The sequence below is a fragment of the Labrus bergylta genome, chromosome 4 (genome assembly GCF_963930695.1).
Source record: "Labrus bergylta chromosome 4, fLabBer1.1, whole genome shotgun sequence".
Taxonomy (NCBI): domain Eukaryota; kingdom Metazoa; phylum Chordata; class Actinopteri; order Labriformes; family Labridae; genus Labrus; species Labrus bergylta.
Window position 1 is genome coordinate 3094801 of NC_089198.1, and position 135272 is coordinate 3230072.

Genomic DNA, 135272 nt, shown 5'->3' on the forward strand with positions numbered 1-135272 from the left:
CCGTTATGTCGACTGAAAGTTACGGTGAGTCAGCATTTCCAGCATGGCGGCTGCTGCCGATGAGCCTCCGGAGTCCCCTGCAAGAACAAATAGCAGACGTCACTCAGGCTTCTTCCATTAATATTTACAGTCAATGGATAGTGTAGACAGTTGTACTGTTATACTGTTGTGACCCTCGAGTGTTGCCATACTCAGTGTAAGTCTCGTGAGACTTGGTAAGGATAAACAGGACTTAGAATGTTATTGTTATGATGGCCTGAGTATGTTCGTCTGGCACGCTAACGTTCATGTGAATAAAAGTTACGTTGGGAACTCATTATGACTCAGTGTCAATAAAACTACAGATAGGAACCGGTGTTACAGTTTAAAGAGTTAGCAGAATCCGTGTGTGGTTGTCATAGTTACAACAGATGTTGAAGACAGAAAGTCTCCTTATCGATGCCTTCTTGTTTAGTTTTTCGTCATAGATATATCTAATGAGTGTTTTTGATGTTTGTATCTTTGCTCTGCTCAATTCAGCGTCATATTGCCTCTATCACTCTCTCTACCCCTCTCTCTGCTAAACCACAAAGTTTTTGCGTACAGGTTACCCCTAGCTTCAGTCCGGCTGAGGGGTCTGGAGGAAAGCTAATGACACAGTTGACCTGACCGATTGGAGAACTAGGTGGGACGTTCTGGAGCAGTGCTTAACTGGTTTAAGTCTTACTTTAAAAGACTGGGACTACTTTGTGAACACAAAAATTACATGTGGAGTTCCCCAAGGCTCCATCCTGGGGCCTCTTCTGTTTAACATGTACATGCTCCTATTGTCAACAGGCAGCCATGACCCCTAAATCCTTAGATTTTTGAAGCAAACTAACAAAAACTGATTCGTGAAATCAAGAGAGATATAGCTAGATGGGAAATTCTACCTCTGATATGGAGAATATAAACTGTGAGAATGAAAATCCTACCATTTGTGTTCCAGTCGTTGCCTATAAGGGTTCCTAGCTAAATATTAAAAACACTGGAGAAAATCATGTAAAAATGTCTGTGGCAAAATAAAAAAGCTAGAATTAAGTATACTTTCCTTCTTTGCTCGAAGGAGAAAGGAGGGTTACATTTACCAAATTTATTAAAGTACCACTGGGCAGCACAACTAAGGGCTATTATTATGTGGATAACCAGGCCCGGAGTGGCTAATCGGGAGAACCGGGACAATTCCCAGTGGGCCGGGCTGCCTCGGTACCGCGACAGTTTATAGATCAGAGAGACTGTAGTCCTTGCTCAAGTAGCGTTTCACTATAGACCAGTTTCTGAAAGTGTGGGGCGCGTGTGCGTCTGAAAAACATGTAGAGCGCAGTGTTTCCCACTTGGGCCGGCTGTCAAAGTATATTAGCTTCCGCAAAACCCCTTTTTTCAAAAGCCTCTCTCCCTCATTTTGTCAAAAACGTGCATTAAAAGATAAAGGTAGGTTCACGCACGTGAGAGGGAGAGAGAAAGCTATACGGGTGAGCGAAGAGTCGGGAACGTGCCATTACGCATAGGCCTTCAAGTGGACGGACAAGAAACAAAAAGTTAAATGGTAACACTTTATAATAACCATCATCTATAAAGGGTAAATAAGGGTAAATAGATAGAAAATTAACCATTAGTTAATAGTTATTTACTGTTAACAAACAATGAAATGATACTTAATAATGCTTGCTAATGATTTGTAATGCTATTATTTATTTTATGTTAACAGTTTATTGATGCACACATTATAACATTTCATACAATTTATGAAGTGTTTATTAATGATGACCAAATGATTTATAAACCTTTAAGAGATGGTTTATAAAACATCTATAAACATTATAGAGACACATGGACCAAATATTTGTTCATGGTTTGTAAATATTTTATAAAGCGTCTATTAACATTATTTGGATGGTTATTATAAAGTTGGAACTGAAGATTATAATCCCTTACTGATACTTTGTAAAGCATCTATAAATATTTTAGATAGATAATTAATATTATATCAATGATTAATAATTGGTTTGTTAACCATCTAAAAGCATTATCCACGCCATGTTTGTGCGCCCCATTAAATGTTACATAGATGACCTATTGAAAATAATTTTTAAAATAATTGAAAACATTATATTTTACAAACCTTTAAGTTAATGTTGACAAGAAGGAAGACTCAGGGAGAATCGCACCGAGGACCTGCTAAGAGATCACCTGATTGTGATAGAGTGGAACGAATGGCTGGGTAAAAAACAACATAATGTTTCTTTAGGACGCCTGCTTGATGATATTGCTAAGTGTAGCCCAGGTTTAACTATGACACTTTAATTTTAAAAACATTCCTTTATTTTAAAAATAACATATATGTAGTGGAGGTGTAACTCAAGATATAAAGTTATTGAAAGATGGTTAGAATTCCTTTTATGCCTAAAGCTGTCTGATCAAGTCACTACTAAGAGTTAAATTTCTGTTGTTTTCTTTGAGTGATTTGATGAGTTTGCAAGTGAGCCAATCGGTGAACTCTATAAGTCAGCGAGCCGACCAATTGGCTAACAGCTAGCCTTCGCTCAGGCTCCGCCTTCTTATTCCCGCGCTCGCTCTTTTGCCGCTGTAACGTGAGAGCTGCATTTACTCACTTGGTGAGACGAGAAATCATATTTAATGAAATTGAACTAATTCTAAATGTATATTGCCCATACTGAGGAGAGCTGTTCCTGAATCCACCGTCATCGCTGAGCTAAGGCAGTGAATTCAACTTCAGTGGTGAGTTCTTTATGTAGCCTGTTTGGCCGAAGTCGTTAGCAATTATGCTAATTATTGCTAATGGGTGTGTCCATGTTAAAGTGCTAACTGTTCAAAGCTAATGTGAGATTGTGGTATTAAAATGCTAATATGTTCATCAGCCATAATTAAGTTAGCGTGATTCAGTCTATTGATGTGGAAAAGATAATGATTTTGTCTGTTGGTTATAAAAGGGAAATGTTACTTTTCCATTCTGTCACTGATTATGGTGTTTTGTTCAATGAATGATGACATATCTGTTAAATTTAATTGTGTTTTATATGTTTATAGTGATTAAAGGAGCCTATTTTTAGTTCATTCTCTCCACTGTTACCAGTGCGGTGAGTTATATTTAAGCATGTAAACGTCTTTATGCCTCAGAGTTACATTACTATAGTTAAAGTTCTGTAAGGAAATAATTCATGTTGATGAATGTGAACTTGCATTATGCAATTTATGTCATTTTATTTATGATAGTTACTAATGTAACTCAGTTTCTGTGAAACTTGAATTAGACATTTATTTTTATAAAAGTTTGTCTACTAACATATTTACAGTTTTGATACCTGAGAAGAAATATTGAACAACTAAACTGAGATTTTGATTTGCCTTATGGGCTTAATGAAATATTAAGCTCTTTTTATTTTAACAGTAGCCTGTAGCAATTGATTTGATTACAGAATGATAATCGAGAGAAATGATTTGGCCTCATTTCTAGGTCAGGTTTTGGTGACGGGCTGGAAATCATCGGACAGCCTGAGGTCCATTCCACAGAGGAATACGGATTCCAGATTGTCCTCAGATCCAGATAGTCACAGGTTCCAGTGTTTCCAGATTGCACAGATTCCCAGTCCTGTTGGCTGGGTGGGGAGCTGGATTGTGACTGTGATTTGGACTTTAGAAGGATTTTCCCTTCCTTGCTCATCATGTGGTATGACAAACACTGACACACATTCATAAGGGGCCCATCGGTTGAAAACTAAACTCAACGGACAAAAAGAGTTTTCATTTCATCTGTCATACCTGTTTATCTATGTATGTATGAACCATAGTGTATTTAATATACAGGTTCAAACTTTAATTCTGGTGTGGAAATTCTCTCGGTTGATTGATATTCAAATTCTCTGGCTCTTAATAATCTAGTTTCTTTTGATATTGGTCTACATTCACATTGATGACAACATATAAGATCAAATTCTAATACATTACTAAACTGTAAGAAGGGCTACAGAAGCAATAGAAACAAATCAAAAAGAAGCGCAAGCGACAATTGTAGGGGTCGAATCATTGAAACATTGAAGTAGCAGCAGCAACCATGTATCTGACTTTGCCAATTTATTGATTGTTTGTGTCTCTCTGGCCCCATACGGTTTCATTAAAGGTCCCATATTATGCTTTTTCTGGTTTTATATGCTCTTTAGTGTGTTTTCCAAGTGTCCTGTGCATGTTTAGGCACATCTATGTGCAAAAATTCAAAGTCCGCGGAAATGCGGCTTCTCTTACACTCAAAGAAATCATTTGTTGGGTGAACGTAATAAAATTATGGAAAGAATTTCCACCTAATTAAAATTCTTTCATTTAGCGAGACACAATTTTGTTGAACCAACTAATTGTAAATATGTTGAGTGAACATAAAGTATTAGTGTTACCACTACTTATTTGCAATGTTTGGGTCCAACTTAATTTGTAAAAGTTGTTTCAACATATTTACTAAGGAAGGATCTGACTCAATTGTCTTGGGTCACATTAACTTGTATAATATGATTATGGATAACTTATTTTGACATGGTAGGTACAGCTACATTTTTTAAGTGGTACAATAACACTAATTAATCATGCTGACTGAACAACACTTAAGTTCAATCATCAGAAATGATTTACTGTGAGACAAACCTTTTTATCATGTGAAAATAAACTCTGAAATAGTAATTATTCAGAAAAACACACTTTTGACATATCAAGAATGTTTACATTTAGCAGTCTAAACGTGTCAACTTAGTTTACCCCCAGTTGGTGTCAAGTTTAGAAAAAGACAACACAACAGACTGGATTTGTTGGAATAGAACTGTATTCCCAATAACAATGACTTTCACAGCAGCTTGAAAACATGCTTACAGGTGTGAAAATACCATAGACTGTAAAAATAATGGACGGGACAAGGTCCCCGGTCTAGTGAAGCTTTTATTTTTAGAGCTCCCCCTACTGACTGGCTGCAGTATAGGTCATAAGCCCCGCCTCCTCAATGATAACAGACGGGATGTGGGTCAAACTGTAAAGCTAAAATACTCGTCACATAATTTTTTTCCAAACATAAACTCTGCTGTGATCATTAGTTATTATCACCCTACATTGTGTTCAAGTGCTCATTTTTCTGTGAAGTTTGTTTTAAATAAGTTATTTGAGGTTGAAAAACGGGATTTTACGTCATATTTGACGATGATTGACAGCCGCAGATCTTGCGTAGCTCTCTTTGTGAATAACAAAAGTTACGTAGTGAAGGAAAGCCGAGACGCCATTGAATTTTTCCGTTGAGTTTTTTCGTCTTTTTTGAGCTGGAAAATGAGTTGTTCTGCAGTAAACTGTTCTAACCGACCTGAGGGAGATAAGGGATCTTTGCAGTTTTTTCGGTAAGTAAAAAAGTGATTTATGTGTCATTGGTTAAAGTCGTTATCTAGCTAGCTAACACATAAGCAGTCTAAAGTTAGCTGAAATGTTGTAAAGCTAGGTTACTTATCCGGAATGATTTAACTTTTTATTTTATTTTATTAAATAAGCAAACCTAATAACTGACATGCTATGTTTCTTGATATTGTTATGTCGTTATTGTGATTTAAATTGTATTTAAAACCAAGAATCGTAATAAAAATCCGCTCACAGATGTGGTTCATTGACTGTACAGTTATTTTACAGTTAAAAATAAAAACGTCTGGTAAAGTCTGAAAAAAGTATCGAGGGCAAAAACAAAGTCACATAATTGTGACAGCTTTTACTTTTCACCAGGTTTTACTTTTTATATGTATCCAGATAAAACTAAAGGAAAGATCTGATTTAATATAACTGTTACTGATTTAAGATCCAGATAAAACTAAAGGTAAGATGTGATTTAATATAACTGTTACTGATTTAAGATCCAGATAAAACTAAAGGTAAGCTCTGATTTAATATAACTGTTACTGATTTAAGATCCAGATAAAACTAAAGGTAAGATGTGATTTAATATAACTGTTACTGATTTAAGATCCAGATAAAACTAAAGGTAAGATGTGATTTAATATAACTGTTACTGATTTAAGATCCAGATAAAACTAAAGGTAAGCTCTGATTTAATATAACTGTTACTGATTTAAGATCCAGATAAAACTAAAGGTAAGCTCTGATTTAATATAACTGTTACTGATTTAAGAGACTAACTGAAACGTGGACGCAAACATCAACAACCTGCGGTGGTGTAATGTAATATTAACCGAGCATCATGCTGCTTAAACATGATAAATATTCTGCATTGTCTTCCACACACGACCAATTCAACAGTCACAAGTTGATCATATTGTACATTTAATGACACTCATTGAGAAATTGTTCTAAAAATTGACAAAACCTGACAAACATTGAGGTGATTGTGACTGTGTCTGTATTTATCACCTTTGAAAGGAAGGTGTTAATGCAGGAGACCAGTGTTACACACAACATGCTGCTGTTATTGTAGTTAGGAGGAGACATAGGCACAATAATAGAAGACATAAAGATCGTGTTTTCCCCCACACATGTTAATATGTTTTAAATGTCATGCATTTATTTTTCATTTTGCTTCAATAATCGTTAATGAAGAGAAACACCAGGATTAAACTACAGGCTGTTGTTGCCTTTTTATAGCCAAAGCAAACTGAACATTCACAGCCTCTGCATTCAAAAGAATTTCAACATCAACATTTATGTCTTCCTATTTCCCTCTTCTCGCCAACATTATATTTTAAACAGGGATTTCCTTTTTCTCAGGTCCCTCGTCTCTCCCCCAGCTCGCCCCCTCCGGTGAGCTCCTCTCCACAATGCTCTCGTCTCCTCCCTCTAAAGCTGCTGCTACTCTGTAGGACGCTTTGATTGGGGCACCTCACCAATAAAATACTATTTTATATTTAATAAGCAGTTTGCCACCACACTGCACTTTTACTCTCCAAAGACATATGAGTATGTGTGTGACAACTTTAACAAAGCTTTAGCACACAGTCACACCATCCACACAGCTGATCCAGGATTTACTGTAGCATCTTCTACAGCACTGAAAGGTCATGTACAGGCAAACAGAGAGAAGGGAAAAGAAACAATCTGTGCTCTCAAATAACAAAGTAGTCTCAAATCTTTTTGAGGAATTACAGCTAAAAAAGATTCTACTTTGCATACAGTACATCCTCTGATAAATAAAGTGAAGTACTTTGATTGTATTTCTGTGGTGTTCCTGTAGGTGACCATGATGCAGCCAGACTGAAGCAGCAGCTTGTGAAGGTGGACACCATCATCTTGTCTTTGCAGTGCTGATTCTGAAGAGAACGCCTTCACATAGGACTCAAAGGTAAAATGATCTCTCATATGATTGGACCGTGTTATTGTAACCGCTATCGGTATCAAAGTAATTTTAGTAACAATTTATAATCCTTCTTAAAATGTAAGGAAGACTAGCAGAAGATTTTAACAGCCTCTATGGTTCTGCAAGAAGTTCATGTTTAAATTGTTCTTCTTTCTGTCTTCAAGGAAATCAATGCTCAAAGGAAAAAGCAGTCCAGACTCTGATTCCAGCTCCGGTGAGGTTCTGCACACAAATCTGATCATATGAGAATATTTAACATTAGTTTAATTTATCAGGCTGGCCCATGTGATGACAGTTTAAAATAATCTTCAATAGAAAGTGGCAGGAACACTTTTGTCTTCAAACATAAATTCATAAAGCTGATCATATTATTGGATTCATCATGTCTTATTATATATTTTGTTTTTCCTCTTAAATAGTTCTCCTGTCATAAAAACAAACTTTAGAAGCTGAAGTTTAGCAGAACCTGAGGACAGATCTGATTTCAGGTCTGAGGCAGAAACATCACAGTAAAATTCATTATACTTTACATTTAACTCTGTGATTGTTTTTCTTTATTACAGAAGATGCTCTCAGATTCAGATCCATCAGCAACCCCTGACAACATGGAGGACTCGTCCCCTGACAACATGGAGGACTCGTCCCCTGACAACGTGGAGGACTCGTCCCCTGACAACATGGAGGACTCGTCCCCTGAGTGTTTCCTGTCCTCTCTCGATGGTCTTCTTCTCTTCAGTTATTAACTCTTAAAACAGCAGCACAACATGCCAGACTGTTTGACAAGTCTGTGATTGAATAAATTGAAATGGAATCTCATACGTATCTTGCGATGCTTATTGGCTTTAAATGTTTAATATTAAATAAGTTTGAAGGCCATTTATCTCAGACGAGCCCGGCTGTGACAAACTGAGCTCGTCTGTTAGCTTTGCTGTTGTCTTAGCTGTTGTTGGTCAAGAAGAAATTAATGTCAGTTCAAGGACTTTTTAAATGTGAGCTATAAACTTAACTGCTAAATTATTTTACTGTGACCAACACTTTGTTTTACTCCAGTTAATCAGAAACAGTCATATCAGATTTTTAAAAAGTTTATTTAAACATTTTATGAAAAGAAATCTTCAATAAACGACCCCTGGCTTCATTAACCATGTGGAAAATAAGTAAGAGAGACCATCAGGTCAAACTGCTGGGACATAGGAGAAAGTATAAAAAATAATTTAACAAAGGAATCCAAACAAAAATCAAATAAAGTAAAGAGATCCTGGATGATTGTTTGACTGTTAAAATATGATGGAAAAGCAAATCCAACACAACCCTCCAGCATCTGGCCTTTCAAACACAGGGCAACATCATGGAAAGAAAAATAAATTAAATATTGACCTGGATCTCTGTGTTTTATCTGAGGATGACTATGGTAGCCTTCTCACTGTTCACTGTCACAAAGCTCCAGACTCTGTCCACCTTCTTCAGACGTCGATCAGCTCCTCTGGGTGATGGCAGAGAGGACTCTTCATCTGGGAGAGCTGCTGGTGTAAGGTCATTTCTCCCACAGTGGGTGAGCAGGGCATCTGGCACAGGTGAAAAAAGGAGGAGGTTCCTTCAAACTCTGTGACCCCAGCCTGACCTCTGTAACAGGTGTGCAGGTGTGCAGATGAAGGTTGAAATGAGTCATTTTTAGGTTCTGTTGATTGTAAAATGGAAAAGAAAACATCACCTTTCAATTTAACATTTATCTGGTGTATGACTCAGTGTGATTTTTATTTTAGAAGACTGTATTGTTAACAACAGCTTGTTTTTACAATCCTCTTATGAAACTTAAAAACAATCACAGGATATAAACTTTTAACAGATGATTTTAACTTACACTTCACCTCTGTGGAAGATGTCAGACCAGCTGCTTTTATCTCTTCTTTGCCTAAATGAAGATACAAAAAACAATTGATTTACTGTTCACTTAAATATATTAGAGAAGCAGACATGACTCACATTGCAGACTATCAGTTTCTAACAGAATACAACATATCTCACCACCTGTAGCCTCCGGTCTGTGGTGCTAACCTAGCTTAAATATAGCTTCAATATAGAACGATTTCATTAAAACCAGAGGACCCAGCAGCCCACGTGTTTTCAATAATGATCAAAATAACTGGATTTTTTAAAACACAGAGTTTAAATATTAGACTTTGAATACGGTGGTTTGTTGTACTTACACATTTCTTCATCGTAGACCGCCAGAGCGCTTTCGCTGGGCTGCGTAAGTCATCAGGGCAGTACGCTAAGTGGGCGGGGCGTGTTACCAGGGCTCCTCCCCCCGGACTCTACTGCACAAACTCTGGCTCCAAATGACGTCAAAATCGCAAGATGGAAGCGCCCCTAAGCGGCGTATTTTGGCTTCAAGAACGTTGAGTGGGAACAGCTACAGTGTGCGCCCACTGGAAAATACAGCAACCAGATTCAACCTTTGAAATGCTGACAGATTGTGCATTATGCTATCTGTTTTAAAAAATAAGCAGACAAGCAAGAAAATCACAAAACTGGGGACCACTGTCTGAACCTGCCCCCTGTTAACCTCCCACATTCAGCCTAAACATCCAAAATGTTTCCATTATATAACATTTATTAAGAAGAAAATCAGGCAGAAGCTTCGGTTGAAAATGGATCTTGACTTGGTAGCCATTAAAATAAGTGCTTTTTTGCTATGATGCAGTCTGCATCATACATTCCTTCAAAATTTTCACAAACTTTAAGTAGAAAACCATTTAACAGTGCATCATTAAGTGTCAACATTTAATATGGAAACCTACGGTTGCCCTGAAGTGCAAAACAACAACAAATCAGAAAACCTTTCTTGCCAAACACTCTGATAAAGTGTGAAGAGTTAGCATCCAGCCCAGAGAAGAACCTCGACACCAGACTGACTGTTGTAATCCTCTTGAATTCTGCAGTTACCTTAACACAGAAGCAAGTTTATAAATCATGACACTGAAGCATCTATTTAGTTAAACAATTGTCATCTTTCACCAAATCAAATGGGGGGAAATAAAAACAGTGACACATACAAACATATTTTTCCATCAAATCTTACACTTACATTAACAGCTAAAATTACTAAGTGTAGAGGATATATAAACCCTATGGGAGCAGACTGTTGCTATGGCAACAATCAGATTGAAAATGCACTGAAACACTCCATAATGGACTGTAGAGACTGTTGACAGGAGGACATTTGATCATGAGTTCTGACATTATATTATATTTAAGTGCTGTAAAACAATCTCAAAAATAAACTCAGTTAGTAGGCTTTGTGATGAATTTATCTCGTTTCAATAATGTGGAAAACATTATTTAGACTTACTGCATTACACTAATTATAGAATTCTAACTTCATTTTCAATTTACCCCAGTAATTTAAAGTTACCTCTCTCATATATCAGGTCTATACCTTGTTCTTTTATTTAACAGATGAAATAGACTTATGTTATTTATCTTGTTTACATGACGGGATGTCATTTCTGTCTCTACATGGTCGCACACACACGGAGCAGAGCACACTCCGTATAGAGAAAGAAAATAAACACAAGAAACGCAGAAAAAAGAAAACCTCCCAGGGCCATCTCTGTGAAGATGGCAACACTCGCTCTCCTGACTACCAGCGTCCCTCCACTAATGTCACTTTTGTATAAAACACTGAATGTTGTAGAGATGTGATCCAAATTTGGACAAGAGGGTGGAGCAGGAGAAGAGTGATAATCATATTGACAGTATGCCGCCAATACACTTTTTATTAACATTCATTGAGCTACCTGTAGTTTACTTCATGCTCCAGTCAAATCTGACCTTTGCAATAGGTTGAAAGGAGAGCACCTGGCCGCCTACCTGAGGGTCTCCATCAATGGCCTGAGCCTCTCGATTTTATGTTTTGACAATTTATATTTAATTACTGTAACAGCATAAAATTGTTAAAAGAGAACAAAGTTGTTCATACATTTAGCCTCTTCATATTTAACTTTAAAATGTACACATTTTTCTCACAGGGGGGCATGCCCCCGGACCCCCCTAGGCAGTACGGTGTCCCCCCACAATAGTCTCATAAAATCCTGTGAGAGATTCTGGCAGCTAATGCTTTGAATTGAAAATTATAAATATATATATCTTTTTCAAATAAACTATTTAATACAAGGTAGTGAAGAGTGCACTATTTCAGACTTACGTATGTACTGTAATAGATAGAATTATAACATATCTCCAGACAAAGGATATGAACTTAAGTGGGCTGGTCTGAGCCATGAAACTCCCGGGCTGATAATGCGTCCCACTCCGGCCCTGTAGATAACTATTGATACAGATTCTTTCTGGGTGGGAATGGAACAGAACTCATGTCCAAAGATACCTTGAGGTGCACTTCCCTTTCTGACAGAAAAGTCTCAGAGGGGAGTTAAGATTACTAATGAATGCACGAGGGAAACGTTGAAAATATGGTCAATAGTACAAAATGAATCAGGACCGTCAAACTCCACTCGTAGAGCTACTAAAATAGCAGTAAATCCATTTTGTACCCTCCACTATGGATACAGGATACAACAAGTGGACAAACAAAGGATTGATTTATATAGCACAAATGTTTAAAGGACCAAACATGAAATCTTTTGAACAACTTAGAAAGGAATTTAGTCTACCCGCACAAGATTTGTATTCATTTCTACAATTAAGAAGTTATCTTCAGAAATATAAGGAATGGGATTTGCAGAGCACCCTCTGGAATAGAGGAAGTATTAATGTCATTTACAGAAAAAGAAACAAAGAAAGGTGTGATTTAAAAAATGTATAAAGCAAAGTAACATGAATCTGAAGATAACAACATGAGGGTTAAAGAAAAATGGGAACTAGAAACAAAAATTATAATAAGAGATGAACAATGGGAGGAATCATTCAAAGAGGGACATAAATTAACAAACAGTCCAATGTGGAGGGAGTTTGACTGGAAAGTCAAAATGCGATACTTTAACACCCCATCCATCACCTTAAAATACAGCAGAACTTCTGAGTTGTGCTGGAGGGGATGTGGACTAGTGGGGGATTTTACACACATATTCTGGGACTACCTGGAAATTGTAGACTTTTGGAAAAATGTCCAAAAAGAAATAAGTCAGATTCAATCTAATCTTGGATCCTTCACTCTTTATGTTGGGTAAAGCTCCTGATACCAACATGGACAGAGATTTGATTTCCTTGCTTAGATTTTTGCATAGAAAACAATACCAGCATCCTGACTGAAACCACAACCTCCCAACCTAACTGAGTGGAGACACAGATTAAAACATTAAAACACAGCCAGATTACAGCTGAAAACAAACAGATTGTATGTCAAATGGACCCCAGTGATGCAGGTAATGCCTGGACTCTAGTCACCACTTAATATATATATATATATATTTTTAAAGTCAGGGTAACACTTTATATTAAAGTGCTTGAAACATGCATTAATAAAAGGTAATAAGTCACTTATAAGACCTTATTAGATTCTTATTAACACAAATAAGTCTCTATAGGTGTTAAGAGAGGCTTACTTAACACATTTATTATGTCTTATAAGACACTTATTGGCTCTTATTAGAATGTTTTATCTGTGTATTAAATATAGAATAAGTTCTAAAAAGAAACACCTGATAAGTATAATTTTAAAATGAAGGCGTCCCGTCAGCAGTGATAGAATAAATCCCTCAGTGTTTGTGACTCTGGCTGAGATGGAGGTGAAACATGTGAACCTGGGCTGTGGTTCACTGCTCTCTTCCTGTAACTAAGTCTGAGTGACATCTGTTCATGTGTTGGTTTTTGTTCAGGCAGCTCGCTTCATTTCTCACTGTGGAGAGCACTACCACTAACACTAACATAACAGGAGCAGTAATATGTGGCTGAATGAAAGTCTTTAACTCTCTGGATCTGCAGCTCCCAGCCGTTCTTTTTCACAGCTGAGAAATCATCTTTCTGTGGATGATTGTAGCGTTTATCTAAAGCTCCATTACTCTTGTCAATATCAAGAATCACTCTGAATGTTTCTGTGTCTTTCTTTTGGTACCACAATACGTAGCTACCACACTGATGAGTGCCTCCACAGCTGAAGGAGACTTCTTCACCGACTCTCCTGGTCAATGATAAATCATCCTGAATCATCTTGGCTGCCATGGAAACCAGCGCTGCAGAGAGAGGGTCAGACAGGTGAATGTTAGTGTGACGGTGTTTGGTAAAGGTAGAGTTTGTGGGCTCCTGATTGGCTGGAAACACTCACCTGAACACAGGCAGCACAGGGCGGCGGCTGGGATGAGAAGCATTTTGGAGCTGCGATGTTTCCTCTGGTGAACCCGAGGAGAAGTGACGCTGTGACGCTGCAGAGGACAAACAAGGACGAGCTGAGAGATCAGACGAGGAACACGTGGTTTCTATCAGAGGCCTCAGATCTCCCATCAGCCCCTGATTCTATTCAAAGTTCTGAAAGTCTGCAGGAAGTTAAGAATCTGAATATTTATATAACTTTTTTTATTGCATAATTTGAAACTCTTTTATTTACCTCTGCAGGTGTTTTTTGTAACTTAATTATATATAGATGTTTAATGTCTGTTCTTATTTCTGCTGCTGATGTAAAAGAAGGAGACAAACAGCATGTCTTTGCTGATTTCATGAATTCAGAAAATGTATTTTCAAACTTCTTCAAAAGGAATAACTCTGTTTGCACTGATGAAGTCTGTTTTCATACCTTCAACATTTCTTTAAGAGGTCTTTTTCTTCACACTTTGATGTTTCTTATGATGAAAACTTTAAAATATTAACAACAAAAGACACATCTGATATAACATGAGTCTTTAAAGTGTTACCTCAGTGTCACATCTTTAAATAAACTCCTCCTTCATGACTGTTTGTTGGATTTCAAACACGTTTTTCCAGAAGATGGATCTCTGTGTGTCTGTGTCTAACTTAAAGGAGAAAGAGCACCACCTTATGGTCAGTTTGGGGAACTGCAAAGGTACCTTGATGATGCTGGTAGTGGTATTCAGGACAAGGGGAAACCTCTGGTGTTGAAAAATAAAGCAATCCTGCAGTTCCTCGAGGGTCTGCTTGAGGCTGGAAGTCACATACACACCCATTCAAAAGTCTGTTTTTACAGCAGAGATTAACATGTTTACAGTCTGGTTCATGTCTCTATCAGCTGTTACTGGAAGGGGGGAATTTTATTTATGTTTAGACATGTATTAGTGCTGTCAGCATTAACTACTTCATTGTGAGTAATCTCATGTTATTTTGTCCCTTCAGGCTCTCCGTAGATAGTGGTCCTCAGTGTCTCCCTGTAGTCTCAGTGATGTAAAAGAAGGACACTGCTGCATCTTTGAATGTCTCATTTCACTTTAACAAACTCTCAGACAGATCAGCTGACGAGTCCAAATTCACTCAAACAAAATAATTTGTTGGCTGAACGTAATAAAAGTATGGAAACCATTTCCATCAAATTAAAATGTGTTCTTTTAGCATCAAGGAATTTTGTTAAGTCAACATAAAATAATTAGGATGGGCCAGCTGAATGTGTTTGTGTTATTGTTTTTTATTCATGATGGTTCAGGCCTATCTTAATTTAAAATGTTCATTAATGTATTCTACTAGGTGTGGACTAACGTGACTTACTCAAGTTGTTTTAACTTCTTTACTCTGGTTGCGTCCGACTCCTTTTAGTCGTGTTGGTCCAACTTATTTTAACGTGGTAAAAAATGCATGACAACAAAAGCCATCATTTAAAGCTAAACTCAAATAACCTTTTCTTTAAACCTTTCAAACAATGTATACTTTGAAACAAATAACTTAAACAGAAGTTTAATAAAATGTTTACAGCCTGGTTGGAGTCAAAGATAAAATATCACAGACCCAACGTGATCATGTTGCAACAGATCTGTATTTGCCACGTTATAAACAAAGAAGCTTAACAGGAAAATACAACACAGAGTTTCCTCCTTTTAAGTGACAGCAGATTGGACATTTGTGCTATATGTAAAATAAAACCAAGACAATTTGAAGATTCAGTAGATCACAGAGTACTCCATAAAAAAGAAAGATGTTTTTTGTAATTGGTCCAGATAATTTTACAGACAACGCTTGAACATATCACACTAGTGGGAACAAAGGGGAGACCTCATCTAGTCCATCTGATCAAGCCTGATGTGATGAGGAAAAAGATCATACCTTGTATTGCATCATCAGTTTTTCTGGTTCTTTGTTCACGCAGACAGAAAAACCTCTAAGGATGTAAATAAGGAAGAACAGAAACAGCATTAGGAGCATTATCTTAACCAACCATCACAGTGAGTGTCACACATCTGATACATCTTCTAACTAGCTTCACAATGAGTGATCATTAAAGCCCTCTCTCATACACACTTACACAATAAAAGGTGATAAAAAACAAAAATATTAAAAGGAAGAGAGAAATCTTTCCATCAGATGGAGTTCACTGAAAGAAGGATGGATGTTCAGGTTTTGCTGCGTTCTTCAAAGAGCAGGTTTTTTAACAAGAGACCGGGTGTGTCTCAAACAACGAAAATTAATAATAGTTGAACATGAGCCTTCTCTTGGTGGTTAATATATTTACTTTGACCAGTACCTCAAACAAAACCACAAAAATGATGCCTTAACTATCCCTTAAATCTAAGAGAAGGCTCTCTCCATCAGGTAAAAATCTCTTCTTTGCCCCTCCCCCATCAGGAGCCTTTCCCCCCCTGATTCTCTGTAAGTACGGATGAAGGTCGTTTATAAGGACAGGATTTATCAAACAGGGTTTATCCAAAGAGATACCTTTCATCAGAGTTCATGTTTATATACCTTACAAGGACCATGTTCCTGTTTACTAACCTTACAGGGACCATGTTCCTGTTTACCTACCTTACAGGGACCATGTTCTTATTTACTGCTCGAGCATCATGGGACAGGTAAACAACATAATTCGAATCATTTTTGTGTGTTTATCCCAAGAAAAGGATGTCTCCCTCTACTTTTCCTCTACTCCCATTATGAGCCTGGTTTTCCATGTTTTTCTAGTTCCTTTCTCCATCAAGGATCTTCTCAGACAGGGTTTATGTAAGTTTATGTCCCCATAAATCGTCTATACCTCTTGATGGACTCTCCACTTGTCCCTATCTCCTTTCACTGGGCTTTTCTTTTAGGCCAGTATGACCCCAAAATGCACCAACCATTTCCCAACATTATGTGGACCATGGCTCACTACTCCCATTATCCTTTCTTGGGTCTTCTCAGGAGGAGTTTATTTCCCCAGATAAAGCGCTCTCCCTTGTGGGCAGACTATCTGTACATCCCCATCTACCTGTCATTTACCTTTTTTAATATTTTTTTTGTTTATCAAGCATCTCATGTTGACCTTTGTTTGCATACCAACCTAACTTGGAGAGTTTATCTTGATTTGTTTCCCAGGAGAAGGATCTTTCCCTTGGGGATGGCCCTCATCTTGCCTACCTCTTTAATACCATACATCGGACATGTGGCTGCAGGAGCTGGGGATCGAACCCCAGACCTTCAGTTTGAGACAACCGACTCTACCAACTGATCCACTATATTGTACAATATTGACTGATTTCAGGAATAAAATCTTTATCCTGACAAATAATGGAAAGCTGAAACTTTGAGATACAAACAGTAGTGATGCAATGTGTTGCTGCTGCCACTAGAGGGCAGCAGCTTTAATCTTTACAGACAGGAGTACAGTCATGTTCACTGTATGAGCTGATAATATAGGAAACATCATAATAGTTTATCTCATAACGATCATATGTATGACTTGTGGTTTTGTCCTGAAAAAAGGTTTTTCATGACAGAACAAACGTGTGTAATGTTGCCAGTTTGTTAGTTTGATCAAACTTTGTTGATTTTGATCTTTTTTTTTTTACTTTTAACTGATGTAAAGTGTCTGTAAGTACTTGAAATATCTTTATAAATGAAATGTATTATCATTATTTCTTATTTAACAAGCCAATGAATTAGTTAATGACCCAACAAATGAATATATACATTTTAGCTGTTGACACATTATCACTCTGGTGCGTCTCCTTTACTGAATAAATATTCACAAACTCTGAGAACGTTGCCTCAAGGTGGGTCGACACTGTTGGTCTTCAGTTCATGTGAAGGGAAGGTTTTTTATGTAACAATAAAGACAAGACAATAAAGTACAGAGTGTGAGAACAGTTCATCAGTGTGTGCAGCAGCAGATATGAATCTGTGGTTATTAGGGTTTAGAAAAACAGTTTACAGCAAATCAACACTTCCTCCCCTGCAGCAGGCAGGCTGTGTGGGTTTCCTGCTCTGCTGCTTCTTCTCTGTTAGCTAAGGGTTTTCAGTTTAATCACACAGCGACAGTTGCGACCATCGACTCTGGTTAAAGCATCATTCCAGGAACTTCAGTTTGATTTTAGTGCTCAGAACTCTCAATATCAGCTTTCTGTCTAACTTTGTTTTATTATTTAACCTCAATGCAGAAAAAAAATATATAATATATACTTGTATAAAAAGTTAGACAAGAACAAGAAAACATGAAGCTATAATATTCAAGCTTATTTAAAGCTACAAAGTTGGATTACTCATGACCAAAGACGCTGATCGTGTTTTTACATATTTATTGTGAAGCTAAATGAAATCCTTAAAAACACAGACTTTTATTTAAAAAGAAAAACAAAACACTTACAGCTCCTTTCGTACACCAAAGACACATCTTTTACTCTTTTATTTGATTTAGCTTTATATTTATGCTGGTATGTAACAGTAATTCTACACTTCTTGACAGTAGCAGTACTGCTGTTTGTGTGAGTTTTATAAAAAACTAATGCACCAATAACACCAAGACAAATTCCTTCTATATACGATACAATCTGATAGACGTTTGTGTTATATATGTAACATTAAGTGGGGTACACACAACAAGATAATCAAGCCGATTTCGGGCCCGATTCTCCCCTTCTGACCAAATTCAGCAAAAGCCTGATTATCTGACAGTTCCAAAGATTATCTCACCAGATGTTCCTGTAGTGTAAAGTGTGTGATTTTAAGCCCGCCGCCCCAATTTTAAATTGTCAGACATCCTGTTGTGTGGGGAGAACACAGAGGATGGCCAAGCATGGACTCTGTGAATTTTCACTTTAAACAGCATAGCCAATTGGGAAGCAAGCTGACTGAAGCCAGAAGCAAAACAAACATAACCATGGCAACGACAGAAAACACAAAGCATCAAGTTAGATGAATTTTATAAATGGAGGAGCAACTTGTTGATTTGTTGTAACAACACGAGTGTTTACACAACGTGTCTGTAAAACAAAGCGCAATCCAACTGACAAGGACAGGAGTACCAGCTAACAGCTAGCCACATTTAGCTTGACCATCATTTTTATTTACTCTTAAATCGCGTTCGACCGCGGGAGATGACGAGTTCTGAGAGTGGAGACTGTTGTTGAATGAATCTGTGAGTGTGTTAGCTGAGTCGGTCATCTCGTTGCTCTCCACACACACTATAAGAACTGAACTGGGAAATCTGTCATTACTTGTCGTCATGTGTGGGCTCTTACATTAGCCAGACCTTACTTGGTAATAAAAGTTATTCTGATTCAGTTGCTGATTGTGATTGCTGATTGATGCCCCCAAGCCTGGTGATGTACTTTTAAATAATCTGCTTGACTCATTTTCATTTTTGTTAAATGTCTGTGAACTACAGGAGTAAGAAGATAAACCATAAGATTGAGGTATTAGACTTCTTAGACAACATTTTGGACTGCTGATAAAAGCTGTAAATGGAATAAAATGATAAAGGTAGCCCACCCTGCAGTACGTTCATTTATGTACAAAAAACACAGTGTCATCAGCATAGAGCTTTACTTTTTCACAAACAAGCTTCTTTCATAAAAACTACAAAAACACTACGGCACGTAACATCAGAAGACAATCAGTCAGCACATGTTCAGTGGATGGACGGTTTGTTGTTTCTGAAGATCCTCAGCAGAGAGAGTCCACAGCAGTACACCAGACTCTTCAGTATCAGCACCGTGTACAGCAGCGTCAGCAGCTTCACCTTGCACTGAGACTGAAAGGACACTGACAGATAAAAAGACATGGCTTAAGCTTTACAAATATAGCGCGTCATTTCATCCAAGGATAATTGACCACATGAAAAAGATATTCCATCAGGCCCCACTACTTCAGTTTGAAATCTTATCTTTGAGATTTGTTTGGCACAAGGAAGGAGCAGAAAAAACATTTAATACAGACAGCTGCTAAAAGTTAAGCTGCTTTGATGAACTGTCGGCGTTAATATCAGAAACATATGATGAATACAAATGTTTTTGGAATTTAATTTCACATGGACTTTGCTCTCAGGTTAATTTCCAACACTCACAAACCTCAGAGTCTGATGTAATGACACATTGGTTAAATTGAATCAACTCTGTCTTTCCCTGACCTAAAAAGGATTATTCACGCCTTTGTCTTTTCACATTTGTATTATGGCAATGTTCTTTTTAAGCCTGGCTCACACTGTGAGATTTTCCCCCGATTGTATAAAAGTCGGGGTGGCATGTCAGCTCACACTGTACGACTGCTTCGTTTACACGCCCGACCAGACCTTGCGATTTACGTGCTCACACTGTACGACCTGATCGTCGGGCACGGCCAGAGAGCTCACACTGTACGAGTGAAATTGGGTCGGAGCGTTGACAGTTGTTAATAAGGTTTCATTTGAAAACTCCAACGGACGGCGGTCTGTGAAAGAGAAGGAAGTGGAAGTTGTTGTAGAATATAGGAAAGTAGACACAATCGTAGATATATGGATATAAGTTTCAGAAAAGTGCTGCACTGATGATCTGTACTGAAAACCAAAAAAGAAAAAAACGCTGGGTTGCCGCTGGTCGCCATAACTACAGTCCTTGTCTCTCGTGATTATATAGTAGTCGCACACAACTTCTGCCGGACCCTTTCATGACGTAATCATCAAGATTTTAAATTCTAAGCTTCCCTTGGAGACACATACAAACTAAATCGGCCCTAATATGAAACCCTGTGGTACACCAGAGGTAATGTAAGTAGAGGGAGTAATAATGTACATTGACTGAGTTGGGTTTTTCTTAAAGGTAAGTATAAACAGACTTTGATCTTACTGTCAGTCGGCTCTCTCTCTGGAGGACTGGAGGTCGTAGGAACTGTGACCTCTGTCAAACAGAAGGAGTTAAAAATAAACGTCAGTCCTCTGCTCCATCGTCTCCACATGAAGCTGAATCACTGCTGAATGCAGACACCAACCCTTCATTACCTGTTCCTGTTTGAGCATTCACTGTGCCCCCCTCATGCTGCACTGAGCAGTGGTATTTATAGGTGCTGTTCTCTCGTGAGATCGTCAAGATGGAGGCGCTGCACCCCGACTCCCTCAGCTCCTGCTGCTTCACATCAGCAGGGTTCACATCCACCAGAGAATCGCTCCCATTCTGTCTTTTCCAGGAGATTCGGACCAGAGGAGGAAACATGGCTGAGGCCACACACAGTAGAGAGCTCTTCTCCTCCAGCTGCGCTCTCGATGTTCCCGGGTACACGCTCACAACGGGCTGCATCACCTGCTTATCTTTGAAAGAGCAACAACACACACACAATTATTCTAAAATTCTATAACTTCCACTTTGAACTTCCAACCCTATTTCATAAAAAATTGGGACCTAGTGTAAAATGTAAATTAAAACAGAATGTGATGATTTTCAAAACACTAAAACCCCTCGTTCAATAGAAAATACCACAAAGATAACTGATATATTTTATTGTTTTTTGAAAATGGATAGACCCATTTTTAACTTGACGCCAAAGTAGCATGTTTTAAAATAGCGGTCAAAAGAACTTCCCAGAGGATCAAGAACCTGTTCATAAACAGGTCGGATATGTTGAGACAGTGTTATTATCTGAGATAAAAATATATTCTGTAGAACAAAGTTGGTTGGTCTTCTCTGGCACAGAGACGTGATAAACACATGTATGTCTTTAAATCACTTATTGGACGTACACCATCTTATATAACATCGCTGCTGAACTGGACCAAACTCATTGTACTAATCGTCTTTTGCTTCAAGCCCCGCGGCTCTTTTATTAACTTGGAAAAATCTGCATTTAGCTTTTCTGCTCCAAAAATGTGGAATAATTCACAACACACTCTAAAGATGGAAACTCGTGTTTCTCTTGGACAAATAAAGACAATGATCTCAAACCACTTTACCACACTGCGATTGTTTCTACTGAGAATCATTCCGACCCGTCTTTGTTGTTTTATTTGTGCTCTTTTTTTTGTATCACTACATCATTATAAATGAGGGAAGCCTCAATGATCTGATGATGAAATTATATTTTCCCAATCACGCTAACCAAATAATTAAATTAAATTAAATGTGTCTTTCTAGAAAATAAATTGTGCATAACAGCAAATATAAAATTGTCATCACCGTTGTGTTTACCACCCGGTATCTATTATTTGAAACACTGTTTAGAATCTGTAGATATATGTGTGAGTAAAGACATAAATATGTGTGTCTATTAAACAAAATGTTACATGCCGTGTAGGACATTAAACAGCCTAAGTGCTGTAATATTACATGTGATATCTTTAAGGGTCTTATTTAGTAACCAGGTTCATTATTTATTCACATAAAAAGCATATGCTCCATTAAATAAAAAGCTATTTTAACAAGGTTAAATTTCGTCTTTCATCATAATTGAATCCGTATTTCATGTTTGTTTGTGTTTTTGTCAAAAGCTGCTGCTGACTCACAGAGAGAATCCAAAACATATTTGTAATAATACAGTTACAGACCTTTCTTAAGAAACGTGTCTATCACACGGAGAAAGAAATAATGACTTCAGATGTGACATTTAAACTTCTTTCAGGTACTATGAGTTCTCTATAAAACATTAAAAAACACAACAGCATATAAGCCCTAAAGCAGCAGACTTTAATTTAAAAACAATGGATTAATAGATGTTTAATCTTACCTGTTACAAACAGTTTAGTTCCAGAGCCAAAGATGCCCCACACAGTGAAACAGACTGATACAAAAACCCCGTCCCCTGCTGAATACAAGTTCCTGTATCAAGTTATGAGCCAGGATCATATTTCAGCTCCCTCGTGTGTTTCACATCAACATGTTTTTTTTTTTTTATACTCCAGCAGTAATGTCTGTCATTCTACTACTTTAGTCCACATGGACTAATGGTGCATTCATATGGTGTCGGACACATCGGGAAAACAAGTTTCTGAGTTGGAAAAAGAACATGAACGCTTGCTCAAGTCGGAGCAACAACTCGGAAACTCGGGAAAGAATTAGGAGCCCGACATGACGTCAGAATCGTCGTCACATGGGGGGCAAAAGATGTTTTGTTAATGTTAAGATACTTTTTATTAATTCACTTATTGTTCATCAATGTTGTAATCGTATATAACTAGTAATGGAGACATTCCTCACATCGTCTCCGTAGCATCCACAAAGTTTTTTGTTACAAAATTCAAATCTGAAAGCACGTTAAGACACTGAAGTCAGGTATAAGCTAACAAAACAAAGGAACCCCTGGAGGCGACCATGTTGCTTGTTCAACTTGCTGCCAACTCGCAACTGAAATATCATACCCAGTTTCAAGATCTGAGTTCCGAGGTAAATAGAACCCACCATAAACCTGGATAAAACTGAGATAGGTATGAGTGGAAACCTCCAGTGTTGAAAAATTAAACCAATGTGGAAGTGCTAAATCCTGCAGTTTGTCCATTGTCCACTAGAGGCTGGCTCCAGGAACACTGGAAGTCACATACAGACCACAGCCAAAAATAAGTTTTTACAGCAAAAACAAACACGTTTACAGCCTGGTACAAAAACCCAAAGAGGTCTGATTAGTTATTATCATCACATTCACTGTACGTGATTTTTATTATAAAGGCTCAGTTTTGATTTTATGAACGATACGTGTTATCCATATTTAAGTGCGTAGCTGACCTGATCGACAGGCGGGTGCGATGTAACCGTTTGTCAAGAGTCTCAAAACCCGTCTCAGCTCTCAGCCTGTCGTTAGGTTGACTGAAAGTTAGGGTGAGTCAGCATTTCCAGCATGGCAGCTGCTGCCGATGAGCCTCCGGAGTCCCCTGCAAGAACAAATAGCAGACGTCACTCAGGCTTCTTCCATTAATATTTACAGTCAATGGATAGGAACCGGTGTTACAGTTTAAATAGAAACTGTGTTGGCAGAATCCGTGTGTGGTTGTCATAGTTACAACAGATGTTGAAGACAGAAAGTCTCCTTATCGATGCCTTCTTGTTTAGTTTTTCTTCATAGATATATCTAATGAGTGTTTTTGATGTTTGTATCTTTGCTCTGCTCAATTCAGCGTCATATTGCCTCTATCACTCTCTCTACCCCTCTCTCTGCTAAACCACAAAGTTTTTGCGTGCAAGTTACCCCTAGCTTCAGTCCGGCTGAGGGGTCTGGAGGAAAGCTAATGACACAGTTGACCTGACCGATTGGAGCCTCGGTACCGCGACAGTTTATAGATCATACAGACTTCAGTCATTGCTCAAGCAGCGTTTCACTACAGACCAGTTAACAGTTTATTGATGCACACATTATAACATTTCATACAATTTATGAAGTGTTTATTAATGATGACCAAATGATTTATAAACCTTTAAGAGATGGTTTATAAAACATCTATAAACATTATAGAGACACATGGACCAGATATTTGTTCATGGTTTGTAAATATTTTATAAAGCGTCTATGAACATTATTTGGATGGTTATTATAAAGTTGGAACTGAAGATTATAATCCCTTACTGAAGATAACTTCTTAATTGTAGAAATGTATACAAATCTTGTGCGGGTAGACTAAACTCCTTTCTAAGTTGTTCAAAAGATTTCATGTTTGGTCCTTTAAACACTTGTGCTATATAAACCAATCCTTTGTTTGTCCACTTGTTGTATCCTGTATCCATAGTGGAGGGTACAAAAGGGATTTACTGCTATTTTAGTAGCTCTACGAGTGGAGTTTGACCGTCCTGATTTATTTTGTACTATTGACCATATTTTCAACGTTTCCCTCGTGCATTCATTAGTAATCTTAACTCCCCTCTGAGACTTTTCTGTCAGAAATATAAGGAAGGGAAAATCCTTCTAAAGTCCAAATCACAGTCACAATCCAGCTCCCCACCCAGCCAACAGGACTGGGAATCTGTGCAATCTAGAAACACTGGAACCTGTGACTATCTGGATCTGAGGACAATCTGGAATCCATATTCCTCTGTGGAATGGACCTCAGGCTGTCCGATGATTTCCAGCCCGTCACCAAAACCTGACCTAGAAATGAGGCCAGATCATTTCTCTCAATTATCATTCTGTAATCAAATCAATTGCTACAGGCTACTGTTAAAATAAAAATAGCTTAATATTTCAGTAAGCCCATAAGGCAAATCAAAATCTCAGTTTAGTTGTGCAACATTTCTTCTCAGGTATCAAAACTGTAAATACGTTAATAGACAAACTTTTATAAAAATAAATGTCTAATTCAAGTTTCACAGAAACTGAGTTACATTAGTAACTATCATAAATAAAATGGCAGAAATTGCATAATGCAAGTTAACATTCATCAACATGAATTATTTCCTTACAGAACTTTAACTATAGTAATGTAACTCTGAGGCATAAAGACGTTTACATGCTTAAATATAACTCACCGCACTGGTAACAGTGGAGAGAATGAACTAAAAATAGGCTCCTTTAATCTCTATAAATCAATTTCATTAAATATGATTTCTCGTCTCACCAAGTGGGTAAATGCAGCTCTAACGTTACAGCGGCAAAAGAGCGAGCGCTGGAATAAGAAGGCGGAGCCTGAGCGAAGGCTAGCTGATAGCCGATTGGTCGGCTCGCTGACTTATAGAGTTGACCGATTGGCTCACTTGCAAACTCATCAAATCACTCAAAGAAAACAACAGAAATGTAACCCTTAGTATTGACTTGATCAGACAGCTTTAGGCATAAAAGGAATTCTAACCATCTTTCAATAACTTTATATCTTGAGTTACAGCTCCACTACATATATGTTATTTTTAAAATAAAGGAATGTTTTTAAAATTAAAGTGTCATAGTTAAACCTGGGCTACACTTAGCAATATCATCAAGCAGGCGTCCTAAAGAAACATTATGTTGTTTTTTACCCAGCCATTCGTTCCACTCTATCACAATCAGGTGATCTCTGAGCAGGTCCTCGGTGTGATTCTCCCTGAGTCTTCCTTCTAGTCAACATTAACTTAAAGGTTTGTAAAATATAGTGTTTTCAATACGGTTATTGGTGTGCAAAAAAATTATCTTCTATAGGTCAACTATGTAACATTTAATGGGGCGCACAAACATGGCGTGGATAATGCTTTTAGATGGTTAACAAACCAATTATTAATCATTGATATAATATTAATTATCTATCTAAAATATTTATAGATGCTTTACAAAGTATCAGAAAGGGAAGTGCACCTAAAGGTAACTTTGGACATGAGTTCTGTTCCATTCCCACCCAGAAAGAATCTGTATCAATAGTTATCTACAGGGCCGGAGTGGGACGCATTATCAGCCCGGGAGTTTCATGGCTCAGACCATCCCACTTAAGTTCAAATCCTTTGTCTGGAGATATGTTATAATTCTATATATTACAGTACATACGTAAGTCTGAAATAGTGCACTCTTCACTACCTTGTATTAAATAGTGTATTTGAAAAAGATATATATAGTTATAATTTTCAATTCAAAGCATTAGCTGCCAGAGTCTCCCACAGGATTTTATGAGACTATTGTGGGGGGACACCGTACTGCCTAGGGGGGTCCGGGGGCATGCCCCCCTGTGAGAAAAATGTGTACATTTTAAAGTTAAATATGAAGAGGCTAAATGTATGAAAAACTTTGTTCTCTTTTAACAATTTTATGCTGTTAATTAAATACAAATTGTCAAAATATGAAATCCAGAGGCTCAGGTCATTGATGGAGACCCTCAGGTAGGCGGCCAGGTGCTCTCCTTTCAGCCTATTGCAAAGATTTGATTGGAGCATGAAGTAAACTACAGGTAGCTCAATGAATGTCAATAAAAAGTGTATTGGCGGCATAATGTCAATATGATTATCACTCTTCTCCTGCTCCACCCTCTTGTCCAAATTTGGATCACATCTCTAAGATTAAGATTTACTTTTTTTGATCCCACGAGGAGAATTTTCAGTTTTTACATTCTGTAGTCGTGAATGCACACAAGTGTGAAGTATATACACACATGCACAAACAGGATCCTATGGACATGCTCTAATGGAGAGATGCCAGAGTGACAGAGCTGCCCACAGGTGCTCAGCAGATGGTGGTGGTGCCTTGCCCAAGGGCACCTCAGCAGTGCTCAGGAAGTGATCTGGCACCTCTCCAGCTACCAGACCATATTTGGTCCGGACTTGAACCGGCGACCCTCCGGTTCCCAACCCAACCCTCACAGACTGAGCTACTGCCCCCTCTACAACATTCAGTGTTTTATACAAAAGTGACATTAGTGGAGGGATGCTGGAAGTCAGTTTTAGTTGGGGGTGCTGAGTGGTCATTCTACTTGATGACGTCAAACTGTTTGCTGCGCAAAAGCAGATTTTTTTTAATGAATTTTAATGTACAGTATTTTAAATATTTTGAGTATTAACAGCACCTCAAATGATTTAAGAACATCTCAACAGACATCAAACCTCAAACTGAAGGTTCAGACGTGGTTTATGATCAGTTTATAGTTAATAGTTTTTAAATAAACAGAGCAGTGAGGGTGATGTGCAGACGCACAGAGGAGCAGTCAGTGAACATTGGAGCAGTTTAAAAGACGTCAGTCTGTAAACAGAGACTGCAGTCTGCCATGTAGTTGTAATCACTGGTAAACATGTAAATTGTAGAGCAGGTGATCAATTTAACTGGTAACATTTTATAATAACCATGATCTATGACTACGTCTGACAAAGTATTATCTATCTATTTATCTAAAGGGTAAATAAGGGTCAATAGATATTAATTAACCATGAGTTAATAGTTACTTACTGTTAACAAACAATGAAATGATACTTAATAATGCTTGCTAATGATTTGTAATGCTATAATTTATTTTATGTTAACAGTTTATTGATGCACCCATTATAACATTTCATACAATTTATGAAGTGTTTATTAATGATGACCAAATGATTTATAAACCTTTAAGAGATGGTTTATAAAACATCTATAAACATTATAGAGACACATGGACCAGATATTTGTTCATGGTTTGTAAATATTTTATAAAGCGTCTATTAACATTATTTGTCCCTTGAGTTTAGTTTTCAACCGTTGGGGCCCTTATGAATGTGTGTCAGTGTTTGTCATACCACATGATGAGCAAGGAATGGGATTTGCAGAGCACCCTCTGAAATAGAGGAAGTATTAATGTCATTTACAGAAAAAGAAACAAAGAAAGGTGTTATTTCAAAAATGTATAAAGCAAAGTAACATGAATCTGAAGATAACAACATGAGGGTTAAAGAAAAATGGGAACTAGAAACAAAAATTATAATAAGAGATGAACAATGGGAGGAATCATTCAAAGAGGGACATAAATTAACAAACAGTCCAATGTGGAGGGAGTTTGACTGGAAAGTCAAACTGCGATACTTTAACACCCCATCCATCACCTTAAAATACAGCAGAACTTCTGAGTTGTGCTGGAGGGGATGTGGACTAGTGGGGGATTTTACACACATATTCTGGGACTACCTGAAAGTTGTAGACTTTTGGAAAAATGTCCAAAAAGAAATAAGTCAGATTCAATCTAATCTTGGATCCTTCACTCTTTATTTTGGGTAAAGCTCCTGATACCAACATGGACAGAGACTTGATTTCCTTGCTTAGATTTTTGCATAGAAAACAATACCAGCATCCTGACTGAAACCACAACCTCCCAACCTAACTCAATGGAGACTCAGATTAAAACATTAAAAATAAAAAATAAAAATATTAAGTGGTGACTAGAGTCCAGGCATTACCTGCATCACTGGGGCCCATTTGAAATGTTTTTTTTCAGTTGTAATCTCGCTGTGTTTTGGGTAACACTTTATATTAAGGTGCTTGTAATAAGCATTATTAAAAGGTAATAAGTAACTTTTAAGACCTTATTAGATTCTTATTAACACTAATAAGTCTCTATAGGTGTTAAGAGAGAATTAACACATTTATTATGTCTTATAAGACACTTATAGGCTCTTATTAGAATGTTTTATCTGTGTATTAAATATAAAATAAGTTCTAAAAAGAAACACCTGATAAGTATAATTTTAAAATGAAGGCGTCCCGTCAGCAGTGATAGAATAAATCCCTCAGTGTTTGTGACTCTGGCTGAGATGGAGGTGGGCTGTGGTTCACTGCTCTCTTCCTGTAACTAACTCTGAGTGACATCTGTTCATGTGTTGGTTTTTGTTCAGGCAGCTCGCTTCATTTCTCACTGTGGAGACCACTATCACTAACCCTAACATAACATAAGCAGTAATATGTGGCTGAATGAGAGTTTTTAACTCTCTTGATCTGCAGCTCCCAGCCGTTCTGTTTATTCACAGCTGAGAAATCATCTTTCTGTGTATGATTGTAGCGTTTATCTAAAGCTCCATTACTCCTGTTAATACCAAGAATCACTCTGAATGTATCTGTGTCTTTCTTTTGGTACCAGTATGCGTCACTGTAACACTGGTGAGTGCCTCCACAGCTGAAGGTGACTGCTTCACCGACTCTCCTGGTCAATGATAAATCATCCTGAATCAGCTCGGCTGCCATGGAAACCAGCGCTGCTGAGAGAGGGTCAGACAGGTGAATGTTAGTGTGACGGTGTTTGGTAAAGGTAGAGTTTGTGGGCTCCTGATTGGCCGGAAACACTCACCTGAACACAGGCAGCACAGGGCGGTGGCTGGGAGGAGAAGCATTTTGGAGCTGCGATGTTTCCTCTGGTGAACCCGAGGAGAAGTGACGCTGTGACGCTGCAGAGGACAAACAAGGACGAGCTGAGAGATCAGACGAGGAACACGTGGTTTCTATCAGAGGCCTCAGATCTCCCATCAGCCCCTGATTCTATTCAAAGTTCTGAAAGTCTGCAGGAAGTTAAGAATCTGAATATTTATATAACTTTTTTTATTGCATAATTTGAAACTCTTTTATTTACCTCTGCAGGTGTTTTTTGTAACTTAATTATATATAGATGTTTAATGTCTGTTCTTATTTCTGCTGCTGATGTAAAAGAAGGAGACAAACAGCATGTCTTTGCTCATTTCATGAATTCAGAAAATGTATTTTCAAACTTCTTTAAAAGGAATAACTCTGTTTGCACTGATGAAGTCTGTTTTCATACCTTCAACATTTCTTTAAGAGGTCTTTTTCTTCACACTTTGATGTTTCTTATGATGAAAACTTTAAAATATTAACAACAAAAGACACATCTGATATAACATGAGTCTTTAAAGTGTTACCTCAGTGTCACATCTTTAAATAAACTCCTCCTTCATGACTGTTTGTTGGATTTCAAACACGTTTTTTCAGAAGGTGGATCTCTGTGTGTCTGTGTCTAACTTAAAGGAGAAAGAGCACCACCTTATGGTCAGTTTGGGGAACTGCAAAGGTACCTTGATGATGCTGGTAGTGGTATTCAGGACAAGGGGAAACCTCTGGTGTTGAAAAATAAAGCAATCCTGCAGTTCCTCGAGGGTCTGCTTGAGGCTTGAAGTCACATTTACACCCATTCAAAAGTCTGTTTTTACAGCAGAGATTAACATGTTTACAGTCTGGTTCATGACGGGGGAATTTTATTTTAGACATGTATTAGTGCTGTCAGCATTAACTACTTCATTGTGACTAATCTCATGTTTGTCCCTTCAGGCTCTCCGTAGATAGTGGTCCTCAGTGTCTCCCTGTAGTCTCAGTGATGTAAAAGAAGGACACTGCTGCATCTTTGAATGTCTCATTTCACTTTAACAAACTCTCAGACAGATCAGCTGATGAGTCCAAATTCACTCAAACAAAATAATTTGTTGGCTGAACGTAATAAAAGTATGGAAACCATTTCCATTAAAATAAAATGTGTTCTTTTAGCATCAAGGAATTTTGTTAAGTCAACATAAAATAATTAGGATGGGCCAGCTGAATGTGTTTGTGTTATTGTTTTTTATTCATGATGGTTCAGGCCTATCTTATTTTAAAATGTTAATTAATGTATTCTACTAGGTGTGGACTAACGTGACTTACTCAAGTTGTTTTAACTTCTTTACTCTGGTTGCGTCCGACTCCTTTTAGTCGTGTTGGTCCAACTTATTTTAACGTGGTAAAAAATGCATGCCAACAAAAGCCATCATTTAAAGCTAAACTCAAATAACCTTTTCTTTAAACCTTTCAAACAATGTATACTTTGAAAGAAATAACTTAAACAGAAGTTTAATAAAATGTTTACAGCCTGGTTGGAGTCAAAGATAAAATATCACAGACCCAACGTGATCATGTTGCAACAGATCTGTATTTGCCAAGTTATAAACAAAGAAGCTTAACAGGAAAATACAACACAGAGTTTCCTCCTTTTAAGTGACAGCAGATTGGACATTTGTGCTATATGTAAAATAAAACCAAGACAATTTGAAGATTCAGTAGATCACAGAGTAGTCCATAAAAAAGAAAGATGTTTTTTGTAATTGGTCCAGATAATTTTACAGACAACGCTTGAACATATCACACAAGTGGGAACAAAGGGGAGACCTCGTCTAGTCCATCTGATCAAGCCTGATGTGATGAGGAAAAAGATCATACCTTGTATTGCATCATCAGTTTTTCTGGTTCTTTGTTCACGTAGACAGAAAAACCTCTAAGGATGTAAATAAGGAAGAACAGAAACAGCATCAGGAGCATTATCTTAACCAGCCATCACAGTGAGTGTCACACATCTGATACATCTTCTAACTAGCTTCACAATGAGTGATCATTAAAGCCCTCTCTCATACACACTTACACAATAAAAGGTGATAAAAACCAAAAATATTAAAAGGAAGAGAGAAATCTTTCCATCAGATGGAGTTCACTGAAAGAAGGATGGATGTTCAGGTTTTGCTGCGTTCCTCAAAGAGCAGGTTTTTTAACAAGAGACCGGGTGTGTCTCAAACAACGAAAATTAATAATAGTTGAACTTGAGCCTTCTCTTGGTGGTTAATATAGTTACTTTGACCGTTACCTCAAACAAAACCACAAAAATGATGCCTTATCTATCCCTTAAATCTAAGAGAAGGCTCTCTCCATCAGGTAAAAATCTCTTCTTTGCCCCTCCCCCCGTCATGAGCCTTTCCCCCCCTGATTCTCTGTAAGTACGGATGAAGGTCGTTTATAAGGACAGGATTTATCAAACAGGGTTTATCCAAAGAGATACCTTTCATCAGAGTTCCTGTTCACCTACCTTACAGGGACCGTGTTCCTGTTTACCTACCTTACAGGGACCGTGTTCCTGTTTACCTACCTTACAGAGACCATATTCCTGTTTACTAACCTTACAGGGACCATGTTCCTGTTCACCTACCTTACAGGGACCGTGTTCCTGTTTACCTACCTTACAGAGACCATATTCCTGTTTACTAACCTTACAAGGACCGTGTTCCTGTTTACTAACCTAACAGGGACCATGTTCCTGTTTACCTACCTTACAGGGACCATGTTCCTGTTTACTAACCTTACAGAGACCATGTTCCTGTTTACTAACCTTACAGGGACCATGTTCCTGTTTACTAACCTTACAAGGACCATGTTCCTCTTTACCTACCTTACAGGGACCATGTTCCTGTTTATCTACCTTACAGGGACCATGTTCCTGTTTACCTACCTTACAGGGACCATGTTCCTGTTTACCTACCTTACAGGGACCATGTTCTTATTTACTGCTCAAGCATTATGGGACAGGTAAACAACATAATTCCAATCAGATTTTATTTTTAAAGTGTTTATCCCAAGAAAAGGATGTCTACCTCTGCTTTTCCTCTACTCCCTTTTTGAGCCTGGTTTTCCATGTTTTTCTAGTTCCTTTCTCCATCAAGGATCTTCTCAGACAGGGTTTATGTAAGTTTATGTCCCCAAAAATCGTCTACACCTCTTGATGGACTCTCCACTTGTCCCTATCTCCTTTCATTGGGATTTTCTTTTAGGCCAGTATGACCCCAAAATGCACCAACCATTTTCCAAAATTATGTGGACCATGGCTCACTACTCCCATTATCCTTTCTTGGGTCTTCTCAGGAGGAGTTTATTTCCCCAGAGAAAGCGCTCTCCCTTGTGGGCAGACTATCTGTACATCCCCATCTACCTGTCATTTACCTTTTTTAATATTTTTTTTGTTTATCAAGCATCTCATGTTGACCTTTGTTTGCATACCAACCTAACATGGAGAGTTTATCTAGATTTGTTTCCCAGGGGAAGGATCTTTCCCTTGGGGATGGCCCTCATCTTGCCTACCTCTTTAATACCATACATGTTTTCTCTGTGCTTTTACACCACAGGTCACACCTACACATTCAAACACTGATGGTAGAGGCTGCTGTGTAAAGAGTCCATCAGAATTAACCACTCCATTCATACACATGCATACGCTGTTGACGAAGCAGAGGGAGCAACTTGGGGTTAAGTGTCTTGCCCGAGAACACATCGGACATGTGGCTGCAGGAGCTGGGGATCGAACCCCAGACCTTCAGTTTGAGACAACCGACTCTACCAACTGATCCACTATATTGTACAATATTGACTGATTTCAGGAATAAAATCTTTATCCTTACAAATAATGGAAAGCTGAAACTTTGAGATACAAACAGTAGTGATGCAATGTGTTGCTGCTGCCACTAGAGGGCAGCAGCTTTAATCTTTACAGACAGGAGTACAGTCATGTTCACTGTATGAGCTGATAATATAGGAAACATCATAATAGTTTATCATATAACGATCATATGTATGACTTGTGGTTTTGTCCTGAAAAAAGGTTTTTCATGACAGAACAAACGTGTGTAATGTTGCCAGTTTGTTAGTTTGATCAAACTTTGTTGATTTTGATCTTTTGTTTTAAACTTTTAACTAATGTAAAGTGTCTGTAAGTACTTGAAAGCTCTTTATAAATGAAATGTATTATCATTATTTCTTATTTAACAAGCCAATGAATTAGTTAATGACCCAACAAATGAATATATACATTTTAGCTGTCGACACTTTATCACTCAGGTGCGTCTCCTTTACTGAATAAATATACACAAACTCTGAGAACATTGCCTCAAGGTGGGTCGACACTGTTGGTCTTCAGTTCATGTGAAGGGAAGGTTTTTTATGTAACAATAAAGACAAGACAATAAAGTACAGAGTGTGAGAACAGTTCATCAGTGTGTGCAGCAGCAAATATGAATCTGTGGTTATTAGGGTTTAGAAAAACAGTTTACAGCAAATCAACACTTCCTCCCCTGCAGCAGGCAGGCTGTGTGGGTTTCCTGCTCTGCTGCCTCTTCTCTGTTAGCGAAGGGTTTTCAGTTTAATCACACAGCGACAGTTACGACCATCAACTCTGGTTAAAGCATCATTCCAGGAACTTCAGTTTGATTTTAATGCTCAGAACTCTCAATATCAGCTTTCTGTCTAACTCTGTTTTATTATTTAACATCAATGCAGAGAAAAAATAAATAATATATACTTGTATACAAATTTAGACAAGAACAAGAAAACATGAAGCTATAATATATATGTTTATTTAAAGCTACTTATAACAAAGTCAAATTACTCATGACCAAAGACGCTGATCGTGTTTTTACATATTTATTGTGAAGCGAAATGAAATCCTTAAAAGCACAGACTTTTATTTAAAAAGAAAAAGAAAACACTTACAGCTCCTTTCATACACCAAAGACACATCTTTTACTCTTTTATTTGATTTAGCTTTATATTTATGCTGGTATGTAACAGCATTTCTACACTTCTTGACAGTAGCAGTACTGCTGTTTATGTGGGTTTTATAAACAATAATGCACCAATAACACCAAGACAAATTCCTTCTATATGCGATACAATCTGATAGATGTTTGTGTTATATATGTAACATTAAGTGGGGTACACACAACAAGATAATCGGGCCGATTTCGGGGCTGATGCTCCACTTCTGACCAAATTCAGCAAAAGCCTGATTATCTGACAGTTCCAAAGATTATCTCACCAGATGTTCCTGTGGTGTAAAGTGTGTGATTTTAACCTTGGTGACCCAATTTTAAATTGTCAGACATCCTGTTGTGTTGGGAGAACACCGAGGACGGCCGATCATGGACTCTGTGAATTGTCACTTTAAACAGAATAGCCAATCGGGAAGCAAACTGACTGAAGCCAGAAGCAAAACAAACATAACCATGGCAACGACAGAAAACACAAAGCATAAAGTTAGATGGATGTCATAAATGGAGGAGCAACTTGTTGATTTGTTGCAACAACACAAGTGTTGCAACAACACAAGTGTTTACACAACGTGTCGGTAAAACGAAGCGCAATCCAACTGACAAGGACAGGAGTACCAGCTACCAGCTAGCCACATTTAGCTTGACCATCATGTTTGTTTACTCTTAAATCGCATCTTACTGTGCAAGATGACGAGTTCTGAGAGTGGAGACTGTTGTTGAATGAATCTGTGAGTGTGTGGTGTGTTGAGTCGGTCATCTCGTTGCCATCCACACACACTATAAGAACTGAACTGGTAAATCTTTCATTACTTGTCGTCATGTGTGGGCTCTCACATTAGCCAGGCCTTACTTGGCAATAAAAGTTATTCTGATTCAGTTGCTGATTGTCAATGACCCCAAGCTTACAACAGTAGCAGGATGTTAAGCCTGGTGATGTACTTTTAAATAATCTGCTTGACTCATTTTCATTTTTGTTAAATGTCTGTGAACTACAGGAGTAAGAAGATAAACCATAAGATTGAGGTATTAGACTTCATAGACAACATTTTGGACTGCTGATAAAAGCTGTAAATGGAATAAATTGATAAAGGTAGCCCACCCTGCAGTACGTTCATTTATGTACAAAAAACACAGTGTCATCAGCATAGAGCTTTACTTTTTCACAAACAAGCTTCTTTCATAAAAACTACAAAAACACTACGGCACGTAACATCAGAAGTAAATCAGTCAGCACATGTTCAGTGGATGGACGGTTTGTTGTTTCTGAAGATCCTCAGCAGAGAGAGTCCACAGCAGTACACCAGACTCTTCAGTATCAGCACCGTGTACAGCAGCGTCAGCAGCTTCACCTTGCACTGAGACTGAAAGGACACTGACAGACAAAAAGACATGGCTTAAGCTTTCCAAATATAGAGAGTCATTTCATCCAAGGATAATTGACCACATGAAAAAATATTCCATCAGGCCCCACTACTTCAGTTTGAAATCTTATCTTTAAAAATAACAGAATCAATTTCTTATTTCCCAGCAGTTGAACATGTCATTAAACGCAACGCAGCTCACCTCCTTCTCCCGCGTCCTTTGAGGCTGGTTTGGCTGTGGGTGCCTGGGCTGCTGAGCTTGAAGCTGGATCTGTTTGGCACAAGGCAGGAGCAGGAGAAAAGATTAAGAACAGATAGCTGCTAAAATGTTTAGCTGCTTTGGTAAACAGTCAGTGTAAATAAGAGAAAAACACAGAAGAATAAATTAAGTAACAAATGTTTGGTTCATTAAATTTGTCTTTGCTTTCAGGTTAATTTCCAACACCAAACCACACCGAGCTTTCTTTAGCCTCTTTCCCACACACTCCAGAAAATATCTAGAACATTTCAGAACAGTCTGCCCCTGAGTTGTTTGTTCAAACATGAACCTCACAGTGGGAGACTATCCCTGTTGGACCGGAGGGAGGGTGTCAGAGGCAGGACGTGTCGTAAAATGGCAGACAGCAACAGAGTCTGATGTAATGAAACATTGGGTAAATTAAATCAACTCTGTCTTTCCCTTTCCTAGAAAAGCTTATTTATGCCTTTGTCTTTACACATTTGGACTACTGCAACGCTCTTTTCACTTCACGCCTCAGTCAGTCCTCGATGGCTAGACTCCAGCATGTGCAGAAAGCTGCTGCCCGGATTTAAACCAATACAAATCACAGGTTCCACATTACCCGGATCCTTTCCCCCCTCCATTGGCTGCCCGTTACATACAGGATTGATTCTAAGATTCTTTTAATAACTTTTAAAACAGAACAGGGTCTGCCCACCACTTTACAGAACTTTTGACTCCTTATGCTCCAAACCGAGATCTCAGATCATCAAGAGCACCTTTATTCATCGTTCCTAGGTCAAGTCTGGTAACAAAGGGCGACTACGCATTTGCCATCACAGCCTCTAAGCTCTGGACATCTCTACCTGAAGACATTAGGCTGGCAAACTCCTGTAACTGTTTTTAAATGTTTGCTTTAAAAAAAAATGTTTGTACGAAGGCCTTTTTTTAAGGATTGAGTAGAAACTAATGTCCTGCTTTAATTGATTTAATAAAGTCTTATTCATAATTTCTTTTCTCACCAATGTTTAATCCTGTGTATTTTGTGAAGCGCTTAAATATACAAATATAAAAATTAAAAAAATTATATATATATATAAAATATATAAAATTCAATGTTTTATTTTTCATTGTCTGCATTCTGTAAAGCACTTTGTAACCTTGTTTAGATACGTGCGATATAAATAAAGTTATTATTATGATGACAGTGGTTGATTTTATCAACACTACATGTAGTTCAACATGTCCATCGTATCCTCCTGCTCAATTGTAATGCATTGTCCTGAATATTTCTTGCTGTATTTACACGTTGTCTCACCTGACTTCTTCAGAAAACTCTCTCGGAGGCTAGCAGGAGATAATCTGTGTTAAGTCGTGGTGAAAAAAACCCTAGCCGTGTGCACTCACCAAAGCAGCTCAACCCAAAAATTTCAGCCTGCACCTAAGACAGATTGGTCCTCACTTTTCTCTTCCAAACAGCTCCCCTTGGAGGCATCGAAATACAAACTAAATCGGCCCTAAAACTGAACCTTCTGGTGCACCAGAGGTAATGTAAGTAGAGGGAAAAGAGTAATAATGTATGTTGACTGAGGTGGTTTGTTCTTAAAGGTAAGAGTAAACAGATTTTGATCTTACTGTCAGTCGGCTCTCTCTCTGGAGGACTGGAGGTCGTAGGAACTGGGACCTCTGTCAAACAGAAGGAGTTAAAAATAAACATCAGTCCTCTGCTCCATCATCTCCACATGAAGCTGAATCACTGCTGAATGCAGACACCAACCCTTCATTACCTATTTCTGTTTGAGCATTCACTGTGCCCCCCTGATGCTGCACTGAGCAGAGGTATCTATAGGTGTTGTACTCTCTCAGAGGGATCGTCAAGATGGAGGCGCTGCACCCCGACTCCCTCAGCTCCTGCCGCTTCGCCTTAGCAGGGTGCGCATCCTGCAGAGGACCGCTCCCTTTCTGTTTTTTCCACGAGATCTGGACCAGAGGAGGAAACATGGCTGAGGCCACACACAGTAGAGAGCTCTTCTCCTCCAGCTGGGCTCTCGATGCTGCCGGGTACACGCTCACCACGGGCTCCACCACCTGCTTATCTTTGAAAGAGCAACAACACACACACAATTATTCTAAAATTCTATAACTTCCACTTTGAACTTCCAACCCTATTTAATAAAAAATTGGGATGTCGTGTAAAATGTAAATTAAAAAAGAATGTGATGATTTTCAAAACACTAAAACCCCTGGTTCAATAGAAAATACCACAAAGATAACTGATATATTTTATTGTTTTTGGAAAATGGATACACCCATTTTTAACTTGACGCCAAAGTAGCATGTTTTAAAATAGCGGTCAAAAGAACATCCCAGAGGATCAAGAACCTGTTCATAAACAGGTCGGATATGTTGAGACAGTGTTATCATCTGAGATAAAAATGTATTCTGTAGAACAAAGTTGGTTGGTCTTCTCTGGCACAGAGACGTGATAAACACGTATGTATGTCTTTAAATCACTTATTGGACGTACACCATCTTATATAACATCTCTGCTGAACTGGACCAAACTCACTCTACTGATCGCCTTTTGCTTCAAGTCCCGCGGGTCTTTTATTAACTTGGAAAAATCTGCATTTAGTTTTTCTGCTCCAAAAATGTGGAAAAATTCACAACACACTCTAATGATGGAAACTCGTGTTTCTCTTGGACAAATAAAGACAATGATCTCAAACCACTTTACCACACTGCGATTGTTTCTACTGAGAATCATTCGACCCGTCTTTGTTGTTTTATTTGTGCTCTTTTTTTTGTATCACTACATCATTATAAATGAGGGAAACCTCAATGATCTGATGATGAAATTAAATTTTCCCAATCACGCTAACCAAATAATTAAATTAAATTAAATGTGTCTTTCTAGAAAATAAATTGTGCATAACAGCAAATATAAAATTGTCATCACCGTTGTGTTTACCACCCGGCATCTATTATTTAACACACTGTTTAGAATCTGTAGATATATGTGTGAGTAAAGATAGAAACATGTGTGTCTATTAAACATAATGTTACATGCCGTGTAGGACATTAAATAGCCTAAGTGCTATAATATTACATGTGATATATTTAAGGGTCTTATTTCGAAACCAGGTTCATTATTTAATCACATAAAAAGCATATGCTCCATTAAATAAAAAGCTATTTTAACAAGATACATTTTTGTACTTCTTCATAATTGAATCCGTATTTCATGTTTGTTTGTGTTTTTGTCAAAAGCTGCTGCTGACTCACAGAGAGAATCCAAAACATATTTGTAATAATACAGTTACAGACCTTTCTTAAGAAACGTGTTTATCACACGAAGAAAGAAATAATGACTTCAGATGTGACATTTAAACTTCTTTCAGGTACTATGAGTTCTCTATAAAACATTAAATAACACAACAGCATATAAGCCCTAAAGCAGCAGACTTTAATTTAAAAACAATGGATTAATAGATGTTTTGTTCTTACCTGTTACAAACAGTTTAGTTCCAGAGCCAAAGATGCGCACCCCACAGTGAAACAGACTGATACAAAAACCCCGTCTGCTGCTGAATACAAGTTCCTGTATCAAGTTATGAGCCAGGATCATATTTCAGCTCCCTCGTGTGTTTCACATCAACATGTTTTTTTTAAATTCTCCAGCAGTGTAATGTCTGTCACTCTTCTACTTTAGTGTGTAGACAGTTCTATGGACTAATGGTGCATTCATGTGATGTTGGACACATCGGGAAAACAAGTTTCTGAGTTGGAAAAGGAACATGAACGCTTTCTTAAGTCGGGGAAACAACTCTAAAACTCGTAAAAGAATTATGAGCCTGACATGACGTCAGAATCGTCATCACATGGGGGGTGAAAGATGTTTAGTTAATGTTAAGATACTTTATATTAATTCACTGATTGTTCATCAATGTTGTAATCGTATATAACTAGTAACGAAGAAATTCCTCACATCGTCTCCGTAGCATCCACAAAGTTTGTTGTTGTTACAACATTCAAATCTGAAAGCATGTGAACACACTGAAGTCAGAAGAACGATTTCCCAGCTTGGAAGCTTGGACCATCCGAGGAGCAGCACCTGAATGCAACATTTCCTTTGAGCTCGGAAGTCAGAAATTCTCTGTTGTTGGCCCAATATGTCATCTTGGAGCACCCCCTTGAATTTGGAAATCTGACTTAGTAACTCCTTCTGTACTGTATTTGTCTCTGTTTCTCATGTCTGTGCTTTTTTTGGGGGGTTGTCTTATATTTATTTTTCGCTGCTGCCATTTTGGCCAGGCCTTGCTCAAAAAAGAGGTCATTTGATCTCAAGCAATTTTGCCTGGATAAAGGTTAAATAAAATAACTCTGACAACCTTTAGTAGCCCGAGTTAAAATCCAACATGGCTGCTACGTGCATCAACAGTAACGTTTAAGTTTAACTATTGTATTTATTAGCATCTTAGTCCTCTTCATGTGTAATTAAATACATAGTAGCATGCTACGATAATAGCATGCAAATTCTATCTCTGGCACAAAATATCACGTAGTGTGTTGTCGCCGTCAGGTATAAGCTAACAAAACAAAGGAACTCCTGGAGGCAACCATGTTGCTTGTTCAACTTGCTGCCAACTTGCAACTGAAATGTTGTTTACGTCGTTGTTAATTAATTCCTAGTTGCAAGATCTGAGTTCTGAGGTAAACAGAACCCACCAAAAACCTGGATAAAACTGAGAGAGGTATGAGCAGAAACCTCCAGTGTTTAAAAATGAAGCCAGTGTGGAAGTGCAAACTCCTGCAGTTTGTCCATTGTCCACTAGAGGCTGGCTCCAGGAACACTGGAAGTCACATACAAACCACAGCCAAAAAGCGTTTTTTACATAAACATGTTTTCCATGTTTTTCTTTTTGTACTTTGGAATTACCTGTGACTAATTATCCCTTTTCTTCTTTTTCCCCAGTGCCTCCAACCAACGAGCTCCAGCGCCTCACCACCCAGCCTCTCATTCAAGCCTCACCTCTTTTACCCACCACCCTGTTTTCTGGTCTTGCTTTTGGGTCCACTTAAAACCTTTTTAAGGTCATAACAGAATAATCTGGCCACCATGGACCCAGCAGACCAAGACCCCCTTGACCAGGCCCTCTCCAGTCAAGGAGCCCTCATTGGAAGACATGACAATATGCTACAGGAAGTTACGGAATCTCTACAGAGTCTCCAAAGGAACATCTCCCACATCAACTCTCAGCTCACACAGCTTTCAGTTCAAGCTGCTACTCCTGGTACATCACTGTGAACCTCTGTGAGTAACCCTACTGCTACACCAGTTCCTCAAGCTCCCTCCCCCACCCACCTCAGAAAACCATTTGTGCCCCCACCTGAACAGTATTCTGGTGATTTAGGTTCTTGTGGCTGCTTCCTTCTTCAGTGCTCTCTAGTGTTTGACCAACAGCCTTCTAGTTATCCTTCTGACAGATCTAGGATAGCTCATGTTATGAACTTAATTTTGTCTTTGCTTTCAGGTTAATTTCCAACACCAAACCACACCGAGCTTTCTTTAGCCTCTTTCACACACACTCCAGAAAATATCTAGAGAATTTCAGGACAGTCTTACTGGGTTACGGGGTAAAGCGGGTCAGTGGGATACAGCTTTGTGGGCGAATAAGTCACCAGTTGTAGAATCTTTTTCTTTATTCTCATTTGAGTTACGTAAAGTTTTTGATCATCCTGTTCAGGGTCAGGAGGCAGCTAAATGCCTGTTGTCTCTTCGTCAAGGTTCCCAGCCAGTAGCTACTTTGTCTGTTGATTTTCGGATTTTAGCTTCAGAGAGTGGGTGGGATGAGTTGGCACTTATGGCTGTTTTTGTTAAAGGTCTGTCTGAGGAGCTAAAGGACGAATTAACTTCCCGAGATGAACCTAATTCACTCGAGGATCTCATTTCTCTAGTTAGTAAGATCGACAACAGGCTTAGGGAAAGACACAGGGAGAGAGTTAGCCGACCCCGTAGGTTTGCTCCCACCCTGCACACTCAGGCTTCCCGGACTTCCAGTCCACCCCCTTCTCCACTTACAAATCCTCTAGTGCCCCCTGCAGCTTTGGAGGAGCCCATGCAATTGGGAAGAGCCCGCCTGACTCCCAGTGAACGCCAACGACGCATGCACCTCAAGCTGTGCATTTACTGTGGCCAAGCTGGTCACTTCCTGGCTTCCTGTCCTTCCATGCCAAAAGGAAGGGCTCATCAGTAGGAGAGAGCGCACTGGTGAGCCGAACCTCCTCTACCCCCTGCTCTCCATTTCAGATCACCTTACCTGCCTCCATCCATTGGACTAATCACTCCCTCCCTGTCAGGGTGTTAATTGACTCCGGAGCCGATGACACCACCCAGCCTCTCATTCAAGCCTCACCTCAATAAATACCCCTTTTACCCACCACCCTGTTTTCCGGTCTTGCTTTTGGGTCCACTTACAAACTTTAAAGTCATAACACCGGTGTTAAAGTTTAAAGAGAGACTGTGTTAGCAGAATGTGTGTGTGGTTGTCATAGTTACAACAGATGTTGAAAGCTGGTGACACAGTTGACCTGACCGATTGAAGAACTAGGTGGGACGTTCTGGAACAGTGCTAAACTGGTTTAAGTCTTACTTTAAAAGACTGGGACTACTTTGTGAACACAAAAATGACATGTGGAGTTTCCCAAGGCTCCATCCTGGGGCCTCTTCTGTTTAACATGTACATGCTCCTATTGTCAACAGGCAGCCATGACCCCTAAATCCTTAGATTTTTGAAGCAAACTAACAAACATACTTTAACACCCCATCCATCACCTTAAAATACAGCAGAACTTCTGAGTTGTGCTGGAGGGGATGTGGACTAGTGGGGGATTTTACACACATATTCTGGGACTACCTGGAAGTTGTAGACTTTTGGAAAAATGTCCAAAAAGAAAGAAGTCAGATTCAATCTAATCTTGGATCCTTCACTCTTTATGTTGGGTAAAGCTCCTGATACCAACATGGACAGAGACTTGATTTCCTTGCTTAGATTTTTGCATAGAAAACAATACCAGCATCCTGACTGAAACCACAACCTCCCAACCTAACTCAGTGGAGACACAGATTAAAACATTAAAACACAGCCAGATTACAGCTGAAAACAAAGTTTTAAAGTCAGTGTAACACATTATAATAAGGTGCTTGAAACACGCATTAATAAAAGGTAATAAGTCACTTTTAAGACCTTATTAGATTCTTATTAACACAAATAAGTCTCAATAGGTGTTAAGAGAGGCATAATTAACACATTTATTATGTCTTATAAGACACTTATAGGCTCTTATTAGAATGTTTTATCTGTGTATTAAATATAAAATAAGTTCTAAAAAGAAACACCTGATAAGTATAATTTTAAAATGAAGGCGTCCCGTCAGCAGTGATAGAATAAATCCCTCAGTGTTTGTGACTCTGGCTGAGATGGAGGTGAAACATGTGAACCTGGGCTGTGGTTCACTGCTCTCTTCCTGTAACTAACTCTGAGTGACATCTGTTCATGTGTTGGTTTTTGTTCAGGCAGCTCGCTTCATTTCTCACTGTGGAGATCGCTACTACCCCAACAGGAGCAGTAATATGTGGCTGAATGAAAGTCTTTAACTCTCTTGATCTGCAGCTCCCAGCCTTTCTTTTTCACAGCTGAGAAATCATCTTGCTGTGGATGATTGTAGCCTTTCTTTAAAGCTCCATCTCTCCTGTCAATACGAAGAATCACTCTGAATGTTTCTGTGTCTTTCTTTTGGTACCAGTATACGTAGTTATTGTAACACTGATGAGTGCCTCCACAGCTGAAGGAGACTTCTTCACCGACTCTCCTGGTCAATGATAAATCATCCTGAATCAGCTCGGCTGCCATGGAAACCAGCGCTGCAGAGAGAGGGTCAGACAGGTGAATGTTAGTGTGACGGTGTTTGGTAAAGGTAGAGTTTGTGGGCTCCTGATTGGCCGGAAACACTCACCTGAACACAGGCAGCACAGGGCGGCGGCTGGGAGGAGAAGCATTTTGGACCTGCGATGTTTCCTCTGGTGAACCCGAGGAGAAGTGACGCTGTGACGCTGCAGAGGACAAACAAGGACGAGCTGAGAGATCAGACGAGGAACACGTGGTTTCTATCAGAGGCCTCAGATCTCCCATCAGCCCCTGATTCTATTCAAAGTTCTGAAAGTCTGCAGGAAGTTAAGAATCTGAATATTTATATAACTTTTTTTATTGCATAATTTGAAACTCTTTTATTTACCTCTGCAGGTGTTTTTTGTAACTTAATTATATATAGATGTTTAATGTCTGTTCTTATTTCTGCTGCTGATGTAAAAGAAGGAGACAAACAGCATGTCTTTGCTGATTTCATGAATTCAGAAAATGTATTTTCAAACTTCTTCAAAAGGAATAACTCTGTTTGCACTGATGAAGTCTGTTTTCATACCTTCAACATTTCTTTAAGAGGTCTTTTTCTTCACACTTTGATGTTTCTTATGATGAAAACTTTAAAATATTAACAACAAAAGACACATCTGATATAACATGAGTCTTTAAAGTGTTACCTCAGTGTCACATCTTTAAATAAACTCCTCCTTCATGACTGTTTGTTGGATTTCAAACACGTTTTTTCAGAAGGTGGATCTCTGTGTGTCTGTGTCTAACTTAAAGGAGAAAGAGCACCACCTTATGGTCAGTTTGGGGAACTGCAAAGGTACCTTGATGATGCTGGTAGTAGTATTCAGGACAAGGGGAAACCTCTGGTGTTGAAAAATAAAGCAATCCTGCAGTTCCTCGAGGGTCTGCTTGAGGCTGGAAGTCACATACACACCCATTCAAAAGTCTGTTTTTACAGCAGAGATTAACAAGTTTACAGTCTGGTTCATGTCTCTATCAGCTGTTACTGGACGGGGGAATTTTATTTATGTTTAGACATGTATTAGTGCTGTCAGCATTAACTAGTTCATTGTGAGTAATCTCATGTTATTTTGTCCCTTCAGGCTCTCCGTAGATAGTGGTCCTCAGTGTCTCCCTGTAGTCTCAGTGATGTAAAAGAAGAACACTGCTGCATCTTTGAATGTCTCATTTCACTTTAACAAACTCTCAGACAGATCAGCTGATGAGTCCAAATTCACTCAAACAAAATAATTTGTTGGCTGAACGTAATAAAAGTATGGAAACCATTTCCATCAAATTAAAATGTGTTCTTTTAGCATCAAGGAATTTTGTTAAGTCAACATAAAATAATTAGGATGGGTCAGCTGAATGTGTTTGTGTTATTGTTTTTTATTCATTATGGTTCAGGCCTATCTTATTTTAAAATGTTAATTAATGTATTCTACTAGGTGTGGACTAACGTGACTTACTCAAGTTGTTTTAACTTCTTTACTCTGGTTGCGTCCGACTCCTTTTAGTCGTGTTGGTCCAACTTATTTTAACGTGGTAAAAAATGCATGCCAACAAAAGCCATCATTTAAAGCTAAACTCAAATAACCTTTTCTTTAAACCTTTCAAACAATGTATACTTTGAAAGAAATAACTTAAACAGAAGTTTAATAAAATGTTTACAGCCTGGTTGGAGTCAAAGATAAAATATCACAGACCCAACGTGATCATGTTGCAACAGATCTGTATTTGCCAAGTTATAAACAAAGAAGCTTAACAGGAAAATACAACACAGAGTTTCCTCCTTTAAAGTGACAGCAGATTGGACATTTGTGCTATATATAAAATAAAACCAAGACAATTTAAAGATTCAGTAGTTCACAGAGTACTCCATAAAAAAGAAAGATGTCTTTTGTAATTGGTCCAGATAATTTTACAGACAACGCTTGAACATATCACACTAGTGGGAACAAAGGGGAGACCTCATCTAGTCCATCTGATCAAGCCTGATGTGATGAGAAAAAAGATCATACCTTGTATTGCATCATCAGTTTTTCTGGTTCTTCATTCACGTAGACAGAAAAACCTCTAAGGATGTAAATAAGGAAGAACAGAAACAGCATTAGGAGCATTATCTTAACCAGCCATCACAGTGAGTGTCACACATCTGATACATCTTCTAACTAGCTTCACAATGAGTGATCATTAAAGCCCTCTCTCATACACACTTACACAATAAAAGGTTATAAAAAACAAAAATATTAAAAGGAAGAGAGAAATCTTTCCATCAGATGGAGTTCACTGAAAGAAGGATGGATGTTCAGGTTTTGCTGCGTTCCTCAAAGAGCAGGTTTTTTAACAAGAGACCGGGTGTGTCTCAAACAAGAAACATTAATAATAGTTGAACTTGAGCCTTCTCTTGGTGGTTGATATATTTACTTTGACCGTTACCTCAAACAAAACCACAAAAATGATGCCTTAACTATCTCTTAAATCTAAGAGAAGGCTCTCTCCATCAGGTAAAAATCTCTTCTTTGCCCCTCCCCCCGTCATGAGCCTTTCCCCCCCTGATTCTCTGTAAGTACGGATGAAAGTCGTTTACAAGGACAGGATTTATCAAACAGGGTTCATCCAAAGAGATACCTTTCATCAGAGTTCCTGTTCATCTACCTTATAGGGACCATGTTCCTGTTTACCTACCTTACACGGACCATGTTCCTGTTTATTAACCTTACAGGGACCATGTTCATGTTCACCTACCTTACAGGGACCGTGTTCCTGTTTACTAACCTTACAGGGACCATGTTCATGTTCACCTACCTTACAGGGACCATGTTTCTGTTTACTAATCTTACAGGGACCATGTTCCTGTTTACTAACCTTACAGGGACCATGTTCCTGTTTACTAACCTTACAGGGACCATGTTCCTGTTAATCTACCTTACAGGGACCATGTTCTTATTTACTGCTCGAGAATAATGGGACAGGTAAACAACATAATTCTATTCAGATTTTTTTTAAAGGTGTTTATCCCAAGAAAAGGATGTCTCCCTCTGCTTTTGCTCTACTCCCTTTATGAGCCGGGTTTTCCATGTTTTTCTAGTTCCTTTCTCCATCAAGGATCTTCTCAGACAGGGTTTATGTAAGTTTATGTCCCCAAAAATCATCTGTACATCTTGGAGGACTCTCCACATGTCCCTATCTCTTTTCTTCTAGACAAATGTGACCCCAAAATGCACCAACCATTTCCCAACATTATGTGGACCATGGCTCACTACTCCCATTATCCTTTCTTGGGTCTTCTCAGGAGGAGTTTATTTCCCCAGAGAAAGCGCTCTCCCTTGTGGGCAGACTATCTGCACATCCCCATCTACCCGTCATTTACCTTTTTTAATATTGTTTTTGTTTATCAAGCATCTCATGTTGACCTTTGTTTGCATACCAACCTAACATGGAGAGTTTATCTAGATTTGTTTCCCAGGGGAAGGATCTTTCCCTTGGGGATGGCCCTCATCTTGCCTACCTCTTTAATACCATACATGTTTTCTCTGTGCTTTTACACCACAGGTCACACCTACACATTCAAACACTGATGGTAGAGGCTGCTGTGTAAAGAGTCCATCAGAATTAACCACTCCATTCATACACATGCATACACTGTTGACGAAGCAGAGGGAGCAACTTGGGGTTAAGTGTCTTGCCCGAGAACACATCGGACATGTGGCTGCAGGAGCTGGGGATCGAACCCCAGACCTTCAGTTTGAGACAACCGACTCTACCAACTGATCCACTATATTGTACAATATTGACTGATTTCAGGAATAAAATCTTTATCCTTACAAATAATGGAAAGCTGAAACTTTGAGATACAAACAGTAGTGACGCAATGTGTTGCTGCTGCCACTAGAGGGCAGCAGCTTTAATCTTTACAGACAGGAGTACAGTCATGTTCACTGTATGAGCTGATAATATAGGAAACATCATAATAGTTTATCATACAAAGATCATATGTATGACTTGTGGTTTTGTCCTGAAAAAAGGTTTTTCATGACAGAAAAAATGTGTATAATGTTGCCAGTTTGTTAGTTTGATCAAACTTTGTTGATTTTGATCTTTAAAGTGTCTGTAAGTACTTGAAATATCTCCATGAATGAAATGTATTATCATTATTTGTTATTTAACAAGCCAATGAATTAGTTAATGACCCAACAAATGAATATATACATTTTAGCTGCCGACACATTATCACTCAGGTGCGTCTCCTTTACTGAATAAATATTCACAAACTCTGAGAACGTTGCCTCAAGGTGGGTCGACACTGTTGGTCTTCATTTCATGTGAAGGGAAGGTTTTTTATGTAACAATACAAAAGACAATAAAGTACAGAGTGTGAGAACAGTTCATCAGTGTGTGCAGCAGCAGATATGAATCTGTGGTTATTAGGGTTTAGAAAAACAGTTTACAGCAAATCAACACTTCCTCCCCTGCAGCAGGCAGGCTGTGTGGGTTTCCTGCTCTGCTGCTTCTTCTCTGTTAGCGAAGGGTTTTCAGTTTAATCACACAGCGACAGTTACGACCATCGACTCTGGTTAAAGCATCATTCCAGGAACTTAAGTTTGATTTTAATGCTCAGAACTCTCAATATCAGCTTTCTGCCTAACTCTGTTTTACTATTTAACCTCAATGCAGGGAAAAAATTAATAATATATACTCGTATAAAAAGTTAGACAAGGACAAGAAACTATGAAGCTATAATATACAAGCTTATTTAAAGCTACAAAGTCAAATTACTCATGACCAAAGACGTTGATCGTGTTTTTACATATTTATTGTGAAGCTAAATGAAATCCTTAAAAACACAGACTTTTATTTAAAAAGAAAAAGAAACACTTACAGCTCCTTTCATACACCAAAGACACATCTTTTACTCTTTTATTTAATTTAGCTATATATTTATGCTGGTATGTAACAGTAGTTCTACACTTCTTGACAGTAGCAGTACTGCTGTTTCTGTGAGTTTTATAAACAATAATGCACCAATAACACCAAGACAAATTCCTTCTATATACGATACAATCTGATAGACGTTTGTGTTATATATGTAACATTAAGTGGGGTACACACAACAAGATAATCAGGGCGATTTTGGGCCCGATTCCCCCCTTCTGACTAAATTCAATAAAAGCCTGATTATCTGGATGTTAAGCCCGGTGATGTAGTTGATAATCTGCTTGAATCATTTTCATTTTTGTTAAATATGTGTGATCTACAGGAGTAAGAAGATAAACCACAAGATTGAGGTATTAGACTTCTTAGACAACATTTTGGACTGCTGATAAAAGCTGGAAATGGAATAAAATGATAAAGGTAGCAGTACATTCATTTATGTACAAAAAACACAGTGTCATCAGCATAGAGCTTTACTTTTTCACAAACAAGCTTCTTTCATAAAAACTACAAAAACACTACGGCACATAACATCAGAAGACAATCAGTCAGCACATGTTCAGTGGATGGACGGTTTGTTGTTTCTGAAGATCCTCAGCAGAGAGAGTCCACAGCAGTACACCAGACTCTTCAGTATCAGCACCGTGTACAGCAGTGTCAGCAGCTTCACCTTGCACTGAGACTGAAAGGACACTGACAGACAAAAAGACATGGCTAAAGCTTTACAAATATAGAGCGTCATTTCATCTAAGGATAATTGACCACATGAAAAAAATATTCCATCAGGCCCCACTACTTCATTGTTTGAAATCTTATATTTCAAAATAACAGAATCAATTTCTTGTTTCCGTACAGTTGAACATGTCATTAAACGCAACGCAGCTCACCTCCTTCTCCTGCGTCCTGAAAGGCTGGTTTGGCTGTAGGTGGCTGGGCTGCTGAGCTTGAAGCTGGATCTGTTTGGCACAAGGCAGGAGCAGGAAAAAAGATTAAGAACAGATAGCTGCTAAAATGTTTAGCTGCTTTGATAAACGGTCGGCGTAAATAACAGAAAAACACAGAAGAATAAATTAAGTAACGAATGTTTGGTTTATTAAATTTGTCTTTGCTTTCAGGTTAATTTCCAACACCAAACCACACCGAGCTTTTAATAACTTTTAAAACAGAACGGGGTCTGCCCACCACATTCCAGAACTTTTGACTCCTTATGCTTCAAACCGAGATCTCAGATCATCAAGAACACCTTTATTCATCGCTCTTAGGTCAAGTCTGGTAACAAAGGGTGACCAGGCATTTGCCATCAGAGCCCCGAAGCTCTGGACATCTCTACCTGAAGACATTAGGCTGGCAAACTCCTGTAACTGTTTTTAAATGTTTGCTTTAAAAAAAATGTTTGTACGAAGGCCTTTTTTTTTAAAGATTGAGTAGAAACTAATGTCCTGCTTTAATTGATTTAATAAAGTCTTATTCATAATTTATTTTCTCACCAATGTTTAATCCTGTGTATTTTGTGAAGCACTTAAATATAAAAATATAAAAATTAAAAACATTACATATATATATATAAAATATATAAAATTCAATGTTTTATTTTTCATTGTCTTCATTCTGTAAAGCATTTTGTAACCTTGTTTAGATACGTGCGATATAAATAAAGTTATTATTATGATGACAGTGGTTGATTTTATCAACACTACATGTAGTTCAACATGTCCATCGTATCCTCCTGCTCAATTGTAATGCATTGTCCTGAATATTTCTTGCTGTATTTACACGTTGTCTCACCTGACTTCTTCAGAAAACTCTCTCGGAGGCTAGCAGGAGATAATCTGTGTTGGTGAAAAAAACCCTAGCCGTGTGCGCTCACCAAAGCAGCTCAACCCAAAAATTTCAGCCTGCACCTAAGACAGATTGGTCCTCACTTTTCTCTTCCAAACAGCTCCCCTTGGAGGCATCGAAATACAAACTAAATCGGCCCTAAAACTGAACCCTGTGGTACACCAGAGGTAATGTAAGTAGAGGGAAAAGAGTAATAATGTATGTTGACTTAGTTGGTTTGTTCTTAAAGGTAAGAGTAAACAGATTTTGATCTTACTATCAGTCGGCTGCAGAGTTGGCAGGTCTGTCGGCTCTCTCTCTGGAGGACTGGAGGTCGTAGGAACTGGGACCTCTGTCAAACAGAAGGAGTTAAAAATAAACATCAGTCCTCTGCTCCATCGTCTCCACATGAAGCTGAATCACTGCTGAATGCAAACACCAACCCTTCATTACCTGTTCCTGTTTGAGCATTCACTGTGCCCCCCTCATGCTGCACTGAGCAGAGGTATCTATAGGTGTTGTACTCTCTCAGAGGGATCGTCAAGATGGAGGCGCTGCACCCCGACTCCCTCAGCTCCTGCCGCTTCGCCTTAGCAGGGTGCGCATCCTGCAGAGGACCGCTCCCTTTCTGTTTTTTCCACGAGATCTGGACCAGAGGAGGAAACATGGCTGAGGCCACACACAGTAGAGAGCTCTTCTCCTCCAGCTGGGCTCTCGATGCTGCCAGGTACACGCTCACCACGGGCTCCACCACCTGCTTATCTTTGAAAGAGCAACAACACACACACAATTATTCTAAAATTCTATAACTTCCACTTTGAACTTCCAACCCTATTTAATAAAAAATTGGGACCTAGTGTAAAATGTAAATTAAAAAAAAATGTGATGATTTTCAAAACACTAAAACCCCTGGTTCAATAGAAAATACCTCAAAGATAACTGATACATTTTATTGTTTTTGGAAAATGGATACACCCATTTTTATCTTGACGCCAAAGTAGCATGTTTTAAAATAGCGGTCAAAAGAACATCCCAGAGGATCAAGAACCTGTTCATAAACAGGTCGGATATGTTGAGACAGTGTTATCATCTGAGATAAAAATGTATTCAGTAGAACAAAGTTGGTTGGTCTTCTCTGGCACAGAGACGTGATAAACACATGTATGTCTTTAAATCACTTATTGGACGTACACCATCTTATATAACATCTCTGCTGAACTGGACCAAACTCACTCTACTGATCGTCTTTTGCTTCAAGTCCCGCGGGTCTTTTATTAACTTGGAAAAATCTGCATTTAGCTTTTCTGCTCCAAAAACGTGGAATAATTCACAACACACTCTAAAGATGGAAACTTGTGTTTCTCTTGGACAAATAAAGACAATGATCTCAAACCACTTTACCACACTGCGATTGTTTCTACTGAGAATCATTCCGACCCGTCTTTGTTGTTTTATTTGTGCTCTTTTTTTTGTATCACTACATCATTATAAATGAGGGAAGCCTCAATGATCTGATGATGAAATTATATTTTCCCAATCACGCTAATGAAATAATCAAATTAAATTAAATGTGTCTTTCTAGAAAATAAATTGTGCATAACAGCAAATATAAAATTGTCATCACCGTTGTGTTTACCACCCGGCATCTATTATTTAACACACTGTTTAGAATCTGTAGATATATGTGTGAGTAAAGATATAAACATGTGTGTCTATTAAACATACCGGTAATTTTACGTGCTGTGTAGGACATTAAACAGCCTAAGTGCTGTAATATTACATGTGATATATTTAAGGGTCTTATTTCGAAACCAGGTTCATTATTTAATCACATAAAAAGCATATGCTCCATTAAATAAAAAGCTATTTTAACAAGATACATTTTTGTACTTCTTCATAATTGAATCCGTATTTCATGTTTGTTTGTGTTTTTGTCAAAAGCTGCTGCTGACTCACAGAGAGAATCCAAAACATATTTGTAATAATACAGTTACAGACCTTTCTTTAGAAACTCCTTTATCACACGGAGAAAGAAATAATGACTTCAGATGTGACATTTAAACTTCTTTCAGGTACTATGAGTTCTCTATAAAACATTAAAAAACACAACAGCATATAAGCCCTAAAGCAGCAGACTTTAATTTAAAAACAATGGATTAATAGATGTTTAATCTTACCTGTTACAAACAGTTTAGTTCCAGAGCCAAAGATGTACCACACAGTGAAATAGACTGATACAAAAACCCCGTCTGCTGCTGAATACAAGTTCCTGTATCAAGTTATGAGCCAGGATCATATTTCAGCTCCCTCGTGTGTTTCACATCAACATGTTTTTTTTTTATACTCCAGCAGTGTAATGTCTGTCATTCTACTACTTTAGTCCACATGAACTAATGGTGCATTCATATGGTGTCGGACACATCGGGAAAATACGTTTCTGAGTTGGAAAAAGAACATGAACGCTTGCTCAAGTCGGAGCAACAACTCGGAAACTCGGGAAAGAATTAAGAGCCCGACATGACGTCAGAATTGTCATCACATGAGGGGCAAAAAATGTTTAGTTAATGTTAAGATACTTTTTATTTATTCACTTATTGTTCATCAATGTTGTAATCGTATATAACTAGTAATGGAGACATTCCTCACATCGTCTCTGTAGCATCCACAAAGTTTGTTGTTGTTACAACATTCAAATCTGAAAGCACGTTAACACACTGAAGTCAGGTATAAGCTAACAAAACAAAGGAACCCCTGGAGGCGACCATGTTGCTTGTTCAACTTGCTGCCAACTCGCAACTGAAATGTTGTTTACGTTGTTGTTACGTCATACCCTGTTTCAAGATCTGAGTTCCGAGGTAAATAGAACCCACCATAAACCTGGATAAAACTGAGATAGGTATGAGTGGAAACCTCCAGTGTTGAAAAATGAAACCAATGTGGAAGTGCTAAATCCTGCAGTTTGTCCATTGTCCACTAGAGGCTGGCTCCAGGAACACTGGAAGTCACATACAGACCACAGCCAAAAAGAAGTTTTTACAGCAAAAACAAACACGTTTACAGCCTGGTACAAAAACCAAATATGTCTGATTAGTTATTGTCATCACATTCACTGTACTTGAATTCTTATTATAAAGGCTCAGTTTTGATTTTATGAACGATACGTGTTATCCATATTTAAGTGCGTAGCTGGCCTGATCGACAGGCGGGCATGATGTAACGGTTTGTCAAGAGTCTCAAAACCCGTCTCAGCTGTCAGTCTGTCGTTATGTTGACTGAAAGATATGGTGAGTCAGCATTTCCAGCATGGCGGCTGCTGCCGATGAGCCTCCGGAGTCCCCTGCAAGAACAAATAGCAGACGTCACTCAGGCTTCTTCCATTAATATTTACAGTCAATGGATAGTGTAGACAGTTGTACTGTTATACTGTTGTGACCCTTGAGTGTTGCCATACTCAGTGTAAGTCTCGTGAGACTTGGTAAGAATAAACAGGACTTAGAATATTATTGTTATGATGGCCTGAGTACGTTCGTCTGGCACGCTAACGTTCATGTGAATAAAAGTTACGTTGGGAACTCATTATGACTCAGTGTCAATAAAACTACAGATAGGAACCGGTGTTACAGTTTAAAGAGTTAGCAGAATCCGTGTGTGGTTGTCATAGTTACAACAGATGTTGAAGACAGAAAGTCTCCTTATCGATGCCTTCTTGTTTAGTTTTTCTTCATAGATATATCTAATGAGTGTTTTTGATGTTTGTATCTTTGCTCTGCTCAATTCAGCGTCATATTGCCTCTATCACTCTCTCTACCCCTCTCTCTGCTAAACCACAAACTTTTTGCGTACAGGTTACCCCTAGCTTCAGTCCGGCTGAGGGGTCTGGAGGAAAGCTAATGACACAGTTGACCTGACCGATTGGAGAACTAGGTGGGACGTTCTGGAGCAGTGCTTAACTGGTTTAAGTCTTACTTTAAAAGACTGGGACTACTTTGTGAACACAAAAATTACATGTGGAGTTCCCCAAGGCTCCATCCTGGGGCCTCTTCTGTTTAACATGTACATGCTCCTCTTGTCAACAGGTAGCCATGACCCCTAAATCCTTAGATTTTTGAGGCAAACTAACAAAAACTGATTCGTGAAATCAAGAGGGATATAGCTAGATGGGAAATTCTACCTCTGACTCTGATATGGAGAATATAAACTGTGAGAATGAAAATCCTACCATTTGTGTTCCAGTCGTTGCCTATAAGGGTTCCTAGCTAAATATTAAAAACACTGGACAAAATCATGTAAAAATGTCTGTGGCAAAATAAAAAAGCTAGAATTAAGTATACTTTCCTTCTTTGCTCGAAGGAGAAAGGAGGGTTACATTTACCAAACTTATTAAAGTACCACTGGGCAGCACAACTAAGGGCTATTATTATGTGGATAACCAGGCCCAGAGTGGCTAATCGGGAGAACCGGGACAATTCCCGGTAGGCCGTGCTGCCTCGGTACCGCGACAGTTTATAGATCAGACAGACTGTAGTCTTTGCGCAAGTAGCGTTTCACTATAGACCAGTTTCTGAAAGTGTGGGGCGCGTGTGCGCCTGAAAAACATGTAGAGCGCAGTGTTTCCCACTTGGGCCGGCTGTCAAGGTATATTAGCTTCCGCAAAACCCCTTTTCTCAAAAGCCTCTCTCCCTCATTTTGTCAAAAACGTGCATTAAAAGATAAAGGTAGGTTCGCGCACGTGAGAGGGAGAGAGAGAGCTTTACGGGTGACCGAAGAGTCGGGAACGTGCCATTACGCATAGGCCTTCAAGTGGACGGACAAGAAACAAAAAGTTAAATGGTAACACTTTATAATAACCATCATCTATAAAGGGTAAATAAGGGTAAATAGATAGAAAATTAACCATTAGTTAATAGTTATTTACTGTTAACAAACAATGAAATGATAGTTAATAATGCTTCCTAATCATTTGTAATGCTATAATTTATTTTATGTTAACAGTTTATTGATGCACACATTATAACATTTCATACAATTTATGAAGTGTTTATTAATGATGACCAAATGATTTATAAACCTTTAAGAGATGGTTTATAAAACATCTATAAACATTATAGAGACACATGGACCAGATATTTGTTGATGGTTTGTAAATATTTTATAAAGCGTCTATTAACATTATTTGGATGGTTATTATAAAGTTGGAACTGAAGATTATAATCCCTTACTGATACTTTGTAAAGCATCTATAAATATTTTAGATAGATAATTAATATTATGTCAATGATTAATAATTGGTTTGTTAACCATCTAAAAGCATTATCCACGCCATGTTTGTGCGCCCCATTAAATGTTACATAGATGACCTATAGAAAATATTTTTTTTGCACACCAATATCAGTATTGAAAACACTATATTTTACAAACCTGCTCAGAGATCCCCTGATTGTGATAGAGTGGAACGAATGACTGGGTAAAAAACAACATAATGTTTCTTTAGGACGCCTGCTTGATGATATTGCTAAGTGTAGCCCAGGTTTAACTATGACACTTTAATTTTAAAAACATTCCTTTATTTTAAAAATAACATATATGTAGTGGAGGTGTAACTCAAGATATAAAGTTATTGAAAGATGGTTAGAATTCCTTTTATGCCTAAACCTGTCTGATCAAGTCACTACTAAGAGTTAAATTTCTGTTGTTTTCTTTGAGTGATTTGATGAGTTTGCAAGTGAGCCAATCGGTGAACTCTATAAGTCAGCGAGCCGACCAATTGGCTAACAGCTAGCCTTCGCTCAGGCTCTGCCTTCTTATTCCCGCGCTCACTCTTTTGCCGCTGTAACGGGAGAGCTGCATTTACTCAGTATGGGCAATGTATATTGCCCATACTGAGGAGAGCTGTTCCTGAATCCACCGTCATCGCTGAGCTAAGGCAGTGAATTCAACTTCAGTGGTGAGTTCTTTATGTAGCCTGTTTGGCCGAAGTCGTTAGCATTTATGCTAATTATTGCTAATGGGTGTGTCCATGTTAAAGTGCTAACTGTTCAAAGCTAATGTGAGATTGTGGTATTAAAATGCTAATATGTTCATCAGCCATAATTAAGTTAGCGTGATTCAGTCTATTGATGTGGAGAAGATAATGATTTTGTCTGTTGGTTATAAAAGGGAAATGTTACTTTTCCATTCTGTTACTGATTATGGTGTTTTGTTAAATGAATGATGACATATCTGTTAAATTTAATTGTGTTTTATATGTTTATAGTGATTAAAGGAGCCTATTTTTAGTTCATTCTCTCCACTGTTACCAGTGCGGTGAGTTATATTTAAGCATGTAAACGTCTTTATGCCTCAGAGTTACATTACTATAGGTAAAGTTCTGATCCAAGATAACGGCGCCCTGCTCGGCTGCGGCTGCGGCTGCAGTGGCTCGTGATAGCAACAGGAATATAATGGCAAATAACCCAGTCAGTTCTGATAATTTCACAGTAAACCTGCAGCGTAGTTACTCTAAAGTCATATACGACCGCCAGGCAATTTTAGTTTTAGGTAATTCAAACAGTTTCAGTCCGGTAGATGCGACTACTCTGGACCTTCTACGTAGCCTCGGAATACTACGCCGGCTACATCCAGCGGCCTGTGAAGCAGCGGAGCCTCGTACCAGCGGTGTCCGCCAGCGGAGGAGACAGAAGCGGTGTGACCGGAAGCAAAAACGGGGATGCCGAGCGGGGCTAACAACCAAGCTAAAAGCTAACCCGCACAGAACGCCGCTTCCTTCCATCATGCTTTCTAATGTCCGCTCCCTGGAGAACAAACTGGACTACCTGAAGCTGGATTTAACTGCAAAACGGGAGATGAGAGACTGCTGCGCCATATTTCTCACAGAAACGTGGCTGAAACCATCCGTTCCAGATGAGGCAGTTAGCATAGAGGGGCTAACATTATTTCAGTCGGATAGGAGCAGCTCTCTCAGTGGTAAATCCTGAGGCGGCGGTGTTTGCATATACACCAACAACAACTGGTGCAACAACGGTGAGAAAGTCTCAAGTCACTGCTCTCCTGATGTAGAACTACTGACTATAAAATGCAGGCCTTTTTATTTACCCCGGGAATTCACTGTTATGATCTTCACAGCAGTGTACATTCCTCCCAGTGCAAACACCAGAGAAGCCCTGAATGTTTTATACCGCTCCATCAGTGAACTGCAATCTACACATCCAGAGGGAGTTTTCATTGTGGCAGGGGACTTTAATCAGGCCAATATGAAAACTGTTTTTCCTCATTTCCATCAATATGTGGATTTTGCAACCAGGGGTGGGAGCACGCTGGACCTGGCCTACAGCAACATCAAGAAGGCATTCAAGGCTGCACCCCGCCCCCACCTTGGCACCTCAGACCATCTCTCTGTGATGCTAATTCCAGCATACAAGCCCCTGCTGATCAGGAAAAAACCCACAGTGAAGCAGGTGAGGGCCTGGCCTGAGGGAGCTATGGAAGCATTACAGGACTGCTTTGAATGCACGGACTGGGACATGTTCAAGGCGGCTGCTACGGACAATCATCAGACGTGTGTGGAGGAGTATGCCGAGTCTGTGTCTGCATACATTCAGAAGTGCATGGAGGATGTTAGTGTGATCAAGAACATCTCCACACGGGCCAACGAGAAACCCTGGATGACTAGTGAGGTACGTGCAATGCTGAAAGCCCGGAACGACGCTTTTAAATCTGGCGACATGGTGGCACTAAAAACAGCCAGAGCCAACCTGAACCGTGCCATAAAGGTTGCAAAGCGTGCTCACAGTCAGAAAGTGCAGGACTTCTTCGAGGACCCCACGAACACCAGACGAATGTGGCAGGGCATCCAAGTCATCACAGACTATAAAGCTACTCCTCCCCCCTGTGACAACAACATCAACTTTCTCAACGACCCCAACAACTACTTTGCAAGGTTTGAGGCACTCAACACCACTCCAGCAAGGAAATCTATTCCTCGCTCCGATGAGCAGCCAATCAGCCTGGACGCAGCTGATGTCCGGAGAACCCTGAGGAGAGTGAACACCCGGAAAGCAGCGGGCCCTGATGACATACCGGGACGGGTGCTTAAGGAATGTGCTGACCAGCTGGCTGGGGTTCTCACAGACATCTTCAACACCTCGCTGATGCAGGCTGTGGTACCTTCATGTTTAAAGACTGCTACAATTATACCAGTGCCTAAAAAATCCACAATCTCCTCGCTCAATGATTACCGCCCTGTAGCACTAACCCCCATCATGATGAAGTGCTTTGAGAGGCTTGTAAAGGACCACATTGTCTCCAGACTTCCCCCCACATTCGACCCGTACCAGTTTGCTTACCGCCCAAACCGCTTCACAGAGGATGCTATCTCCTCTGCACTCCACCTGGGTTTACAACATCTGGAAGAGAAGGACACACATGTGCGGATGTTGTTTCTGGACTTCAGCTCAGCGTTCAATACAATCATCCCGCAGCATCTGGTGAGCAAACTGGCCCCCCTTGGTTTCAGCACCCCCCTATGTAACTGGCTGCTTGACTTCCTCACAAACAGACCCCAGTCTGTGCGGGTGGGCAACAACACCTCCAGTGTCATCTCCCTGAGCACCGGCTCCCCTCAGGGCTGCGTCCTGAGTCCGCTGCTGTTCACCCTGATGACCCATGACTGCTGCGCCAGGACCACTACTAACCACATCGTGAAGTTTGCAGACGACACAACAGTAGTGGGCCTCATCCGTGACAACAACGACATGGACTACAGAGAGGAGGTGAAACATCTGGTTGACTGATGCAGAGATCATCGTCGACTTCAGGAGGCGCCAGCCCAGCCACACACCACTCCTCATCAATGGCACAGCAGTGGAGAGAGTTAGCAGCACAAAGTTCCTGGGGGTGCAGATAACAGACACTCTGACCTGGTCCCTTCACACCGGCGCTCTTGTGAAAAAAGCGCAGCAGCGCATGCACTTTCTGCGTCGGATGAAGAGAGCACACCTCCCTCCTCCTATTCTCACCACCTTCTACAGAGGCACTATAGAGAGCATCATAACAAACTGCTTCTCTGTCTGGTCCGGAGCCTGCAGTGCCTCCAACTGGAAGTCCCTGCAGAGAGTGGTGAGGACGGCGGAAAAGATCATTAAGACTCCACTTCCTCCCATCCAGGAGATCGCTCAGAAAATCAGCAGAGACAACTCCCACCCCCACCAAGGACTGTTTTCGCTGCTGGACTCTGGAAAGAGGTTCCGCAGCCTCCGAAGCAGAACTTCCAGGTTCTGTAACAGCTTCTTCCCACAGGCCATAAGACTTTTGAACACGAAAAAATAATCCCTCCATTCCCCCTCAAACCCCCACACAGGACTACCTCACTGGACTGTAAAACACAATATAACGTGCAATATATTTATCTGTATAGTAATTTTACTCATAGTTTTTCTTTTTATATCTATTTACTTTATTTCTATTTTTTATATGTAAATACATGCTGCTGTTTTTTATCCTGCACTACAACGAGCCAAATGCAACGAAATTTCGTTCTTATCTGCACTGTAAAGTACAAGTTTGAATGTCAATAAAGAAAGTCTAAGTCTAAGTCTAAGTAAGTCTAAATAATGTTTTCCACATTATTGAAACGAGATAAATTCATCACAAAGCCTACTAACTGAGTTTATTTTTGAGATTGTTTTACAGCACTTAAATATAATATAATGTCAGAAATCATGATCAAATGTCCTCCTGTCAACAGTCTCTACAGTCCATTATGGAGTGTTTCAGTGCATTTTCAATCTGATTGTTGCCATAGCAACAGTCTGCTCCCATAGGGTTTATATATCCTCTACACTTAGTAATTTTAGCTGTGAATGTAAGTGTAAGATTTGATGGAAAAATATGTTTGTATGTGTCACTGTTTTTATTTCCCCCCATTTGATTTGGTGAAAGATGACAATTGTTTAACTAAATAGATGCTTCAGTGTCATGATTTATAAACTTGCTTCTGTGTTAAGGTAACTGCAGAATTCAAGAGGATTACAACAGTCAGTCTGGTGTCGAGGTTCTTCTCTGGGCTGGATGCTAACTCTTCACACTTTATCAGAGTGTTTGGCAAGAAGGGTTTTCTGATTTGTTGTTGTTTTGCACTTCAGGGCAACCGTAGGTTTCCATATTAAATGTTGACACTTAATGATGCACTGTTAAATGGTTTTCTACTTAAAGTTTGTGAAAATGTTGAAGGAATGTATGATGCAGACTGCATCATAGCAAAAAAGCACTTATTTTAATGGCTACCAAGTCAAGATTCATTTTCAACCGAAGCTTCTGCCTGATTTTCTTCTTAATAAATTTTATATAATGGAAACATTTTGGATGTTTAGGCTGAATGTGGGAGGTTAACAGGGGGCAGGTTCAGACAGTGGTCCCCAGTTTTGTGATTTTCTTGCTTGTCTGCTTATTTTTTAAAACAGATAGCATAATGCACAATCTGTCAGCATTTCAAAGGTTGAATCTGGTTGCTGTATTTTCCAGTGGGCGCGCACTGTAGCTGTTCCCACTCAACGTTCTTGAAGCCAAAATACGCCGCTTAGGGGTGCTTCCATCTTGCGATTTTGACGTCATTTGGAGCCAGAGTCTGCGCAGTAGAGTCCGGGGGGAGGAGCCCTGGTAACACGCCCCGCCCACTTAGCGTACTGCCCTGATGACTTACGCAGCCCAGCTACGCCGAAAGCGCTCTGCCGGTCTACGATGAAGAAATGTGTAAGTACAACAAACCACCGTATTCAAAGTCTAATATTTAAACACTGTGTTTTAAAAAATCCAGTTATTTTGATCATTATTGAAAACACGTGGGCTGCTGGGTCCTCTGGTTTTAATGAAATCGTTCTATATTGAAGCTATATTTAAGCGAGGTTAGCACCACAGACCGTAGACTACAGGTGGTAAGATATGTTGTATTCTGTTAGAAACTGATAGTCTGCAATGTGAGTCATGTCTGCTTTTCTAATATATTTAAGTGAACAGTAAATCAATTGTTTTTTGTATCTTCATTTAGGCAAAGAAGAGATAAAAGCAGCTGGTCTGACATCTTCCACAGAGGTGAAGTGTAAGTTAAAATCATCTGTTAAAAGTTTATATCCTGTGATTTTGTTTTAAGTTTCATAAGAGGATTGTAAAAATAAGCTATTGTTAACAATACAGTCTTCTAAAATAAAAATCACACTGAGTCATACACCAGATAAATGTTAAATAGAAAGGTGATGTTTTCTTTTCCATTTTACAATCAACAGAACCTAAAAACGACTCATTTCAACCTTCATCTGCACACCTGTTACAGAGGTCAGGCTGGGGTCACAGAGTTTGAAGGAACCTCCTCCTTTTTTCACCTGTGCCAGATGCCCTGCTCACCCACTGTGGGAGAAATGACCTTACACCAGCAGCTCTCCCAGATGAAGAGTCCTCTCTGCCATCACCCAGAGGAGCTGATCGACGTCTGAAGAAGGTGGACAGAGTCTGGAGCTTTGTGACAGTGAACAGTGAGAAGGCTACCATAGTCATCCTCAGATAAAACACAGAGGTCCTGGTCAATATTTAATTTATTTTTCTTTACATGATGTTGCCCTGTGTTTGAAAGGCCAGATGCTGGAGGGTTGTGTTGGATTTGCTTTTCCATCATATTTTAACAGTCAAACAATCATCCAGGATCTCTTTACTTTATTTGATTTTTGTTTGGATTTCTTTGTTAAATTATTTTTTAGACTTTCTCCTATGTCCCAGCAGTTTGACCTGATGGTCTCCCTTACTTATTTTCCACATGGTTAATGAAGCCAGGGGTCGTTTATTGAAGATTTCTTTTCATAAAATGTTTAAATAAACTTTTTAAAAATCTGATATGACTGTCTCTGCTTAACTGGAGTACAACAACGTGTTGGTCACAGTAAAATAATTTAGCAGTTAAGTTTATAGTTCACATTTGAAAAGTCCTTGAACTGACATTAATTTCTTCTTGACCAACAACAGCTATGACAACAGCAAAGCTAACAGACGAGCTCAGCTTGTCACAGCCGGACTCGTCTTAGATAAATGGGCTTCAAACTTATTTAATATTAAACATTTAAAGCCAATAAGCATAGCAAGATACGTATGAGATTCCATTTAAATTTATTCAATCACAGACTTGTCAAACAGTCTGGCATGTTGTGCTGCTGTTTTAAGAGTTAATAACTGAAGAGAAGAAGACCATTGAGAGAGGACAGGAAACACTCAGGGGACGAGTCCTCCATGTTGTCAGGGGTTCTGCTAAACTTCAGCTTCTAAAGTTTGTTTTTATGACAGGAGAACTATTTAAGAGGAAAAACAAAATATATAATAAGACATTATGAATCCAATAATATGATCAGCTTTATGAATTTATGTTTTAAGACAAAAGTGTTCCTGCCACTTTCTATTGAAGATTATTTTAAACTGTCATCACATGGGCCAGCCTGATGAATTAAACTAATGTTAAATATTCTCATATAATCAGATTTGTGTGCAGAACCTCACCGGAGCTGGAATCAGAGTCTGGACTGCTGTTTCCTTTGAGCATTGATTTCCTTGAAGACAGAAAGAAGAACAATTTAAACATGAACTTCTTGCAGAACCATAGAGGCTGTTAAAATCTTCTGCTAGTCTTCCTTACATTTTAAGAAGGATTATAAATTGTTACTAAAATTACTTTGATGCTGATAGCGGTTACAATAACACGGTCCAATCATATGAGAGATCATTTTACCTTTGAGTCCTATGTGAAGGTGTTCTCTTCAGAATCAGCACTGCAAAGACAAGATGATGGCGTCCACCACAAGCTGCTGCTTCAGTCTGGCTGCATCATGGTCTCCTACAGGAACACCACAGAAATACAATCAAAGTACTTCACTGTATTTATCAGAGGATGTACTGTATGCAAAGTAGAATCTTTTTTAGCTGTAATTCCTCAAAAAGTTTCTTTTCCCTTCTCTCTGTTTGCCTGTACATGACCTTTCAGTGCTGTAGAAGATGCTACAGTAAATCCTGGATCCGCTGTGTGGATGGTGTGACTGTGTGCTAAAGCTTTGTTAAAGTTGTCACACACATACTCATATGCCTTTGGAGAGTAAAAGTGCAGTGTGGTGGCAAACTGCTTATAAAATATAAAATAGTATTTTATTGGTGAGGTGCCCCAATCAAAGCGTCCTACAGAGTATCAGCAGCTTTAGAGGGAGGAGACGAGAGCATTATGGAGAGGAGCGCACCGCAGGGGGCGAGCTGGGGGAGAGACGAGAGCATTGTGGAGAGGAGCGCACCGCAGGGGGCGAGCTGGAGGAGAGACGAGAGACCCGAGAAAAAGGAAATCCCAGTTTAAAATATAATGTTGGTGAAAAGAGGGAAACAGGACGACATAAATGTTGATGTTGAAATTCTTTTGAATGCAGAGGCTGTGAATGTTCAGTTTGCTTTGGATATAAAAAGGCAACAACAGCCTGTAGTTTAATCCTGGTGTTTCTCTTTGTTAACGATTATTGAAGCGAAATGAAAAATAAATGCATGACATTTAAAACATATTAACATGTGTGGGGGAAAACACGATCTTTATGTCTTCTTTTATTGTGCCCATGTCTCCTCCTAACTACAATATCAGCAGCATGTTGTGTGTAACACTGGTCTCCTGCATTAACACCTTCCTTTCAAAGGTGATAAATACACAATCACCTCAATGTTTGTCAGGTTTTGTCAATTTTTAGAACAATTTCTCAATGAGTGTCATTAAATGTACAATATGATCAACTTGTGACTGTTGAATTGGTCATGTGTGGAAGACAATGAAGAACATTTATCACGTTTAAGCAGCATGATGCTCGGTTAATATTACATTACACCACCGCAGGTTGTTGATGTTTGCGTTCACGTTTCGGTTAATCTCTTAAATCAGTAACAGTTATATTAAATCAGAGCTTACCTTTAGTTTTATCTGGATCTTAAATCAGTAACAGTTATATTAAATCACATCTTACCTTTAGTTTTATCTGGATCTTAAATCAGTAACAGTTATATTAAATCACATCTTACCTTTAGTTTTATCTGGATCTTAAATCAGTAACAGTTATATTAAATCAGAGCTTACCTTTAGTTTTATCTGGATCTTAAATCAGTAACAGTTATATTAAATCAGAGCTTACCTTTAGTTTTATCTGGATCTTAAATCAGTAACAGTTATATTAAATCACATCTTACCTTTAGTTTTATCTGGATCTTAAATCAGTAACAGTTATATTAAATCACATCTTACCTTTAGTTTTATCTGGATCTTAAATCAGTAACAGTTATATTAAATCAGAGCTTACCTTTAGTTTTATCTGGATACATAGAGAAATATTCTCCCCTCGTATATAGTCCTATGAATTTCAGCCTGCACGGTGAAAGTAAAACCTGTTCCTCTCGGTATAGTCCACTTATCACTCAGACTGTAAACATGTTCACATTAGTAATGATGCAGGCCAGATTACAATTATGTGACTTTGTTTTTGCCCTCGATACTTTTTTGAGACCTTACCAGACGTTTTTATTTTTAACTGTAAAATAACTGTACAGTCAATGAACCGCATCTGTGAGCAGATTTTTATTACGATTCTTGGTTTTAAATACAATTTAAATCACAATAACGACATAACAATATCAAGAAACATAGCATGTCAGTTATTAGGTTTGCTCATTTAATAAAATAAAATAAAAAGATAAATCATGCCGGATAAGTAACCTAGCTTTACAACATTTCAGCTAACCTTAGACTGCTCATGTGTTAGCTAGCTAGATAACGACTTTAACCAATGACACATAAATCACTTTTTTACTTACCGAAAGAACTGCAAAGATCCCTTATCTCCCTCAGGTCGGTTAGAACAGTTTACTGCAGAACAACTCATTTTCCAGCTCAAAAAAGACAAAAAAACTGAACGGAAAAATTCAATGGCGTCTCGGCTTTCCTTCACTACGTAACTTTTGTTATTCACAAAGAGAGCTACGCAAGATCGGCGGCTGTCAATCATCGTCAAATATGATGTAAAATCCCGTTTTTCAACCTCAAATAACTTATTTAAAACAAAGTTCACAGAAAAATGAGCACTTGAACACAATGTAGGGTGATAATAACTAATGATCACAGCAGAGTTTAGGTTTGGAAAAAAATTATGTGACGAGTATTTTAGCTTTACAGTTTGACCCACATCCCATCTGTTATCATTGAGGAGGCGGGGCTTATGACCTATACTGCAGACAGTCAGTAGGGGGAGCTCTAAAAATAAAAGCTTCACTAGACCGGGGACCTTGTCCCGTCCATTATTTTTACAGTCTATGGTATTTTCACACCTGTAAGCATGTTTTCAAGCTGCTGTGAAAGTCATTGTTATTGGGAATACAGTTCTATTCCAACAAATCCAGTCTGTTGTGTTGTCTTTTTCTAAACTTGACACCAACTGGGGGTAAACTAAGTTGACACATTTAGACTGCTAAATGTAAACATTCTTGATATGTCAAAAGTGTGTTTTTCTGAATAATTACTATTTTAGAGTTTATTTTCACATGATAAAAAGGTTTGTCTCACAGTAAATCATTTCTGATGATTGAACTTAAGTGTTGTTCAGTCAGCATGATTAATTAGTGTTATTGTGCCAAAAATGTAGCTGTACCTACCATGTCAAAATAAGTTATCCATAATCATATTATACAAGTTAATGTGACCCAAGACAATTGAGTCAGATCCTTCCTTAGTCAATATGTTGAAACAACTTTTACAAATTAAGTTGGACCCAAACATTGCAAATAAGTAGTGGTAACGCTGATACTTTATGTTCACTCAACATATTTACAATTAGTTGGTTCAACAAAATTGTGTCTCGCTAAATGAAAGCATTTTAATTAGGTGGAAATTCTTTCCATAATTTTATTACGTTCACCCAACAAATTATTTCTTTGAGTGTAAGAGAAGCCGCATTTCCGCGGACTTTGAATTTTTGCACATAGATGTGCCTAAACATGCACAGGACATTTGGAAAACACACTGAAGAGCATATAAAACCAGAAAAAGCATAATATGGGACCTTTAATGAAACCGTATGGGGCCAGAGAGACACAAACAATCAATAAATTGGCAAAGTCAGATACATGGTTGCTGCTGCTACTTCAATGTTTCAATGATTCGACCCCTACAATTGTCGCTTGCGCCTCTTTTTGATTTGTTTCTATTGCTTCTGTAGCCCTTCTTACAGTTTAGTAATGTATTAGAATTTGATCTGATATGTTGTCATCAATGTGAATGTAGACCAATATCAAAAGAAACTAGATTGTTAAGAGCCAGAGAATTTGAATATCAATCAATCGAGAGAATTTCCACACCAGAATGAAAGTTTGAACCTGTATATTAAATACACTATGGTTCATACATACATAGATAAACAGGTATGACAGATGTGAAAAATAACAAACTAAAATAATCAAGTGCGAACGAAATGAAAACCCTTTTTGTCTGTTGAGTTTAGTTTTCAACCGTTGGGGCCTTATGAATGTGTGTCAGTGTTTATGCAATTTATGTCATTTTATTTATGATAGTTACTAATGTAACTCAGGTTCTGTGAAACTTGAATTAGACATTTATTTTTTTTAAAGTTTGTCTATTAACGTATTTACAGTTTTGATACCTGAGAAGAAATGTTGAACAACTAAACTGATATTTTGATTTGCCTTATGGGCTTAATGAAATATTAAGCTATTTTTATTTTAACAGTAGCCTGTAGCAATTGATTTGATTACAGAATGATAATTGAGAGAAATGATCTGGCCTCATTTCTAGGTCAGGTTTTGGTGACGGGCTGGAAATCATCGGATAGCCTGAGGTCCATTCCACAGAGGAATACGGATTCCAGATTGTCCTCAGATCCAGATAGTCACAGGTTCCAGTGTTTCCAGATTGCACAGATTCCCAGTCCTGTTGGCTGGGTGGGGAGCTGGATTGTGACTGTGATTTGGACTTTAGAAGGATTTTCCCTTCCTGACAGAAAAGTCTCAGAGGGGAGTTAAGATTACTAATGAATGCACGAGGGAAACGTTAAAAATATGGTCAATAGTACGAAATAAATCAGGACCGTCAAACTCCACTCGTAGAGCTACTAAAATAGCAGTAAATCCATTTTGTACCCTCCACTATGGATACAGGATACAACAAGTGGACAAACAAAGGATTGATTTATATAGCACAAGTGTTTAAAGGACCAAACATGAAATCTTTTGTACAACTTAGAAAGGAGTTTAGTCTACCCGCACAAGATTTGTATACATTTCTACAATTAAGGAGTTATCTTCAGAAATAGAAGGAATGGGATTTGCAGAGCACCCTCTGGAATAGAGGAAGTATTAATGTCATTTACAGAAAAAGAAACAAAGAAAGGTGTTATTTCAAAAATGTATAAAGCAAAGTAACATGAATCTGAAGATAACAACATGAGGGTTAAAGAAAAATGGGAACTAGATACAAAATTATAATAAGAGATGAACAATGGGAGGAATCATTCAAAGAGGGACATAAATTAACAAACAGTCCAATGTCGAGGGAGTTTGACTGGAAAGTCAAAATGCGATACTTTAACACCCCATCCATCACCTTAAAATACAGCAGAACTTCTGAGTTGTGCTGGAGGGGATGTGGACTAGTGGGGGATTTTACACACATATTCTGGGACTACCTGGAAGTTGTAGACTTTTGGAAAAATGTCCAAAAAGAAAGAAGTCAGATTCAATCTAATCTTGGATCCTTCACTCTTTATGTTGGGTAAAGCTCCTGATACCAACATGGACAGAGACTTGATTTCCTTGCTTAGATTTTTGCATAGAAAACAATACCAGCATCCTGACTGAAACCACAACCTCCCAACCTAACTCAGTGGAGACACAGATTAAAACATTAAAACACAGCCAGATTACAGCTGAAAACAAACAGCTTGTATGTCAAATGGACCCCAGTGATGCAGGTAATGCCTGGACTCTAGTCACCACTTAATATATATATATATATTTTTAAAGTCAGGGTAACACTTTATATTAAGGTGCTTGAAACATGCATTAATAAAAGGTAATAAGTCACTTATAAGACGTTATTAGATTTTTTTTAACACAAATAAGTCTCTATAGGTGTTAAGAGAGGCTTACTTAACACATTTATTATGTCTTATAAGACACTTATAGGCTCTTATTAGAATGTTTTATCTGTGTATTAAATATAAAATAAGTTCTAAAAAGAAACACCTGATAAGTATAATTTTAAAATGAAGGCGTCCCGTCAGCAGTGATAGAATAAATCCCTCAGTGTTTGTGACTCTGGCTGAGATGGAGGTGAAACATGTGAACCTGGGCTGTGGTTCACTGCTCTCTTCCTGTAACTAAGTCTGAGTGACATCTGTTCATGTGTTGGTTTTTGTTCAGGCAGCTCGCTTCATTTCTCACTGTGGAGAGCACTACCACTAACACTAACATAACAGGAGCAGTAATATGTGGCTGAATGAGAGTTTTTAACTCTCTTGATCTGCAGCTCCCAGCCGTTCTTTTTCACAGCTGAGAAATCATCTTGCTGTGGATGATTGTAGCTTTTATCTAAAGCTCCATTACTCTTGTCAATACCAAGAATCACTCTGAATGTTTCTGTGTTTTTCTTGTGGTACCAGAATACGTTGTTATAATAACACTGATCAGTGCCTCCACAGCTGAAGGAGACTTCTTCACCGACTCTCCTGGTCAATGATAAATCATCCTGAATCAGCTCGGCTGCCATGGAAACCAGCGCTGCAGAGAGAGGGTCAGACAGGTGAATGTTAGTGTGACGGTGTTTGGTAAAGGTAGAGTTTGTGGGCTCCTGATTGGCCGGAAACACTCACCTGAACACAGGCAGCACAGGGCGGCGGCTGGGAGGAGAAGCATTTTGGAGCTGCGATGTTTCCTCTGGTGAACCCGAGGAGAAGTGACGCTGTGACGCTGCAGAGGACAAACAAGGACGAGCTGAGAGATCAGACGAGGAACACGTGGTTTCTATCAAAGGCCTCAGATCTCCCATCAGCCCCTGATTCTATTCAAAGTTCTGAAAGTCTGCAGGAAGTTAAGAATCTGAATATTTATATAACTTTTTTTATTGCATAATTTGAAACTCTTTTATTTACCTCTGCAGGTGCTTTTTGCAACTTAATTATATATAGATGTTTAATGTCTGTTCTTATTTCTGCTGCTGATGTAAAAGAAGGAGACAAACAGCATGTCTTTGCTCACTTCATGAATTCAGAAAATGTATTTTCAAACTTCTTCAAAAGGAATAACTCTGTTTGCACTGATGAAGTCTGTTTTCATACCTTCAACATTTCTTTAAGAGGTCTTTTTCTTCACACTTTGATGTTTCTTATGATGAAAACTTTAAAATATTAACAACAAAAGACACATCTGATATAACATGAGTCTTTAAAGTGTTACCTCAGTGTCACATCTTTAAATAAACTCCTCCTTCATGACTGTTTGTTGGATTTCAAACACGTTTTTTCAGAAGGTGGATCTCTGTGTGTCTGTGTCTAACTTAAAGGAGAAAGAGCACCACCTTATGGTCAGTTTGGGGAACTGCAAAGGTACCTTGATGATGCTGGTAGTGGTATTCAGGACAAGGTTAAACCTCTGGTGTTGAAAAATAAAGCAATCCGGCAGTTCCTCGAGGGTCTGCTTGAGGCTGGAAGTCACATACACACCCATTCAAAAGTCTGTTTTTACAGCAGAGATTAACATGTTTACAGTCTGGTTCATGTCTCTATCAGCTGTTACTGGACGGGGGAATTTTATTTATGTTTAGACATGTATTAGTGCTGTCAGCATTAACTACTTCATTGTGAGTAATCTCATGTTATTTTGTCCCTTCAGGCTCTCCGTAGATAGTGGTCCTCAGTGTCTCCCTGTAGTCTCAGTGATGTAAAAGAAGAACACTGCTGCATCTTTGAATGTCTCATTTCACTTTAACAAACTCTCAGACAGATCAGCTGACGAGTCCAAATTCACTCAAACAAAATAATTTGTTGGCTGAACGTAATAAAAGTATGGAAACCATTTCCATCAAATTAAAATGTGTTCTTTTAGCATCAAGGAATTTTGTTAAGTCAACATAAAATAATTAGGATGGGTCAGCTGAATGTGTTTGTGTTATTGTTTTTTATTCATTATGGTTCAGGCCTATCTTATTTTAAAATGTTAATTAATGTATTCTACTAGGTGTGGACTAACGTGACTTACTCAAGTTGTTTTAACTTCTTTACTCTGGTTGCGTCCGACTCCTTTTAGTCGTGTTGGTCCAACTTATTTTAACGTGGTTAAAAATGCATGACAACAAAAGCCATCATTTAAAGCTAAACTCAAATAACCTTTTCTTTAAACCTTTCAAACAATGTATACTTTGAAACAAATAACTTAAACAGAAGTTTAATAAAATGTTTACAGCCTGGTTGGAGTCAAAGATAAAATATCACAGACCCAACGTGATCATGTTGCAACAGATTTGTATTTGCCACGTTATAAACAAAGAAGCTTAACAGGAAAATACAACACAGAGTTTCCTCCTTTTAAGTGACAGCAGATTGGACATTTGTGCTATATGTAAAATAAACCAAGACAATTTGAAGATTCAGTAGATCACAGAGTACTCCATAAAAAAGAAAGATGTCTTTTGTAATTGGTCCAGATAATTTTACAGACAACGCTTGAACATATCACACTAGTGGGAACAAAGGGGAGACCTCATCTAGTCCATCTGATCAAGCCTGATGTGATGAGAAAAAAGATCATACCTTGTATTGCATCATCAGTTTTTCTGGTTCTTCGTTCACGTAGACAGAAAAACCTCTAAGGATGTAAATAAGGAAGAACAGAAACAGCATTAGGAGCATTATCTTAACCAGCCATCACAGTGAGTGTCACACATCTGATACATCTTCTAACTAGCTTCACAATGAGTGATCATTAAAGCCCTCTCTCATACACACTTACACAATAAAAAGGTGATAAAAAAAAATTATTAAAAGGAAGAGAGAAAACTTTCCATCAGATGGAGTTCACTGAAAGAAGGATGGATGTTCAGGTTTTGCTGCGTTCCTCAAAGTGCAGGTTTTTTAACAAGAGACCGGGTGTGTCTCAAACAACGAATATTAATAATAGTTGAACTTGAGCCTTCTCTTGGTGGTTAATATATTTACTTTGACTGTTACCTCAAACAAAACCACAAAAATGATGCCTTAACTATCTCTTAAATCTAAGAGAAGGCTCTCTCCATCAGGTAAAAATCTCTTCTTTGCCCCTCCCCCCGTCATGAGCCTTTCCCCCCCTGATTCTCTGTAAGTCGGATGAAGGTCGTTTATAAGGACAGGATTTATCAAACAGGGTTTATCCAAAGAGATACCTTTCATCAGAGTTCCTGTTTATCTACCTTACAGGGACCATGTTCCTGTTTAGCTACCTTACAGGGACCATGTTCCTGTTTACCTACCTTACAGGGACCATGTTACTGTTTACCTACCTTACAGGGACCATGTTCCTGTTTACTAACCTTACAGGGACCATGTTCCTGTTTACTAACCTTACAGGGACCATGTTCCTGTTTACCTACCTTACAGGGACCATGTTCCTGTTTACCTACCTTACAGGGACCATGTTCTTATTTACTGCTCGAGCATCATGGGACAGGTAAACAACATAATTCCATTCAGATTTTATTTTTAAAAGTGTTTATCCCAAGAAAAGGATGTCTCCCTCTGCTTTTCCTCTACTCCCATTATGAGCCGGGTTTTCCATGTTTTTCTAGTTCCTTTCTCCATCAAGGATCTTCTCAGACAGGGTTTATGTAAGTTTATGTCCCCATAAATCGTCTATACCTCTTGGGAGACTCTCCACTTGTCCCTATCGCCTTTCATTGGGCTTTTATTTTAGGCAAATGTGACGCCAAAATGCACCAACCATTTCCTAACATTATGTGGACCATGGCTCACTACTCCCATTATCCTTTCTTGGGTCTTCTCAGGAGGAGTTTATTTCCCCAGAGAAAGCGCTCTCCCTTGTGGGCAGACTATCTGCACATCCCCATCTACCTGTCATTTACCTTTTTTAATATTTTTTTATGTTTATCAAGCATCTCTTGTTGACCTTTGTTTGCATACCAACCTAACATGGAGAGTTTATCTAGATTTGTTTCCCAGGGGAAGGCTCTTTCCGTTGGGGATGGCCCTCATCTTGCCTACCTCTTTAATACCATACATGTTTTCTCTGTGCTTTTACACCACAGGTCACACCTACACATTCAAACACTGATGGTAGGGGCTGCTGTTTAAAGAGTCCATCAGAATTAACCACTCCATTCATACACATGCATACGCTGTTGACGAAGCAGAGGGAGCAACTTGGAGTTAAGTGTCTTGCCCGAGAACACATCGGACATGTGGCTGCAGGAGCTGGGGATCGAACCCCAGACCTTCAGGTTGAGACAACCGACTCTACCAACTGATCCACTATATTGTACAATATTGACTGATTTCAGGAATAAAATCTTTATCCTGACAAATAATGGAAAGCTGAAACTTTGAGATACAAACAGTAGTGATGCAATGTGTTGCTGCTGCCACTAGAGGGCAGCAGCTTTAATCTTTACAGACAGGAGTACAGTCATGTTCACTGTATGAGCTGATAATATAGGAAACATCATAATAGTTTATCATATAACGATCATATGTATGACTTGTGGTTTTGTCCTGAAAAAAGGTTTTTCAGGACAGAACAAACATGTGTAATGTTGCCAGTTTGTTAGTTTGATCAAACTTTGTTGATTTTGATCTTTTTTTAAACTTTTAACTAATGTAAAGTGTCTGTAAGTACTTGAAATATCTTTATAAATTAAATGTATTATCATTATTTCTTATTTAACAAGCCAATGAATTAGTTAATGACCCAACAAATGAATATATACATTTTAGCTGCCGACACATTATCACTCAGGTGCGTCTCCTTTACTGAATAAATATACACAAACTGGGAGAATGTTGCCTCAAGGTGGGTCGACACTGTTGGTCTTCGGTTCATGTGAAGGGAAGGTTTTTTTATGTAACAATACAAAAGACAATAAAGTACAGAGTGTGAGAACAGTTCATCAGTGTGTGCAGCAGCAGATATGAGTCTGTGGTTATTAGGGTTTAGAAAAACAGTTTACAGCAAATCAACACTTCCTCCCCTGCAGCAGGCAGGCTGTGTGGGTTTCCTGCTCTGCTGCCTCTTCTCTGTTAGCGAAAGGTTTTCAGTTTAATCACACAGCGACAGTTACGACCATCGACTCTGGTTAAAGCATCATTCCAGGAACTTCCGTTTGATTTTAGTGCTCAGAACTCTCAATATCAGCTTTCTGTCTAACTCTGTTTTATTATTTAACATCAATGCAGAGAAAAAATAAGCAATATATACTTGTATGAAAAGTTAGACAAGGACAATAATACATGAAGCTATAATATATATGTTTATTTAAAGCTACTTATAACAAAGTCAAATTACTCATGACCAAAGACGCTGATCGTGCTTTTACATATTTATTGTGAAGCGAAATGAAATCCTTAAAAGCACAGACTTTTATTTAAAAAGAAAAAGAAACACTTACAGCTCCTTTCATACACCAAAGACACATCTTTTACTCTTTTATTTGATTTAGCTTTATATTTATGCTGGTATGTAACAGTAGTTCTACACTTCTTGACAGTAGCAGTACTGCTGTTTATGTGAGTTTTATAAACAATAATGCACCAATAACACCAAGACAAATTCCTTCTATATACGATACAATCTGATAGATGTTTGTGTTATATATGTAATATTAAGTGGGGTACACACAACAAGATAATTGGGCAAATTTCGGTGCCGATTCTCCCCTTCTGACTAAATTCAACAAAAGCCTGATTATCTGACAGTTCCAAAGATTATCTCACCAGATGTTCCTGTGGTGTAAAGTGTGTGATTTTAACCTCGGCGACCCGATTTTAAATTGTCAGACATCCTGTTGTGTTGGGAGAACACCGAGGACGGCCGATCATGGACTCTGTGAATTGTCACTTTAAACAGAATAGCCAATCGGGAAGCAAGCTGACTGAAGCCAGAAGCAACACAAACATAACCATGGCGACGACAGCAAACACAAAGCATAAAGTTAGATGGATGTCATAAATGGAGGAGCAACTTGTTGATTTGTTGCAACAACACAAGTGTTTACACAACGTGTCTGTAAAAGAAAGCGCAATCCAACTGACAAGGACAGGAGTACCAGCTACCAGCTAGCCACATTTAGCTTGACCATCATGTTTGTTTACTTTTAAATCACGTTCGACCGTGGGAGATGACGAGTTCTGAGAGTGGAGACTGTTGTTGAATTAATCTGTGAGTGTGTGGTGTGTTGAGTCGGTCATCTCGTTGCTCTCCACACACACTATAAGAACTGAACTGGTAAATCTGTCATTACTTGTCGTCATGTTTGGCCTCTCACATTAGCCAGGCCGTACTTGGCAATAAAAGTTATTCTGATTCAGTTGCTGATAAAAGCTGGAAAAGGAATACATTTTTAAAGGTAGCCCACCCTGCAGTGCGTTCATTTATGTACAAAAAACACAGTGTCATCAGCATAGAGCTTTACTTTTTCACAAACAAGCTTCTTTCATAAAAACTACAAAAATATGGCACGTAACATCAGAAGTCAATCAGTCAGCACATGTTCAGTGGATGGACGGTTTGTTGTTTCTGAAGATCCTCAGCAGAGAGAGTCCACAGCAGTACACCAGACTCTTCAGTATCAGCACCGTGTACAGCAGCGTCAGCAGCTTCACCTTGCACTGAGACTGAAAGGACACTGACAGACAAAAAGAGATGGCTTAAGCTTTACAAATATAGAGCGTCATTTCATCCAAGGATAATTGACCACATGAAAAAGATATTCTATCAGGCCCCACTACTTCAGTGTTTGAAATCTTATATTTTAAAATAACAGAATCAATTTCTTGTTTCCCTGCAGTTGAACATGTCATTAAACGCAACGCAGCTCACCTCCTTCTCCTGCGTCCTTTGAGGCTGGTTTGGCTGTAGGTGCCTGGGCTGCTGAGCTTGAAGCTGGATCTGTTTGGCACAAGGCAGGAGCAGGAAAAAAGATTAAGAACAGATAGCTGCTAAAATGTTTAGCTTTGATAAACGGTCGGCGTAAATAAGATAGAAACACAGAAGAATAAATTAAGTATCGAATGTTTGGTTTATTAAATTTGTCTTTGCTTTCAGGTTAATTTCCAACACCAAACCACACCGAGCTTTCTTTAGCCTCTTTCACACACACTCCAGAAAATGTCTAGAGAATTTCAGAACAGTCTGCCCCTGAGTTGTTTGTTCAAACATGAACCTCACAGTGGGAGACTATCCCTGTTGGACCAGATGGAGGGTGTCAGAGGCAGGACGTGTCGTAAAATGGCAGACAGAGCAACAGAGTCCGATGTAATGAAACATTGGTTAAATTGATTTTAACATTCTTTTAATAACTTTTAAAACACAACGGGGGTTTGCCCCACCCCACAAACCCCCCCCCCCCCCCCCGCCCCTTTACATTCCAGAAATTTTGACTCCTTATGCTCCAAACCTAGATCTCAGATCATCAAGAACACCTTTATTTATTGTTCCTAGGTCAAGTCTGGTAACCAAGGGCGACCAGGCATTTGCCATCAGAGCCTCTAAGCTCTGGACCTCCCTACTTGAAGACATTAAGCCGGCAAACTCCTGTAACTGTTTTTAAATCTAGGAAGGAAAAAATAAATAGGAAGCCCTTTTTAATGATTGAGTAGTAACTAATGTCCTGCTTTATTAATTTAATCAAGTCTTAAGTCTTTAATCAAGTCTCTTAATTAATGTTTTTTTTTTTCATTGTGTTCATTCTGTAAATCACTTTGTAACCTTGTTTAGATAAGAGCGATATAAATAAAGTTATCATTATGGTGACAGTTGTTACTTTTCTTTATCAACGTTACGTGCTGTATTCACGTTACCTCACTCGACTTCTTCAGAAATCTCTCTTGGAGGCTAGCAGGAGATAATCTGTGCCCCTAGCCGTGTGCGCTCACCAATGCGGCTCAACCCAAATGTTCGAGCCTGCACCTAAGACAGACTGGTCCTCACTTTTCTCCTCCAAACAGCTCCCCTTGGAAGCATCTATTTACATATCAGATCGGCCCTAAAACGGAACCCTGTGGTACACCAGAGGTAATGTTAGTAGAGGGAGAAGAGTAATAATGTATGTTGACTGAGTTGGTTCTTTCTTAAAGGTAAGTATAAACAGATTTTGATCTTACTGTCAGTCGGCTCTCTCTCTGGAGGACTGGAGGTCGTAGGATTTGTGACCTCTGTCAAACAGAAGGAGTTAAAAATAAACGTCAGTCCTCTGCTCCATCGTCTCCACATGAAGCTGAATCACTGCTGAACGCAGACACCAACCCTTCATTACCTATTTCTTTTTGAGCAGTCACTGTGCCCCCCTGATGCTGCACTGAGCAGAGGTATTTATTCGGTATCTGAGGGATCGTCAAGATGGAGGCGCTGCACCCCGACTCCCTCAGCTCCTGCCGTTTCACATCAGCAGGGTTCACATCCTGCAGAGGCCCGCTCCCTTTCTGTTTTTTCCAGGAGATCCGGACCAGAGGAGGAAACATGGCTGAGGCCACACACAGTAGAGAGCTCTTCTCCTCCAGCTGGGCTCTCGATGCTGCCGGGTACACGCTCACCACGGGCTGCACCACCTGTTTATCTTTGAAAGAGCAACAACACACACACAATTATTCTAAAATTCTATAACTTCCACTTTTAACTTCCAACCCTATTTCATAAAAAATTGGGATGTCGTGTAAAATGTAAATTAAAACAGAATGCAATGATTTTCAAAACACTAAAACCCCTCGTTCAATAGAAAATACCACAAAGATAACTGATACATTTTATTGTTTTTTGAAAATAGATACACCCATTTTTATCTTGACGCCAAAGTAGCATGTTTTAAAATAGCGGTCAAAAGAACATCCCAGAGGATCAAGAACCTGTTCATAAACAGGTCGGATATGTTGAGACAGTGTTATCATCTAAGATAAAAATATATTCTGTCGAACAAAGTTGGTTGGTCTTCTCTGGCACAGAGACGTGATAAACACATGTATGTCTTTAAATCACTTATTGGACGTACACCATCTTATATAACATCTCTGCTGAACTGGACCAAACTCACTCGACTGATCGTCTTTTGCTTCATGTCCCGCGGGTCTTTTCTTAACTTGCGTTTAGGTTTTCTGCTCCAAAAATGTGGAAAAATTCACAACACACTCTAAAGATGGAAACTTGTGTTTCTCTTGGACAAATAAAGACAATGATCTCAAACCACTTTACCACACTGCGATTGTTTCTACTGAGAATAATTCCGACCCGTCTTTGTTGTTTTATTTGCGCTCTTTTTTTGTATCACTACATCATTGTAAATGAGGGAAACCTCAATGATCTGATGATGAAATTATATTTTCCCAATCACGCTAATGAAATAATTAAATTAAATTAAATGTGTCTTTCTAGAAAATAAATTGTGCATAACAGCAAATATAAAATTGTCATCACCGTTGTGTTTACCACCCAGCATCTATTATTTAACACACTGTTTAGAATCTGTAGATATATGTGTGAGTAAAGATATAAACATGTGTGTCTATTAAATAAAATGTTACATGCCATGTAGGACATTAAACAGCCTAAGTGCTGTAATATTACATGTGATATATTTAAGGGTCTTATTTCGAAACCAGGTTCATTATTTAGTCGCATAAACAGCATATGCTCCATTAAATAAAAAGCTATTTTAACAAGATACATTTTTGTACTTCTTCTTAATTGAATCCGTATTTCATGTTTGGTTGTGTTTTTGTCAAAAGCTGCTGCTGACTCACAGAGAGAATCCAAAACATATTTGTAATAATACAGTTACAGACCTTTCTTAAGAAACGTGTTTATCACACGGAGAAAGAAATAATGACTTCAGATGTGACATTTAAACTTCTTTCAGGTACTATGAGTTCTCTATAAAACATTAAAAAACACAACAGCATATAAGCCCTAAAGCTGCAGACTTTAATTTAAAAACAATGTATTGATAGATGTTTTCTTCTTACCTGTTACAAACAGTTTAGTTCCAGAGCCAAAGATGTACCACACAGTGAAACAGACTGATACAAAAACCCCGTCTGCTGCTGAATACAAGTTCCTGTATCAAGTTATGAGCTAGGATCATATTTCAGCTCCCTCGTGTGTTTCACATCAACATGTTTTTTTTATACTCCAGCAGTGTAATGTCTGTCACTCTACTACTTTAGTCCACATGAACTAATGGTGCATTCATATGGTGTCGGACACATCGGGAAAACAAGTTTCTGAGTTGGAAAAAGAACATGAACGCTTGCTCAAGTCGGAGCAACAACTCGGAAACTCAGGAAAGAATTAGGAGCCCGACATGACGTCAGAATCGTCGTCACATGGGGGGCAAAAGATGTTTAGTTAATGTTAAGATACTTTTTATTTATTCACTTATTGTTCATCAATGTTGTAATCGTATATAACTAGTAATGGAGACATTCCTCACATCGTCTCCGTAGCATCCACAAAGTTTGTTGTTGTTACAAAATTCAAATCTGAAAGCACGTTAACACACTGAAGTCAGGTATAAGCTAACAAAACAAAGGAACCCCTGGAGGCGATCATGTTGCTTGTGCAACTTGCTGCCAACTCGCAACTGAAATGTTGTTTACGTTGTTGTTACGTCATACCCAGTTTCAAGATCTGAGTTCCGATGTAAACAGAACTCACCATAAACCTGGATAAAACTGAGATAGGCATGAGTGGAAACCTCCAGTGTTGAAAAACGAAACCAATGTGGAAGTGCTAAATCCTGCAGTTTGTCCATTGTCCACTAGAGGCTGGCTCCAGGAACACTGGAAGTCACATACAGACCACAGCCAAAAAGAAGTTTTTACAGCAAAAACAAACACGTTTACAGCCTGGTACAAAAACCAAATATGTCTGATTAGTTATTGTCATCACATTCACTGTACTTGAATTCTTACTGTAAAGGCTCAGTTTTGATTTTATGAACGATACGTGTTATCCATATTTAAGTGCGTAGCTGACCTGATCGACAGGCGGGCACGATGTAACGGTTTGTCAAGAGTCTCAGAACCCGTCTCAGCTCTCAGCCTGTCGTTAGGTTGACTGAAAGTTACGGTGAGTCAGCATTTCCAGCATGGCGGCTGCTGCCGATGAGCCTCCGGAGTCCCCTGCAAGAACAGACAGCAGACGTCACTCAGGCTTCTTCCATTAATATTTACAGTCAATGGATAGTGTAGAAAGTTGTACTGTTATACTGTTGTGACCCTCGAGTGTTGCCATACTCAGTGTAAGTCTCGTGAGACTTGGTAAGGATAAACAGGACTTAGAATATTATTGTTATGATGGCCTGAGTATGTTCGTCTGGCACGCTAACGTTCATGTGAATAAAAGTTACGTTGGGAACTCATTATGACTCAGTGTCAATAAAACTACAGATAGGAACCGGTGTTACAGTTTAAAGAGTTAGCAGAATCCGTGTGTGGTTGTCATAGTTACAACAGATGTTGAAGACAGAAAGTCTCCTTATCGATGCCTTCTTGTTTAGTTTTTCGTCATAGATATATCTAATGAGTGTTTTTGATGTTTGTATCTTTGCTCTGCTCAATTCAGCATCATATTGCCTCTATCACTCTCTCTACCCCTCTCTCTGCTAAACCACAAACTTTTTGCGTACAGGTTACCCCTAGCTTCAGTCCGGCTGAGGGGTCTGGAGGTAAGCTAATGACACAGTTGACCTGACCGATTGGAGAACTAGGTGGGACGTTCTGGAGCAGTGCTTAACTGGTTTGAGTCTTACTTTCAAAGGCTGGGACTACTCTGTGAACTTAAAAATTACATGTGGAGTTCCCCAAGGCTCCATCCTGGGGCCTCTTCTGTTTAACATGTACATGCTCCTCTTGTCAACAGGCAGCCATGACCCCTAAATCCTTAGATTTTTGAAGCAAACTAACAAAAACTGATTCGTGAAATCAAGAGATATAGAGCTAGATGGGAAATTCTACCTCTGACTCTGATATGGAGAATAGAAACTCTGAGAATGAAAATCCTACCATTTGTGTTCCAGTCGTTGCCTATAAGGGTTCCTAGCTAAATATTAAAAACACTGGAGAAAATCATGTAAAAATGTCTGTGGCAAAATAAAAAAGCTAGAATTCAGTATACTTTTCTTCTTTGCTCGAAGGAGAAAGGAGGGTTACATTTACCAAACTTATTAAAGTACCACTGGGCAGCACAACTAAGGGCTATTATTATGTGGATAACCAGGCCCGGAGTGGATAATCGGGAGAACTGGGACAATTCCCGGTGGGCCGGGCTGCCTCGGTACCGAGACAGTTTATAGATCAGACAGACTGTAGTCCTTGCTCAAGTAACGTTTCACTACAGACCAGTTTCTGAAAGTGTGGCGCGCGTGTGCGCCTGAAAAACATGTAGAGCGCAGTGTTTCCCACTTGGGCCGGCTGTCAAGGTATATTAGCTTCCGCAAAACCCCTTTTCTCAAAAGCCTCTCTCCCTCATTTTGTCAAAAACGTGCATTAAAAGATAAAGGTAGGTTCACGCACGTGAGAGGGAGAGAGAGAGCTATACGGGTGAGCGAAGAGTCGGGAACGTGCCATTACGCATAGGCCTTCAAGTGGACGGACAAGAAACAAAAAGTTAAATGCTAACACTTTATAATAACCATCATCTATAAAGGGTAAATAAGGGTAAATAGATAGAAAATTAACCATTAGTTAATAGTTATTGTTACTGTTAACAAACAATGAAATGATACTTAATAATAATTTGTAATGCTATAATTTATTTTACGTTAACAGTTTATTGATGCACACATTATAACATTTCACACAATTTATGAAGTGTTTATAAATGATGACCAAGTGATTTATAAACCTTTAAGAGATGGTTTATAAAACATCTATAAACATTATAGAGACACATGGACCAAATATTTGTTCATGGTTTGTAAATATTTTATAAAGCGTCTATTAACATTATTTGGATGGTTATTATAAAGTTGGAACTGAAGATTATAATCCCTTACTTCTGTAGCCCTTCTTACAGTTTAGTAATGTATTAGAATTTGATCTGATATGTTGTCATCAATGTGAATGTAGACCAATATCAAAAGAAACTAGATTGTTAAGAGCCAGAGAATTTGAATATCAATCAATCGAGAGAATTTCCACACCAGAATGAAAGTTTGAACCTGTATATTAAATACACAAAATATGCTTCATACATACATAGATAAACAGGTATGACAGATGTGAAAAATAACAAACTAAAATAATCAAGTGCGAACGAAATGAAAACTCTTTTTGTCCCTTGAGTTTAGTTTTCAACCGTTGGGGCCCTTATAAATGTGTGTCAGTGTTTGTCATACCACATGATGAGCAAGCAATAGAAACAAATCAAAAAGAGGCGCAAGCGACAATTGTAGGGGTCGAATCATTGAAACATTGAAGTAGCAGCAGCAACCATGTATCTGACTTTGCCAATTTATTGATTGTTTTGTGTCTCTCTGGCCCCATACGGTTTCATTAAAGGTCCCATAATATGCTTTTTCTGGTTTTATATGCTCTTCAGTGTGTTTTCCAAGTGTCCTGTGCATGTTTAGGCACATCTATGTGCAAAAATTCAAAGTCCGCGGAAATGCGGCTTCTCTTACACTCAAAGAAATCATTTGTTGGGTGAACGTAATAAAATTATGGAAAGAATTTCCACCTAATTAAAATGCTTTCATTTAGCGAGACACAATTTTGTTGAACCAACTAATTGTAAATATGTTGAGTGAACATAAAGTATTAGCGTTACCACTACTTATTTGCAATGTTTGGATCCAACTTAATTTGTAAAAGTTGTTTCAAAATATTTACTAAGGAAGGATCTGACTCAATTGTCTTGGGTCACATTAACTTGTATAATATGATTATGGATAACTTATTTTGACACGGTAGGTACAGCTACATTTTTTAAGTGGTACAATAACACTAATTAATCATGCTGACTGAACAACACTTAAGTTCAATCATCAGAAATGATTTACTGTGAGACAAACCTTTTTATCATGTGAAAATAAACTCTAAAATAGTAATTATTCAGAAAAACACACTTTTGACATATCAAGAATGTTTACATTTAGCAGTCTAAACGTGTCAACTTAGTTTACCCCCAGTTGGTGTCAAGTTTAGAAAAAGACAACACAACAGACTGGATTTGTTGGAATAGAACTGTATTCCCAATAAATGCTTACAGGTGTGAAAATACCATAGACTGTAAAAATAATGGACGGGACAAGGTCCCCGGTCTAGTGAAGCTTTTATTTTTAGAGCTCCCCCTACTGACTGGCTGCAGTATAGGTCATAAGCCCCGCCTCCTCAATGATAACAGACGGGATATGGGTCAAACTGTAAAGCTAAAATACTCGTCACATAACTTTTTTCCAAACATAAACTCTGCTGTGATCATTAGTTATTATCACCCTACATTGTGTTCAAGTGCTTATTTTTCTGTGAAGTTTGTTTTAAATAAGTTATTTGAGGTTGAAAAACGGGATTTTACGTCATATTTGACGATGATTGACAGCCGCCGATCTTGCGTAGCTCTCTTTGTGAATAGCAAAAGTTACGTAGTGAAGGAAAGCCGAGACGCCATTGAATTTTTCCGTTCAGTTTTTTCGTCTTTTTTGAGCTGGAAAATGAGTTGTTCTGCAGTAAACTGTTCTAACCGACCTGAGGGAGATAAGGGATCTTTGCAGTTCTTTCGGTAAGTAAAAAAGTGATTTATGTGTCATTGGTTAAAGTCGTTATCTAGCTAGCTAACACATAAGCAGTCTAAGGTTAGCTGAAATGTTGTAAAGCTAGGTTACTTATCCGGCATGATTTATCTTTTTATTTTATTTTATTAAATGAGCAAACCTAATAACTGACATGCTATGTTTCTTGATATTGTTATGTCGTTATTGTGATTTAAATTGTATTTAAAACCAAGAATCGTAATATAAAATCCGCTCATAGATGCGGTTCATTGACTGTACAGTTATTTTACAGTTAAAAAATAAAAACGTCTGGTAAAGTCTGAAAAAAGTATTGAGGGCAAAAACAAAGTCACATAATTGTGACAGGTTTTACTTTTCACCAGGTTTTACTTTTTATATGTATCCAGATAAAACTAAAGGTAAGATGTGATTTAATATAACTGTTACTGATTTAAGATCCAGATAAAACTAAAGGTAAGATGTGATTTAATATAACTGTTACTGATTTAAGATCCAGATAAAACTAAAGGTAAGATCTGATTTAATATAACTGTTACTGATTTAAGATCCAGATAAAACTAAAGGTAAGATGTGATTTAATATAACTGTTACTGATTTAAGATCCAGATAAAACTAAAGGTAAGATCTGATTTAATATAACTGTTACTGATTTAAGATCCAGATAAAACTAAAGGTAAGATCTGATTTAATATAACTGTTTCTGATTTAAGATCCAGATAAAACTAAAGGTAAGATGTGATTTAATATAACTGTTACTGATTTAAGATCCAGATAAAACTAAAGGTAAGATGTGATTTAATATAACTGTTACTGATTTAAGATCCAGATAAAACTAAAGGTAAGATCTGATTTAATATAACTGTTACTGATTTAAGAGACGAACCGAATCGTGAACGCAAACATCAACAACCTGCGGTGGTGTAATGTAATATTAACCGAGCATCATGCTGCTTAAACGTGATAAATATTCTGCATTGTCTTCCACACATGACCAATTCAACAGTCACAAGTTGATCATATTGTAAATTTAATGACACTCATAGAGAAATTGTTCTAAAAATTGACAAAACCTGACAAACATTGAGGTGATTGTGACTGTATCTGTATTTATCACCTTTGAAAGGAAGGTGTTAATACAGGAGACCAGTGTTACACACAACAGGCTGCTGTTATTGTAGTTAGGAGGAGACAGAGGCACAATCAAAGAAGACATAAAGATCACGTTTTCCCCCACACATGTTAATATGTTTTAAATGTCATGCATTTATTTTTCATTTTGCTTCAATAATCGTTAATGAAGAGAAACACCAGGATTAAACTACAGGCTGTTGTTGCCTTTTTATAGCCAAAGAAAACTGAACATTCACAGCCTCTGTATTCAAAAGAATTTCAACATTGACATTTATGTCTTCCTATTTCCCTCTTCTCGCCAACATTATATTTTAAACAGGGATTTCCTTTTTCTCAGGTCCCTCGTCTCTCCCCCAGCTCGCCCCCTGCGGTGCGCTCCTCTCCATAATGCTCTCGTCTCCTCCCTCTAAAGCTGCTGCTACTCTGTAGGACGCTTTGATTGGGGCACCTCACCAATAAAATACTATTTTATATTTAAAAAGCAGTTTGCCACCACACTGCACTTTTATTCTCCAAAGGCATATGAGTATGTGTGTGACAACTTTAACAAAGCTTTAGCACACAGTCACACCATCCACACAGCTGATCCAGGATTTACTGTAGCATCTTCTACAGCACTGAAAGGTCATGTACAGGCAAACAGAGAGAAGGGAAAAGAAACAATCTGTGCTCTCAAATAACAAAGCAGTCTCAAATCTTTTTGAGGAATTACAGCTAAAAAAGATTCTACTTTGCATACAGTACATCCTCTGATAAATAAAGTGAAGTACTTTGATTGTATTTCTGTGGTGTTCCTGTAGGAGACCATGATGCAGCCAGACTGAAGCAGCAGCTTGTGAAGGTGGACACCATCATCTTGTCTTTGCAGTGCTGATTCTGAAGAGAACGCCTTCACAGAGATCTCAAAGGTAAAATGATCTCTCATATGATTGGACCGTGTTATTGTAACCGCTATCGGTATCAAAGTAATTTTAGTAACAATTATAATCCTTCTTAAAATGTAAGGAAGACTAGCAGAAGATTTTAACAGCCTCTATGGTTCTACAAGAAGTTCATGTTTAAATTGTTCTTCTTTCTGTCTTCAAGGAAATCAGTGCTCAAAGGAAAAAGCAGTCCAGACTCTGATTCCAGCTCCGGTGAGGTTCTGCACACAAATCTGATTATATGAGAATATTTAAGATTAGTTTAATTCATCAGGCTGGCCCATGTGATGACAGTTTAAAATAATCTTCAATAGAAAGTGGCAGGAACACTTTTGTCTTAAAACATAAATTCATAAAGCTGATCATATTATTGGATTCATCATGTCTTATTATATATTTTGTTTTTCCTCATAAATAGTTCTCCTGTCTTAAAAACAAACTTTAGAACCTGAAGTTTAGCAGAACCTGAGGACAGATCTGATTTCAGGTCTGAGGCAGAAACATCACAGTAAAATTCATTATACTTTACATTTAACTCTGTGATTGTTTTTCTTTATTACAGAAGATGCTCTCAGATTCAGATCCATCAACAACCCCTGACAACATGGAGGACTCGTCCCCTGACAACGTGGAGGACTCGTCCCCTGACAACGTGGAGGACTCGTCCCCTGACAACGTGGAGGACTCGTCCCCTGACAACGTGGAGGACTCGTCCCCTGACAACGTGGAGGACTCGTCCCCTGACAACATGGAGGATTCGTCCCCTGACAACATGGAGGACTCGTCCCCTGAGTGTTTCCTGTCCTCTCTCGATGGTCTTCTTCTCTTCAGTTATTAACTCTTAAAACAGCAGCACAACATGCCAGACTGTTTGACAAGTCTGTGATTGAATAAATGGAAATGGAATCTCATGCGTATCTTGCTATGCTTATTGGCTTTAAATGTTTAATATTGAATAAGTTTGAAGGCCATTTATCTCAGACGAGCCCGGCTGTGACAAGCTGAGCTCGTCTGTTAGCTTTGCTGTTGTCATAGCTGTTGTTGATCAAGAAGAAATGAATGTCAGTTCAAGGACTTTTCAAATGTGAGCAATAAACTTAACTGCTAAATTATTTTACTGTGACCAACACGTTGTTGTACTCCAGTTAATCAGAAACAGTCATATCAGATTTAAAAAAAAGTTTATTTAAACATTTTATGAAAAGAAATCTTCAAAAAACAACCCCTGGCTTCATTAACCATGTGGAAAATAAGTAAGGGAGACCATCAGGTCGAACTGCTGGGACATAGGAGAAAGTATAAAAAATAATTTAACAAAGAAATCCAAACAAAAATCAAATAAAGTAAAGAGATCCTGGATGATTGTTTGACTGTTAAAATATGATGGAAAAGCAAATCCAACACAACCCTCCAGCATCTGGCCTTTCAAACACAGGACAACATCATGTAGAGAAAAATAAATTAAATATTGACCAGGACCTCTGTGTTTTATCTGAGGATGACTATGGTAGCCTTCTCACTGTTCACTGTCACAAAGCTCCAGACTCTGTCCACCTTCTTCAGACGTCGATCAGCTCCTCTGGGTGATGGCAGAGAGGACTCTTCATCTGGGAGAGCTGCTGGTGTAAGGTCATTTCTCCCACAGTGGATGAGCAGGGCATCTGGCACAGGTGAAAAAAGGAGGAGGTTCCTTCAAACTATGTGACCCCAGCCTGACCTCTGTAACAGGTGTGCAGATGAAGGTTGAAATGAGTCATTTTTAGGTTCTGTTGATTGTAAAATGGAAAAGAAAACATCACCTTTCTATTTAACATTTAGCTGGTGTATGACTCAGTGTGATTTTTATTTTAGAAGACTGTATTGTTAACAATAGCTTATTTTTACAATCCTCTTATGAAACTTAAAACAAAATCACAGGATATAAACTTTTAACAGATGATTTTAACTTACACTTCACCTCTGTGGAAGATGTCAGACCAGCTGCTTTTATCTCTTCTTTGCCTAAATGAAGATACAAAAAACAATTGATTTACTGTTCACTTAAATATATTAGAAAAGCAGACATGACTCACATTGCAGACTATCAGTTTCTAACAGAATACAACATATCTTACCACCTGTAGCCTACGGTCTGTGGTGCTAACCTAGCTTAAATATAGCTTCAATATAGAACGATTTCATTAAAACCAGAGGACCCAGCAGCCCACGTGTTTTCAATAATGATCAAAATAACTGGATTTTTTAAAACACAGTGTTTAAATATTAGACTTTGAATACGGTGGTTTGTTATGTTGTGTTACCAGGGCTCCTCCCCCCGGACTCTACTGCACAAACTCTGGCTCCAAATGACGTCAAAATCGCAAGATGGAAGCGCCCCTAAGCGGCGTATTTTGGCTTCAAGAACGTTGAGTGGGAACAGCTACAGTGCGCGCCCACTGGAAAATACAGCAACCAGATTCAACCTTTGAAATGCTGACAGATTGTGCATTATGCTATCTGTTTTAAAACATAAGCAGACAAGCAAGAAAATCACAAAACTGGGGACCACTGTCTGAACCTGCCCCCTGTTAACCTCCCACATTCAGCCTAAACATCCAAAATGTTTCCATTATATAAAATTTATTAAGAAGAAAATCAGGCAGAAGCTTCGGTTGAAAATGGATCTTGACTTGGTAGCCATTAAAATAAGTGCTTTTTTGCTATGATGCAGTCTGCATCATACATTCCTTCAACATTTTCACAAACTTTAAGTAGAAAACCATTTAACAGTGCATCATTAAGTGTCAACATTTAATATGGAAACCTACGGTTGCCCTGAAGTGCAAAACAACAACAAATCAGAAAACCTTTCTTGCCAAACATTCTGATAAAGTGTGAAGAGTTAGCATCCAGCCCAGAGAAGAACCTCGACACCAGACTGACTGTTGTAATCCTCTTGAATTCTGCAGTTACCTTAACACAGAAGCAAGTTTATAAATCATGACACTGAAGCATCTATTTAGTTAAACAATTGTCATCTTTCACCAAATCAAATGGGGGGAAATAAAAACAGTGACACATACAAACATATTTTTCCATCAAATCTTACACTTACATTAACAACTAAAATTACTAAGTGTAGAGGATATATAAACCCTATGGGAGCAGACTGTTGCTATGGCAACAATCAGATTGAAAATGCACTGAAACACTCCATAATGGACTGTAGAGACTGTTGACAGGAGGACATTTGATCATGATTTCTGACATTATATTATATTTAAGTGCTGTAAAACAATCTCAAAAATAAACTCAGTTAGTAGGCTTTGTGATGAATTTATCTCGTTTCAATAATGTGGAAAACATTATTTAGACTTACTGCATTACACTAATTGTAGAATTCTAACTTCATTTTCAATTTACCCCAGTAATTTAAAGTTACCTCTCTCATATATCAGGTCTATACCTTGTTCTTTTATTTAACAGATTAAATAGACTTATGTTATTTATCTTGTTTACATGACGGGATGTCATTTCTGTCTCTACATGGTCGCACACACACGGAGCAGAGCACACTCCGTATAGAGAAAGAAAATAAACACAAGAAACGCAGAAAAAAGAAAACCTTTTTAAGCGCTCCCAGGGCCATCTCTGTGAAGATGGCAACACTCGCTCTCCTGACTTCCAGCGTCCCTCCACTAATGTCACTTTTGTATAAAACACTGAATGTTGTAGAGATGTGATCCAAATTTGGACAAGAGGGTGGAGCAGGAGAAGAGTGATAATCATATTGACAGTATGCCGCCAATACACTTTTTATTAACATTCATTGAGCTACCTGTAGTTTACTTCATGCTCCAATCAAATCTGACCTTTGCTACATATTTTATATATTTGACAATTTGTATTTAATTACTATAACAGCATAAAATTGTTAAAAGAGAACAAAGTTTTTCATATATTTAGCCTCTTCATATTTAACTTTAAAATGTACACATTTTTCTCACAGGGGGGCATGCCCCCGGACCCCCCTAGGCAGTACGGTGTCCCCCCACAACAGTCTCATAAAATCCTGTGGGAGACTCTGGCAGCTAATGCTTTGAATTGAAAATGATAAATATATATATCTTTTTCAAATAAACTATTTAATACAAGGTAGTGAAGAGTGCACTATTTCAGACTTAGGTATGTACTGTAATAGATAGAATTATAACATATCTCCAGACAAAGGATTTGAACTTAAGTGGGCTGGTCTGAGCCATGAAACTCCCGGGCTGATAATGCGTCCCACTCCGGCCCTGTAGATAACTATTGATACAGATTCTTTCTGGGTGGGAATGGAACAGAACTCATGTCCAAATTTACCTTGAGGTGCACTTCCCTTTCTGACAGAAAAGTCTCAGAGGGGAGTTAAGATTACTAATGAATGCACGAGGGAAACGTTGAAAATATGGTCAATAGTACAAAATGAATCAGGACCGTCAAACTCCACTCGTAGAGCTACTAAAATAGCAGTAAATCCATTTTGTACCCTCCACTATGGATACAGGATACAACAAGTGGACAAACAAAGGATTGATTTATATAGCACAAGTGTTTAAAGGACCAAACATGAAATCTTTTCAACAACTTAGAAAGGAGTTTAGTCTACCCGCACAAGATTTGTATACATTTCTACAATTAAGGAGTTATCTTCAGAAATATAAGGAATGGGATTTGCAGAGCACCCTCTGGAATAGAGGAAGTATTAATGTCATTTACAGAAAAAGAAACAAAGAAAGGTGTGATTTCAAAAATGTATAAAGCAAAGTAACATGAATCTGAAGATAACAACATGAGGGTTAAAGAAAAATGGGAACTAGATACAAAATTATAATAAGAGATGAACAATGGGAGGAATCATTCAAAGAGGGACATAAATTAACAAACAGTCCAATGTCGAGGGAGTTTGACTGGAAAGTCAAAATGCGATACTTTAACACCCCATCCATCACCTTAAAATACAGCAGAACTTCTGAGTTGTGCTGGAGGGGATGTGGACTAGTGGGGGATTTTACACACATATTCTGGGACTACCTGGAAGTTGTAGACTTTTGGAAAAATGTCCAAAAAGAAAGAAGTCAGATTCAATCTAATCTTGGATCCTTCACTCTTTATGTTGGGTAAAGCTCCTGATACCAACATGGACAGAGACTTGATTTCCTTGCTTAGATTTTTGCATAGAAAACAATACCAGCATCCTGACTGAAACCACAACCTCCCAACCTAACTCAGTGGAGACAGAGATTAAAACATTAAAACACAGCCAGATTACATCTGAAAACAAACAGATTGTATGTCAAATGGACCCCAGTGATGCAGGTAATGCCTGGACTCTAGTCACCACTTAATATATATATATATATATTTTTAAAGTCAGGGTAACACTTTATATTAAGGTGCTTGAAACACGCATTAATAAAAGGTAATAAGTCACTTATAAGACCTTATTAGATTCTTATTAACACTAATAAGTCTCTATAGGTGTTAAGAGAGAATTAACACATTTATTATGTCTTATAAGACACTTATAGGCTCTTATTAGAATGTTTTATCTGTGTATTAAATATAAAATAAGTTCTAAAAAGAAACACCTGATAAGTATAATTTTAAAATGAAGGCGTCCCGTCAGCAGTGATAGAATAAATCCCTCAGTGTTTGTGACTCTGGCTGAGATGGAGGTGAAACATGTGAACCTGGGCTGTGGTTCACTGCTCTCTTCCTGTAACTAACTCTGAGTGACATCTGTTCATGTGTTGGTTTTTGTTCAGGCAGCTCGCTTCATTTCTCACTGTGGAGACCACTACCACTAACACTAACATAACAGGAGCAGTAATATGTGGCTGAATGAAAGTCTTTAACTCTCTTGATCTGCAGCTCACAGCCGTTCTGTTTATTCACAGCTGAGAAATCATTTTGCTGTGGATGATTGTAGCCTTTCTCTAAAGCTCCATTACTCCTGTCAATACGAAGAATCCGTCTGAATGTTTCTGTGTCTTTCTTTTGGTACCAGAATACGTAGTCATAATAACACTGATCAGTGCCTCCACAGCTGAAGGAGACTTCTTCACCGACTCTCCTGGTCAATGATAAATCATCCTGAATCAGCTCGGCTGCCATGGAAACCAGCGCTGCAGAGAGAGGGTCAGACAGGTGAATGTTAGTGTGACGGTGTTTGGTAAAGGTAGAGTTTGTGGGCTCCTGATTGGCCGGAAACACTCACCTGAACACAGGCAGCACAGGGCGGCGGCTGGGAGGAGAAGCATTTTGGAGCTGCGATGTTTCCTCTGGTGAACCCGAGGAGAAGTGACGCTGTGACGCTGCAGAGGACAAACAAGGACGAGCTGAGAGATCAGACGAGGAACACGTGGTTTCTATCAGAGGCCTCAGATCTCCCATCAGCCCCTGATTCTATTCAAAGTTCTGAAAGTCTGCAGGAAGTTAAGAATCTGAATATTTATATAACTTTTTTTATTGCATAATTTGAAACTCTTTTATTTACCTCTGCAGGTGTTTTTTGTAACTTAATTATATATAGATGTTTAATGTCTGTTCTTATTTCTGCTGCTGATGTAAAAGAAGGAGACAAACAGCATGTCTTTGCTCATTTCATGAATTCAGAAAATGTATTTTCAAACTTCTTCAAAAGGAATAACTCTGTTTGCACTGATGAAGTCTGTTTTCATACCTTCAACATTTCTTTAAGAGGTCTTTTTCTTCACACTTTGATGTTTCTTATGATGAAAACTTTAAAATATTAACAACAAAAGACACATCTGATATAACATGAGTCTTTAAAGTGTTACCTCAGTGTCACATCTTTAAATAAACTCCTCCTTCATGACTGTTTGTTGGATTTCAAACACGTTTTTTCAGAAGGTGGATCTCTGTGTGTCTGTGTCTAACTTAAAGGAGAAAGAGCACCACCTTATGATCAGTTTGGGGAACTGCAAAGGTACCTTGATGATGCTGGTAGTGGTATTCAGGACAAGGGGAAACCTCTGGTGCTGAAAAATAAAGCAATCCTGCAGTTCCTCGAGGGTCTGCTTGAGGCTGGAAGTCACATACACACCCATTCAAAAGTCTGTTTTTACAGCAGAGATTAACATGTTTACAGTCTGGTTCATGTCTCTATCAGCTGTTACTGGACGGGGGAATTTTATTTATGTTTAGACATGTATTAGTGCTGTCAGCATTAACTACTTCATTGTGAGTAATCTCATGTTATTTTGTCCCTTCAGGCTCTCCGTAGATAGTGGTCCTCAGTGTCTCCCTGTAGTCTCAGTGATGTAAAAGAAGGACACTGCTGCATCTTTGAATGTCTCATTTCACTTTAACAAACTCTCAGGCAGCTCAGCTGATGAGTCCAAATTCACTCAAACAAAATAATTTGTTGGCTGAACGTAATAAAAGTATGGAAACCATTTCCATCAAATTAAAATGTGTTCTTTTAGCATCAAGGAATTTTGTTAAGTCAACATAAAATAATTAGGATGGGTCAGCTGAATGTGTTTGTGTTATTGTTTTCTATTCATGATGGTTCAGGCCTATCTTATTTTAAAATGTTAATTAATGTATTCTACTAGGTGTGGACTAACGTGACTTACTCAAGTTGTTTTAACTTCTTTACTCTGGTTGCGTCCGACTCCTTTTAGTCGTGTTGGTCCAACTTATTTTAACGTGGTAAAAAATGCATGCCAACAAAAGCCATCATTTAAAGCTAAACTCAAATAACCTTTTCTTTAAACCTTTCAAACAATGTATACTTTGAAAGAAATAACTTAAACAGAAGTTTAATAAAATGTTTACAGTCTGGTTGGAGTCAAAGATAAAATATCACAGACTCAACGTGATCATGTTGCAACAGATCTGTATTTGCCAAGTTATAAACAAAGAAGCTTAACAGGAAAATACAACACAGAGTTTCCTCCTTTTAAGTGACAGCAGATTGGACATTTGTGCTATATGTAAAATAAAACCAAGAGAAGTTGAAGATTCAGTAGATCACAGAGTACTCCATAAAAAAGAAAGATGTTTTTTGTAATTGGTCCAGATAATTTTACAGACAACGCTTGAACATATCACACTAGTGGGAACAAAGGGGAGACCTCATCTAGTCCATCTGATCAAGCCTGATGTGATGAGAAAAAAGATCATACCTTGTATTGCATCATCAGTTTTTCTGGTTCTTCGTTCACGTAGACAGAATAACCTCTAAGGATGTAAATAAGGAAGAACAGAAACAGCATTAGGAGCATTATCTTAACCAGCCATCACAGTGAGTGTCACACATCTGATACATCTTCTAACTAGCTTCACAATGAGTGATCATTAAAGCCCTCTCTCATACACACTTACACAATAAAAGGTGATAAAAAACAAAAAATATTAAAAGGAAGAGAGAAATCTTTCCATCAGATGGAGTTCACTGAAAGAAGGATGGATGTTCAGGTTTTGCTGCGTTCCTCAAAGAGCAGGTTTTTTAACAAGAGACCGGGTGTGTCTCAAAGAACGAAAATTAATAATAGTTGAACTTGAGCCTTCTCTTGGTGGTTAATATATTTACTTTGACCGGTACCTCAAACAAAACCACAAAAATGATGCCTTAACTATCCCATAAATCTAAGAGAAGGCTCTCTCCATCAGGTAGAAATCTCTTCTTTGCCCCTCCCCCATCAGGAGCCTTTCCCCCCCTGATTCTCTGTAAGTACGGATGAAGGTCGTTTATAAGGACAGAATTTATCAAACAGGGTTTATCCAAAGAGATACCTTTCATCAGAGTTCCTGTTCACCTACCTTACAGGGACCATGTTCCTGTTTACTAACCTTACAGGGACCATGTTCCTGTTCACCTACCTTACAGGGACCATGTTCCTGTTTACCTACCTTACAGGGACCATGTTCCTGTTTACTAACCTTACAGGGACCATGTTCCTGTTTACCTACCTTACAGGGACCATGTTCTTGTTTACCTACCTTACAAGGACCATGTTCCTGTTTATTAACCTTACAGGGACCATGTTCTTATTTACTAACCTTACAGGGACCATGTTCCTTTTTACTAACCTTACAGGGACCATGTTCCTTTTTACTAACCTTACAGGGACCATGTTCCTGTTTACCTACCTTACAGGGACCATGTTCTTATTTACAGCTCGAGCATCATGGGACAGGTAAACAACATAATTCGAATCATTTTTGTGTGTTTATCCCAAGAAAAGGATGTCTACCTTTGCTTTTGCTCTACTCCCATTATGAGCCTGGTTTTCCATGTTTTTCTAGTTCCTTTCTCCATCAAGGATCTTCTCAGACAGGGTTTATGTAAGTTTATGTCCCCAAAAATCGTCTATACCTCTTGATGGACTCTCCACTTGTCCCTATCTCCTTTCATTGGGCTTTTCTTTTAAAAATGTACCCAAAATGTACCAACCATTTCCTAACATTATGTGGACCATGGCTCACTACTCCCATTGTCCTTTCTTGGGTCTTCTCAGGAGGAGTTTATTTCCCCAGAGAAAGCGCTCTCCCTTGTGATCTGTACATCCCCATCTACCTGTCATTTACCTTTTTAAATATTTTTTTTGTTTATCAAGCATCTCATGTTGACCTTTGTTTGCATACAAACCTAACTTGGAGAGTTTATCTTGATTTGTTTCCCAGGAGAAGGATCTTTCCCTTGGGGATGGCCCTCATCTTGCCTACCTCTTTAATACCATACATCGGACATGTGGCTGCAGGAGCTGGGGATCGAACCCCAGACCTTCAGTTTGAGACAACCGACTCTACCAACTGATCCACTATATTGTACAATATTGACTGATTTCAGGAATAAAATCTTTATCCTGACAAATAATGGAAAGCTGAAACTTTGAGATACAAACAGTAGTGATGCAATGTGTTGCTGCAGCCACTAGAGGGCAGCAGCTTTAATCTTTACAGACAGGAGTACAGTCATGTTCACTGTATGAGCTGATAATATAGGAAACATCATAATAGTTTATCATATAACGATCATATGTATGACTTGTGGTTTTGTCCTGAAAAAAGGTTTTTCATGACAGAACAAACGTGTGTAATGTTGCCAGTTTGTTAGTTTGATCAAACTTTGTTGATTTTGATCTTTTTTTTTTTTACTTTTAACTGATGTAAAGTGTCTGTAAGTACTTGAAATATCTTTATCAATGAAATGTATTATCATTATTTCTTATTTAACAAGCCAATGAATTAGTTAATGACCCAACAAATGAATATATACATTTTAGCTGTTGACACATTATCACTCAGGTGCGTCTCCTTTCCTGAATAAATATACACAAACTGTGAGAACGTTGCCTCAAGGTGGGTCGACACTGTTGGTCTTCAGTTCATGTGAAGGGAAGGTTTTTTATGTAACAATACAAAAGACAATAAAGTACAGAGTGTGAGAACAGTTCATCAGTGTGTGCAGCAGCAAATATGAAGCTGTGGTTATTAGGGTTTAGAAAAACAGTTTACAGCAAATCAACACTTCCTCCCCTGCAGCAGTTAGGCTGTGTGGGTTTCCTGCTCTGCTGCCTCTTCTCTGTTAGCTAAGGGTTTTCAGTTTAATCACACAGCGACAGTTACGACCATCGACTCTGGTTAAAGCATCATTCCAGGAACTTCAGTTTGATTTTAGTGCTCAGAACTCTCAATATCAGCTTTCTGTCTAACTCTGTTTTACTATTTAACCTCAATGCAGAGAAAAAATATATAATATATACTTCTATAAAAAGTTAGACAAGAACAAGAAAACATGAAGCTATAATATTCAAGCTTATTTAAAGCTACAAAGTCGGATTACTCATGACCAAAGACGCTGATCGTGTTTTTACATATTTATTGTGAAGCGAAATGAAATCCTTAAAAACACAGACTTTTATTTAAAAAGAAAAACAAAACACTTACAGCTCCTTTCATACACCAAAGACACATCTTTTACTCTTTTATTTGATTTAGCTTTATATTTATGCTGGTATGTAACAGTAATTCTACTTTTCACTTTCCACTTCTTGACAGTAGCAGTACTGCTGTTCATGTGAGTTTTATAAAAAATAATGTACCAATAACACCAAGACAAATTCCTTCTATATACGATACAATCTGATAGACGTTTGTGTTATATATGTAACATTAAGTGGGGTACACACAACAAGATAATCGGGCAGATTTCGGGGCCGATTCTCCCCTCCTGACCAAATTCAACAAAAGCCTGATTATCTGATAGTTCCAAAGATTATCTCACCAGATGTTCCTGTAGTGTAAAGTGTGTGATTTTAAGCCCGCCGCCCCAATTTTAAATTGTCAGACATCCTGTTGTGTTGGGAGAACACAGAGGACGGCCGAGCATGGACTCTGTGAATTGCCACTTTAAACAGAATAGCCAATCGGGAAGCAAGCTGACTGAAGCCAGAAGCAAAACAAACATAACCATGGCAACGACAGCAAATGCAAAGCCTAAAGTTAGATGAATTTTATAAATGGAGGAGCAACTTGTTGATTTGTTGTAACAACACGAGTGTTTACACAACGTGTCTGTAAAACAAAGCGCAATCCAACTGACAAGGACAGGAGTACCAGCTACCAGCTAGCCACATTTAGCTTGACCATCATTTTTATTTACTCTTAAATCGCGTTCGACCGTGGGAGATAACGAGTTCTGAGAGTGGAGACTGTTGTTGAATGAATCTGTGAGTGTGTTAGCTGAGTCGGTCATCTCGTTGCTCTCCACACACACTATAAGAACTGAACTGGGAAATCTGTCATTACTTGTCGTCATGTGTGGGCTCTTACATTAGCCAGGCCTTACTTGGTAATAAAAGTTATTCTGATTCAGTTGCTGATTGTGATTGCTGATTGATGCCCCCAAGCCCGGTGATGTACTTTTAAATAATCTGCTTGACTCATTTTCATTTTTGTTAAATGTCTGTGAACTACAGGAGTAAGAAGATAAACCACAAGATTGAGGTATTGGACTTCTTAGACAACATTTTGGACTGCTGATAAAAGCTGTAAATGGAATAAAATGATAAAGGTAGCCCACCCTGCAGTACGTTCATTTATGTACAAAAAACACAGTGTCATCAGCATAGAGCTTTACTTTTTCACAAACAACTTCTTTCATAAAAACTACAAAACACTACGGCACGCAACATCAGAAGACGATCAGTCAGCACAAGTTCAGTGGATGGACGGTTTGTCGTTTCTGAAGATCCTCAGCAGAGAGAGTCCACAGCAGTACACCAGACTCTTCAGTATCAGCACCGTGTACAGCAGCGTCAGCAGCTTCACCTTGTACTGAGACTGAAAGGACACTGACAGACAAAAAGACATGGCTTAAGCTTTACAAATATAGAGAGTTTCATCATTTTATCCAGGGATAACTGACCCCATAAAAAATATATTCCATCAGGCCCCACTACTTCAGTGTTTGAAATCTGATCTTTAAGATTTGTTTGGCACAAGGAAGGAGCAGAAAAAACGTTTATTACAGATAGCTGCTAAAAGTTAAGCTGCTTTGATGAACTGTCGGCGTTAATAATACAGAAACATATGAAGAATACCACTGTTTTTGGAATTTAATTTCACATGGACTTTGCTCTCAGGTTAATTTCCAACACTCACAAACCTCAGAGTCTGATGTAATGACACATTGGTTAAATTTAATCAACTCTGTCTTTCCCTGACCTAAAAAGGATTATTCACGCCTTTGTCTTTTCACATTTGTACTATGGCAATGTTCTTTTAAAGCCTGGCTCACACTATGAGATTTTCCCCCGATTGTATAAAAGTCAGAGTGGCATGTCAGCTCACACTGTTCGACTGCATCGTTTACACGCCCGACCAGACCTTGCGATTTACGTGCTCACACTGTACGACCTGATCGTCGGGCACAGCCAGAGAGCTCACACTGTACGAGTGAAATCGGGTCGGAGCGTTGACAATTGTTAATAAAGTTTAATTTGAAAACTCCAACGGACGGCGGTCTGTGAAAGAGAAGGAAGTGGAAGTTGTTTTAGAATATAGGAAAGTAGACACAATCGTAGCTATATGGATATAAGTTTCAGAAAAGTGCTGCACTGATGATCTGTACTGAAAACAAAAGAAGAAAAAAACGCTGGGTTGCCGCTGGTCGCCATAACTACAGTCCTCCCTTGTCTCTCGTGATTATATCGTAGTCGCACACAACTTCTGCCGGACCCTTTCATGACGTAATCATCAAGATTTTAGATTCTAAACTCCCTTGGAGACATCTAAATACAAACTAAATTGGCCCTAATATGGAACCCTGTGGTACACCAGAGGTAATGTAAGTAGGGGGAGAAGAGTAATAATGTACGTTGACTGAGTTTGTTTGTTCTTAAAGGTAAGTATAAACAGATTTTGATCTAACTCTCTGTCGGCTCTCTCTCTGGAGGACTGGAGGTCGTAGGAACTGTGACCTCTGTCAAACAGAAGGAGTTAAAAATAAACATCAGTCCTCTGCTCCATCGTCTCCACATGAAGCTGAATCACTGCTGAATGCAGACACCAACCCTTCATTACCTATTTCTGTTTGAGCATTCACTGTGCCCCCCTCATGCTGCACTGAGCAGAGGTATTTATAAGGGTTGTACTTTCTCTGAGGGATCGTCAAGATGGAGGCGCTGCACCCCGACTCCCTCAGCTCCTGCTGCTTCACATCAGCAGGGTTCACATCCTCCAGAGGACCGCTCCCTTTCTGTTTTTTCCAGGAGATCTGGACCAGAGGAGGAAACATGGCTGAGGCCACACACAGTAGAGAGCTCTTCTCCTCCAGCTGGGCTCTCGATGCTGCCGGGTACAAGCTCACAACGGGTTTCACCACCTGCTCATCTGAAGACACACACACACGCTGATCACTAAACTTGTTGAAAATGTTTTTTATACTGAGTCTCTAAAACAGTTGAGGTACAAGGGTTTTAAGGTTTTGGCCCGTGATTTAATTTTCTATTTTTGAAACTCACATAAAATAGAAATTTAAAAAAAAAGAACAATCCATAAGTTTTTTCATCAGATAACCAAATGAATGAAAAAATAATGAATCATTTCTAATTTACCTATTTCCCATTCTAGTATATTAGTCAAAACCTCACTAACCGAGATGAAGACATACCCGAGACCAAGTAAAGACCAAGCCCATAAATATCTCTCAAAGTTCACCATCTTGGGGTGCTGGTTGCACAGTGGTTAGTGCGCGCGCCCCATGTACGGAGCCTATAGTATTCCAATTGGGCAGCCCAGGTTCAAATCCCACCTGTGGCTCCTTTCCCGCATGTCATTCCTCACTCTCTCTCCCTGATTTCTGACTATATCCAATGGTCTATCTCTCCATTAAAGGTACAAAAAAGCCCAAAAATAAATATTAAAAAAATGTCATCATCTTGTGTGTCTCTCGATCTCGACTGGTCCGTAACCGGGGGATAAAAATCAAACTACAAATTAATTAAAGTTATTTGTTCCTTTAGAAAGAGGCGTTTCCTTCTAATCACAGTAATGAAGTGGAAAAATAGCCGATCAGTGGTGGTCTTGATTTAAAATCCAGAGTCCACCCAGACTGAGATCGAGACAAGACCGACTATAAATGCTTTCAACCCAGAGACCTTCAAAAAGTGGTCTAAAAACCAAGACAGATATTGAGTACTACAACACTGATACACAGATTAACAGTAATTTCTAATCACTCTTTTAAATATAAATGAAACATATTGGAATATTTTATTCAGTATCTTCTTTTGTTAGAGTTTTATTTTAAATCGTCCTGGAAGTGTCAAATTAACCATCATGAATAATGCTATTCTTATTTTTTTTACACTTTTACAGGTTATTAATTAAGTTTTCTATTTTATAAAAGAAAAATTACATTCATGTACTCCATTTTGTTTAACACAAAACCATTTTATATCACATGATGTTTTGTAATTTAATTGCACAAAAGAAAACGCCTCCGTGTTTCTCTCTTAATGTTTCTTCGCTGGAGGAGGAACTCGTCGTAGCGCCCGGCTTTAAAATCTGTAACATCAGAAAAACTTCTTTTACTTTTTTTAAGTTTCGTTGACCTAAAACTCCAATGATGTTCGACTTTATTCCAGAGCCTAGGCGTTCAAAAGGAAGGTGGTCACATGTAAAAGGTCGGATTGGATCGGATCCAAAGAACGTGTCGATCAAAAGAACAAAACAATAAAAGAAAATCAGATAAATTCAGGTGGTCAGGTTTAGATTTAATCTGCATTAATCCTCCAGTTTGTGACTTTGAATGAGGATTGAGATGACTTTGATTAAAATAATGAGGATTATTCTGCAGCAGACGACGGATTACAGGAACTCAATTTGAGAAAACTTTTAATTAGAGGGAGAAAAACTAAATTTTTTATAATTTTGGTTCTGACTCTTTCTTTCGTTTATATATTTTCCTTGTTAAGACAACATTATGCTCGAGACAAAAGCGACTTTGTCCATTCATTCCACAACAAATTCAATTTTACAGAAGCCCAAATCTGTCATGCAACTACACATTTGATTCAGTTTTCAGTGATAATTAGTCAGTTTTTGGATGTTTTTTCTCGAGATAACGAGTTAATTTCTTCACTAATTTCTTGAGAAAAAAGAAGGAATATCAACTTGTCATCACAGAAAATTAACTGTCATTCTCTCAAGATAAATAAGTGATAAGATAAATAAACAGAATGCCGTGTGTCCACCTAGTGCTGTCTTTGTGCTCGGGAGTGTTTGTATGAAACGATGTGCTGCTGAGTAACTGAGAGAATCAAAATCTGTAGATCTGTAAAATGCACGATGATGCATATGCAGCGTGATTAAACCTTTTGAAGTAATTATGGATATTTTTAATGTAACAAGAGTTGCATAGCAGCAAGAACTGTTTACTGAAAATGAGAAATATACAGCATATATAAATACATATTTATATAAATATATATAAACTCTGAAGCTGCAGACATTAATGTAAAAACTGAAGAAATGAATGTTTATTCTTACCTGTGACAAACAGTTTAGTCCCAGAGCCGAAGATGAGTACTCCCACAGTGAAACAGACTGATACAAAAACCTGTCTGCTGCTGAAGGACTCCAGATTGTGAAGCAGGATCATATTTCACATATTAGACACACTAGCAGAGTTTCTCTGTGGACATCAATGTCTGTCAGTCCAATCGTTTTGTCCACTTGGGTTTGAATGTTGCACAGACATTCTTGGTACTCAGAGGATTCACCTCGTTCATTCAGATCACTGCAAAGGTGTTTCACTGTAAATGACCCACTAACAGAGAGAACAGGTGATTATAACATGTTTAACTTTCATTGTTAATGTTCAAAATCAAAAGTTTACTTTTTGTTATTTATACTTAACAGGTGAAGCAATTTAACCCAGACTTCTTCTCTCCAGCATTGTTTTCTTTCTCTCCTTTAAAGGTCACATATCCTCCTCCTCTTCAACCAGTTTAAATAAGTCTCACAGCTCCTCAAAACATGTGTGAGAAGTTTGAGCACACATTTCCTAAAAATCGGAGCAGACAAAAGTTGAGTATTTCTTTTAGTCATACAAAATAAACACATTTTTAGTAACACCAATGTGTCTCCCTTTTTTCCTCAGTGCAGGCAAAAATATACTCATAGCAAAAACTAAAAGTAATTAACAACAAAAAGACCAAATAAAGAATTATCTTAAGGCAAATTGTTGCCCACAAAGGAAGTATTTTGTACAGGAGATATAGAAAGTGTTTCCATGGCTTTGTTCAATCTCAGCGTTTAGCTATGCTGTGACATCATTAAAGATCGTCTTTTAAACTTGGTTCAGGAACAAAGACCACGCCTCAAACACAACCCATTTCCATTTCATACATACTTAAGCCTTCATCACTCCTATTCCTCTGACGCTGGTTTCACATCCCGCCCCAGGAACCACGAGGGTCCATACAGAGAGCAACAAAGAGACGACCCCCGACCCAGAGTCTCGACCCCTCTGGTCTCATCACGTCGTTTCTACATCAGCTGACACCAGTCCATCGTCCTTCTTTCATTCACCTCCCGACCCTTACCCCCCTTCCACCCTCAAGGCCCTGACACACCAAGGAGATCGTCGTCCGTCTCTTTAGTTTTTTGTGCAGTGTGGCTCTGTCGCTACATGTCGGCCCCCACCTGCCTTTTTTCAGACGATTCCACGTGTTGAATCGGTGGTCGGTGAGAGGAAGCTCTCTGATTGGCTGTTGGGAGGTTTCATTTCTCTCCAGCTCTCCTCTCAGGTTCAGGAAAGCCCCTTGAGCATGTCTCTGTAGTATCCATGCTTTCACCCATTAGTGAGCTTTCTCCTGATCTGTCTCCTCCTCCTCTTCTATTCTTTTTCCACTGAAAGACCAAGAGCTGACAACGCCAGCGCCATGTTCATCTTTTAAGGTGACGTGAGACGACGCCACAGGCGACCTTCGTCCCCACTAGTTCTTTGCCGTCTGCTTGGTGTGTCAGGGTCTTTACCTTCATCCATTCATCTATCCAACCCTTCATGCATAATACAACAAACTATTCTAAATCAGTAACTTTCTTGGTGTGGTCTTTGTTCGTAAAGTGTGCATAAGTATAGAGACCAGCTGCACATCTATTTAACCTTTCTGATCTAGAGTATGTTTTTAGTTGGTTCTGATCTTAATGATTTCTCTTTGCATCTCATCTCATGTTCTTTCGTTTCTGTTTCTAACAATAACGATGTTATTCTAAAATGAAAGCGTCCCATCAGCAGTGATAGAATAAATCCCTCAGTGTTTGTGACTCTGGCTGAGATGGAGGTGAAACATGTGAACCTGGGCTGTGGTTCACTGCTCTCTTCCTGTAACTAACTCTGAGTGACATCTGTTCATGTGTTGGTTTTTGTTCAGGCAGCTCGCCTCATTTCTCACTGTGGAGACCACTAACCCTAACCAAACAGGAGCAGTAATATGTGGCTGAATGAAAGTCTTTAACTCTCTGGATCTGCAGCTCCCAGCCGTTCTGTTTATTCACAGCTGAGAAATCATCTTCCTGTGGATGATTGTAGCCTTTCGCTATTTTACCACTTTTCCCGTTAATTTCAACAATCTTTCTGAATGTTTCTGTGTCTTTCTTTTGGTACCAATGTACCCAGTCACTGCGACACAGATTAGTTCCTCCACAGCTGAAGGAGACTGCTTCATCGACTCTCCTGGTCAATGATAAATCATCCTGAATCAGCTCGGCTGCCATGGAAACCAGCGCTGCAGAGAGAGGGTCAGACAGGTGAATGCTAGTGTGACGGTGTTTGGTAAAGGTAGAGTTTGTGGGCTCCTGATTGGCCGGAAACACTCACCTGAACACAGGCAGCACAGGGCGGCAGCTGGGAGGAGAAGCATTTTGGAGCTGCGATGTTTCCTCTGGTGAACCCAAGGAGAAGTAACGCTGTGACGCTGCAAAGGACAAACAAGGACGAGCTGAGAGATCAGACGAGGAACACGTGGTTTCTATCAGAGGCCTCAGATCTTCCATCAGCCCCTGATTCTATTCAAAGTTCTGAAAGTCTGCAGGAAGTTAAGAATCTGAATATTTATATAACTTTTTTTATTGCATAATTTGAAACTCTTTTATTTACCTCTGCAGGTGTTTTTTGTAACTTAATTATATATAGATGTTTAATGTCTGTTCTTATTTCTGCTGCTGATGTAAAAGAAGGAGACAAACAGCATGTCTTTGCTCATTTCATGAATTCAGAAAATGTATTTTCAAACTTCTTCAAAAGGAATAACTCTGTTTGCACTGATGAAGTCTGTTTTCATACCTTCAACATTTCTTTAAGAGGTCTTTTTCTTCACACTTTGATGTTTCTTATGATGAAAACTTTAAAATATTAACAACAAAAGACACATCTGATATAACATGAGTCTTTAAAGTGTTACCTCAGTGTCACATCTTTAAATAAACTCCTCCTTCATGACTGTTTGTTGGATTTCAAACACGTTTTTTCAGAAGGTGGATCTCTGTCTGTCTGTGTCTAACTTAAAGGAGAAAGAGCACCACCTTATGGTCAGTTTGGGGAACTGCAAAGGTACCTTGATGATGCTGGTAGTGGTATTCAGGACAAGCGGAAACCTCTGGTGTTGAAAAATAAAGCAATCCTGCAGTTCCTCGAGGGTCTGCTTGAGGCTGGAAGTCACATACACACCCATTCAAAAGTCTGTTTTTACAGCAGAGATTAACATGTTTACAGTCTGGTTCATGTCTCTATCAGCTGATACTGGACGGGGGAATTTTATTTATGTTTAGACATGTATTAGTGCTGTCAGCATTAACTAGTTCATTGTGAGTAATCTCATGTTATTTTGTCCCTTCAGGCTCTCCGTAGATAGTGGTCCTCAGTGTCTCCCTGTAGTCTCAGTGATGTAAAAGAAGGACACTGCTGCATCTTTGAATGTCTCATTTCACTTTAACAAACTCTCAGACAGCTCAGCTGACGAGTCCAAATTCACTCAAACAAAATAGTTTGTTGGCTGAACGTAATAAAAGTATGGAAACCATTTCCATCAAATTAAAATGTGTTCTTTTAGCATCAAGGAATTTTGTTAAGTCAACATAAAATAATTAGGATGGGTCAGCTGAATGTGTTTGTGTTATTGTTTTTCATTCATTATGGTTCAGGCCTATCTTATTTTAAAATGTTCATTAATGTATTCTACTAGGTGTGGACTAACGTGACTTACTCAAGTTGTTTTAACTTCTTTACTCTGGTTGCGTCCGACTCCTTTTAGTCGTGTTGGTCCAACTTATTTTAACGTGGTAAAAAATGCATGCCAACAAAAGCCATCATTTAAAGCTAAACTCAAATAACCTTTTCTTTAAACCTTTCAAACAATGTATACTTTTAAAGAAATAACTTAAACAGAAGTTTATTAAAATGTTTACAGCCTGGTTGGAGTCAAAGATAAAATATCATAGACCCAACGTGATCATGTTGCAACAGATCTGTATTTGCCAAGTTATAAACAAAGAAGCTTAACAGGAAAATACAACACAGAGTTTCCTCCTTTAAAGTGACAGCAGATTGGACATTGTACTATATGTAAAATAAAACCAAGACAAATTGAAGATTCAGTAGATCACAGAGTACTCCATAAAAAAGAAAGATGTTTTTTGTAATTGGTCCAGATAATTTTACAGACAACGCTTGAACATATCACACTAGTGGGAACAAAGGGGAGACCTCATCTAGTCCATCTGATCAAGCCTGATGTGATGAGGAAAAAGATCATACCTTGTATTGCATCATCAGTTTTTCTGGTTCTTCGTTCACGTAGACAGAAAAACCTCTAAGGATGTAAATAAGGAAGAACAGAAACAGCATTAGGAGCATTATCTTAACCAGCCATCACAGTGAGTGTCACACATCTGATACATCTTCTAACTAGCTTCACAATGAGTGATCATTAAAGCCCTCTCTCATACACACTTACACAATAAAAGGTGATAAAAAACAAAAAATATTAAAAGGAAGAGAGAAATCTTTCCATCAGATGGAGTTCACTGAAAGAAGGATGGATGTTCATGTTTTGCTGAGTTCCTCAAAGAGCAGGTTTTTTAACAAGAGACCGGGTGTGTCTCAAACAACGAAAATTAATAATAGTTGAACTTGAGCCTTCTCTTGGTGGTTAATGTATTTACTTTGACCGTTACCTCAAACAAAACCACAAAAATGATGCCTTAACTATCCCTTAAATCTAAGAGAAGGCTCTCTCCATGAGGTAAAAATCTCTTCTTTGCCCCTCCCCCCATCAGGAGCCTTTCCCCCCCTGATTCTCTGTAAGTACGGATGAAGGTCGTTTATAAGGACAGGATTTATCAAACAGGGTTTATCCAAAGAGATACCTTTCATCAGAGTTCCTGTTCACCTACCTTACAGGGACCATGTTCCTGTTTACTAACCTTACAGGGACCATGTTCCTGTTTTCACAAATCAGTGTTGAGTGTACGCTGGCGCGTTTAGCTGCCGCTACTCTCCAGTTCCTCTGACTGTTTTGCTGATCTACAGACCTTTTTGCATTTGTTGTATTCTTCCCTGGACATACTTCCAAATGATCAGATTACCCGGTGAGTTAATTTGGATTGGTAGCCTATTAGCTTACCTGTTGCGTGCAGGGCTCCCACTCCTCACCTGGGCTGCTTCTGCTGCCGGAGCCCTTATCCAGTCCATCATCGGCAACAACAATGTGGATTAATAAAATGTTTGTATGGTCCGTGCTCGTCTGGACTGCTCTGTCGTTGGTCCTCAACCCAACGGCAGCGGTACTCCATTACACAGCCGCTGAGCTCCTGCAACTACGCTTCCACCTGTCCGATCCTCCACCGGCTTTGCATCTCTACCTGGACATCGCTCGTCATGCCCGTCCGAAATATATCCACCGTGGTTCCCGACGGGGCTTTCAAATTGACGACTCCACACCAATACAATCCATCTGGTCCTCATCTCGCCAACCCCCGAAGAAACTCCAGCCGGAAAGTTGACCACACTGTCCTAGCCAGCCTAGCCAGGTCGGCTAATGTCAGGGTCAAACACGACCACAACGATGTCAACTTCGAATTATTCAACACCCGCTCTCTTACCAGCAAAGGTCCTCTCCTCCAGGAGCTCCTGGTTGACCGTAAGATTGATTTTTTGTGTTTAACCGAAACATGGCAACAACCTAATGACTTTTCACAGCTGAATGAAAGTACCCCTCCAGGGTTTGTTTACATCTGTCAACCCCGTGCCTCTGGCAGAGGGGGAGGTCTCGCGATAGTTTACCGCGAGAATTGGAAAGTGTCGCCTGTTTCTGTCCCTGTTCAGTTGTCTTTTGAATCTATTGCCTTACAACTGAATGGGCCTACACCTACCATAGTGGCCACTGTCTATCGTCCACCAAAGCCCAATACTGATTTCTTGAATGAATTTGCTTCATTTTTAACTCATCTGTGCTCACTCTCCCCTAACATAATATTGCTGGGAGATTTTAATATACATATGGATAAAACTAACAATGCCTTGACGAAGGACTTTACATCCTGCCTTGACAGCTTTGGATTGCAGCAACATATTGATTTTCCTACACACTCCAAAGGACATATCTTGGACTTAATCTGCTGCTCTGGTGTCACTCCTCTTGACTGCGCTGCAGATGTCCTTCCCATTTCTGATCACATGTTAATATCTTTCAATGTCAAACTTACACTATCCAAAAAATATCTGCCACGTGTCATTTCATATCGCAACATCAAGGACATTAACTTAACTGCTCTCTCCAGTGGCATTGACAACCTCCCCAGCATAAACTGTTTATCCACCCCCGATGAACTGGTTTCTCATTACAATGATGGTCTTCATAGCCTCTTAAATACCCTGGCTCCTTTAAAAACCCGGACTGTTTCATTCACCCACTCTGCTCCATGGTTTACACCTGAACTTCGCCTACTTAAAACAAAAGGTCGTCGCCTGGAACGTCTCTACAAGAAAACTGGACTTCTTATTCACAGAGAAATGTACAGTAACCACATTCTCCACTACAAGGACAGTCTCTCTACAGCTAAATCAACTCACTACGCAGGTATCATTAGCTCAGGTGAAGGGAATACAAGGACACTATTCTCCATCGTCAACAACATTCTACGACCACCGGACTCTCTCGCCTCTCATCTGTTTTCCACCGCCTATTGTAACTCTTTAATGTCATTTTTCACTGCTAAAGTAGACAAGATTCACCAGCAACTGACTCCTAACATCTCATCTCTCCCAGTCTTCTTACCTCCTCTCTCTCACTCACTTTCAAGTTTCAAACTTCCTTCTGTTGCTGAAATATCTGACCTCATTCAGAAATCAAAACCATCTACCTGTCCATTAGACCCTCTCCCTACTGTCCTAGTAAAAGCCTGCCTACCCCCTCTGTCTTCCCTAATAATGGTCATCATACATTCCTCCCTCACCTCTGGTCTTGTTCCCATTTCTTTCAAGTCAGCTTCAATAACCCCTATACTTAAGAAACCTGCTGCAGACCCAAATGACTTCAATAACTTCCGTCCTATCTCTAATCTACCCTTCCAATCCAAAATTCTTGAAAAAACAGTTGCATCTCAGGTTCACACTCATTTGTCTGACAATAACCTCTATGAACAGTTCCAGTCTGGTTTCCGCCCCCTCCATAGCACAGAGACAGCATTCGTAAAAATCACCAACGACCTCCTCATGGCAGCTGATTCCGGACTTCTAACCATCCTCATCCTCCTTGATCTAAGTGCAGCCTTCGACACCATCTCCCATCACACACTCCTTGACAGACTTGCCTCCGTCGGAATCACTGACACACCCTTGCACTGGTTTTCATCCTATCTCTCTGGTCGTACTCAGTTCACTCAACTCGGAACCTTCAAATCCCAACCATTTCCAGTCACCACCGGTGTTCCTCAGGGTTCTGTCCTGGGCCCCCTTCTGTTCATCATCTATCTCCTTCCTCTTGGCCATATCTTCCGTAAGTATAACATCCAGTTCCATTGCTATGCGGATGACACTCAGCTCTATCTGTCCACCAAACCCACTTCCTCCCTCCCGCCCACTTCCCTGACGGATTGCCTGCAAGAAATCAAATCCTGGTTCACCTGCAACTTCCTCAAATTAAACAGTGACAAAACCGAGCTTCTCCTCATCGGCACCAAATCAACAATCTCCAAACTTGACAGTTTTTCACTGGCTATTGACCACTCCTCAGTTTCCCCTTCCCCTCAGGTTAAGAGTCTGGGTGTCATCCTTGACAGCACACTATCATTCCAAGCTCACATCAATAACGTCACCCGGTCTGCTTATTTCCATCTACGTAACATTAATCGCCTCCGCCCATCCCTCACTCCCAGCAGTACTGCCATCCTCGTCAACACCCTGGTTACATCCCGCATTGACTACTGCAACTCCCTTCTCTTTGGTCTCCCTCTCAAGTCCATCCACAAACTTCAACTGGTCCAGAATTCTGCCGCTCGCATCATCACCAGAACGCCCTCTGTTAATCACATCACCCCTGTCCTACAGCAGCTTCATTGGCTCCCGGTTAAACATCGCATCACCTTCAAAATTCTGCTCCTCACCTTCAAGGCCATCCACAACCTTGCTCCGCTTTACATCTCTGAACTCCTGCACATCAACATACCTACCCGCACTCTCAGGTCTTCTTCTTCCATTCAACTCACTGCACCACCCGCCCGCCTGTCCACCATGGGGTCCAGGGCCTTCAGCCGCTCTGCCCCCCACCTCTGGAACTCCCTCCCACCACAAATCCGTAATATCGACACTCTCTCCATTTTCAAATCTCATCTCAAAACACATCTTTTTAAACTGGCATATTCAGTCTGATCATTCTCCACCCGTTCTCATAACTCCTTTACATCCTGTACATTTGTGTTTTTAATGTTAATTCTATCGTTGTGTTGTTACTTTGTTGTTTTTTTATCTCTGCTCTGTAAGGTGACCTTGAGAGCTTTGAAAGGCGCCTTTAAATAAAATGTATTATTATTATTATTATTTACTAACCTTACAAGGACCATGTTCCTGTTTACTAACCTTACAGAGACCATGTTCCTGTTTACTAACCTTACAAGGACCATGTTCCTCTTTACCTACCTTACAGGGACCATGTTCCTGTTTACTAACCTTACAAGGACCATGTTGCTCTTTACCTACCTTACAGGGACCATGTTCCTGTTTACCTACCTTACAGGGACCATGTTCTTATTTACTGCTCAAGCATAATGGGACAGGTAAACAACATAATTCAAATCAGATTTTATTTTTAAAGTGTTTATCCCAAGAAAAGGATGTCTACCTCTGCTTCTCCTCTACTCCCTTTTTGAGCCTGGTTTTCCATGTTTTTCTAGTTCCTTTCTCCATCAAGGATCTTCTCAGACAGGGTTTATGTAAGTTTATGTCCCCAAAAATCGTCTATACCTCTTGATGGACTCTCCACTTGTCCCTATCTCCTTTCATTGGGATTTTCTTTTAGGCCAGTATGACCCCAAAATGCACCAACCATTTTCCAAAATTATGTGGACCATGGCTCACTACTCCCATTATCCTTTCTTGGGTCTTCTCAGGAGGAGTTTATTTCCCCAGAGAAAGCGCTCTCCCTTGTGGGCAGACTATCTGTACATCCCCATCTACCTGTCATTTACCTTTTTAAATATTTTTTTTTGTTTATCAAGCATCTCATGTTGACCTTTGTTTGCATACCAACCTAACATGGAGAGTTTATCTAGATTTGTTTCCCAGGGGAAGGATCTTTCCCTTGGGGATGGCCCTCATCTTGCCTACCTCTTTAATACCATACATCGGACATGTGGCTGCAGGAGCTGGGGATCGAACCCCAGACCTTCAGTTTGAGACAACCGACTCTACCAACTGATCCACTATATTGTACAATATTGACTGATTTCAGGAATAAAATCTTTATCCTGACAAATAATGGAAAGCTGAAACTTTGAGATACAAACAGTAGTGATGCAATGTGTTGCTGCTGCCACTAGAGGGCAGCAGCTTTAATCTTTACAGACAGGAGTACAGTCATGTTCACTGTATGAGCTGATAATATAGGAAACATCATAATAGTTTATCTCATAACGATCATATGTATGACTTGTGGTTTTGTCCTGAAAAAAGGTTTTTCATGACAGAACAAACGTGTGTAATGTTGCCAGTTTGTTAGTTTGATCAAACTTTGTTGATTTTGATCTTTTTTTTTTTTACTTTTAACTGATGTAAAGTGTCTGTAAGTACTTGAAATATCTTTATAAATGAAATGTATTATCATTATTTCTTATTTAACAAGCCAATGAATTAGTTAATGACCCAACAAATGAATATATACATTTTAGCTGTTGACACATTATCACTCTGGTGCGTCTCCTTTACTGAATAAATATACACAAACTGTGAGAACGTTGCCTCAAGGTGGGTTGACACTGTTGGTCTTCAGTTCATGTGAAGGGAAGGTTTTTTATGTAACAATAAAGACAAGACAATAAAGTACAGAGTGTGAGAACAGTTCATCAGTGTGTGCAGCAGCAAATATGAATCTGTGGTTATTAGGGTTTAGAAAAACAGTTTACAGCAAATCAACACTTCCTCCCCTGCAGCAGGCAGGCTGTGTGGGTTTCCTGCTCTGCTGCCTCTTCTCTGTTAGCTAAGGGTTTTCAGTTTAATCACACAGCGACAGTTACGACCATCGACTCTGGTTAAAGCATCATTCCAGGAACTTCAGTTTGATTTTAGTGCTCAGAAGACTCAATATCAGCTTCTGCCTAACTCTGTTTTACTATTTACCCTCAATGCAGAGAAAAAATATATAATATATACTTGTATAAAAAGTTAGACAAGAACAAGAAAACATGAAGCTATAATATTCAAGCTTATTTAAAGCTACAAAGTCGGATTACTCATGACCAAAGACGCTGATCGTGTTTTTACATATTTATTGTGAAGCTAAATGAAATCCTTAAAAACACAGACTTTTATTTAAAAAGAAAAAGAAACACTTACAGCTCCTTTCATACACCAAAGACACATCTTTTACTCTTTTATTTGATTTAGCTTTATATTTATGCTGGTATGTAACAGTAGTTCTACACTTCTTGACAGTAGCAGTACTGCTGTTTATGTGAGTTTTATAAAAAATAATGTACCAATAACACCAAGACAAATTCCTTCTATATACGATACAATCTGATAGACGTTTGTGTTATATATGTAACATTAAGTGGGGTACACACAACAAGATAATCAAGCCGATTTCGGGCCCGATTCGCCCCTTCTGACCAAATTCAGCAAAAGCCTGATTATCTGATAGTTCCAAAGATTATCTCACCAGATGTTCCTGTAGTGTAAAGTGTGTGATTTTAAGCCCACCGCCCCAATTTTAAATTGTCAGACATCCTGTTGTGTTGGGAGAACACAGAGGACGGCCGAGCATGGACTCTGTGAATTTTCACTTTAAACAGAATAGCCAATCGGGAAGCAAGCTGACTGAAGCCAGAAGCAAAACAAACATAACCATGGCAACGACAGAAAACACAAAGCATAAAGTTAGATGAATTTTATAAATGGAGGAGCAACTTGTTGATTTGTTGTAACAACACGAGAGTTTACACAACGTGTCTGTAAAACAAAGCGCAATCCAACTGACAAGGACAGGAGTACCAGCTAACAGCTAGCCACATTTAGCTTGACCATCATTTTTATTTACTCTTAAATCGCGTTCGACCGTGGGAGATAACGAGTTCTGAGAGTGGAGACTGTTGTTGAATGAATCTGTGAGTGTGTTAGCTGAGTCGGTCATCTCGTTGCTTTCCACACACACTATAAGAACTGAACTGGGAAATCTGTCATTATTTGTCGTCATGTGTGGGCTCTTACATTAGCCAGGCCTTACTTGGTAATAAAAGTTATTCTGATTCAGTTGCTGATTGTGATTGCTGATTGATGCCCCCAAGCCCGGTGATGTACTTTTAAATAATCTGCTTGACTCATTTTCATTTTTGTTAAATGTCTGTGAACTACAGGAGTAAGAAGATAAACCATAAGATTGAGGTATTAGACTTCTTAGACAACATTTTGGACTGCTGATAAAAGCTGTAAATGGAATAAAATGATAAAGGTAGCCCACCCTGCAGTACGTTCATTTTTGTACAAAAAACACAGTGTCATCAGCAAAGAGCTTTACTTTTTCACAAACAACTTCTTTCATAAAAACTACAAAACACTACGGCACGCAACATCAGAAGACGATCAGTCAGCACAAGTTCAGTAGATGGACGGTTTGTCGTTTCTGAAGATCCTCAGCAGAGAGAGTCCACAGCAGTACACCAGACTCTTCAGTATCAGCACCGTGTACAGCAGCGTCAGCAGCTTCACCTTGTACTGAGACTGAAAGGACACTGACAGACAAAAAGACATGGCTTAAGCTTTACAAATATAGAGAGTTTTATCATTTTATCCAGGGATAACTGACCCCATAAAAAATATATTCCATCAGGCCCCACTACTTCAGTGTTTGAAATCTTATCTTTAAGATTTGTTTGGCACAAGGAAGGAGCAGAAAAAACGTTTATTACAGATAGCTGCTAAAAGTTAAGCTGCTTTGATGAACTGTCGGCGTTAATAATACAGAAACATATGAAGAATACTACTGTTTTTGGAATTTAATTTCACATGGACTTTGCTCTCAGGTTAATTTCCAACACTCACAAACCTCAGAGTCTGATGTAATGACACATTGGTTAAATTTAATCAACTCTGTCTTTCCCTGACCTAAAAAGGATTATTCACGCCTTTGTCTTTTCACATTTGTACTATGGCAATGTTCTTTTAAAGCCTGGCTCACACTATGAGATTTTCCCCCGATTGTATAAAAGTCAGAGTGGCATGTCAGCTCACACTGTTCGACTGCATCGTTTACACGCCCGACCAGACCTTGCGATTTACGTGCTCACACTGTACGACCTGATCGTCGGGCACGGCCAGAGAGCTCACACTGCACGAGTGAAATCGGGTCGGAGCGTTGACAATTGTTAATAAAGTTTAATTTGAAAACTCCAACGGACGGCGGTCTGTGAAAGAGAAGGAAGTGGAAGTTGTTTTAGAATATAGGAAAGTAGACACAATCGTAGCTATATGGATATAAGTTTCAGAAAAGTGCTGCACTGATGATCTGTACTGAAAATAAAAGAAGAAAAAAACGCTGGGTTGCCGCTGGTCGCCATAACTACAGTCCTCCCTTGTCTCTCGTGATTATATCGTAGTCGCACACAACTTCTGCCGGACCCTTTCATGACGTAATCATCAAGATTTTAGATTCTAAACTCCCCTTGGAGACATCGAAATACAAACTAAATCGGCCCTAATATGGAACCCTGTGGTACACCAGAGGTAATGTAAGTAGGGGGAGAAGAGTAATAATGTACGTTGACTGAGTTTGTTTGCTCTTAAAGGTAAGTATAAACAGATTTTGATCTAACTGTCTGTCGGCTCTCTCTCTGGAGGACTGGAGGTCGTAGGAACTGTGACCTCTGTCAAACAGAAGGAGTTAAAAATAAACATCAGTCCTCTGCTCCATCGTCTCCACATGAAGCTGAATCACTGCTGAATGCAGACACCAACCCTTCATTACCTATTTCTGTTTGAGCATTCACTGTGCCCCCCTCATGCTGCACTGAGCAGAGGTATTTATAAGGGTTGTACTTTCTCTGAGGGATTGTCAAGATGGAGGCGCTGCACCCCGACTCCCTCAGCTCCTGCCGCTTCACATCAGCAGGGTTCACATCCTCCAGAGGACTGCTCCCTTTCTGTTTTTTCCAGGAGATCTGGACCAGAGGAGGAAACATGGCTGAGGCCACACACAGTAGAGAGCTCTTCTCCTCCAGCTGGGCTCTCGATGCTGCCGGTACAAGCTCACAACGGGTTTCACCACCTGCTCATCTGAAGACACACACACATGCTGATCACTAAACTTGTTGAAAATGTTTTTTAGACTGAGTCTCTAAAACAGTTGAGGTACAAGGGTTTTAAGGTTTTGGCCCGTGATTTAATTTTCTATTTTTGGAACTCACATAAAATAGAAATTAAAAAAAAAAGAACAATCCATAAGTTTTTTTCATCAGACAACCAAATGAATGAAAAAATAATGAATCATTTCTAATTTACCTATTTCCCATTCTAGTATATTAGTCAAAACCTCACTAACCGAGATGAAGACATACCCGAGACCAAGTAAAGACCAAGCCCATAAATATCTCTCAAAGTTCACCATCTTGGGGTGCTGGTTGCACAGTGGTTAGTGCGCGCGCCCCATGTACAGAGCCTATAGTATTCCAATTGGGCAGCCCAGGTTCAAATCCCACCTGTGGCTCCTTTCCCGCATGTCATTCCTCACTCTCTCTCCCTGATTTCTGACTATATCCAATGGTCTATCTCTCCATTAAAGGTACAAAAAAAAGCCCAAAAATAAATATTAAAAAAATGTCATCATCTGCTGTGTCTCTCGATCTCGACTGGTCCGTAACCGGGGGATAAAAATCAAACTACAAATTAATTAAAGTTGTTTGTTCTTTTAGAAAGAGGCGTTTCCTTCTAATCACAGTAATGAAGTGGAAAAATAGCCGATCAGTGGTGGTCTTGATTTAAAATCCAGAGTCCACCCAGACTGAGATCGAGACAAGACCGAGTAAAAATGCTTTCAACCCAGAGACCTTCAAAAAGTGGTCTAAAAACCAAGATGGATATTGAGTACTACAACAATGATACACAGATTAACAGTAATTTCTAATCACTCTTTTAAATATAAATGAAACATATTGGAATATTTTATTCAGTATCTTCTTTTGTTAGAGTTTTATTTTAAATCGTCCTGGAAGTGTCAAATTAACCATCATGAATAATGCTATTCTTATTTTTTTTACACTTTTACAGGTTATTAATTAAGTTTTATATTTTATAAAAGAAAAATTACATTCATGTACTCCATTTTGTTTAACACAAAACCATTTTATATCACATGATGTTTTGTAATTTAATTGCACAAAAGAAAACGCCTCCGTGTTTCTGTCTTAATGTTTCTTCGCTGGAGGAGGAACTCGTCGTAGCGCCCGGCTTTAAAATCTGTAACATCAGAAAAACTTCTTTTACTTTTTTTAAGTTTCGTTGACCTAAAACTCCATTGATGTTCGACTTTATTCCAGAGCCTAGGCGTTCAAAAGGAAGGTGGTCACATGTAAAAGGTCGGATTGGATCGGATCCAAAGAACGTGTCGATCAAAAGAACAAAACAATAAAAGAAAATCAGATAAATTCAGGTGGTCAGGTTTAGATTTAATCTGCATTAATCCTCCAGTTTGTGACTTTGAATGAGGATTGAGATGACTTTGATTAAAATAATGAGGATTATTCTGCAGCAGACGACGGATTACAGGAACTCAATTTGAGAAAACTTTTAAATAGAGGGAGAAAAACTAAATTTTTTATAATTTTGGTTCTGACTCTTTCTTTCGTTTATATATTTTCCTTGTTAAGACAACATTATGCTCGAGACAAAAGCGACTTTGTCCATTCATTTCACAACAAAGGCATTCAATTTTACAGAAGCCCAAATCTGTCATGCAACTACACATTTGATTCAGTTTTCAGTGATAATTAGTCAGTTTTTGGATGTTTTTTCTCGAGATAACGAGTTAATTTCTTCACTAATTTCTTGAGAAAAAAGAAGGAATATCAACTTGTCATCACAGGAAATTAACTGTCATTCTCTCAAGATAAATAAGTGATAAGATAAATAAACAGAATGCCGTGTGTCCACCTAGTGCTGTCTTTGTGCTCGGGAGTGTTTGTATGAAGCGATGTGCTGCTGAGTAACTGAGAGAATCAAAATCTGTAGATTTGTAAAATGCACGATGATGCATATGCAGCGTGATTAAAGCTTTTGAAGTAATTATGGATATTTTTAATGTAACAAGAGTTGCATAGCAGCAAGAACTGTTTACTGAAAATGAGAAATATACAGCATATATAAATACATATTTATATAAATATATATAAACTCTGAAGCTGCAGACATTAATGTAAAGAACTGAAGAAATGAATGTTTATTCTTACCTGTGACAAACAGTTTAGTCCCAGAGCCGAAGATGAGTACTCCCACAGTGAAACAGACTGATACAAAAACCTGTCTGCTGCTGAAGGACTCCAGATTGTGAAGCAGGATCATATTTCAGCCACATGATGAGTTTCTCTGAAGTCCACATCAACATGACTTTCTCTGATGTCTTTAGACACACTAGCAGAGTTTCTCTGTGGACATCAATGTCTGTCAGTCCAATCGTTTTGTCCACTTGGGTTTGAATGTTGCACAGACATTCTTGGTACTCAGAGGATTCACCTCGTTCATTCAGATCACTGCAAAGGTGTTTCACTGTAAATGACCCAATAACAGAGAGAAGAGGTGATTATAACATGTTTAACTTTCATTGTTAATGTTCAAAATCAAAAGTTTACCTTTTGTTATTTATACTTAACAGGTGAAGCAATTTAACCCAGACTTCTTCTCTCCATCATTGTTTTCTTTCTCTCCTTTAAAGGTCACATATCCTCCTCCTCTTCAACCACTTTAAATAAGTCTCAGAGCTCCTCAAAACATGTGTGAGAAGTTTGAGCACACATTTTCTGAAAATCGGAGCAGGCAAAAGTTGAGTATTTCTTTTAGTCATACAAAATAAACACATTTTTAGTAACACCAATGTGTCTCCCTTTTTTCCTCAGTGCAGGCAAAAATATACTCATAGCAAAAACTAAAAGTAATTAACAACAAAAAGACCAAATAAAGAATTATCTTAAGGCAAATTGTTGCCCACAAAGGAAGTATTTTGTACAGGAGATAAAGAAAGTGTTTCCATGGCTTTGTTCAATCTCAGCGTTTAGCTATGCTGTGACATCATTAAAGATCGTCTTTTAAACTTGGTTCAGGAACAAAGACCACGCCTCAAACACAACCCATTTCCATTTCATAAATATTAAGGCCTTCATCACTCCTATTCCTCTGACGCTGGTTTCACATCCCACTCCAGGAACCACGAGGGTCCATACAGAGAGCAACAAAGAGACGACCCCCGACCCAGAGTCTCGACCCCTCTGGTCTCATCACATCGTTTCTACATCGGCTGACACCAGTCCATCGTCCTTCTTTCATTCACCTCCCGACCCTTACCCCCCTTCCACCCTCAAGGCCCTGACACACCAAGGAGACCGTCTCTTTAGTTTTTTGTGCAGTGTGGCTCCGTCGCTACATGTCGGCCCCCACCTGCCTTTTTTCAGACGATTGCACATGTTGAATCGGCGGTCGGTGAGAGGAATCTCTCTGATTGGCTGTTGGGAGGTTTCATTTCTCTCCAGCTCTCCTCTCAGGTTCAGGAAAGCCCCTTGAGCATGTCTCTGTAGTATCCATGCTTTCACCCATTAGTGAGCTTTCTCCTGATCTGTCTCCTCCTCCTCTTCTATTCTTTTACAACTAAAAGACCAAGAGCTGACAACGCCAGCGCCATTTTCATCTTTTAAGGTGACGTGAGACGACGCCACAGGCGACCTTCGTCCCCATTAGTTCTTTGCCGTCTGCTTGGTGTGTCAGGGTCTTTACCTTCATCCATTCATCTATCCAACCCTTCATGCATAATACAACAAACTATTCTAAATCAGTAACTTTCTTGGTGTGGTCTTTGTTAGTAAAGTGTGCATAAGTATAGAGACCAGCTGCACATCTATTTAACCTTTCTGATCTAGAGTATGTTTTTAGATGGTTCTGATCTTAATGATTTTTCTCTGCATCTCATCTCATGTTCTTTCGTTTCTGTTTTCCTCCGCCTTTCTAACAATAACGATGTTATTCTAAAATGAAGGCGTCCTGTCAGCAGTGATAGAATAAATCCCTCAGTGTTTGTGACTCTGGCTGAGATGGAGGTGAAACATGTGAACCTGGGCTGTGGTTCACTGCTCTCTTCCTGTAACTAACTCTGAGTGACATCTGTTCATGTGTTGGTTTTTGTTCAGGCAGCTCGCTTCATTTCTCACTGTGGAGAGCACTACCACTAACACTAACATAACAGGAGCAGTAATATGTGGCTGAATGAAAGTCTTTAACTCTCTGGATCTGCAGCTCCCAGCCGTTCTTTTTCACAGCTGAGAAATCATCTTGCTGTGGATGATTGTAGCCTTTATTTAAAGCTCCATTACTCCTGTCAATATCAAGAATCACTCTGAATGTTTCTGTGTCTTTCTTGTGGTACCAGAATACGTTGTTATAATAACACTGATCAGTGCCTCCACAGCTGAAGGAGACTTCTTCACCGACTCTCCTGGTCAATGATAAATCATCCTGAATCAGCTCGGCTGCCATGGAAACCAGCGCTGCAGAGAGAGGGTCAGACAGGTGAATGTTAGTGTGACGGTGTTTGGTAAAGGTAGAGTTTGTGGGCTCCTGATTGGCCGGAAACACTCACCTGAACACAGGCAGCACAGGGCGGCGGCTAGGAAGAGAAGCATTTTGGAGCTGCGATGTTTCCTCTGGTGAACCCGAGGAGAAGTGACGCTGTGACGCTGCAGAGGACAAACAAGGACGAGCTGAGAGATCAGACGAGGAACACGTGGTTTCTATCAGAGGCCTCAGATCTCCCATCAGCCCCTGATTCTATTCAAAGTTCTGAAAGTCTGCAGGAAGTTAATCTGAATATTTATATAACTTTTTTTATTGCATAATTTGAAACTCTTTTATTTACCTCTGCAGGTGTTTTTTGTAACTTAATTATATATAGATGTTTAATGTCTGTTCTTATTTCTGCTGCTGATGTAAAAGAAGGAGACAAACAGCATGTCTTTGCTCACTTCATGAATTCAGAAAATGTATTTTCAAACTTCTTCAAAAGGAATAACTCTGTTTGCACTGATGAAGTCTGTTTTCATACCTTCAACATTTCTTTAAGAGGTCTTTTTCTTCACACTTTGATGTTTCTTATGATGAAAACTTTAAAATATTAACAACAAAAGACACATCTGATATAACATGAGTCTTTAAAGTGTTACCTCAGTGTCACATCTTTAAATAAACTCCTCCTTCATGACTGTTTGTGGGATTTCAAACACGTTTTTTCAGAAGGTGGATCTCTGGGAGTCTGTGTCTAACTTAAAGGAGAAAGAACACCACCTTATGGTCAGTTTGGGGAACTGCAAAGGTACCTTGATGATGCTGGTAGTAGTATTCAGGACAAGGGGAAACCTCTGGTGTTGAAAAATAAAGCAATCCTGCAGTTCCTCGAGGGTCTGCTTGAGGCTGGAAGTCACATACACACCCATTCAAAAGTCTGTTTTTACAGCAGAGATTAACATGTTTACAGTCTGGTTCATGTCTCTATCAGCTGTTACTGGACGGGGGAATTTTATTTATGTTTAGACATGTATTAGTGCTGTCAGCATTAACTACTTCATTGTGAGTAATCTCATGTTATTTTGTCCCTTCAGGCTCTCCGTAGATAGTGGTCCTCAGTGTCTCCCTGTAGTCTCAGTGATGTAAAAGAAGGACACTGCTGCATCTTTGAATGTCTCATTTCACTTTAACAAACTCTCAGACAGCTCAGCTGACGAGTCCAAATTCACTCAAACAAAATAATTTGTTGGCTGAATGTAATAAAAGTATGGAAACCATTTCCATCAAATTAAAATGTGTTCTTTTAGCATCAAGGAATTTTGTTAAGTCAACATAAAATAATTAGGATGGGTCAGCTGAATGTGTTTGTGTTATTGTTTTTTATTCATGATGGTTCAGGCCTATCTTATTTTAAAATGTTAATTAATGTATTCTACTAGGTGTGGACTAACGTGACTTACTCAAGTTGTTTTAACTTCTTTACTCTGGTTGCGTCCGACTCCTTTTAGTCGTGTTGGTTCAACTTATTTTAACGTGGTAAAAAATGCATGCCAACAAAAGCCATCATTTAAAGCTAAACTCAAATAACCTTTTCTTTAAACCTTTCAAACAATGTATACTTTGAAACAAATAACTTAAACAGAAGTTTAATAAAATGTTTACAGCCTGGTTGGAGTAAAAGATAAAATATCACAGACCCAACGTGATCATGTTGCAACAGATCTGTATTTGCCAAGTTATAAACAAAGAAGCTTAACAGGAAAATACAACACAGAGTTTCCTCCTTTTAAGTGACAGCAGATTGGACATTTGTGCTATATGTAAAATAAAACCAAGACAATTTAAAGATTCAGTAGATCACAGAGTAGTCCATAAAAAAGAAAGATGTTTTTTGTAATTGGTCCAGATAATTTTACAGACAACGCTTGAACATATCACACTAGTGGGAACAAAGGGGAGACCTCATCTAGTCCATCTGATCAAGCCTGATGTGATGAGAAAAAAGATCATACCTTGTATTGCATCATCAGTTTTTCTGGTTCTTCGTTCACGTAGACAGAAAAACCTCTAAGGATGTAAATAAGGAAGAACAGAAACAGCATTAGGAGCATTATCTTAACCAGCCATCACAGTGAGTGTCACACATCTGATACATCTTCTAACTAGCTTCACAATGAGTGATCATTAAAGCCCTCTCTCATACACACTTACACAATAAAAGGTGATAAAAAACAAAAATATTAAAAGGAAGAGAGAAATCTTTCCATCAGATGGAGTTCACTGAAAGAAGGATGGATGTTCAGGTTTTGCTGCGTTCCTCAAAGAGCAGGTTTTTTAACAAGAGACCGGGTGTGTCTCAAACAACGAAAATTAATAATAGTTGAACTTGAGCCTTCTCTTGGTGGTTAATATATTTACTTTGACCGTTACCTCAAACAAAACCACAAAAATGATGCCTTAACTATCCCTTAAATCTAAGAGAAGGCTCTCTCCATCAGGTAAAAATCTCTTCTTTGCCCCTCCCCCCGTCATGAGCCTTTCCCCCCCTGATTCTCTGTAAGTACGGATGAAGGTCGTTTATAAGGACAGGATTTATCAAACAGGGTTTATCCAAAGAGATACCTTTCATCAGAGTTCCTGTTCACCTACCTTACAGGGACCATGTTCCTGTTCTCCTACCTTACAGGGACCATGTTCCTGTTTACTAACCTTACAGGGACCATTTTCCTGTTTACCTACCTTACAGGGACCATGTTCCTGTTTACCTACCTTACAGGGACCATGTTCCTGTTTACCTACCTTACAGGGACCATGTTCTTATTTACTGCTCGAGCATCATGGGACAGGTAAACAACATAATTCCAATCATTTTTGTGTGTTTATCCCAAGAAAAGGATGTCTCCCTCTGCTTTTCCTCTACTCCCATTATGAGCCTGGTTTTCCATGTTTTTCTAGTTCCTTTCTCCATCAAGGATCTTCTCAGACAGGGTTTATGTAAGTTTATGTCCCCATAAATCGTCTATATCTCTTGGGGGACTCTCCACTTGTCCCTATCTCCTTTCATTGGGATTTTCTTTTAGGCCAGTATGACCCCAAAATGCACCAACCATTTCCTAACAGTATGTGGACCATGGTTCACTACTCCCATTATCCTTTCTTGGGTCTTCTCAGGAGGAGTTTATTTCCCCAGAGAAAGCGCTCTCCCTTGTGGGCAGACTATCTGTACATCCCCATCTACCTGTCATTTACCTTTTTTAATATTTTTTTTGTTTATCAAGCATCTCATGTTGACCTTTGTTTGCATACCAACCTAACATGGAGAGTTTATCTAGATTTGTTTCCCAGGGGAAGGATCTTTCCGTTGGGGATGGCCCTCATCTTGCCTACCTCTTTAATACCATACATGTTTTCTCTGTGCTTTTACACCACAGGTCACACCTACACATTCAAACACTGATGGTAGAGGCTGCTGTGTAAAGAGTCCATCAGAATTAACCACTCCATTCATACACATGCATACACTGTTGACGAAGCAGTGGGAGCAACTTGGGGTTAAGTGTCTTGCCCGAGAACACATCAGACATGTGGCTGCAGGAGCTGGGGATCGAACCCCAGACCTTCAGTTTGAGAAAACCGACTCTACCAACTGATCCACTATATTGTACAATATTGACTGATTTCAGGAATAAAATCTTTATCCTTACAAATAATGGAAAGCTGAAACTTTGAGATACAAACAGTAGTGATGCAATGTGTTGCTGCAGCTACTAGAGGGCAGCAGCTTTAATCTTTACAGACAGGAGTACAGTCATGTTCACTGTATGAGCTGATAATATAGGAAACATCATAATAGTTTATCATATCACGATCATATGTATGACTTGTGGTTTTGTCCTGAAAAAAGGTTTTTCATGACAGAACAAACGTGTGTAATGTTGCCAGTTTGTTAGTTTGATCAAACTTTGTTGATTTTGATCTTTTGTTTTAAACTTTTAACTGATGTAAAGTGTCTGTAAGTACTTGAAAGCTCTTTATAAATGAAATGTATTATCATTATTTGTTATTTAACAAGCCAATGAATTAGTTAATGACCCAACAAATGAATATATACATTTTAGCTGCCGACACATTATCACTCAGGTGCGTCTCCTTTACTGAATAAATATACACAAACTGGGAGAATGTTGCCTCAAGGTGTGTCGACACTGTTGGTCTTCAGTTCATGTGAAGGGAAGGTTTTTTATGTAACAATAAAGACAAGACAATAAAATACAGAGTGTGAGAACAGTTCATCAGTGTGTGCAGCAGCAAATATGAATCTGTGGTTATTAGGGTTTAGAAAAACAGTTTACAGCAAATCAACACTTCCTCCCCTGCAGCAGGCAGGCTGTGTGGGTTTCCTGCTCTGCTGCTTCTTCTCTGTTAGCGAAGGGTTTTCAGTTTAATCACACAGCGACAGTTACGACCATCGACTCTGGTTAAAGCATCATTCCAGGAACTTCCGTTTGATTTTAGTGCTCAGAACTCTCAATATCAACTTTCTGTCTAACTCTGTTTTATTATTTAACATCAATGCAGAGAAAAAATATATAATATATACTTGTATAAGTTAGACAATAACAAGAAAACATGAAGCTATAATATTCAAGCTTATTTAAAGCTACAAAGTTGGATTACTCATGACCAAAGACGCTGATCGTGTTTTTACATATTTATTGTGAAGCTAAATGAAATCCTTAAAAACACAGACTTTTATTTAAAAAGAAAAACAAAACACTTACAGCTCCTTTCGTACACCAAAGACACATCTTTTACTCTTTTATTTGATTTAGCTTTATATTTATGCTGGTATGTAACAGTAATTCTACACTTCTTGACAGTAGCAGTACTGCTGTTTATGTGAGTTTTATAAACAATAATGCACCAATAACACCAAGACAAATTCCTTCTATACACGATACAATCTGATAGACGTTTGTGTTATATATGTAACATTAAGTGGGGTACACACAACAAGATAATCAAGCCGATTTCGGGCCCGATTCTCCCCTTCTGACCAAATTCAATAAAAGCCTGATTATCTGACAGTTCCAAAGATTATCTCACCAGATGTTCCTGTAGTGTAAAGTGTGTGATTTTAAGCCCGCCGCCCCAATTTTAAATTGTCAGACATCCTGTTGTGTGGGGAGAACACAGAGGATGGCCAAGCATGGACTCTGTGAATTTTCACTTTAAACAGAATAGCCAATCGGGAAGCAAGCTGACTGAAGCCAGAAGCAAAACAAACATAACCATGGCAACGACAGAAAACACAAAGCATAAAGTTAGATGAATTTTATAAATGGAGGAGCAACTTGTTGATTTGTTGTAACGACACGAGTGTTTACACAACGTGTCTGTAAAACAAAGCGCAATCCAACTGACAAGGACAGGAGTACCAGCTAACAGCTAGCCACATTTAGCTTGACCATCATTTTTATTTACTTTTAAATCGCGTTCGACCGCGGGAGATGACGAGTTCTGAGAGTGGAGACTGTTGTTGAATGAATCTGTGAGTGTGTTAGCTGAGTCGGTCATCTCGTTGCTCTCCACACACACTATAAGAACTGAACTGGGAAATCTGTCATTACTTGTCGTCATGTGTGGGCTCTTACATTAGCCAGACCTTACTTGGTAATAAAAGTTATTCTGATTCAGTTGCTGATTGTGATTGCTGATTGATGCCCCCAAGCCCGGTGATGTACTTTTAAATAATCTGCTTGACTCATTTTCATTTTTGTTAAATGTCTGTGAACTACAGGAGTAAGAAGATAAACCATAAGATTGAGGTATTAGACTTCTTAGACAACATTTTGGACTGCTGATAAAAGCTGTAAATGGAATAAAATGATAAAGGTAGCCCACCCTGCAGTACGTTCATTTATGTACAAAAAACACAGTGTCATCAGCATAGAGCTTTACTTTTTCACAAACAAGCTTCTTTCATAAAAACTACAAAAACACTACGGCACATAACATCAGAAGACAATCAGTCAGCACATGTTCAGTGGATGGACGGTTTGTTGTTTCTGAAGATCCTCAGCAGAGAGAGTCCACAGCAGTACACCAGACTCTTCAGTATCAGCACCGTGTACAGCAGCGTCAGCAGCTTCACCTTGCACTGAGACTGAAAGGACACTGACAGATAAAAAGACATGGCTTAAGCTTTACAAATATAAAGCGTCATTTCATCCAAGGATAATTGACCACATGAAAAAGATATTCCATCAGGCCCCACTACTTCAGTTTGAAATCTTATCTTTGAGATTTGTTTGGCACAAGGAAGGAGCAGAAAAAACATTTAATACAGACAGCTGCTAAAAGTTAAGCTGCTTTGATGAACTGTCGGCGTTAATAACAGAGAAACATATGATGAATACAAATGTTTTTGGAATTTAATTTCACATGGACTTTGCTCTCAGGTTAATTTCCAACACTCACAAACCTCAGAGTCTGATGTAATGACACATTGGTTAAATTGAATCAACTCTGTCTTTCCCTGACCTAAAAAGGATTATTCACGCCTTTGTCTTTTCACATTTGTATTATGGCAATGTTCTTTTTAAGCCTGGCTCACACTGTGAGATTTTCCCCCGATTGTATAAAAGTCGGGGTGGCATGTCAGCTCACACTGTACGACTGCTTCGTTTACACGCCCGACCAGACCTTGCGATTTACGTGCTCACACTGTACGACCTGATCATCGGGCACGGCCAGAGAGCTCACACTGTACGAGTGAAATTGGGTCGGAGCATTGACAGTTGTTAATAAGGTTTCATTTGAAAACTCCAAAGGACGGCGGTCTGTGAAAGAGAAGGAAGTGGAAGTTGTTGTAGAATATAGGAAAGTAGACACAATCGTAGATATATGGATATAAGTTTCAGAAAAGTGCTGCACTGATGATCTGTACTGAAAACCAAAAAAGAAAAAAACGCCGGGTTGCCGCTGGTCGCCATAACTACAGTCCTTGTCTCTCGTGATTATATAGTAGTCGCACACAACTTCTGCCGGACCCTTTCATGACGTAATCATCAAGATTTTAAATTCTAAGCTCCCCTTGGAGACACATACAAACTAAATCGGCCCTAATATGAAACCCTGTGGTACACTAGAGGTAATGTAAGTAGAGGGAGTAATAATGTACATTGACTGAGTTGGGTTTTTCTTAAAGGTAAGTATAAACAGACTTTGATCTTACTGTCAGTCGGCTCTCTCTCTGGAGGACTGGAGGTCGTAGGAACTGGGACCTCTGTCAAACAGAAGGAGTTAAAAATAAACGTCAGTCCTCTGCTCCATCGTCTCCACATGAAGCTGAATCACTGCTGAATGCAGACACCAACCCTTCATTACCTGTTCCTGTTTGAGCATTCACTGTGCCCCCCTCATGCTGCACTGAGCAGTGGTATTTATAGGTGCTGTTCTCTCGTTTTGAGATCGTCAAGATGGAGGCACTGCACCCCGACTCCCTCAGCTCCTGCTGCTTCACATCAGCAGGGTTCACATCCTCCAGAGAATCGCTCCCATTCTGTCTTTTCCAGGAGATCTGGACCAGAGGAGGAAACATGGCTGAGGCCACACACAGTAGAGAGCTCTTCTCCTCCAGCTGCGCTCTCGATGCTGCCGGGTACACGCTCACAACGGGCTGCACCACCTGCTTATCTTTGAAAGAGCAACAACACACACACAATTATTCTAAAATTCTATAACTTCCACTTTGAACTTCCAACCCTATTTCATAAAAAATTGGGACCTAGTGTAAAATGTAAATTAAAACAGAATGTGATGATTTTCAAAACACTAAAACCCCTCGTTCAATAGAAAATACCACAAAGATAACTGATATATTTTATTGTTTTTTGAAAATGGATAGACCCATTTTTTACTTGACGCCAAAGTAGCATGTTTTAAAATAGTGGTCAAAAGAACTTCCCAGAGGATCAAGAACCTGTTCATAAACAGGTCGGATATGTTGAGACAGTGTTATTATCTGAGATAAAAATATATTCTGTCGAACAAAGTTGGTTGGTCTTCTCTGGCACAGAGACGTGATAAACACATGTATGTCTTTAAATCACTTATTGGACGTACACCATCTTATATAACATCGCTGCTGAACTGGACCAAACTCACTCTACTAATCGTCTTTTGCTTCAAGCCCTGCGGGTCTTTTATTTACTTGGAAAAATCTGCGTTTAGCTTTTCTGCTCCAAAAATGTGGAATAATTCACAACACACTCTAAATATGGAAACTCGTGTTTCTCTTGGACAAATAAAGACAATGATCTCAAACCACTTTACCACACTGCGATTGTTTCTACTGAGAATCATTCCGACCCGTCTTTGTTGTTTTATTTGTGCTCTTTTTTTTGTATCACTACATCATTATAAATGAGGGAAGCCTCAATGATCTGATGATGAAATTATATTTTCCCAATCACGCTAACCAAATAATTAAATTAAATTAAATGTGTCTTTCTAGAAAATAAATTGTGCATAACAGCAAATATAAAATTGTCATCACCGTTGTGTTTACCACCCGGCATCTATTATTTGAAACACTGTTTAGAATCTGTAGATATATGTGTGAGTAAAGATATAAACATGTGTGTCTATTAAACAAAATGTTACATGCCGTGTAGGACATTAAATAGCCTAAGTGCTGTAATATTACATGTGATATCTTTAAGGGTCTTATTTAGTAACCAGGTTCATTATTTATTCACATAAAAAGCATATGCTCCATTAAATAAAAAGCTATTTTAACAAGGTTAAATTTCGTCTTTCATCATAATTGAATCCGTATTTTATCTTTGTTTGTGTTTTTGTCAAAAGCTGCTGCTGACTCACAGAGAGAATCCAAAACATATTTGTAATAATACAGTTACAGACCTTTCTTATGAAACTTGTTCATCACATGAAGAAATAATGACTTCAGATGTGACATTTAAACTTCTTTCAGGTACTATGACTTCTCTATAAAACATTAAAAAACACAACAGCATATAAGCCCTAAAGCAGCAGACTTTAATTTAAAAACAATGGATTAATAGATGTTTAATCTTACCTGTTACAAACAGTTTAGTTCCAGAGCCAAAGATGTACCACACAGTGAAACAGACTGATACAAAAACCCCGTCTGCTGCTGAATACAAGTTCCTGTATCAAGTTATGAGCCAGGATCATATTTCAGCTCCCTCGTGTGTTTCACATCAACATGTTTTTTTTTTTTTTATACTCCAGCAGTAATGTCTGTCATTCTACTACTTTAGTCCACATGAACTAATGGTGCATTCATATGGTGTCGGACACATCGGGAAAACAAGTTTCTGAGTTGGAAAAAGAACATGAACGCTTGCTCAAGTCGGAGCAACAACTCGGAAACTCGGGAAAGAATTAGGAGCCCGACATGACGTCAGAATCGTCGTCACATGGGGGGCAAAAGATGTTTAGTTAATGTTAAGATACTTTTTATTAATTCACTTATTGTTCATCAATGTTGTAATCGTATATAACTAGTAACGGAGACATTCCTCACATCGTCTCCGTAGCATCCACAAAGTTTGTTGTTGTTACAACATTCAAATCTGAAAGCACGTGAACATACTGAAGTCAGGTATAAGCTAACAAAACAAAGGAACCCCTGGAGGCGATCATGTTGCTTGTTCAACTTGCTGCCAACTCGCAACTGAAATGTTGTTTACGTTGTTGTTACGTCATACCCAGTTTCAAGATCTGAGTTCCGAGGTAAATAGAACCCACCATAAACCTGGATAAAACTGAGATAGGTATGACTGGAAACCTCCAGTGTTGAAAAATTAAACCAATGTGGAAGTGCTAAATCCTGCAGTTTGTCCATTGTCCACTAGAGGCTGGCTCCAGGAACACTGGAAGTCACATACAGACCACAGCCAAAAAGAAGTTTTTACAGCAAAAACAAACATGTTTACAGCCTGGTACAAAAACCCAAAGAGGTCTGATTAGTTATTATCATCACATTCACTGTACTTGAATTTTTATTATAAAGGCTCAGTTTTGATTTTATGAACGATACGTGTTATCCATATTTAAGTGCGTAGCTGACCTGATTGACAGGTGGGCACGATGTAACGGTTTGTCAAGAGTCTCAAAACCCGTCTCAGCTCTCAGCCTGTCGTTAGGTTGACTGAAAGTTAGGGTGAGTCAGCATTTCCAGCATGGCGGCTGCTGCCGATGAGCCTCCGGAGTCCCCTGCAAGAACAGACAGCAGACGTCACTCAGGCTTCTTCCATTAATATTTACAGTCAATGGTTAGGAACCGGTGTTACAGTTTAAATAGAAACTGTGTTCGCAGAATCCGTGTGTGGTTGTCATAGTTACAACAGATGTTGAAGACAGAAAGTCTCCTTATCGATGCCTTCTTGTTTAGTTTTTCGTCATAGATATATCTAATGAGTGTTTTTGATGTTTGTATCTTTGCTCTGCTCAATTCAGCGTCATATTGCCTCTATCACTCTCTCTACCCCTCTCTCTGCTAAACCACAAACTTTTTGCGTACAGGTTACCCCTAGCTTCAGTCCGGCTGAGGGGTCTGGAGGAAAGCTAATGACACAGTTGACCTGACCGATTGGAGCCTCGGTACCGCGACAGTTTATAGATCATACAGACTTCAGTCATTGCTCAAGCAGCGTTTCACTACAGACCAGTTAACAGTTTATTGATGCACACATTATAACATTTCATACAATTTATGAAGTGTTTATTAATGATGACCAAATGATTTATAAACCTTTAAGAGATGGTTTATAAAACATCTATAAACATTATAGAGACACATGGACCAGATATTTGTTCATGGTTTGTAAATATTTTATAAAGCGTCTATTAACATTATTTGGATGGTTATTATAAAGTTGGAACTGAAGATTATAATCCCTTACTGATACTTTGTAAAGCATCTATAAATATTTTAGATAGATAATTAATATTATATCAATGATTAATAATTGGTTTGTTAACCATCTAAAAGCATTATCCACGCCATGTTTGTGCGCCCCATTAAATGTTACATAGATGACCTATAGAAGATAATTTTTTTGCACACCAATAACCGTATTGAAAACACTATATTTTACAAACCTTTAAGTTAATGTTGACAAGAAGGAAGACTCAGGGAGAATCGCACCGAGGACCTGCTCAGAGATCACCTGATTGTGATAGAGTGGAACGAATGGCTGGGTAAAAAACAACATAATGTTTCTTTAGGACGCCTGCTTGATGATATTGCTAAGTGTAGCCCAGGTTTAACTATGACACTTTAATTTTAAAAACATTCCTTTATTTTAAAAATAACATATATGTAGTGGAGCTGTAACTCAAGATATAAAGTTATTGAAAGATGGTTAGAATTCCTTTTATGCCTAAAGCTGTCTGATCAAGTCACTACTAAGGGTTACATTTCTGTTGTTTTCTTTGAGTGATTTGATGAGTTTGCAAGTGAGCCAATCGGTGAACTCTATAAGTCAGCGAGCCGACCAATCGGCTATCAGCTAGCCTTCGCTCAGGCTCCGCCTTCTTATTCCAGCGCTCGCTCTTTTGCCGCTGTAACGTGAGAGCTGCATTTACCCACTTGGTGAGACGAGAAATCATATTTAATGAAATTGATTTATAGAGATTAAAGGAGCCTATTTTTAGTTCATTCTCTCCACTGTTACCAGTGCGGTGAGTTATATTTAAGCATGTAAACGTCTTTATGCCTCAGAGTTACATTACTATAGTTAAAGTTCTGTTAGGAAATAATTCATGTTGATGAATGTTAACTTGCATTATGCAATTTCTGCCATTTTATTTATGATAGTTACTAATGTAACTCAGTTTCTGTGAAACTTGAATTAGACATTTATTTTTATAAAAGTTTGTCTATTAACGTATTTACAGTTTTGATACCTGAGAAGAAATGTTGCACAACTAAACTGAGATTTTGATTTGCCTTATGGGCTTACTGAAATATTAAGCTATTTTTATTTTAACAGTAGCCTGTAGCAATTGATTTGATTACAGAATGATAATTGAGAGAAATGATCTGGCCTCATTTCTAGGTCAGGTTTTGGTGACGGGCTGGAAATCATCGGACAGCCTGAGGTCCATTCCACAGAGGAATATGGATTCCAGATTGTCCTCAGATCCAGATAGTCACAGGTTCCAGTGTTTCTAGATTGCACAGATTCCCAGTCCTGTTGGCTGGGTGGGGAGCTGGATTGTGACTGTGATTTGGACTTTAGAAGGATTTTCCCTTCCTTGTATTAAATAGTGTATTTGAAAAAGATATATATATTTATAATTTTCAATTCAAAGCATTAGCTGCCAGAGTCTCCCACAGGATTTTATGAGACTATTGTGGGGGGACACTGTACTGCCTAGGGGGGTCCAGGGGCATGCCCCCCTGTGAGAAAAATGTGTACATTTTAAAGTTAAATATGAAGAGGCTAAATGTATGAAAAACTTTGTTCTCTTTTAACAATTTTATGCTGTTAATTAAATACAAATTGTCAAAACATGAAATCCAGAGGCTCAGGTCATTGATGGAGACCCTCAGGTAGGCGGCCAGGTGCTCTCCTTTCAGCCTATTGCAAAGATTTGATTGGAGCATGAAGTAAACTACAAGTAGCTCAATGAATGTCAATAAAAAGTGTATTGGCGGCATAATGTCAATATGATTATCACTCTTCTCCTGCTCCACCCTCTTGTCCAAATTTGGATCACATCTCTAAGATTAAGATTTACTTTTTTTGATCCCACGAGGAGAAATTTCAGTTTTTACACTCTGTAGTCATGAATGCACACAAGTGTGAAGTATATACACACATGTACAAACAGGATCCTATGGACATGCTCTAATGGAGAGATGCCAGAGTGACAGCGCTGCCCACAGGTGCTCAGCAGATGGTGGTGGTGCTTTGCCCAAGGGCATCTCAGCAGTGCTCAGGAAGTGATCTGGCACCTCTCCAGCTACCAGACCATATTTGGTCCGCACTGGGACTTGAATCGGCGACCCTCCGGTTCCCAACCCAACCCTCACAGACTGAGCTACTGCCCCCTCTACAACATTCAGTGTTTTATACAAAAGTGACATTAGTGGAGGGATGCTGGAAGTCAGTTTTAGTTGGGGGTGCTGAGTGGTCATTCTACTTGATGACGTCAAACTGTTTGCTGCGCAAAAGCAGATTTTTTTAATGAATTTTAATGTACAGTATTTTAAATATTTTGAGTATTAACAGCACCTCAAATGATTTAAGAACATCTCAACAGACATCAAACCTCAAACTGAAGGTTCAGACGTGGTTTATGATCAGTTTATAGTTAATAGTTTTTAAATAAACAGAGCAGTGAGGGTGATGTGCAGACGCACAGAGGAGCAGTCAGTGAACATTGGAGCAGTTTAAAAGACGTCAGTCTGTAAACAGAGACTGCAGTCTGCCATGTAGTTGTAATCACTGGTAAACATGTAAATTGTAGAGCAGGTGATCAATTTAACTGGTAACACTTTATAATAACCATGATCTATGACTACGTCTGACAAAGTATTATCTATCTATTTATCTAAAGGGTAAATAAGGGTCAATAGATATTAATTAACCATGAGTTAATAGTTACTTACTGTTAACAAACAATGAAATGATACTTAATAATGCTTGCTAATGATTTGTAATGCTATAATTTATTTTATGTTAACAGTTTATTGATGCACCCATTATAACATTTCATACAATTTATGAAGTGTTTATTAATGATGACCAAATGATTTATAAACCTTTAAGAGATGGTTTTTAAAACATCTATAAACATTATAGAGACACATGGACCAGATATTTGTTCATGGTTTGTAAATATTTTATAACGCGTCTATTAACATTATTTGTCCCATGGGTTTAGTTTTCAACCGTTGGGGCCCTTATGAATGTGTGTCAGTGTTTGTCATACCACATGATGAGCAAGGAATGGGATTTGCAGAGCACCCTCTGAAATAGAGGAAGTATTAATGTAATTTACAGAAAAAGAAACAAAGAAGGGTGTTATTTCAAAAATGTATAAAGCAAAGTAACATGAATCTGAAGATAACAACATGAGGGTTAAAGAAAAATGGGAACTAGAAACAAAAATTATAATAAGAGATGAACAATGGGAAGAATCATTCAAAGAGGGACATAAATTAACAAACAGTCCAATGTGGAGGGAGTTTGACTGGAAAGTCAAAATGCGATACTTTAACACCCCATCCATCACCTTAAAATACAGCAGAACTTCTGAGTTGTGCTGGAGGGGATGTGGACTAGTGGGGGATTTTACACACATATTCTGGGACTACCTGAAAGTTGTAGACTTTTGGAAAAATGTCCAAAAAGAAAGAAGTTAGAGTCAATCTAATCTTGGATCCTTCACTCTTTATTTTGGGTAAAGCTCCTGATACCAACATGGACAGAGACTTGATTTCCTTGCTTAGATTTTTGCATAGAAAACAATACCAGCATCCTGACTGAAACCACAACCTCCCAACCTAACTCAGTGGAGACACAGATTAAAACATTAAAAATAAAAAATAAAAGTATTAAGTGGTGACTAGAGTCCAGGCATTACCTGCATCACTGGGGCCCATTTGACATGTTTTTTTTCAGTTGTAATCTCGCTGTGTTTTGGGTAACACTTTATATTAAGGTGCTTGTAATAAGCATTATTAAAAGGTAATAAGTCACTTTTAAGACCTTATTAGATTCTTATTAACACTAATAAGTCTCTATAGGTGTTAAGAGAGAATTAACACATTTATTATGTCTTATAAGACACTTATAGGCTCTTATTAGAATGTTTTATCTGTGTATTAAATATAAAATAAGTTCTAAAAAGAAACACCTGATAAGTATAATTTTAAAATGAAGGCGTCCCGTCAGCAGTGATAGAATAAATCCCTCAGTGTTTGTGACTCTGGCTGAGATGGAGGTGAAACATGTGAACCTGGGCTGTGGTTCACTGCTCTCTTCCTGTAACTAACTCTGAGTGACATCTGTTCATGTGTTGGTTTTTGTTCAGGCAGCTCGCTTCATTTCTCACTGTGGAGAGTACTACCACTAACACTAACATAACATAAGCAGTAATATGTGGCTGAATGAAAGTCTTTAACTCTCTGGATCTGCAGCTCCCAGCCGTTCTTTTTCACAGCTGAGAAATCATCTTTCTGTGGATGATTGTAGCTTTTATCTAAAGCTCCATTACTCTTGTCAATACGAAGAATCCGTCTGAATGTTTCTGTGTCTTTCTTGTGGTACCAGAATACGTAGTCATAATAACACTGATCAGTGCCTCCACAGCTGAAGGAGACTTCTTCACCGACTCTCCTGGTCAATGATAAATCATCCTGAATCAGCTCGGCTGCCATGGAAACCAGCGCTGCAGAGAGAGGGTCAGACAGG

General features: G+C 38.8%; 3 protein-coding genes, 1 long non-coding RNA gene, 1 pseudogene and 1 gene segment (V, D, J or C); 2 read left to right on the plus strand and 4 right to left on the minus strand.

The window, feature by feature from the left end:
- The first annotated feature begins 7294 nt into the window (after positions 1–7294).
- LOC136178965 (uncharacterized) lies at positions 7295–8249 on the plus strand. Its single transcript, XR_010666280.1, has 3 exons — positions 7295–7342; positions 7522–7571; positions 7921–8249. It is a non-coding gene; the product is annotated as an uncharacterized lncRNA (long non-coding RNA).
- Positions 8250–18003: 9754 nt separating this feature from the next.
- Positions 18004–20988, minus strand: LOC136178905 (immunoglobulin lambda constant 6-like). The segment is given in 3 exon segments: positions 18004–19483; positions 20542–20592; positions 20694–20988. Coding segments are annotated over 3 exon segments (480 nt in total).
- Positions 20989–34271: 13283 nt separating this feature from the next.
- Positions 34272–39705, minus strand: LOC136176974 (immunoglobulin lambda-1 light chain-like). 2 transcript variants are annotated; one of them, XM_065953514.1, is made up of 5 exons: positions 39502–39694; positions 37782–38090; positions 37630–37680; positions 35977–36045; positions 34272–35785 (listed from the first exon to the last, which is right to left on the minus strand). In XM_065953514.1, exons 1-5 carry the CDS (start codon positions 39620–39622, stop codon positions 35652–35654), a joined length of 684 nt encoding a protein of 227 aa, XP_065809586.1. In that variant the 5' UTR covers positions 39623–39694; the 3' UTR covers positions 34272–35651. The 2 variants fall into 2 exon arrangements, with proteins under 2 accessions (XP_065809586.1, XP_065809587.1); XM_065953515.1 differs by lacking the exon at positions 35977–36045 and having other exon boundaries at positions 39502–39705.
- Positions 39706–48723: 9018 nt separating this feature from the next.
- Positions 48724–103687, minus strand: LOC110003702 (uncharacterized). 3 transcript variants are annotated; one of them, XM_065953513.1, is made up of 7 exons: positions 102682–103687; positions 102187–102333; positions 101817–102082; positions 99348–99656; positions 50956–51030; positions 49748–49816; positions 48724–49553 (listed from the first exon to the last, which is right to left on the minus strand). In XM_065953513.1, exons 3-7 carry the CDS (start codon positions 101926–101928, stop codon positions 49420–49422), a joined length of 699 nt encoding a protein of 232 aa, XP_065809585.1. In that variant the 5' UTR covers positions 101929–102082; positions 102187–102333; positions 102682–103687; the 3' UTR covers positions 48724–49419. The 3 variants fall into 3 exon arrangements, with proteins under 3 accessions (XP_065809585.1, XP_065809584.1, XP_065809583.1); XM_065953512.1 differs by having other exon boundaries at positions 101817–102096; XM_065953511.1 differs by having other exon boundaries at positions 102166–102333.
- LOC136178964 (serine-aspartate repeat-containing protein G-like) lies at positions 84389–86685 on the plus strand. Its single transcript, XM_065953519.1, has 2 exons — positions 84389–85979; positions 86329–86685. The coding sequence occupies exon 2, from the start codon at positions 86332–86334 to the stop codon at positions 86602–86604; it is 273 nt and encodes a 90-aa protein (XP_065809591.1). The 5' UTR covers positions 84389–85979; positions 86329–86331; the 3' UTR covers positions 86605–86685.
- Positions 103688–112293: 8606 nt separating the features above from the next.
- LOC110004544 (immunoglobulin lambda-1 light chain-like) lies at positions 112294–120076 on the minus strand (annotated as a pseudogene).
- Positions 120077–135272: the final 15196 nt, after the last annotated feature.

Excerpts from the sequence above, each read along its gene's own strand:
- LOC110003702 (XM_065953513.1), bottom strand. The coding sequence starts at position 101,928 with ATGATCCTGCTTCACAATCTGGAGTCCTTCAGCAGCAGACAGGTTTTT. Across the intron at positions 49,817-50,955 it reads AACTCTGCAGCCGACTGATA|ATCCAGCTTCAAGCTCAGCA; the intron begins GTAAGATCAAAA and ends TGTGCCAAACAG. Across the intron at positions 49,554-49,747 it reads TCAGGACGCAGGAGAAGGAG|TGTCCTTTCAGTCTCAGTGC; the intron begins GTGAGCTGCGTT and ends TTTGTCTGTCAG.
- LOC136176974 (XM_065953514.1), bottom strand. The coding sequence starts at position 39,622 with ATGATCCTGGCTCATAACTTGATACAGGAACTTGTATTCAGCAGCAGA. Across the intron at positions 38,091-39,501 it reads AACTAAACTGTTTGTAACAG|ATAAGCAGGTGGTGGAGCCC; the intron begins GTAAGAACAAAA and ends GCTCTTTCAAAG. Across the intron at positions 36,046-37,629 it reads AGAGAGAGAGCCGACTGACA|ATCCAGCTTCAAGCTCAGCA; the intron begins GTAAGATCAAAA and ends TGTGCCAAACAG.
- LOC136178964 (XM_065953519.1), top strand. The coding sequence starts at position 86,332 with ATGCTCTCAGATTCAGATCCATCAACAACCCCTGACAACATGGAGGAC.